Source organism: Coffea eugenioides, chromosome 8 (genome assembly GCF_003713205.1).
Source record: "Coffea eugenioides isolate CCC68of chromosome 8, Ceug_1.0, whole genome shotgun sequence".
NCBI classification, from domain to species: Eukaryota; Viridiplantae; Streptophyta; class Magnoliopsida; order Gentianales; family Rubiaceae; genus Coffea; species Coffea eugenioides.
This window is the reverse complement of record NC_040042.1, coordinates 8,243,277-8,365,172: the sequence shown is the minus strand read 5'-3', so window position 1 is coordinate 8,365,172 and position 121,896 is coordinate 8,243,277. Positions and strand designations below refer to the sequence as shown.

The window sequence follows — 121,896 nt, the reverse complement described above, 5'->3', positions numbered from 1 at the left end:
CAACAAAAATGGCTTTTAACGACATTTAAAAGTGTCAGTATAGATAATTTAACCTGACACTTTATCTATCCTCACACCTAGGGCGAGTGTTGTCCCTTCCAATATGGGGATAGACTCGTACTATTCAACATGTCAAGAAAACTATGCTGTTATAACTTTCCATCTGCCAACAAAAATCGCTTTTCTTGATAATTAAAAGTGTCAGGATAAGTATAATACAATATTAAAATATCGAATTCTATGCTGACACTTTTAATTGTCAGGAGTTTTTTTTTTTTGAGATAGAAGCAACCTGCAGGTAGTGCTCCCTGCTATACATTCCGTCAATCAGAAACCCAAAGGACTTTTAAAATTATCCCAAAGAACAGAATGCATATAAGATAATATGCTATGATGCAAAAATCTAGAAACATCAAACTTGAGTAGTACCGTGATTATGAGAACTGAAAATGCCAACTCCCATAAGCAAGAGGAGATTTGTCATCATGTTTCATACATCAAAAGCAGAATGCAAATGAGACTAAATGATATACAAGCCAACACACAGTGGAAAATCTCAGAATAAATGCAAGCGCACATTGTTTATAGCAATAACAATTCGCACTCCAGCTGCTTTGGCATGAGCAATGGCCTCTTCTGTTTGAGGTCGAATTCCATCATCAGTAGCAACTACAATAACAGCAATGTCTGTTACTCTGGCTCCACGAGCTCTCATTGCTCCAAATGCCTATCCAACCATTTTTACAGTTATGTTAGATAATTCATCTTGACAAAGGCCTTTTAAGATATGTCTGCAAAATCTCCAAGAAGAGCATTTGACATAAAAATTTTAAAAAAAGAAAAAAAACTTGCATGAATAAGCAGTTAAAAGTTAGAACCAGTGCTACATCATTAATTACCTCATGTCCAGGGGTGTCAAGGAAAACACAAGTCTGTGGCTTGCCATCAAAAGGTACTTGTACCTTGTATGCCCCCATGCCTTGAGTAATTCCACCTGCTTCAGATGCTGCCACCTACAGTAGGTTGTCTAAGATTTAGTTCCCAGCTATTCAAGTATCATAACATAAGACAGAATAAGGTACTTCTTCTAAAGTCATCAAATGATAATGGCATTACAAATAATGTACCTCAACGTGAACATCAATAAAAATAATCGATTCATACCTTGCTTTTCCTGATGTAATCCAAAAGTGTGGTCTGCCAACCCAAAAGAAAACCAGTAATATATTAGCTAAAGATTGTTATGGGACAATAAATCTAGAATGACTCTCCTAAAGATCAATTAACTGGAAGCACACAAAATGTTCATAGGCAACAATCAAATAACAAAGAAAGGTAAAATTATTTCATGCGATGAGATCATAATGACTTCAAAAAAGGTCCATTAACTGGCGATTCTAGTTGACGATTTGCAATAAATCATTATTCATGTTCTTTAAGGTACAAATATCACTTTCCGTTCCTTGAAATTAATGGCATTGTAGCTGTGGATGATAACCGTGTGGGGCCACTTTACAAGCATATTTTTCCTCCAGCTTTAGCGCCATGGCTTTCATTCGTTGGGTTGCCGTGGAAGGTCTTTTGCAAAAATTCCATGTTCTCAGTTTATGAACTGATCTGGTTGATAATGCATTTAATTGATAAAAGCGATTTTTTTTCCCTTTGACTGCTAGGTTGTACCTTTCCCCTTGTTTGAATTTCAGAGCAAGTGGATAGCTGGTACTCTGTGTGGTCGGCTTTCACTTCCTTCTCCCAAGGAGATGATGGCTGATATTCAAGCTTTCTACTCATCAATGGAAGCATCTGGCACTCCAAAGCGGTATACTCATAACATGGCTGGTTATCAGGTAGAAAATGCTCACCTCCTGCTGATTTGATTTCGCTGCAGCTCTTCATTGTCATCTTTCACCAGTGTGACCCTCTTTGCACTTGCTTTTCCATGGACCTAGGCTAGAGTTTTTAATTTCTGCCCAACTCAACTGATGTGTTGTTTTATATCGCCAGTTCGAATATGACGATTGGTTGGCTGCTCAGTGTGGTTGTCTGCCGACTGAAGAATGGAGAAAGCAGATGTATGTTGAAACTTCCATGAGAAAGAGGTCTCAGCCTGAGACATACAGAGACCAGTGGGAAGATGAACACTTGGTCAGACAGGCACAAGCTGATTTTTCACAGTACTTTTCAAAAGTTCCCAGTAGCTAGATATCAAAATCACCCTTCTAATTGGTTGATTTGTTGATGGGGTTTGTTTATTGTTTAATCCTTGATTTTCTCAAAATCATATAGACTGGTGAATAGTGGCAACGCAGTGTCACGAGTCTGTAATTCTCATGAACGTAACACTTGCAACCCAATAAGCTGAATAAGAGGACTAGATGTTACATTTTTTGTCCAGCTAATGAGAATAATACCTTGAACTTTATTTATATTTTCATCTTAAACTCATTAGCTAAATGGGATATATTGTAAAGAACAGTATCAGTTAAAAGACTACAAAAAGATTAGCATCAGTTAAAGGAAGAAAAAGCCATCTACCACAGCTTGTTCTTGCACCACAGAACAAGATATTGTCCACAGAATGCTGCTTTTGGTAGCTAGGCTTAAACCGGTAATGTACTGTACAAAAAGGTGTGCACCAGCCATAAGTAATCGTCAACTACATGATCACTGACCCATAAGTAATCTACCAAAATCACAATGCCGAACAAAATAAGAATGACTTAGCACAAAGCCCCATTATACAACTATTAGAACTCAAAGCATCATACACCATTTTTTATTTTCACCACACAACAGAAACCTCAAACTATAAAATAGGAAAAAAAATCAAATTTAATTCATAAATCAGCTCTTTAAAAAATCCAAATAGCAATTTTTAACTGACACCCAACTAGATTTTCAACAAAGATTATCGAGGCATTTCATCAAACATGTCGAAGGCTATTACTAATTCTACACAAACAACTTCATTTCCTCTTTCCCTGTCCTCTTTTAGCTTATAAACCTCTGAAGCGCTATAATTTATAACCATCACATGCCTATAATAGCACAAACTTGGTCAAAATTTTGAGCCAAAAATAACTATAAAACAACGTTCCGCGTACAATTTCAACAAATAGGGGGAAAAACACACACACACACAAAGATGCACTGCATATCTGTGCAACTACAGGAACGCAAAAACCACGAATTTGAAGTAGTAAGTGGGCTTTTGGCTTACCTGGACACCTTCGGAAGCGGTAGAGACGGGGGAAGAGGTGAAATCGGAGTCAAGGGTAAGAAAAAGGAAAATGGCGAGACCGAAAAACGAGATTGCCATTAGTAAAAGTAAGCCAATGAACCAGGAAGTTTGCCAAAAGGGCAAATTGAGATTGGACTTGGAAGACAATTCTCGATAAACTATTCGAGTCGGGGGAGAAATTTGTTGAGCCGAATTTGAAGAAGATGATGATGATGACCTGGAAGTGGGTTTCCTTCGAGAGAGATTTTGTTGCTGATGCTGCTGTTAGCTGCCTAAGGGAGCCACGGTTGAAGCTTTATGGAAACTACTGCTTGGCTGCTACCCATTTTTCCCATCAACTACATCGGAATCTGACAACAGAGAGATAGAGAGACAGAGAGAGGGGGGCTGGAAATGGTGGAGCTGGAAAATGAAAATTTTGAGCAAGTGTTTTGAGTAAGTGTTTTGGCCGGCAGAATGAAAATTTTGAGTGTTTTAGAGCGAATGAATCTTCCGCCAAAATCAAACGATGCCGTTTAGTGTCTTTCTTTTTTTTTGGTATATCTCACATTTTCTCAAGTGTCATGTTAGATAGTCTAAAGGCACATTATTATTTTTATATCTAATAAAATAAAAAAAATTAGACTATATATTATTGAATTGCTAATAAGTGTCATGATAGGAGTGCTATAATGACACAAACCAACAAGTGTCCTTACAGACATGTCAGGAAAAGCCATTTTTGTTGTAGTGATGGGTCACAAATTGGCATTTTACCATGAAATTCAGTGGGACTTTTAACCATTAATTAGTGGACACAAGTTTGTGTCCATCTTGACTTAAAGCTGTTTGGCGTTTGTGGCACTAATCTATTCTGTGTCCCCATAATTTGCAGTAGTTACACTGGTTCTTTAATTTTTGAGATCTTTCTCCTTTAAATTGTTGGGCTTGTGATTTTGAAATGAATGCCATAACAATTTCAGTAGTTTTAGAATTCATGCTATGAAGACGAATTTCTTCTTAGATCAATTCATCTAAAACTAATCGAAATGTAGACAATGATGGTGTAAAAAATTTGCTCGCATAGGTTCGTAGTCATCATGTAAAGCCATTAGAAATTGAACTAATCTCACAGTGTCTCTATATTTGATTAAAAAAAAAAAATTTGCATCTTCGAGACATCACCATTCAGGCTCACGGACAGCCAACTACTGTTCCCAAAGATTATTCATTTGAGAGTGGAAAGAGTCATTGGACCGACCTGACTCTTGACGTGCTATTGTATTTTAATGGCAAATTGATACTGATGAGCTAAATCGGTTGTTGTATACCTTTCTATCAAAAAATTCCAAACTTCTTTTGCACTGTCAAAACTATGGAAAAGGTACTAATGGAGGGAGTAGAAGTATTGATTAGCCAAGAGATCCCATTCTTCCCGTCTATCAGTATATTTATTAGAAGATTCTTCTTTTTCTGGAGTGGGCTTGACACGCTTCCCTATGTTGACTCACCGTAGTTTGCGGCCTTTAAGAAAGCTTGGCATACATAATCCATAATTAGCGCCATCTAAAACAATGGTGATAGGATGCGAGACATCGGAATCAGGATTAGATACAATTACAATAAAGTGTTGACCCAGTAATGACGTAGTGCCTGATTGAATGATGTCTTGGCGCTAACTGGCTGTAAGAGGCACCGAAATGATTGTTGTATTAGATCAAAATTTATAATGGAAAGAAAGACAAAGAAAAGTAATAAATCAGGTCCCAAGTTGGAGCTCTAATACCATGATAAAGTGGAGAGTAGAGAGAAGAGAAAATGAAGAGAATGTTATATTAGATAAAATTGTGTGTGTCTACAAATACATGAAGGCCTTATATAGATATGGTAAGATATGATAAGTATAATGGTTGTGGTAGTTAGTAAATGTTGTAAATACATGTGATTAGTGAATGGTAGAATACACTACTACTCCCCCGTCCCACTTTGATAGTTTTGTTTCTTTTTTCACACAATTTAAGAAAAAAGTAATTAATTTTGTTAGAAAAGTAAATTTAGATTGTTATTTTTCTAAAATACCTTCACATTAAATAGAGTACAATTTTATGGGAACTTGAATTGACGGTAAAAAAAGAATCAACTCTCATTAAATGAGGTAGGTTTATAGTAACAACAACTTATATTAAATAAGGGTATTTTAGAAAAATTAAAATACAACTATATTTTTCAATTGGAAAGTGGATTACAATTTGGGACAGACGAAAAAGGAAAACAGGACTATCAAAGTGGGATGGAGGGAGTATAAGATAGAAAATTCAAGACATATGAGTTAGTTAGTAGCTATATTTACATTTAACAGTATGAAACACAATTCACAGTTGAGTTGACCTGTCCTTCCCAAGAATAATATCATCTAAATTTGAATTAGCGTCCCAGCAGCTCATTTGTATCTCGATTTTAATTTTGAAATTTCATGAATAAAACTTGTCTTTCGAACCACCCTTAACATGATTCTCAGGGGATTATCTTATTCTAAAACGATCACATTCATTGGATCATCACTCCATTACTCTCTTTCATTGTATAATTTATTTGCATATCATAAACTATAGCGCAACTTGAATGTGTAGATAACATATTGGACTGTTGATCTGTCCTAACTTGGATGTCTAGATAATATATTAAAGGACAGTTGATCATCTTTATATAAACTTCAGCATTTCATTAATGGTGCAGCACATAAGTATTGGCTCAAACTTTGCTGGTATCAATCCAAAAAATAAAACACACACACACACACACACAGATTTGTACTGAAGTTGTCCAGGAAATGTCATCTTCAACTGAAGTGGAGCAAAAAGATGATCACTTTGAAGAGCTCTTCCAGAGGTTGCAACCAAAGAAGCCTGTAGCAGGGGGCCTGGTGGCTAATTACCAAGGCGTTTGGTTTTATGCAGAATTACTTCAAGCTACATTAACCTTTCAAAAGCACTTCAAAGCCATTGACTCTGACATTATGTTGGCCACCATGCCGAAATCAGGAACCACATGGCTTAAAGCCCTCACCTTCAGTATTGTTAACCGCAACAATCATTCAGTCGATAAGAGCCCTTTGCTCTTCTCCAACCCTCATTATCTCGTCCCTTTTCTCGAGCTATATCTGTACAAGGATGGTAATATTCCCGATATAGACTCTATGCCTTGCCCACGAATCCTCGCTACTCACGTCCCTTATCAATTCCTTCCTAGCAGCATCTTGGATTGTTCCAATTGTCGAATGATCTACCTGTGCCGAAACCCTTTGGATGTGTTCACTTCAGTGTTGCAATTCTTCCTGCAAAATGGTCATATTTCAAGCCCGTCGATGTCTATTGATGTACCTTTTGAAGAGTTTTGTCAGGGCATACACGCGTATGGTCCATTTTGGGACCATTGTTTGGGATATTGGGATGCAAGCTTGAAAAACCCTCAAAAAGTGTTGTTTTTGAAGTATGAGGATTTAAAAAAGGATATCAATAGCTCCGTGAAGAAGATAGCTGACTTTTTAGGATATCCGTTTTCAGCTGAGGAAGAGGAAGCCGGTTTGGTTGAAGAGATAGCAATGCTCTGCAGCTTCGAAAATCTCAAGAATTTGGACTGTAACAAGGAAGGGGAGTTACCCGCCGCTTTTAGAGCTAAGCACAGTTCCTTTTTCAGGAAGGCAGAAGTTGGCGACTGGGTAAATGTACTAACTCCTTCCATGGCGAACCGACTTGAAAAATTGTTTCAAGAAAAGCTTGGGGAATCAGGGTTGACGCTGGAAATCAACAGCAAATAGATCACTATGCGTGTTTCATGTGAGATTTCTCATTAGATTGTCAAGCATGTTTCATGTGGATATCTCTCTCCCCTCTGGACGAGTTCAGCAAATCCTGATCAACAGTTCAGCTCCAAAAACAAGAAAACAAAAGAGAAGACCTAATACGTTTATCTTCAACTATTTGTTGCTTATTGATGTGTAATGGTTGTATCAGTTACTTTTCATTCAGTTGTTGTATGACCAAGATATCATGTGTGTGTGCACATGTATGCGACTATTCTTAAGGATTAAAAAGATTACCATATCTTTATCATTTTGACTGGATCATTCCCTTCCTTGCTTTTTCAAGCCCAAATGATAAATACGCTCATAGAATCGAGCTCAAAATGTTTCTGATAATAGGACTATGCTCATTTGAAACTCCAAGAAAAACTCAAAAAAGGGCAAAAGAAAATATTTGGGACTTTAAGTCACGTATTGGATTTTAGTCGGGAGAATTTTTTGTAAATCCTGTTTTTTTTTTTTTTTGTTTTTAATCACTAACGATGAAGTATATTGTGGTTTTCCTATTTAGAGTTTTTGTCTATGTGAACTACAAGTTTTTTTGGGTTGCCTTCATAAGCTCATGAATAATCTGTTTAACTATATGTAACTGTTCTTGGGGATTAAACCGTTCACCATATGTTTCCAATTTTGACTTTGGCTCGATCTTCTCTTTTTCACGCTACTATTTTTGTCTATCGTTGTACTTGAATCAGAAACGGTTTAATATTATAGCTCCCAAAAAAAAAAAAATGCAAACAAAGAGAAAAATAATTAGAGGGGACAAGGTCAAACTTCTATTAAATTTTTTTTTTTTTTACAATTAATAATTAACGAAATAATTGCAATCGCCCTTGGGACTTGGGAGTTGGGAGACCATGTCGTTCTGACACTATACAAAAATAATCGGAATCGCCCTCAGCATAAAGCTTAGGTAAAGGGGGACCTATTCTGGACTGTAGATGAAGAGATTCCTTTTGCATAAAGCTTAGGTAAAGGGGGCCCTATTCTTGACTGTAGATGAAGAGATTCCTTTTGCATGTGCAACTTCGGTGGTTGCGGTGCTAGTTTCTCATCCATGGTGCACAAAACTACAAACGAAACGATCAGGTACTAATGATTGAAGGCTTTTCCCTTGATTTTGACTTGCATGGGAGATACATTTTCTGGACCATTGGAAAGTTTTGCATCTTAGAAGAGCAAATTGTCACAGAATAATAAATTTGTTACTGGAAAAATTCACTGCGCTACTACTTTAGTATTTTATATCTTTCGACTTTTATTTCACCCTCAGTTTACATTCCCCTTGTCTTGGCGCAATGACTGCAACCTACTATGATGGATGGTACTAGCAAATAAGCGAGGGGCCATATGATTTGGCTTCTGATTAGATATTGGGTCTGTTTCATTCGATTTCTGGACCTTTCGTTCTCCCTTTATCCCTTCCTCATCTAGCTACTTCAGTTCACCAATCAATAATTAAGTCACTACTAGTTAGAATTTTGAAATACTAGCAGAAGAAGCTAATGAATGTGGTTTAAAACTTTATAAAGTGACATTGGTCTGCCTTTCCTCCTCCTGTACAGAAATTATCTCAAGAAATTTGATGCTTTTCCGGTTCTGACTGCATACTTTTTATGGTCGGTCTGAAAAACCTTCTGTATTAGTATAAAAATACTAGTACTAGTTTCTAGGAATTAACTGACAACGTCAACGAAGAAGATGAGAAAAGAAGGGGGATAGGATTACCGACGGCATCATCCAAGGAGAAGTAAACAGGCGGAGGAGGTTTACTTTAACGTAGGGAGGAGAACTAAGGTTACTCTTTGTAGGTGGATGAGTGGTGAGGAGGTTGCGAAGGACACCATGAAAGAGCCTACATGCTCTCCTCACCTTCGTCCACCGCCACCATGTGGTGAACGGTAGCGCTTTAGTGGAAGGGTAGCGCTTTACAGTTTACATCAGTTTGCGCGTACGACACATATAAGGACAATTGCTTGTCTGGGAGACGAGTTTTTTTTTTTTTTTTGGGCCTTTTTTTAATACACAAATTTTTTTTACAAATTTGTCCACAATAACTTTCGGAAAATATTGTTTGCACTCTATATTTTGTTATTTACACTCCCACTATTTGTTATATCATACTTTGATAGTCTTGTTTTCCTTTTTCGTCTGTCCCAAATTGTAGTGCATTTTCCAATTGAAGAATGTAATTATCTTTTAATTTCTCTAAAATACCCTTACTTAATGTAAGTTGTTATTACTATAAACTACCTTATTTAATCTAGATTGTTAGTATTGAATATAACTTACCCCATTTAATGCATTTAGATTTTCCAAAATATATTGATATATGAAAAGCCAACTTTATTTAATGTGAGGATATTTTAGGAAACTAGTTACCTAAATTGATTGTTCCAATAAAGTTAACTATTTTTTCTTAAACTGTATGAAAAAAAAACAAGACTATCAAAATGGGACGGAGGGAGTATAATCTAATAAATGAAAACTATATAATAAAAATGATAGTGGGAGTGCAAATAATAAAAAAGAGTGTATATAACATTTTCATAACTTTCTAAAATACTCTACAGTTTTTAAAATATATACCCCAAAAAGTAAAAAATACACAGTTTTTCCTTTCTTTTCTTTTCTCTTCTTCCTCCTCTGACGTCTCAACCCACCACTACCAGCCGATGTTCGGCTGTCACCCTTCCCCCCTCCCTTCCCTCCTCCTCCATCACTCCTCCTCTCCTCTCCTCTCCACCCTCCTCCCTCTTCCCCCTCTCCCTTACCCCACCCCGAATTCATAGATGCTGTGATTTTTGTCACAGATAGCCTAAATGTCTAAAGTCTAAACTGTTAATAAATCAGGAGAGTGTTCACCCTTTTAGATTTTGAGGGATAATATATATATATATATCTAAAATTAGGGTTAAAGTTAGAATGAAACTGAGAGATTTATTTATATTAGAACAGTATTGATGTTTTGTAGACTTCAATGACTCTTAAAATTACAATGTATTTGGATACACAAATATGCCTTTACTCTTGATTTTTTTTTTTTTTGGGTCAAAAACCTTTACTCTTGATACCTCAGCCAAATTACACAAACAATGACGACACAGATAAGTTAAAAATAAAGATTTAATATAGAATGTTATTATATTTAAAACACTTCAACTTTTATCTCTGGTCAACTAATTCGTTTCACAATGACTTTTCTTCACGAACCAAATGCCACGAGAAATATCCATCTTTTATCACAAGGATAGTCTTTTGCATAATTAGAATCTTGAAAAATCACATAATTTTCAATCCATCCTTAGCATTATTACGGGATCATGTAATTCTAATGCTCGACTCAAACTCGATTAATAGAACTGTGAAGCTAGTACCACCCATTTGTTGGAATTTTTTTGCTTTGGCACTATTATTAGTTATCCATAAAACGCTATAATGGTGTGTTCCATAGCGAGATAGACACATCCTAGATTACAATTTTTTTAATTTTGATTATTAGATATTTTCACGAGCACTTCAGGTTTTTTGTCTCTTTTTTCTGAGTTATAGTCCGGCAAATAGCTTCCAAATTCGATTAATTTTCTTATGGACTAACCAACGTAGTTCCTTTTCATTTTTCTTATTCCTTTTTTTTTTTTTGGGAGAAAGGGGGGGGGGGGTGGTGTTCAGAAGACTGGCCCATATTTAGTTTAGACTGACATATTATTAATGGTGTCCAGATGTATAGGTAGCTCAACAATTGACAAAGCAAGTGAATGCAAGTCACTTTCTCTTGTCTGCAACAAAGTCGGCAATAAATAATCCTTAAAAAACAGTAAGGATGATTGACAAAAAAGAAACAAAAAAGTGGCTATAAATACTAAATATTGTAGCAGTAACAAGTTTAATTTGATTCAGAGTTTCAGATGATTGAGACATAGGGATGGTAATGAAGCAGGTGGCTCTGTTTTTAAACTCGGATTGGACCGGCCGATCCGACTAGTCGTATCGGGAACGTGCCAATTGCTCGGTCCAAGTTAATCCTAAAATTTGGAAAATAAAAAATTCTGTCAAATCAGATCAAAAATCGAGTTTGACGGGAAAATATGAACCCAGTCTCTTTTTTTTCTTGAAAGGTCAAAATATTTTTAATATTATGTTTTGACCCCTAAGTTATTAAAAATTATTAATATACTTCAAATATTTCATACTTTATAAATGTTGTTTTAAAGTTTGGTGTTATTTTTCAATTAAATCCATAATTTAAATTCTAAACCTGTTAATGCTCATTAAATAATATAAATTGCTCCTTGATTGTTCTAATTTATTTGTATTTTCCTGTTAAATATATTTGAGACATCAAATATATATAAATATACCTTTATTAATATTAACATGTTATTAGGTATTTTACATATAATATTTTAATTTTTAAATAATTTTTATTTATGACATCATCCGATTCAATCCCGATAGAATCTGGTTGAACCCATTAACCCCTAACCTCTAAGCTCGATCGAGTCGATACTCGGTCCAATTCTGAAAACATAGGCTACAGGCACCCATCTCACTGGGGGCTAATGAAGCAGGGGGATGGAGCGCCCCACTTAGAAATAGGGCTGGGGGCGAGGACATGCTCCCTCGCTCCGCCACCTCGCCCCGCCACCCACTAAAAAAAATAAATGTATAAATAAATATATGTGTATATAATCATATATATAATATTTAATTTAATTAGTTACAAACTTATGATGATGATATTATTAGTTATATGTATTATATAATGCATATTAGTATATATAATATAATTGATATTATTAATTATACTAATAATTATATATGTCTACTAATAGAAATTATTAATTAATTATACTAAATTTACTAATACATTTATACTAAATTCTTAATTACACTTAATACAATAACACTTCTTTCTCAAAAAAAAAAAATACACAAGTACAATAATGAATTAGTGATTGTATTTGCGCTAAAAGTGAAAACTTGACTACTTTAGTTGTATTTATTCCATTATTGTATTCAAATAACTTTTGTTTGATTGTTTTTATAAGTTTAAATTGTGAAATTATAATAAATAATAACTTGATGATGTGTTAATATTTTAATATTTATTTATTTGCTAAATTTTGACTATAATAAAATTATATAATAAATTTTTATTAGTTCCGCAAATGCCCTGCGAGAGAAGCAGGGCGGGGCGGGGAAGGGGCTTGGTGTGATTTCCGAGAACGACAAATAAATTTATTCTTATTCTAGGATTGATCCAACCATCAATGTACATAACAATTGAGTTTTGCTATAAAATCATTAATCCAGAGTTCAAAAAAGTAACCAAACATTGGATTACGCTTTGCTTGCAACCGTACACCATTTCTTCCTTTTATAAAAAGGTCCAACTTTATTTCATTTGATTGTCCGTGATCCCAAGATTTTCAAAAAGTAGGATTATATGTAGAAATTCGAAGGCGAAGCTGATATTGGTCTGTTTGGTTAGCCTGATTTGTTAAAAAAAAAAAAGTCAAATATTAGTCAACTTGTATCATAAACATAATTTTCAACTTGTGAATTATTAGAGATATTTTTATAGAGTGTTATAGAGTGTTATTCCAAATAATCTCTTATCCAAACACATTATTTGTCGTGGGATGAGGAATGGATGAGATAATTGATATTATGATTTTTTTTAAAAGTGATTTTGACTTAAATTTTGGTAACCGTAAGATTAAAGTTAAACTTACGAAACATAAAATTGAATTTTTTTTGTATGTAATTTTCAACCTCAAGCATAATACTCATTACTCAAAAGAGACTATAGCATTTTTACATGAATGATCCAATATGAGCCAAGCCTAACATAATTTTTTTATGGGTGGGGTCAAACCCGTACCTGTTCATATTAAATCCGCATCCTATACATTTCTTAGACACTCACGTCCTTTAGCTTTAATATATTAAATTAAAATTTTTATAATGTTTAAATTATCTCAAGACTAGTATCATCTTTTGTAAAAGGAAAAAATTTCATACCATAAGCTTTACTGTAGTCCTGTATAGAAATCCCTTTTGTTGTTTATTTCATTCCAAAATTTATGTTTTCGCTGAAGTTGTTTTAATTTTTTTTTCTCTTTCCTTTTATAACTTACTACATTTATTTTGTTGAATTGTCTTTAATAGTAATTTACAGATAATTAGATGCTAGATATTAGCATTAAGAAGTCAATATTATTTCATATTCTACCTTGAAAAATATTTAGAATTCAACTTTATGGAATTAAAAATATGTAGATATTGCTATTTCCATGCTTAATTCTAATTGAAAAATATGGATTGCTAAATTGAATTCTAATTAAAATGTTCGAAAATGTACTCTTTTGTTTCATTTGTTTTTTTCTCTTCTTATGATCTGTTAATATATGTTACATAATACTAGTAAATAATAAACAAAGAAAATAAAAAATAAAAATTCTTTTATTTTATTTTTTTTGTTTTGTTGGCACGGTAATTTGTTTTATTCCATACCTACGCCTACTCAACTAAGAGAGGGAAGGAATGAATTCAAATGGGTCAAGAGAGAACCTGAAGAGAACTGTGAAATTTTCAAAAAATACTAAAGGTGAATGCAAATCAAGAAATTCAATCCTAAATCTCTTGACCTGCACCAAGAAGAGCCTTAAAACTCTTTCGGCAGCCAACGACTTTAAAGCAAAGGTGGTTGGTTCTTTTACGCTGTTGTACTTGGTAAGTGCCTGATCTGTTGCACAGTGAGAAATGGACCACGTTCCCAAGTCAGCGACTGAGAACTGAAAACTGAGAAGTAGCTACGCAGGTTTGAAGTTTTAACAAATTGAGTCAACAAAGAGCAGTAATTGTTTTATTGCCCTTGCTGCTTTTATTCCTTGTCGTTGTCCCAACAAAGAGGAAAAAAAAAGAAGAAGAAGATACTGATCACTTGAATCCGAATCTGCGAATCCCAGAACGTACTTGAACACAACAATACCATCTGCATCTTCTTCTCTCCATCCTTGCATCGGTTATTAGTAAGTTAATCTATCCCTTTTTGTTTATCAACATTTGGAGGAATTATGCTTAGAATTGCTTTTGAGAAGACTTAATTCAATTGATATATAACCAAGAGATCAATAAATCGCATTGAATCCGAAATTTTTTGGGTTTTTGACATCAAACCATTTGATCATCCAACCATCAATTTACCCCAGTTGAAGTATTCAATCTGCCGTGTCTGTTTCATTGTTACATTTCTTGCATTTCAGTTTCTTGGTCGTAGGATATATGGTTGTTGGCCAAAAGAGAAAAAAGGAAGAATCTTTTTCTGCTTTTCATTTTGAATGTGATATTGGGTTTTTGATGTTAACTTTATTGTTTCTGCCTTATTATTATTATTATGAGAATGGCGACTTGCTTGCCTTATTTTCCCATTTTGGCATTTTTCTCAGCTGCCTGGAAAAAGAGTCTTGTTTATTTTCTCTACTGGTCTTGCTGTTTCTTCGATTGAAGTAAAATTATGACATTAGTGACTTCTGATTGCAGCTCTGCTTTGTTGAATATCGATAATTCCAAGATCAATCCATTGAGTATAGTAAAGAAATGGCAGTGTAAGTCTAAAGTTTCTTCAACATTTCATGTTCTTCTAATTCTCAGCTTTATGGTGAAAATTGTATCCTTTTGTATTTAATGAAATAGAATTAGCTGATTTTAACATGAATGATATTTGAGCAGGATTGCTTCTGCTCCTGGAAAGGTTTTGATGACTGGAGGTTATCTAATTTTGGAGAGGCCTAATGCAGGGATTGTCCTGAGCACAAATGCACGATTTTATGCCATAGTGAAGCCACTTTATGAGGAAATTAAACCTGAGAGTTGGGCTTGGGTGAGTCTTTTTTTTTTTTCATATTGTGAACTTTTCTTTCAGTAATAAGTATTTTCCACTTCATTCTTTATTATGCAAGTCATAAGTTTGAATACTATTTGTATGAAGTTTACTCCCTGAGAAGAATGCTTGGTTCAGTAGAGGATAAATAAACCCATATTATTTAAGAAAGTTAGAAGCCCTATGAAGTAATTAATTTGGTGCCTTTTGATAACCAAATGATAAAAGGACTATGTCTTATATTAGGATGGGCTTTAACGAGGTTACTTGAATTGATCTTTTATTTGAAGCAAGCATGTTTTACCTAAGTTTCTTCATTCTTAATCATCCTCTCTCTAGTATGTAACTGTATGAAGTGTCTTTTTTCTCTACCTATGTATCTTTAACCATGATCAATTTATTTCGCAGAATTTGAATAGAGTTTGTTCTTATTAACTTTTAGGCATGGACAGATGTGAAATTAACTTCTCCACAGATGTCGAGAGAAACTATATACAAATTGTCCCTCAAACATTTAACTCTTCAGCCTGTGTCTTCAAGGTAAGTCTATCTGTTTTCACGCCTTACGTTGGTCAAACTATATCTGCTGATGTCTTTCCATTTAACTTCAATCATTTTTGTTTGCAATTTTACAATTAGATATATGTATGCTTTTGTGGAATTCTGGATTGGATTCGTGTTTTAAAAACCACATGCAAAGGATTCATGTATTAAATGGAATTCACTGGAGTAATGCCTTATGTTGTTGGCTTAATAGCAGTGCCTCAAGAAACCCCTTTGTAGAACATGCGGTCCAATATGCAGTGGCAGCAGCTCATGCAAAATTTGGCAAAGACAAGACAGATGCATTACAAAAGATACTTTTGCAAGGTAATGTCTGACATTTCACTCTTCATATTTGTTCGTTAAACTGAATGAATATAAATGAATCCAAGTTGCTGATGGATTAGTCATGCAGGTCTTGATATTACGATTCTAGGATGCAATGAGTTTTATTCATATAGGAATCAGGTATTTCACGTTTCCTGTCATGTATCTTCAAGCCGTGACAGCTTAGTGGTGTTTAGTGATCATTTCCTTCTTGTCCCTCTTAACACAATGGCTGTCTCTAAATTAGTGGTTGACTTGAATCATATCTATGCACCAAAAAGCAATTTGCTAGTTGTTCGAGTGCCAGGTTTCATAATAATAAAAGCTTACTCAGTTTGACTCTTGCAATTGATGTTCTCATAGCATCCTTCGGCACAATCATCTATTACTTATATCATTGTGAGGTTCCTGTTCATGTTTAGCAAAGATTTGTAGTTCAATAGCTTCTTGAGGTAGTCATGCTTTCCAGTTAACTAACCAATATAAGAATGGATTTTGTTATTTGGATCTTATTGTTTCGTATATGTCACTGTATACTTTCATAATTGAATGAAACTTTTCTAAGATCAACTTATATATGTGAGATTCTGAAGTGGAACTTTCCCTTGCAGATTGAGAAACGACTACAAAAAACTAAATTAGATCAGTCTTTTATATTAGGAAAGTTTAGATATTTGAAGCTGCTGACTCTATCTAATTGAAGAAAAATGATGTACTTACTAGATTTACCAGACCCACTGATTTTAGGAACTCGTGTTAGCAAAATTTATTTTCTTTAGAACATTGATGTATACTTGTGAATTTGAATCAACCTCTGTTTCCACATAGGACTTGATAAAGTTTTTTGGATTTCTTATGCCATATGGCAATATCTAGATTGCTAGAAGCATCACTTTCTGGTAGGTCATCCAATAGGGTTTCATCCATACTGAAATCTGGAATTTGCAGAATGAAAGATTGAATTACTTTATCTTTCATCATTACGACTCAATATTTTCATGTTCCTTTTGCTAGACTATTTAGGTTAATAATATCATATTCTATGCTTACGCTTTAATAGAATATTTGTTCCATTCTTGTTTTGGGTTTCTTGTGGGAACATGTCGACAGTTAAAGTGTAAATTGGATACATTTTTGTGTAGATCGAGTTGCAAGGTTTACCTTTGACACCAGAATCCTTGGCTTTGCTTCCACCTTTTAGTTCTATCACCTTCAATGCAGAAGAATCAAGTGGACAAAAGCCCGAAGTTGCAAAAACTGGATTGGGATCATCTGCAGCTATGACAACTGCAGTTGTTGCCAGTTTGCTCCATTACCTTGGAGTTGTTGACCTTTCTTCTGGAAAGAAAGTTGATGCAGATCTTGATATTGTGCACATGATAGCTCAAACAGCTCACTGCATTGCACAGGGAAAAGTGGGTAGTGGATTTGATGTGAGTTCTGCAGTTTATGGCAGCCAACGCTATGTTCGGTTCTCACCAGAAGTGCTTTCTTCTGCTCAGGTGCCATATCACCCAACTCCTCATGATTATCTGATGGTTATGTTTGAGTGAAAGATGAAGGCAGCTTAGGTCATTTTGCATTTAACACCACTTAAGGCATATGATTAAACGTGTACATGCACTCATGTGCGTGTGTGTGTACGTGCAGCTTAGGTATTAGTTGTCCATAAATGAGTTCTTTTCATTTTATTAGTATCACTTGCTAAACTTTAATGTTCCTAGATTTGAGAGTGACAGTTTTTTATTGTCAAAAAGAACTCAAAAGGCCAAGTTACTTTATCTCTCTGTGCGATCCATGTCGTCTGAAATGCTTTTGTAAGTGTTTGGTTCATCTACTAGTTTTTTTATTTCCATTAGTGTCCACCTGGATGGAAATTGGAGAACATTTGATTAGGTAAGAAACTAGTATTTACTCAAAGGAGTCAAACAGTGCTATAGTACCTTTGAGTATGCCTCATTAAACCATTATAGGTAGATGGTACCACTGGGATGCTTCGTTAGGCAAAGAGGAAAATAAATTGTGCCATGCCTCAAGGATGGAGAGACAATGACCAATCCTAAGCCCGATGGTTGCATCTGATGTTTTCTTTCCCAGAATCATAATGTCATACTGGCTAATGATCATCCATGGCTTCTCTAGTGTAACTTTTTCTTAAAGGGTGAGGCTTACTTGGGTTAATTTGTTCTGTTTTCTGCTTAGCTTTCAACAATAGTTACTTGAGGAGTAAAGTTTGGTTCTTATAGTCTTTAATATGTGGTAAGGTGCTTTCTTAGAAAATATGTGGGGAATTCCTCTTAAAATTGTGAAGTAAAGCTTCTCTTTTATATAATTGGCATCAACCTTTGGTAAAGCGCACCCCATTTTTCATATTCAGCTTATAACATGACAGTTCATGATGGTGCAGTCATAAAGAAACTTCTTATAGTCATCAAAATGACCTGCTTCCAGTTGTCGGATCATTGAGCATTTTACTATTGCATCTATGACATATGATGGCTGTGAACTCCTGAAATCTGCTTAATGATCTGTACATCTAAAAACGGGTTCTTCTCAACTAAGCACAGAAGTTCATTATTTTCAGGGTAGATCATTTTATGTAGAGCTAGTTTGATAGCATGCTTTAAAAATTAGCTTCCTTCTAAGTTGCTGTCAGCCATCTTGTATGTTCTTCTTAACTTGAAATAATTTAAATGCTTTTTGAAACTTTGTAGTGTAGGACAGCTGGGTTTAGCAGACTAAAATAAAATAACTTCATTGATGTTATTTGAGTCATAAATCAGTGTCATTGTGGACTTGCAGGGTGCAGTTAAAGGAATACCTCTGGAAGAAGTCATATCTGATGTCCTTCAAGCCAAGTGGGACCATGAGAGGAAAAAGTTTTCTTTGCCTCCATCAATGACTCTTGTAAGTTGTACAGAAATATAGCATTTGATGGAATTTAGTGCCCCAGGTCCTTGTGTATATGATATGGCCTCCATGGATGCCGATGGCATTTGTGTCCCTTTGCTGGATTTGTTTCTCAAGCAGAAACCAGTCATTGATTTTATTATTTTTTTCAGTCCTTGATTACTTTCAATAGAATTAAAAGCTAAACGTTGATTGGAAACCTACTGATTGTAATGATATTAGCTGGTGCAATTGGATCTTTCCTGACCTTATGCCATGATCGTTGCCAAAACAACATACACCATCTTTCTTTATATAACAAATAGCTGTTTGATTGTACATTACTGCATCTTTGGGAGCTCAAGCATGTGTTCAGTATTGCATTACGTGAGCTCCAGTGTGCCTCCTCCAATTCTAGATGATGAGAATATGCTTCAAATTGAAATAAACAACACCATGTTAATTTGTATCACTTGTCAAAAACTTTATACTGGTTTTGAGGGTTCCCATCATTTCTAACTAATGGAGTATGTTCACTTAGTTTCCTAATGTTGTGATGCACTTGCAGTTGCTGGGAGAACCAGGAACTGGAGGATCATCAACACCATCAATGGTAGGTGCTGTAAAGAAGTGGCAGAAGTCTGACCCTCAAAATTCTCTAGAAACATGGAGGAAGTTGTCAGAAGCAAACTCTGCACTTGAATTGCATCTGAATGCCTTGAGTGGATTGGCTGAAAAACATAGTGATGCGTACAAAAATGTCATCAACAGGTGCAGTGTGCTTACCTCAGAAAAGGTAAATCTTCAATCAACTGCAGCAAAATTTCTTGGCAATTGGTCTCTTAACAAATGAATCCCTTCAGTCTTCCTCAATTACTATATCCTGACTTGTATGACTTGCATGCCACAGGCAGATACCTTATTCATGTGCCGCTAACATCATGGCTGAACATGCATTTTTTCCTCCAATCTTCATAAAGTGCTAGTCTCCTTGTTCAACAATGTATTAGTTAAGCAACAGAAATTTTAATGCAGATAATGAGGATCTTCGTTTATGACAGTAATCCAATATCTAAATACTAAAGAAATTTTGATACAAATCATCCCTGTAATTGTCTAGCTATGAATTGATTTTACTGGCTAGAAGAGTCCTTTTGAATTGTCTGCATCTGCAAACTGCAGATGAGGGACAACCACTTCTCTTCTTGTTGATTAATGTATTTTGTTGTGGATGTCAACTTTAACACTTGGGTGAGCATTTCTCATTTTGTTGTAACCTCTCTCTCTAAAATGAGCTTGCAAACTTCTTATCAACAGTGGGTAGGAGGAGAAGATGAATCAAGCCAAGCAGTTATAGAAGCATTATTAGGAGCTAGAAATTCCATGCTTGGTATCAGAAACCACATGCGGAAGATGGGTGAGGCAGCTGGAATCCCAGTAAGTTCTCTTCTTTCTGGTTTGAAACAGCACTTGCCTATGTTTTGTTGTCTGTTTGTCTTGCATGCATGCACGTGTTTTTATTCTTCTTTCTGGTTAGAAACATAATTCCTCTTTCCATCAATCCCAGCACTTTCTTTATTCTGGTTGGAGACTTAGAAATCCATGAATTATGAAAAGAAATATTTAAAACCTTTCTCAATAGCAGTTTAATCTACTTAAACATATTTGTCGGATATGATGGTCTCAAATGATAAGCCGATTGGAATCTCTTTTGCCTCTCTAAGAAATCTTTAATTAGAATATACGACACCGAAAACTTTACACTTGATTCAAAGTGCATCAGATCAGAAGTGATACTTCACATTAGCCACGGATGTTATTTCATGCCCACAGTTAACAACTGCATAGGAAATGCAGAAAGAATTTGCATGTTAGAAAGAAAATCTGAAATTGATTTGTCCACATACAGTTGGCTCCCTCTCTCTGTAATTGTTTTGCATTTGAGCATTTCTTGATCTGCCCGACTTCCTTTATCTCTATAGGTGCATCTGTCCAAGTGTGAGCTTTGATTTCTTTCAGTTATCATGTCCTAGGTCTAACATGGTAGCAGGTACTGTTCACACTGCATGTCTGTAGTCGATCAGACCATCACTTCTGCCATGTTCCACTTTGCAGATAGAACCTGAATCACAAAGTGAGCTTTTAGATGCCACGATGAATATGGAGGGAGTTTTGCTGGCTGGTGTCCCTGGCGCAGGCGGGTTCGATGCTGTGTTTGCTGTTACCTTAGGAGCTTCAGGTGACAATGTCATCAGAGCTTGGAGCTCTCGCAATGTTCTTGCCTTGCTAGTGAGAGAAGATCCTAATGGTGTTTCTATAGAGAACAATGATCCACGAGCAAAGGAAATCACAATTGCTGTTTCTTCAATTAGGATTGAATAAACCTAGATCACAAATTATGTGAAAGTGAACAATCACCCCCAATATTTTAGCAGCATATATAATTTGCAAGCAGGTAACTTTCTACTGAGTTCTTTTCCAAAGCTGTAATAGCTTTGAGACAATAAACAGCTAATTATATACCTGTGGGGTCTCATATGTTGTAACAAATAGGTTTAACTCTCATCGTGATTACTAATGCTCTTGTTAGGCTGATGAGTTTATCCAAATTTGGGCGTCTTTGGAGGCATAGATGCCTTCTGCCACCCATGTGAAAGAAACAGATAAAATAACATTGTCAATTGTTCTGTCATTGACGGCGCTTGCTGCTGCTAGTTACCAGATTTATAAACTCAATATTGATGACGTCTCAAGTACTATGTAGCAGGTTGCCTCTACTCCCTCCGCATGTATTTTTTTTTTTTCTCTATGTCTTGATGATTGTCACAAACTTCTTGTATAAATGGCTAATGTGTTATTGGGGTGGGAGCACCAGAAATGTGGGGAAATGTTATTTGCACTCCCATTTTTATTAATCACTTTCACTATCATTCTACTCATATAGTTTCAATTATTAGACTATTACTAAGTTTTTCTCAAGTTTTTTAACTATTTTAACTACAATAATTTTAAAAACTTTTTAAAAATTTTAAAATACACACCTCAAAATATCGAAAAACACACCAAAAAATTTCTCTTTTTTCCTTTCTTCTTCTACCTTGCTCCCCCCCCCCCTCCCCTACCACACACAAAAAAACCTCAACGCACCACCTCTGCCTCCCAACGTAGATGTTGGCAAGTCCTTTTCTTTTCTTTTTTCTTCCCTTATTATTCTCCTCCCTCCCTTCCCCAAGCCCCCTCCCCTTCCGCCAACCCCCTCTAGTTGTGCCGACCAACCATGCAACAAACCATCTCCCTTCCCCTGGCCCTGCGCCCCCATCTGGTTGCAACTAGAGGAGGGGCGAGGGAAGGGAGGGAGGAGGAGAGAGGGAAAAAAAAAAGATGGGTGAGGTAGTGGTGGCTGGCGATGGTGGTGTCCGGTGGCCGGTAGTGGGGATGGAAGGAGGAGGAAGAAGAAGAAGAAAGGGAAATGAAAAAGAAAAAGAAAGAGAAAAGAAAAAGAAGAAAAGAAATTTTTTTTCCAAATCCTCAATATTATGAAAGTTTTTCTACAACTTTAATGGTAAGTTACAGTAAATTTTATATAAGTATTTAAAAAATTCACTTGTCAAATAGGGCCTATATGATAAAACAAATAGTGAGGGTACAAATAACAACATATGGAGTGCAAATAACGTTTTCCTAAATATATTGTCACGCCTTTTTAAGTACTTATTTCCTCATGTTCCCTGAGCAGCAGTTTTGCATCTGGATGCATGCATTTTTTTTGGGGTAAGAGATGGATGCTTTCTTTAAGGTTAAAGATGGAAGAACTTAGCTAAAATTGATGTGGAAGAAAAAAAAAAATTGAACATCCTGTATTCACCAGTAATCTCCACAGGAGCAAGTTCCATTTTTGAAATGATGGAAGCGATTCCTATCTCTTACAGTAATTTCTCTTTCATAAATTGTTGAAATGAATTTAGTATATGTGTGACAGTCACTGCACATTCTGACACTTCTAACAATTCTGATGGGAGAATGCTGCGATGTATGAATCAGTGCAAAGGCAATTGCCAATTTTTGGCTGTGAGTACTCAATCTCTGTCTCTTCTCTTCTTCATCTACATCCAGCAATATTTGTGATGTATCTGGGGAATACCCTTCAAATTTCAACTGCCATTCCATCTGGTGAAGCATCTCATATACGCTCTCCCGCTGGGGATGTGACTTATCTTCAGATACAAACTTAAACACTTCCCTTTTCACCTCCACAGAGCTGGATCCAGGCTCTTGGTTCAAGCCCTCCTCTTCAGCTAATCTGGTGCGAGTAGACGCCACATCCTCCCATCTTTGAGCTTTTGCATAAAGATTTGATAAAGTCAAATAATCACTGGCATTATGAGAATTTAGTTGAAACAGGTTTTTAGCTGCTACCTCTGCCAATTCAACATTAGAATGGATCTTACAAGCAGTAAGAAGACCTCTCCACAAAACACCGTTTGGTACCATTGGCATGCCATTGATAAGCTCTAAAGCTTCATTAAGCATTCCGGCTCTGCCCATTAGATCAACCATACACCCATAGTGTTGAATTGTTGGTTTTATCCCATATTCATACTTCATCTTGTTGAAACATCTCAAACCTTCTTCGACAAGGCCAGCATGACTGCAAGCACTGAGTACACCGACATAAATAACATCATCTGGTGGTAATCCTTCTTCAAGCATTTGTGAGAAGACTCTTAGAGCTTCCTGACCACATCCATGCATTGCCAGCCCTGAAATCATTACACTGTAAGACATCTGGTTCTTGTTTGCCATTCTTTCAAACAGACACAACCCTTTCTCTAAGCAGCCACATTTCATATACATGTCCATTAAGGAAGTCTCCACTATGACATTGAGGCCACTCATATTCCTTATTAGATAACAATGTACAGACCTACCTAAATCCAGTGCACCTAAATGAGTACAAGCAGAGAGCACACTTACTAGCACACTCTCCTCAGCCCTCCAACAACCTTCAGAATTCATGTCAGCAAAAATCCCAAGGCATTCAGACCACATGCCCAAGTTTGCATGAGCTGAAACTAGAGCACTCCAAGAAGCAATTGTCTTTTGATCCATCTGCTCAAAAACCATACGTGAATTCCTTATATCTCTACATTTTCCATACAGATTTATCAAGCTATTCTGCACAAATAGATCTTCTTGAAAACCAAGCTTAAACACATGCCCATGAATCTGCATTCCTTCCTCAAGTGTTCTTAAAAGAGCACATGCTTTGAAAACAGCAGGATATGTGAAATTATCAGGTTCCACCCCACTTTCAAGCATTTCAAGATACATAAATAATGCTTCTACTAGGCTCATTTCCTTGATTAGTCCTCTAATTACAGTATTATATTCAAAAGTACCTGGGTCGTCTATTTGGCGAAAAATTGAGCAGGCATAGTCCATGCTGCCCCAGTCAGAAAGAGCACAAGTGGCAACTAGATTGCTTGCACAGAAAGAGCTCCAAATCAACCCCAATTTCACAATCTGGCAATGAACTTGTTTCATATCTCTGAGGCTCTTGCATCTCTTCATGAAAGCGATACATTCTTGTTCCTTCAATGTGAAATCAGATTCTGGGATTCTTGAATGATCCTCCTGTGGTGTCATGAAATGACTCTGATAAAGAACTGATGTCCCCACCATTCTTATAACATGTCATACTATGTGAGGTGGCTAAGTTAGCACTACATGAAGTAAGAATCAGGCCCCCGACCATGCAACTTGAAGATTTTGTATGTACACGTTTTAGCTACTTTAGCAGCTAAGTAGCTCACTCCACTTTCTAGTTTTAAGCATCAAGAACAAAGACAATCAGAGATATCCAAACCTGGACATAAAAAAGTATGTTTGCTGAATTTTAAGGGATTGATCAACCGAACAGAAAATGGGTATAGTTATTTCCATAATTTGAAGTGAAATTCTGATCACTGAAGTAACAAATGTCCCAAAGTATGATGCATTCGAGCATTGGTGTGATGATACTTGGGCAAGATTTATTAGAGGCTGGGAAATTTTTGTTTGGTATTCTGATTGAAACTTTTGGAACAGTTTTCAAAGAGTTTCACGGACAAGGAGGAAATCTCATCCATGAGATGAGAAGAGAGAATCTGAGCCTAAGGATTGTGTCCCCATGCAGCATGGAACGATGTTGGTGATAGGATAATGTTTCTGCCACTTGGCTATGAGAGATACCTTCAAAAATATCCACAGCCACTAATATATCACTGTTAAATTTCTCCTACTCTTAGTAGTATCTAAAACAGCTTTTATTGGTCCAATGGTGGCTGAAATTTAGTAAAGGTTGGATTTTTTTTTTTTTTACAGAAAAGAGTAGAGGTAGAAAGGCTAGATTGTGGAATTCATCATTTCAGAAAAATTCATGGCAACGGTCCCATTGAGCCATCTCTATTTTCATATCAAAATATAAGCAAATTTTTAATTTTCCTTGTTGCTTTGTTTAATCCTATCTAGGCAGTAAACCGTTTTCGCCTATTTATGTTTACAATGTCCTTCTAGAAAGATGATACCTAAGGTTTTTTTCTTTATAAGTAATAACAATCATAATTACAGTCACTAATCGCTCATTCATTAGCATAATCCTAGTCCAAAGGTGCATATTCTTGCTTTTAAACTTGTGTGTGTCAATGGTATACAAAAGGAGGTATTGTATCTTGATTTGTGTGTAACTTTGAAGATACTAGCTAGAGTCTTTCCCAGTTGCCTATGCACCAATGCTTCTTGAAGAACAATTAATATAACTTGTCTTCAAATATCTTTTCGAAGTTAAATTCTTCTGTAATCAGCGAATTTCAATGCATTTACAAAATAGGCTTGGATGATCAAATTGGAATAACTTTCTCAGTTTTGGGGGGACCAAATTGAGATTCTATGCTACTTTGGAGTACCAAATCGGAATTTCTTTACCCTTAAAAGATAATATCTTTAGTTTGAGGGACCAAATTGAGATGAGATTCTATGCTACTTTGGAGTACCAAATCGGAATTTCCTTACCCTTAAAAATAATATCTTTAGTTTGAGGGACCAAATTGAGATGTTTGGTTACTTTGGAGGACCAAATTAAGACCTTTTAGTTTGAGGGACCAAATTAACATATTGAACAACTTTAGAGGACCAAAATAAAATTAACCCTAAAAATATTCCAAAACATTGGGCTAGTAAATATTCAAAGGGTTAATATCGTTTTGGTCATCTAAAGCGAATCTATATCTAAATATAGTCTCTCAATCTAACATCTCAATTTTGTCTTTCAAACTATAAAAGTCCTATTTTGGTCCTCCAATGCAATACAAAAACTCAATTTGATCACTCAAATTGAAAATTCTCAATTTGTTACTCCAAACTAAAAAGTTATGCTACGTTAATCCTTCAACTATATTTCATAAAAGGCATCAACGATTAGCTGATTACAAAAAAAAATGCAGAAATAGCAAACTGTTTTGACTTTTAATTGTTCCACAAGTCCATGAAGCTTTTGTTCTTTATTTTTTTAATAATAAATGTGCGATATTTCACAAGTTAGTTGTGATTTGGATATAAAATAATTTAGAAAATTATCAATAGGAAAAAAAAGAGTAGGTTTGCACAAATTTAATTTCACGAAAGAAGGCACTTTGATTGAAATCAACAAAGTAGGAAAAACTCTTAGTAAATATATTATTAAATGTTCCTTTGTTTTCTTTTTGGCAGTTTGACTCTTCCATATTTTTTCTTTTAATTATTCTTCCATAGTTATTAAACTATTAATATAATAACTTTGCAGGACCAAATTGGAACAATTGTCTTATTTGGGAGACTAAAATTAGATTTATTTATTTTGAGGGAGGAAGTAGAGATTTTATACTACTTTAGAGGGCCATTACAAGACCTATACAGTTTGAGAGACCAAATTAAGATGTTTTGCTAATTTTTGAGGACCAAATTGAGATCCTTGCAATTTGAGGGACCAAATTGAGATATTTTGTTACTTGGAAGGCCCAAAATAAAATGAATCTGAAGTTAAAACATTTTAGAGTTGCCCCCCTAACCACAGACGTTGAAATTGTTCAAGTATAAATCAATTTGTATTTGCAATTTTTTAATAATAATTTGTATTTCCAATTTAAGAGTCATGGCAAAAGTTCATGGATAGCTGAACCTTTGTATCCGAGCCAATCCTTTTTTAACTAATAACTTATGAAACATGATCTCATAGAAAAGAAGGTAAATTATCTTTTATCCTCCTATAATTTAATGTTTTTTCATATAACTTTTTTATTATTTAAAAATCTATATATAACCTTCTCATGGTTGGAATTAAATTTTTTTTTTAAATTTTTTTCCAAGTAAAAGTTAGAAGAAGGAAAGAAAAATTGAACTCAGGGTCTTAAATTTTAGGTATCAATCTTAACCATTGGACCAAAACTTCCTCGACACTTGAGCTAAACTACCATAATTAGTTTTTCTTTTAAAACTAACAATTAATATTAAAGAGTCAAACTAATAAATTAACGGATTCATCCTTTAACTACTTTTTTTTGGCTTTCTATATTTGTATTTTCTTTCTCTTTTTCTTTTACCTTTGAAAAAAAAGAGATGATTTTAAAAAATTGTACTTTGGCCTGGCAAATCTAATAGATCTTAATTTTCCCCAATACAAAAAAAGAAAGAAAAATAAAAAAATAGATAAGTAAAGAAAATAGGAAGTACCATTAAAATTTTGGTTTTTAAACTTATAACGATATTTATATTCACTAAATATTTAGCATTTTTCATTTCTCATTAGCTATATTTTTTATTTTCCTTTCTTCTTATTATTTTGATTTTCAAATTGGGAGACAGCACTATTCCAACCAATCCAGCTTGCCAAGTGCAGTTGGCCACCACCAATGACATAAAATGGGGTAGAAATGGTGCAATCAAGATTGAAGAAGATCTATCCATAGTACCAAAAAGATCAATTTAGTTATGGACCATATCAATAATTCAACTGTACCACCATCAAGTAAATTCACTGTCTCATTGAGGAACTTGAGAAGATAGAAAGACTAGTCTTCCTTGGTCCCAGGTGACATTAATAATGTGGTCCTTTGCCTGCCTTTTTTGCCTCCCATTCATCCTTTGACATTGGATTTTGGAATATGCAGCTGGGGATGCATGGAAAAATATGCAGTAAAATTAGTGATTGCTACAACTTTTTACTCTTAAAATTATCTCCCAAAACTCCCAATTAATATTCCTTTAGATACACGAACAACAAAAAGGGCAGTTAATTTTTTCCTTTATGTGGAACACATAGTAGCTTGCTTTTTGCATCTCAAATAAAATAGGGATTAATTTTCCTATAGTATCAATATAAAATTGTTTTTACACTAACTGGTGCAGATGCATAACACATAACATTCACGTTAATATGTACAGATACCGATGCTGTGTAAGAAAGATCAATTCATAGTATAATAATTCAACTTTGAAATACCTCAACCACTTGTTAAAAGGTAGGTTTATGGTTAGTCACATACTTAAATTTTTGGAAATACTTTGGATAACATTATGGGTAGTTAACTATATATATTAGCTTGAAAAATACTTTTAATAAGTTCCTAATTTTGGAAATGTATTTTACGTAAACCACTTTATTCTAATGAAGCTTTAAATGATGTCATTTCCTTTCCCACATTTGGTCTTTTCAATTAGATACATAATAGGAATGCTACATGGTGGAAAGTTTCCTATAATTACTTTTGAAAGGTTTCTCTGTCAGGCATATTTTCATTTGGGGCAGTAACCAGAAAAGGCAAAATTAGACAAGAAGGGATGCCAACTTACTACTATTGTATTGAGAACAAAGAATTAGAACTGGATGATTTTCTAGCATTCTCAGCCCATTGCTTTCCTGGAAGGGCATTTGGAGATTTGAAACTTGAAAGCTATTGTCAAATTTAGCAAGAGGTGACAAAGGAACAAGACAAAGAAAACAAAAGCCAATAATGTCAAAGTTTTTATTGTTAATTTTTAATGTGGTTGGGGTTAATGTCAAAATAATACTCCAATATTGCAAGTTTTACCACCATTTGATTTGATTGAATCCTTTGAATGGTCAACTGAGAAGCGAGAACATTAAGCTAACGTTCACCAGGGCGCGTGGAACAACGCGTTTGTACTAATTTTATGGGAGTTGAGATTAACCATTTCGTAGGTCACATATTTGGATATGAGTAGCATGACTTGTCTGACTGTTTCCATATTAGTATTTTGACCTAGCTTTTTAACGACTTTTTCTTTTTTATTAAAGGTAATTTTTCAAATGTCTTAAGTCTTAACTCCAAGAGGATTAATGAACATACATTTTGTCAAAGTATAAAAAAGATATAAGACATAAAAATGTAAAAAATAATAATTAAATAAATATCGACCTCTGAATTTAAAATTAGGAGTAACTCATTCAAAAGACAAAATAACCTTGACTTTTACAGTTTTATTATGTTAATGAAATTAATAATTTGTCTAATAGTCTAAAAGAAAAGAAGAACCAAAAACTAAAAAAGGAAAATAAACCAAAATGATATTTTGTATAACTCATTCTCATTGTGATGTACACTTGTCCATTTTTTTTTTTCTAATGGTGAACTTGCACATTCATTAGTGATTTTGACATATTTGATGCGTGTCAAACTTTAAAAGAAGATCTAAATTTTATATTAATATTTAAATTATTTTTCTAGAGCTGATTATATAAGGACAATGAAACCATGATAAGTGACTGTTTTGCTTTCTTTTATATTCAGCCATTTTAATTGACTTTACTTTTTTTCAAAAGATTAAGTACCTTTTTGACAATCTAAATGATAAGTACTACGTGTAATTAGTACTTTAGGGCTCTTGTTATACAAATCCCAATTTTAACTAGCAAATTTTATTGGGTGAGTTTACCATGAAATTCATCATAAGATTCATAACGGATTTAACAATCATTTTCCTTTTTGAATTCAACTTTGTTAAGGTAGAAGTTTAGTCACATAAACTCATTTTTAGAATGACATGAACAAATAATTTTTTAAAGCCTAAACTAGTTTGCCTTTTGTTTTTCAAATTGCTGAACATTATGGCATATCCCATGAACCATAAAAGCTTCTAAACTCAAATTCCAAAATTTTGGACATAAAAAATCCATATTTCAAATTATTACCACCAAATGATTTTGATTATCTCATTCTGTCTCGTGCAAATAAAATTTTCAAAACTACCTGATGATATTCTTAAGTATTTTTCACAAAATGATTCGGGTATAAAATAGACTATGACAAACATATTTAGCAACATGTTATTTCCTTTCAAATTGTCAATTATTTCCCCCCCCCCTCCCATTCTACTATAGTATAACACTTGATCTCACAGATTACAAAACTACATTCTACTATTTGGAACTCGAAAATACACAGAGTAAAATTTGACTTAATAATTGCAAAACCTAATCAAATTAACTAAGTTTTCTCAAGTGATAATTTTAAAAACTAATAGAGATTAGTTTCTCGGTGTATGTGATTTTCAACCTTTAGCCAAACCATAATATTATTTGAGTTTTTTCTAGAAGTAAAATGAAATAATATAATTTGATCACTTTTGAATTTTTTTGTTAAAATGCTTTCTCCAAATGTTGCAATAGGAACAATTTTTAAGAAAAAAACTAACATTACCCTAATGCTGTAGTTGCTATAGTACAAATCATTTTAGGCTATCAAGAATTATAATTTCGGCTTCATAAAATCCCTCAATATTAATCCTACTCAAACAAAAGAATGTAAAATAAATGCAAAATAATTACGTGTTATTCAAATACAATAATGTTTGACTTAAAAGATCTTTCTATTCATTAAACTAAATCTCAGAGAAATTAATACAACTACACAGCGTCTGTGGTCCCTCATATATTACCATCATCAATCATCCTCCAAAAATTCTAGTAATTAAAATACAACCATTTGCAGGGGCAAAAGGAGTTATGAGCCTCTTTTTTTTTTCCCCCCCTCCAGCACTTACATATTCACCACCAATTCTATCTCAATCTCAGCCCACATCGCGTGATCACGCGCCTACACTTCAAAGAATCCCACCTGTCTCATCATCATCATCATCATCATCTTCTCCAGACCAGACCACCCCACTTAACTTGCAAACATAGCACACAGTGCCCGATCGTGCACTCCTGTGGACCCCACTCATCTCTTTGTATTCAGCAAAATTACCTGTCCCTCTCCTTTTTCTCTCTCTAGCTGTAATTGTATCTACACAACCCTTTGTTCGGAAAACATGCCATTCTTTTTTATTCTTTTCTGAAGATTTTTCATCTTCTTTCAAAAAGGGTATTTGTAGTAGAATCCTAAAAAGGAAGAAAATGAACTTTAACTCCCTTTTTGATTTTTCACACCTTTGAAGCTCAATAAAAAGGGGGAATCAATTTTTAACCCACTGTTGAATGTCCCTTTCTCAGGTACTTGTACCCCAAAATGCCCTTTTTTCTTCTCTCTTTACTTTTTATAATATCAGTCCATCTTTGCCTTCAAGTTTAGATTTTTCTTAACTTCTTATGCTTACATTTCAACAGTCAATTTTCCTATTTTCAGTTGTTAGTCCAATTCTGAGGTATTGCAGTTGTGTATCATTTATGGTGATGTGGGGTTGAATTTGTCTAACAGGATGCGGCTTTGTTTAGTGGAACTTTGACTCTGAAACTTTCAACAGTTTCAACTTTTGAGAATTGGATATTTATTTCTGTTCAAGATTTCAACTTTACTTCTGGATTTTAAGAAAGGTTCGATTTTGGAAGCATCTTTGTCTTTTTTGGTGGTGGTTGAATACTTATTGGAGCTGAAAATTCAGGTGGTTGGACTGTTGAATTTTCTTGGCTGTCAATCTTTGATTTTTGGCATTAATTATTTTTTGTTTTTCAATTTTGTAGGCTTTGGAGAGCTGGGTTTGGGGAAAAGGCTACGTTTTTCTTTGTTGTGGGGCAAATCAGAAGGAGTTGAATAAGTGTAGGATTGTTGATTTTTTAGCTGTGATGGTGATTAAAATCTACTAACATCTTTACTTTGGTATCTGACTTAAAGGGTGTTTGTGTTCAGAGTTGTGTAGTAGCAACCCATTGGTTGAGTTGCTCTGACTTTGCTTGCAGTTTTGGTCGTTTTCGTGAAGTGGATTGATGAAACTTTTAGGGTGTTTAAAAGTATAGATTGAAAGCTTCAGGCTGTGAGGATAGATAGCTTAGGGAAGTTGGTGGTTTTGAATCTGAACGATGGAGAATAATGATAAGGGGGATTGGAGGGAGATGGTTAGGAAGATGCTTCCTCCCGGGGCTCCTATCCCTGAAGACGAGGCTAATCTTGACTATTCTATAGCTATGGAATATGAGGGTCCTCCTGTTCCATATGAGCTTCCTAGAGTAGAACCCCTTGGTAAGAATTCAGGTGAAATTCCAACTGCATCTGTTGCAGAATCATTTTCAGAGTCTAGAAGATCAGTGAGTCGTGATGTTCCTCCAGTGATAGAACCTATCCCTTTGCCAGTATCTCTTATTGCAAGTGTCACGAGTCCCCCTGATCAGAGTCCAAGGCTATCAGGGAGTTCAGAATCAGTGGTGTCTGTATTGCATAATCCTGATTCTTCTTCTGCATCTGCTTCAGCATCGCCAGGGTCTATGCATAATCCTCCGGATAATGCTCCTAAGAATGTAGCTAATGAAGGAAGGAGAGCCCCTGTGGTTACATTTAATACCATTGATAGATCTGAAAGGAGAGTGGTAGAATCAGAAAAGCAAGTCTTCCCAGAGTATGATGGTGTCTCTACAGAAAAGAAAAAAAGGAAGAAGAGTAGAGTCTGTTATAGGTGTGGAAAAGGAAAGTGGGAAACCAAGGAATCCTGTCTTGTATGCAATGCAAAGTATTGCAGCAATTGTGTGCTCAGAGCAATGGGATCCATGCCAGAGGGGCGGAAGTGTGTTACCTGCATTGGGGAGCCAATTGATGAGTCAAAACGGAGCAAACTGGGAAAACACTCGAGGGTGTTGTCACGTTTGCTTAGTCCTTTGGAGGTCAAACATATAATGAGAGCCGAGAAAGAATGTGCTGCTAATCAACTCCGCCCAGAGCAGCTGATTGTTAATGGATTTCCTCTGAAACCAGAAGAGATGGCTGAACTGTTTGGTTGCCCTTTGCCCCCTCGAAAATTGAAACCTGGTAGGTATTGGTATGACAAGGAATCTGGTATGTGGGGAAAGGTAACTTCATTTTCCATATTAAAGTTCAGCTGATTGCTTGTGCTCTTGTTTCACTGGAAATAATAATTGCTTATGTATGCCTACTTTTTAATTTGGCAGGAGGGAGAAAAACCAGACAGAGTCATAAGCTCGAACCTCAATTTCACGGGAAAACTCAGCCCTCATGCAAGCAATGGGAACACTGAAGTTTACATCAATGGCAGAGAAATTACAAAGCGTGAACTGAAAGTGTTGAAGGTCAGTTCCCCCCCCCCCCCCCCCCTTAATTTCCTTAGTTCATTGTTTATTCTTATATATGGGCAGTCAGTTTCTAACTGATAATATTTAGCAGGTGATTAGTCTGTAATAAGTTAATCAAGTGAAGAGCCACCTTCACTCTTTCTTTCAGATTTAATACTGACTTTGTCTTGTAATGGTAAATGATACTTTTGGGGAAGCCCCTTCAGATTATGCATGATTAGATTGGAATTCTAGTGCATGGGAATGAGTCAGTGATATTCGTGATGGGTTACATATTTTAACTTGCCAATCTCATGTCTTAATTTGTCTATCAAAACCTTTTCTGGAACTGTAGTAGTTCAAGAACAAAGTAGTCATAAAGTCCAAAGCTTTTTGGCATAAAAGATGTTGAAAACTTTTCAAGATTTGATCGAGCTTTGGTTGTACGTTGTTTTCGGAAAATGAAGTACATGTCAAATGGTAGCTCATATGGGTATTTCCTTATAAAGATCGCTCAAATACTTGGTCAATAACATAAATCATAATTTCCTACTTCAAGCTTTTAGAAAGATAAACTGATAGAAAGTTAAGCAATCCTAGTGGCATGATTTTTCATCTTTCCTCAATTATATGCTAATGAATTCTCATGGATTTGGGCCACCTGTTGTCTTTCTGTCGTAAGACATAAAAGACATTTCATAACTAATTACATGTTTTAACCTCAATTACATTGACTAATTAAGTAGTAGATCTCATAAGTAGTGTTTAAGTTCTTAGTTCTCTAGGATGCAAAGTGATGTAGAACAGGTGCTTTTTTTTAAAAAAAAAATTTGAATGGGAATGTAGTATGGGTAATTGAGAAGGAAAAAGAGATAATAGAGTCTCAAAAGGGAAAGGCTTGAAGAGCCAAAAATCAGGTTTATGGTCGCTCTGTGGGCTGCTTGGTTGCATAAAGGAACTAGAGGCTGTAGGGGATATTAGTTGTGGTGTTGGTTGAGATTAGAGAATAGCGTGATCTTTCCAGTCACACTTAAAATACTATAGGCACCTGTTCAGGTCTAGAATTGCATGTTAGACTCCATTGAGAGCATAAATTGGAACTTTTGATTAATCGATTACTAAAAATTGTAGAAACAGTTGTGTTAACAATTTCTTCAAATACCTATACCTAATGACACAAATGTTCTTTGATTCCAAACATTGATTCCTTTCTTGAGTTTTCTTATTATTAAAGAGACACCCCTGGACGAAGATAAAACCGAGTAGATCAAATAAGAACTGGATTGCAGCTGTTTACAACCTGAAATGAGAACTCAGAAGCCTACTTTCTAGTTTTTACAACCTACTTTTCTCAAACATTTTTCAGACGAATCAGAAAGGCCCTTCCAATTCTTTTTGAAGATTGGAATGCTTTATTTGCTTCAAGATTAGTGTTACTGTCTTTACTTGTCTGAAAGGGAGACTGTTATATGCTGTCACTATAATGCTTACTTCTCCAGTATTAACTTGTTTCTTTATTTTTGTTTCATTTGCACCTCAAATACTTGTATAGTTTGCTTACACTCTTGTTATAGAATGCTTCCTTTCAATTCATTTTTCATGAATCCAGAACCTCAGGAGTACTCATTTTTCAGCTGCGGGATGTCAAATATGTTATACCTGTTCAATGACTGAGCATATTAGTGACAAGACTTACTTATGGCCCAACCTTTAGCGATCTTTCTGGATCCACAGGTTGTGAACTGAGTGACATTAAGCAGTCAGGTTATCAAAATTCTTTTTTCTGTTGTTCTACATGCTGGACGCTCTTGAATCTGTCAAGTATTTAGTGTGGAAATCATCCAGCAAATGGAATTGAGAAAAATGGAAATTGCTCAAAAAAAAAAAAGTCCCTATAAACACCGTAAACAAACCAGAAAACATTCCTTGACATCATTTAGTGAGATTTAAACTTAGTATGCAGAGATCTACTAAGTTTTAGGTGTAAGTTAGCATACCCTAGGTAGATGTCAATACTCAAAATCAGTTTCAGCCCGCGGTCCAATTAGCTTCTATTGGAAACAGTATCATGTCTAATCATGCTGTTTCTGGTACTTGGGAAATGGTTCTTTCTGCTCTCAATTGGACAAAAACACGAGTCTTCTTATTCGCTAGTGAATTTCCGACTTCTGTTTTGTTAGATATCACATGCAATAAATTGGATATGTTCAATGACTTTTGCCTCATGTTGGGAAAATTCATACGCTATTGGCTTGAGTTAATGTCAAGCAAAGTTGGTTGTTGTGTTCCAAGATATTCTTAAGCTGCATGGACAATCAGCTTAATTTTAAGAATGTCACTGAAGCCTCTTGGTTCAATCTGGATTGGCTAATCCATCCATCTTATGTTTCTTATGCTAGACTGCATGGATACATATACTTGCATTCTTTCGTGCACACCCAAAATGCTAGTTGTTTAAGTTTGGCTTGCAGACTTCTGGGCTGAGCATATCTCCTTGCTGACATTTAGTTTGAGTAGATAGCAAGACAAAACATGTATTCCAACATGATTTGAACTCATTTTGAGACATGTCTATTCAAATCCAAAGCAGCTGTTGGATGAGTTCTCAATGCAATCTGGAGTTGTTTAACTCTAACATCGATATATTGTGTTTCAGCTTGCAAATGTGCAATGTCCTCGTGATACCCACTTCTGGGTCTATGATGATGGTCGTTATGAGGAAGAAGGTCAAAATAATATCCGAGGCAATATCTGGGAAAAGGTAATTATCATTATATACATATTTAATGATTTCTTTTAGAGCATACTGTCTTAATAATGTTGTATGAAATATTTAAACATTATAGCTTTGGTGAACAGGCATCAACACGGTTTGTCTGCTCTTTGTTCTCCTTGCCTGTACCCCAAGGTCAGCCTTATCCACAGAGGGATGAACCTAGTAATTATACTACTGTTCCAAATTATCTGGAACAGAAAAGAACTCAGAAGCTGCTACTTATTGGACTTCAAGGCTCTGGAACTAGCACCATTTTCAAACAGGTCTTTCCATTTTGGATTACATGCTGATGTTTGTTTAGAGCATATTGTTGAAGTTGTTTGTTTAGATGGAAATTGTACGAAATTAAAATCAGTTATTCTTGTTGTGCCTAATGATACTAATTTGTAATCTTTAGACAGAATAAATGTGCTTCCATCTTTCTGTGTTTCCAAGCAAGCTAAGTTTTTGGTGCACAACTTGTTTATTTGTTAAATAATGAGTAAATTCCGTTCTTGCCTAAAGATTTTGGAGTATGATCCTTTTATAAGCCATCTGTCAGTCTGGCTTTCTGCATTTGACAAAAGAGCTGTATGATCATAAATTTCTTGTTATATTTTGACTCACTCAACCAGACATCTTAACTTCCATTCATATGATGTTCAATTTGGTATGAAATATTATCTCTCTGAAAGAGGTGGGAGATAATTTCCTCTTTAATAGTGGGAATCTCCTTGCGTATTGCGTGCCATAGTTCCACTCCCCATGATTTTTCTTTGTAATGCACACATGGAACTACACACCACATTTAATCTGCATCTTAGAAGAGTTTTGCTCTCAGCATTAGTCTTTGTGATCCCTGTGATCACCAAAATGGGAAGGAAAAAAAGGGGAAGCTCAAGATAAAGGATAGATCATGAGTGATAAAGAAAAATCCAAGATAAAGATTACACCTTGAGATGAATAGAGAAAAGTTCAAATGTATTATTTCAAATAGAATGCCTGAATCATTTTTGGTGGTTGCCATGAAACCTCAAACTGATTCTTCATAAAGTGAGATGTTTCTGATCTGCAAGACAATCTCATTTATGTAAATCAAGTAAGTGAACTGGATGTTTCCCAATTATCAAGCACTCTTTTGACATCCTCGGCAATGTTTTCACTTGCCATAATTATTTACTAAAACTTTTTGGTTGGATACATTGAGAATGCGATGTTTCTCAAAAGGTGTTAATTGGCATGATCCTTTAACTTGTGTTGACAAAGCACTGAGTAATATTTTCTCATAATTATTTCTTAACCACCTCCCATATAGAGCATATTTGTGATGTCATACACTGTACTGACTTTTTTGTGAATTCTATGTTTGGTTCAACAGGCTAAATTTATGTATGGGAACAAGTTTACTGCTGAAGAACTGCTGGATATTAAGCTCATGATCCAGAGCAACATGTACAAATATCTTAGCATTTTACTTGATGGACGAGAGCGTTTTGAGGAGGAGGCCTTGTCAAGGACAAAAGAACTAACTTTGAATGAACAGACCACTGAAACAGGTAATGATTCAAGCTATGACAATTCATGTTCCATTTTTTGAACTCCCCATCGACCAACTTTTAATCATGTGCTACAATATTTTCTTCTTCTAGATAACTGGGCTGTTGTGATTTGAGTGAAAATCATTTGTAACTACACTATCCATAAATAGATACTTAGTCTTTGTCTTGCATATTGCTATCAGTGATGAACTTCAAAACATGGGATATTCATAACACGCTCGTGATTATGGGACCTACAAATCTAAATGTAGGGTCTAAGAATTTATACAGTATACGTTTAGTCTAATCCTGGTGATACCTGAAGCTAAATGGTCATCTCAAAGCATAGATTCTCAAGAAAGAAGCTTTTCCAATAAACATAGCAAATAAAGTTTCCTTGCTCAAATCCATGTGAGAAATCTGCTGCCAGCCAAATTGCCGGTACCAAAGTTCTGTGACAAGCCTTTTATATGAGAGACTGCTTGGGGGGGGGGAAGGGACTTCTAAATTTCTTGAAAGAGAAGTTTTCATCTTCTGTAATTGCGTCTCCTCTTTTTCTTCTTGAATACAATGCCTTCTACTTTAAAATCTTAACTAGTCCTTCATCCATTTGGAAACTTTTTGATGATAAAACCCATAACTAGTCCACCTAATATATTCTCGGCTTTCCAAGTTGTCCTACCTACTGCTTCTGATGTTTGAGTTTGTACTTCACTCAGGTGATGACATTGACTCCAGTGACAGTAATCAATGTGTGTACTCCCTGAACCCAAGGCTGAAGCACTTTTCTGACTGGCTCCTAGATATAATTGCAACTGGAGATTTGGATGCATTTTTCCCTGCAGCAACACGTGAATATGCTCCATTGGTTGAGGAGGTGTGGCGAGATCCTTCCATACAGGAGTCATACAGAAGGAAAGATGAACTTCACTTCCTTCCAGATGTGGCAGAGTACTTCTTAAGCAGGGTATGGCATTTCCTAAGTTCCAGTGCTTTACTAGTTAGCCACATTTGGTAGCTAAGTGTACATGTTATCCTATATTATCTTAATTTCCTATTGTAAACTTTGCTGTTGTCCATGACTATTTATGTAGTTAGTGTACCAAAGGGTTTTGGATTTTAGGTCTTATACTGGGTTTGGATATGTTCTTATTTGCCAAAAAATTTTTTTTTGTTTGATTGCATCATAAACACGTTTTCCAACCACCTTTTTATGTCACATGCATCACATCACAAAAAGTGCTACACTTTTTTTCAAAAAATTATTTCAAATAATCTCCTATCCAAACACAGTCACAATGATTCATCTTTTTGTTGAAATTTGAAGGGTGAATCTCTATATGAATCCATCATAGCCTCAACTAGTGTGTTAGTTTACTTTGATAATTCTGATGTTATAAATCATGAACTAAGCACACTGGCCAGTTGTGTGTGTTTGTATCTGTGAGTGTTTTCCAAGTGATATCTGAGAAAGTTGCATAAAGAGAGCATACTACTGTAGCAGCTTGTCCTTTTCAAATGCCATTTTGGTGGAAGTTAGATTGCTTATACAAACATAAATACAGGCATTTCTGCTTTAAAAGAGCTAGTCTTTACTACTTAGTGAAAGGAAATTACTTATTTGGTCTTAGCGGAGGGTGAACTCTTAATCCAATAAAGATGGAGATTTGTTTTATGCAGGACTTGTGTGCCTCAGCTGCTGTATAATACATATATGTTTGTTTTCTTTCTGCATTAATTTCATTGTCTACATAGACTAGTTGTAGGTACAATGTTGCACAAGTAAAACGTTTTAGCTCCACGAGCTTGTATCTGGTTCACAATGTGGAAACTTAGTTGATCGTGATGTGTTCCTTCTCAGGCTGTTGAAGTATCTAGCAATGAATATGAACCCACAGAGCGAGACATCCTCTATGCAGAAGGTGTCACCCAAGGCAATGGCCTTGCTTTTATGGAGTTCTCCCTGGATGAGCGTAGCCCAATGTCAGAAACCTATACAGACAATCTGGATGCTCCACCCCCTCCTCTTACAAGGTGGTTATCTTTCCTGTCTCATTATATTCACATGTATTTCCTTTTATTGGGGAATAAAGCTAATAAGTTGGAGGTTTTGCTGATGAAGTTCTTCACTCTCAAAGTAATGTATTATTACAATAATTGGTCTGGTACATCTCGTAATTGAAAGTTGACTTGGGCAGAGATGCTATACAATATCATCTTTTGGGGGAAAATTCTTACTACCCTTGCATTCGAAAATTCATCCTTTTCCCAAGTTTTCATTTGTTGGGCATTTAGCATCAGAACTTGCATTAAACAATTCTTTTTAGTAAATCCAAAACTTAAGACTCGATGAAATTTCTGTGCCTAATTGTTTAGAGTCAGGCTGGAAATGTAGGTATTTTTCCTTTGACTGTGGTTAGGAATGGGAAAATGTTACTACGTCTTACCACGGGAAAATGTTATTACTTTGATCTCTTAACTGCAATCTTTCTTGTTTATGCAACGAAATGAAGACATAAGAGGCTCAGACACTCTTATCCGCAGACAATGCTATCTTTTTTCATGCATAATTTGGAAATGCTGATATCTGATAGGGGAAAGGGGCAGAATTCTTATGCATTACGGATTGGCAGAATAAAAATGGCAAAATTTTGGGGCAAATGATTTTGACCATCTGTGACACCAAATGTGGTGGAGCAATTTTCTTTTCTTTTTCTTTTTTCCTAGGACCGATAAACAGATGCAGTGTACTTAAAATACCTATTTGTGATATTTAATGTTAGCTTTCTGTTTTGCTGTTTAGATACCAGCTTATTAGAGTAAATGCCAAAGGAATGAATGAAGGATGCAAATGGGTGGAGATGTTTGAAGATGTTCGTGTAGTTGTTTTCTGTGCTGCTCTTAGTGATTACGATCAAATTTCAGTGGCTCCGGAGCAAGGTGGTAGCAGAGTTCTCCTCCAAAACAAGATGATGCAAAGCAAAGAACTCTTTGAAACAATGATCAGGCACCCTTGTTTCAAAGACACTCCTTTTGTGTTGATTTTAAACAAGTACGACCTTTTCGAGGAAAAGGTCAACAGGGCGCATCTGAGTACCTGTGAGTGGTTTACCGACTTTAGTCCGGTGCGACCCCACCACAACAACCAATCACTGGCGCATCAAGCTTACTACTATGTTGCTATGAAGTTCAAAGATCTTTATGCATCTCTTACAGCTCGAAAGCTATTTGTGTGGCAAGCCAGGGCAAGAGACCGGGTGACAATTGATGAGGCCTTCAAGTATATAAGGGAGGTTGTCAAGTGGGACGAGGAGAGGGAAGAAAATTTCTACGGCGGGGAAGGGGATTCATTTTACAGTACGACAGATGTGAGCTCCTCGCCCTTTGTCAGACAAGAATGAAATAATAAACTAATCTAGATATGATTGGGATTGTAGATAGGGAGAAGAGAGAGGAGATGATTATCGAATAAACCCTGTTTTTGGAAGTTTTTCGCCATCAAAGCTCAATGCGTTATGGTGCTGTTTGAGCATTTGAGCTGGAAGTCATCTGATTTGACCATCCCAAGTGTATATTAAGGCTGTAAGTTTTCACAGGTGGACAAGAACGATGAAATTTTTATGTTGAATTTGATCCCAACTTCATGTACTTCTGTATAACCACTTCTGCCATGTTACAAATGAGCAGGGTGTCTTCTATCTTATTGTACTTGATACTGTTGTAATACATGTAGGAGATTGCTTGTATCTTTGCTTCAGAGGCACTTTTCCAGGTCCATACAATTATTATATTTCAGTGTGTTCAACAAGTCACAAATGCCTATATCTGGTAACGGATTTGTTATCCATGATGCTTCATTACTCATGAGGTGGCTTATGTAGTTATTAAGAGCTGGTTCATTGGAAGTCTCAACATAAAACATGGTGTTTATATTTAAGGGGTGTAAAATTTTGGAGATTAGCTTGTCTATAACCTCCATTTCACCTCAAAATTTGATACAAATTGTGGTCCATGTTAATATTTGTCTGAGTTGATTTTCACTTCAGTAGAAATGAGCATTGAGGATGATGAATCTCGAATGTCTTTTCATCACCTCGCTAATCTGCATGAGGTGCCTAAAGCTCAGTTCTTGTCCGAGTTTACATGAAATGCTTATATTGTTCAAGGGAAAAAAAAACTTGATTTTACCTCTTATTGTCTAAATCATGACCACCCGAAAGGCATATCAAGAAAACTGCGCTTTATCCTTATCCTTCTTTAATCTTGAAATGCCCAACTACCAAAGTCGTGATTTTTTGCTATTTCACCGTAGAAATGGCAGCAAATCGAGCACCCTCTAAAATCTCTGTTACCAAACTCTAATCTACGTATTTATATATTTTATTCAATCCTATCGAATAATCCTACGGTTTTAATTTCCACTACCAAACCCTCTCACTTGCAGGTTCGGATTATCCATCAAGTACCTTCTATCCACTAAATTTAATAGCTAAAAAAAATTAACCCTTATCAAACAAAAATCATTACTTATATCATGTTAAATTGAGGTCTGAACTTGGGTAAAGCCATCGAAGTTGCATGAGAAAAATCCAACATTTAGTGAAAATTTTCCCATCGACTATTTGTCAAAATTAGATTAATAAAAAATTTTCTCTTTTTCTAGAAGAATGGGGATAAGACCTTTAGTTAATAGTTATTTTAATCAAAGGGTTGAATAAAAAAAAACTAATAGATTAAATCTTTGAAATCCTTTGCAATAGCTTTTGTACTTTTTATTTTATTTTATAGGAATTACTTTAACTTTAAAGATTCACCAGATATTTTCTTTTGTCAACATTTAATGAAGGGTTAAATTAACATTCTTTTTTTTTTAATCATAATTGTCTTAATTGTGTTGGATTAGAGTTGTATCTTATTGGATTATAAAATTAAGAAATGCAATATCAGACTATAAAATTGGAACATATATATATATATATGGATCCTGTTACCAAATCCTATCAAAGTACCCGATTACCCGTCGATGACCAAATTTTAAAGGATAACTAGAGGTGGCAATTTGTCTCAAGTCCCAATGGGTTACCCATGCCCATGGGGACTTTGGGCGGGATGGGTATTGGATTTTGATATTGGGTTTAAAATGGGACAAATCCCAATTGTACCCATTAATTGATGGGAATACTTGGGAAATACTTGGGTACCCATTGGGCTCAAATAACAAGGGCTCTGTTTGGTTTAGCTATTTTTGGGGGGTATTTTTGAAATATTTTATTATAGCAGTGTATATGAAAAATTTTTACTATAAATTTTTTTTGAAATATTTGATATACTAATATGGATGGGATGTTTTTTGAGTTATTGTATATTACTGTAACATTGTATTTGAAAAACTTATTTTTTGAAAAAATAGCCAATCCAAACGGAGTCTTAGATTAAAAAATTATCTTTAACAATTTTTATAGTCATACTAGAGAATATAATCTAGTAGTTTTCCTAGTCATTATCCACAAGAATTTTCAACATTTCAGTCAATTTAGACCTGTCATCTTTGGACAATGATGAGGATAAATATTCAACACCTTAAGTACCTTGGTCATCTTGATATATGTTGGAATATGACTGTATATCTATTTTTTCCTTTATTTGTTAATCCAATTTTTTATGGGAATCCTGAGTATAAAGCACTTGCATGTTTATTTAATAAAACTAAAAAAAATTTAATAAATCAAAAATATTAAAATTATATAAAAAATAAAAATGAATTAAAGGAAAAAAAATATGTAGAAAATAGATTTGGGTATTGGGCGGGATCAATCTAAACCCATCCCAAAGTGATCCCGCCCAAGTTAGTCCCAAAACACATATGGGTAAGGTTGGGCCCAAACCCATATGACTCGGTTCCATCACAAACCCAAGCAAATCTCGCCCATCCCGCCCATTTTGCCACCTCTAAGGATAACCCATTGATTGAATAATCGGATTAACCATCGGGTTGGACACTCACGGCTGGTTGGGATTTCCCTAGCAGTTGTCATCCTTATTTCAACATATTTAATCCTGAATCGCCCTTACTACCGAAGCTATGAGTTTTAGCTTGCCGAATCAGGACACGCCTTCTTTCTCGATTCTCCAAATCGTTATTTTACCAGTAAAACTACTACCTGGAAGGCGTGATTATTAAGTGGACAAACTGACACTTCCGTGGAAAAAGCGTGGTTTATGTACTGTCTCGCAGTTGTGCCTTCTTTTCGCCCCCTTACCCTTGCACTTCAAGGCGTGATAGCGCCTTCTAACTCTAATTTCCCTCCACTTTCTACAAAAGCTCCAATAGGCCCCCCACCCATATTACAAAATCACCATAAAAATGGATCAAGCCGACCCGAAATCCAGCGACCTCCTCCGCCTTCCACCGCCAGCCGCCGCCTCCAAAGCCCGCCCCAAACGCTTTGTAAAAAACCAAATTCCGGACTCAATCCTGAACGACGCCGCTCTGAACTCTGCCATCTCCGTCTTACCATCCAATTACAATTTCGAAATCCACAAGTGCGTGTGGCGCGTTCGCTCCTCAGCCGCAAAGCGCGTTGCCCTCCAGTTCCCGGAAGGCCTTCTCATGTACTCTCTCATCATCTCCGATATCCTCCAGACCTTTACTTCCGTCACCCACTGCTTCGTCCTTGGTGACGTCACATACGGCGCGTGCTGCGTCGACGACCTCTCAGCCGCCGCTCTCTCCGCCGACCTGTTAATCCACTTCGGTCATAGTTGCCTTGTTCCCATTGATTTTACTGCTATTCCTTGCTTATATATATTCGTTGAGATATTTATTGATAGTAATAAATTGTTTAATCAAATAAAGCTGAAATTTTCGAGTTCTGAAAATTTCAGCTTTATTTTAGCTGGGACCATACAATTTTCCCATGCTATTAGGGCTGTAAAGCCCGAGTTGGAGAAATTAGGGTTTAGGGTTTTAGTTCCCCAGGCAAAACCCCTGTCCGCTGGGGAAGTACTGGGGTGCACTGCCCCTAGTGTGAGTATCAATAAAGAATTCACCCGTGTTGAGAGGGAGGGAAAGGAGGAAAATGAGGAGGTTATAATATTTGTGGCGGATGGGAGGTTTCATTTGGAGGCGTTTATGATAGCAAATCCTGGGGTTAAAACATTTAGGTATGATCCGTTTTTGGGGAAGTTGTTTTTGGAGGAGTATGATTATGATGGAATGAAGGAGGAGAGAAGGAGGGCGATTGAGAGGGCAAGAGGGGCTAAGAATTGGGGGCTTGTGTTGGGGACGTTGGGGAGGCAAGGGAATCCGAGGATTTTGGAGAGGCTGGAAGGGAAGATGACGGAGAAAGGTTTGGATTGGATGGTGGTTTTGATGTCTGAGTTATCTCCTCAAAGGATTGCATTGTTTGAGGACTCAGTGGATGCTTGGGTTCAAATTGCTTGTCCAAGGTTGTCAATTGATTGGGGGGATGCATTTGGGAAGCCGCTTTTGACTACTTTTGAAGCAGAGATTGCTCTTGGTGATTTACCAGGGTGGTGGGAGAGGAAATCAAAGGCTGGTGTGGAGTTGAGTTGCAGCAGTGGATCAGAGCGTTCTGAGAATAAATCATGTTGTGCGAGTAATAGTGGAGATAGGAAGGAGAAGGATGAGGTTGTTGTGGATTATCCCATGGATTACTATGCTCAGGATGGTGGAGAATGGAATTCTTGTTACACTAAGAAGCCAACTCGCAATCTGCGTAAAAATTTACAGGCTGCTACTTACACTGCCAGTACCTGAATATCCAATAAATTGACAGTACATTCCACATATTGCCTTGAAGGTGACTTGACATCCCATGAAGCCATGAAATGCATAAAATCGTTGAAAGCTATTCTATGTGAGTATCATAAGCATGCTATTGCCTTAAGACATTGTTTTATGTTTCTGTTGGTTGCATCTCTATGGCTTCAATATAAGCTTGTCGGTTTTACTATTGTAGTTACCATAGGCACAGAAATGTCAACCTTATTTTTTCCCCCCTTCTTTTTTTTTTTTGTTTTTTGGTTTCCTTGTGTCTATAAATTGGAAAAGGTTGGGATGATGCTGCGTTCCAAAGTCTTTCACTTGCTTTTCTGAATACCATTATTTTATGTTGTAAATGTTCCTTGAACACTTGATACTCTTGTTTGGTTTCATGTTTAAAGTTAAATTACGAATTGCATTTGATTGATGGGATCTCTTTTGAACTTCTTGACAGCTATATTGTGTTTAACTGTGTATATAAGCATTTTGGCTGTCATGGAGTAATATGTGTGTGTGATGCAAAATATGCAGGCTTTTTGGAGTGCTTCCTGGCATTTGCAGGCATGACGGCTGGCCACTCTAGTTCTTCATTTTTGAACTTTGTGAGCGAGTGGGGCAATGTTTCCTCTTTCTTGCTGTTGCTTGTGGATCTCTTGCTAAATGGGTTTGGAATGGTCTTACTGTTTTCTGGCCGTCATGGTTCCTGCAACTTGCTGGAGGTAATGTGACACCAGGCAGTCTGGTTGATGTGTATCATCTGGCTCGCAATGTACTTCAAGCATATAGGGAAGGGATGGGACAGGATGCTGGTGTTATGGTTTCGATGCAAAAGTTAAGAGTTCTTCAGACACGCAATAGTTTTGATGCAAAAGTTAAAGAGTTCTTCAGACACGCAAAAGTTTTTTCTCTGGAAGGTCTGTTGTTTTTGTGGAATGTTAGGAGTGACATGATTGAATTCTCCATCGTTAATGGGGCCTATGCTTTGAGCCTAGTTTTCTTTTGGCTGGCTTTTGTGTTCTTCAGTCTTCACTTTTCTGTCTTGCTTTTGGGCTTTGGCTGCTGGTCGTGTGTCTTTGGTGACTATATAAAAAATAAATTCTTGCCACTTCCCAAATTTCTCGTCAGTTTCCTGATAGCCTGGATCTATTTTTATTGAGTGGCTGTTAGTATTTTGTTCTTTGATTTTGTTTTTAAATAACCTGAAAATATAGAACAAAATGTCAAAAGCAGTATGTTTTCTTTGGTCTAATTTCCGGGACTTGCAGCTACAAAAATTAGTTATGCCCAAACAAGAAAGGGTAGATATGTTTTCTACTTTCTGATTTTCAACGTTCTTGTTTTGCTCTAAAAGTTGAAAGTAGTAAATAATTAATAGGACAGTAAATCAAAGTAATGAACTCGTTTGCAACCACACGAAAGAAAGATCTGGTTTGGTAAACATAAACTCGATTTAGCACTCATTTTAATTCTGCTATCATGCAAGTAGTTAACTCTCTCTATTGTTCAGACGATCTGAAACAAAAAATTGTTTTTCTTGGTAGGTATTTGTCTTTCAATAAGCATTTCTTTAATCAATTTTCAATGTTCCGTGACAATATCAAATAGGACGAAAGGGAAGCTGGGAGCTAATGGGGCCGGGGATGCATCCCACGGGGGGAGAGGGAGGGGGAATGATTTCTGCCCCCTTTTAGAAACGAGGCAGGGGGGCGGGGGAGTGTACGCTTGCTCACCCCCTGCCCCGCCACCCACTTAAATAAATAAATAAATATATTTATATATAATATTTAATTTAATTAATTACAAATTTATTTATGTCAAAAGTGAAAACGTAACTTCTTTAATTGTATTTATTTCATTATATTAAATTGTATTCAAATAACTTTTGTTTGATTATTTTTATAAGTTTTAATTGTAAAATTATAATGAATAATAATTTAATGTTGTGTTGATATTTTATTACTTAATTATTTGCTAAAATATAATTACAATAAAATTGTGTAACAAATTTTATCAGCCTTGTGAGGGCATCCACGAGAGAAGTGGGATGGGGGGCGAGAAGAATTTGTAGGCAACGGAACGGGGGACGGGGACCCCATCCCATTGCCATGCTTAATTATTATCAGCATCTTGCCATTTTTAATCAATTGTCCACTCAATTATTCACACCAAAAAAAAAGAAAAGAGAAATCTCTTCGAAGGCTGCTTCTTTCTTTTATTTCATAGGATCCGCCCTCAATTCCTGCCACCTCCATTGCCATCAAACCTTCCTCTCTTTCTTGGCCATCAGCAGCCACAAAACGACCAACCACACTGGTTTTGTGTTGCTGCCGCCACCACCATCTTAGCATCAACCAAACCACTTGGTTGATTTGATTTGTACCACAACGTTTAGCCACCAGCACACGCTAAGAATAGAAAATGCATTTTGTCCAGTCAAAGCCAAATATACGTGACTGAAATTGTGAAAAAAAAATGTTTGGAAAAGTACTTTTGGATAAAAGAACAGGTCTTAAGATTATCCATCAATGTATCTTGCCCCCGTCATGTCATTAGAATGATATGAAATCCACGGTACAGAAATACAGAGGGAAAAACAATACATTGCCAACAAAATGTGATAAACTGAACATGTAAAGCGGGGTAACAGGCCCAGACAACTAAAAAAATCCATCTTCTTTCATTTCCCAGCTGGAACATTAGCTTGTTTAGGGCACTATGTTACAGAAAATTGAGGTCAGGACCTAAACTTAAGCAGCAACTAAATCAGGTGTTTCTGCCTCAACAGATACCAAAGCAGTATGTACTTTTCCCACCCAATTATCCAGCCGGTCCCGCAAAGATTTGATCTGAGGGATCCCTAGAACTCTTGGTTGCACCCAGGTAACATGGACTAGTCCATCAACTTGATCAATGACTCCCTCAATTAAATGAACCTACAAATCATATTGAAAACATTTCAAAACTCTTTTGAAAAACTTCAGAAAAACAAATAACATATAACAAGAGGCAGAAGCGATTCAAATACATGGAAAAGTTGAATGACCATTTTAAACCAAAACTACACCATATGCCCACACCCCCTAGAAAATATGAAAAAAACCCTCTTCGTCCAGGAGACGAGGACCGGGGTGGAGGGATTTTACTGGAAATTCATTGAATTTAAATTTCCAAAGAGTCATCAAGACAAATACATGTGAGATATGTAGCGTAAGAAAGATGCGAGAGGGGAGGACAAAAAGAACTCAACAACATGAAAGAAACTAGCTACAATATTAACATATCTGAAATGCACATGCAAGTGAAATATTCCTGCAGATACAACTCCTACCATATGGAGATCATCTGTATTCCCAACTTATGCATCCAATAAATGGGACATGGAATAGAATACCATACAACCAATCAATCACTAATTCCATATCAATAAAAATTGGTATCAGCCCGTGGCGAAACCAAAAGTGTAATTCAGACAACCTTAGTCGACAGTTTCATCTCCAACAGATGTTTACATTTAAAAGAAATCTGAAAATTGAATGGAGGAAAGATATGATATCAACTTATGCGATCAAGTAACCCAAATTCAGTCCTTCATATGGCAAGCATATAAACAATTTAGCCTCATAACTGAAACAATTATGATAAAACCAATACTTAAACTGGAAGAGGACGATGTAACTAAAAAGCAAAATCAATTACTGCTATCCATGCTTTGTCCAACAAACTTAAAAGGGAAGGGCAGGGAAGGGAGAATACATGCAGCAGATAAAATGAATTTTCAATATTCAATGAACATCTGTGCTACTGACGGAAGAAAAGCAAGACTCCAGGTCTACTAAGTTTAGCAAGAAGGATAAGCTTACAGAGAGGCTCTTCATCAGGAGAAACTCCACATCTTCTACAGAAAGTTTTGTGCGCTCAGCAATCAGACTTAAGGGGATCGTTCTGTCTTCAGATGGTCGACTGCAGGCAAAGACAAATGTTTAGTTGATCTGTGAACTCAATTCCAGAATTTTTGCTAGATATATAGCAAACAGTTATACCTGAAGATTATTTCCATCAAGCAGAGAATGTTAATCTTCTCCATGAGTTTTTTCTCATTCTGCACCAGTGCTGGTTGAGAACTAAGAGCAGCTCTATGAACGTTGCATAATTCTTGATAACGAACCAAATCACCAGTGTTGAATGCTTCAAGGATATAATACAGCCACTCAACCTTAGTACCCAAAAGACTTTTGATCTGTAGAAGGGAAATGATGAATTAGCCCGGTAAGGGCATAAGTGCTCTTAAATTTACAAGAGCAAAGAATAAGCAGCATTCACTTGCCCATCTTGTGTTGGGTTGCTTAACTTTAAACAACTATAACATTTAAAAAAAGACAACAAAACTGTGAAAGCATGGATCATGATCATAAGCACTTTTAGCAGATTTAGATACGGAACAACAAAAGAATTCCAACAGAAACCCCCAAAAAATAATTGAGATCTAACTATACATAATGCTGTAAAAATAACAAACACAAATAATTAGCGCATCCAAACTTTAGCAAATTTCAATATCAAATCACCACTTCCCTCATTGTGTTGAAACATTAAAGTATCTATAGCAGAGTAAAATTTGAACTATTTCCACTGTCATTAATTGACCAATAAAGATAAGAGGAAAATTCTCTGACTCCCTTTCTAAATGGACACCTAAAGTATTGACAAAAAACAGACAGAAAGCTCCGTTACTCATTTTATGCCAAGACCACGAGTACATCCGTTACTCATTTTATGCCAAGACCACGAGTACATCTATATAGTGTAGACATAGAAAAGAATCAGAAACTGACTTATCAATCACAAACAAAAGAACTACAATCACATGACTATCAACACTGGGTAGCTAAAACATAAAACGTAAGGGTGCTGTATAACCAACAACTCGTTTCACAAGAAACTCACATAAACTTATTCCTCTGCATTTTCAAAAAGCAAACACATAATAGGAATTACGAGTGATTTCGGAGTCCAACATGAGAAATATAAAAATGTACAAAAAATGAAGAAAATAAGTTCCATCCATCAAATATAAGATGCTAGAAATATATTCATCCAGGAAAAACAAAGTCACTTGTACAAAATCCAACAAATCAGTAGTTACTTACAATTGGATGCGCAAGCAGCTCCCCAAAATTGTAAATGTTTTCTCCCAGCAATGCTGATAGGGATAGATCAAAAGCCAAATCCTAGTAGAAAATAAGCACCCATCAAAAGGATAACAGCAACTTATTTGTTTAAAGTACTGAAATAAGGAAAGTTTAAAACATGAAGATTTTTATCAGTTATTCTCTTGGCTAGATAGAAACATTGCCTCAACTGGAGCAACAGTTTACAAATTAAAATAAACAACAGTAAATATCTTTAAAAGAATAAATGCTTCACAACTTCCCTCAGTCAGCCCACAAAGTAAAAGCACTTTGCTACATCAGATTTATATCCCTAACCAGTATGAAACCAACACCTGTAACAGGCCTAAAAAGTAATCATACTATCCTTCTCCCATCAGATGGAATAGTCCATAGACAAAGCAGCTGTGGCAGTAGGATTATGTAAACATTCATGTATTCTCTTCTAAACATCTTGTTACTAATCATCACAAACAACAGCTATAAGATTAGTTTGACCTTTTTGTCTACTAATTAATAAAAAAAATCTACTTTATATCTCCTAGCTTTAAAGGAAATTATGAACCATCAGAATCAACAGCTTAAGAACCGATTATTTGCAAAATTTAAAGTTTCCTTTAGAGTATGCATTTTCCCTTGTGGTATTTTTCCGAATTTGACAAAAAATGATCATTGACTTCTGATAATAGCCATTTTCTGAGAGATCCTGAAAATGAATTTATGGACAACAAAAATGAAACGGGGAGCATATCATAAATTATTCACATAGAAAAGTGAAAGTGAGAATTCTCTAAAAGACCAAGAGCATATTTAATTAAATAAAAACCAAGAGCATATTTAATTAGGGAATCAAAGAGAGCATTCTCTAAAAACTTAGAGAAATTAGGTTGACAACTTACAAGCTTAAACGAATCAGATAAAGTTTCCACTGACGTATAAGCCAGAAAAAGGAGGGCACTCTTGTAAAACTCGGCAAACTCTTGGCGAGCTTTGTAATATTGAGATGAAACCCAATAATAGCTCGCATACACAGATGGATCGATGTCAGTCATGCTATCAAGCGTACTCTTTCCTTCATCCAAAAGTTTTTTACACTCTTTTTGATCCCCTTGCTGAAGCTTTAATAAAGCCTTCTGCATCTTAATATAGAGGATGGGTTCCTCTATACGCAACTCTCTGGTGTTACGAAGCTTTTCAATCACCCCTTCAAGATAGCTAATAGCTGCTTCTCTCTCTGAGTACTGCCTAGAAACTATAACGGCAAAATGTGCAAGCTTGAGAAGATTAATTTTCGTCTCAAAATCGGCAATGAAATTATGATACAACTGTATCAAAGTATCCCCAGCCTGAAATAGGAAATAAGAGAATCAGGACAAAAAAGTATTAGATGTCAATAACGAGCAATAAGTTGCAAAGCATATCTCTATCAAATACTCTCCAAACACACAGTTGGACATATGAGGCAATAAGCATAGACCAAATCTAAAAGTTTTTTAACGTGGTGGGATAGGGTCTATATTTTCTCTAACAAACTTTAGAAGCACGACAAAAGAGAGAAGTAAAAAACAAAAAAAGATTCCAATATGTGATTTTTGTTGAGGTGGGCTAGTGTAAATGTTAGCCCACCACAAAAAACAAGAAATATGAGATGACACGCATTTGCTAATCCTGAAAATTTTTTATTGTGGTGGGGTGGCATCGTTATTTTCTCTAACAAACATTAGAAGCACAGTATTTGAGAAAAAGATGACTGACAACCAAGAAAAGATTCCAATATGTGATTGTGTAAATGCTAGCCCACCGCAAATTAATCTCTATGAAATACTTTCCAAACACAGTCAACAAAATGAGCTGATAAACATTTAGCCATTCTGAAAGGTCTTTTTTTGTCGTGGGGAAGGATATTATTTTCTCTAACGAAATTTAGAAGCACACTGTTTCAGAAAAGAGATAAGTAACAATTAAAGGAGGAAAAAACAAATTCCATCATGTGGTTTTTGTTGAGGTGGGCTATTGTAAATGCCAGCCCACCACAAATTAGATCTATATGAAGTACATTCCATTCACACAGACAGAAAAATCAGATAGTAAGGATTTACAAATCCTCAAAGGTCTTTATTGTGGTGGATTAAGATATCTATTTTCTCTAATGAACTTTATAAGCACGCTTCCACTAATTTTTTCTGGGGTGGGCTACTATCGAATACTACCTGGTGTGCCAAATATTTTATTTATTTTCAAGATAGGAAAGATAATAATGACATAATTGTTCCAGGCTGAAACTCGGTGACAGAGGGACATTCAAGAACCCCCTGCCCCCGGCCCCCAAAAAAAAGCCAAAAAACTGGAAGAACGTTGGATTTTTACACGTCAGGAATTCAATGAACGGTCAAAATATGTTCCTTCCAAAAATTAAGAAAGTCTTTAAAAGCCGCTTTGGAATTTGAACGTTTTTGTTGCTTTTTGGGTTCAAAACGCGTCACGAGAATTCCACTATGTTGATGACAAATCATAAAATCATGGTTATTGTTCATCAATAATCCCACGTCATCCATCTCACAAGTTAACACTAGAACTGAAATACCTCAAAATTTCCAGATAAGAAATGCCTAATTCCCATCTGAAGTTTTTCCAACCTATAATCAATCAACACACAATACACCAACCCATTTTATACACTCTATGGACAGAGAAAAGGGCCATTTAGATGAAATTGGCCAACTCCAAATCCCAGCCAAATAAGCTAATACCTTGCTCCGAAACCTGCACTTTCTTCTCTCTACTAGCGCCCAAATCTTTTCCAATTGTTTGTACACAAAGCAATTGTACTCCATCTTCATTCTACCAAAAATTTTCCATTTTGTACATACCCAAATCAAAATTAATGCTAAAACTCCCCATCTACTGAATCACAGCGCATACGCATGGCACAAAGGATAACGACTTCCCTTAAAAATCCCATAAACCCAATTTCTTCTTAAACCCTACCATTCAACCCTCCCCGAGAAAACCATTTTCTTAAATCCCCAACCCTAACTAACGAAACCCACCAAGTCAAACACCCAAAACCCCCAAATTCCCCAAATCCCACCCCATTCGAATGCATCAAACCAACATTCAATCAGAAAAAAATTCCAATCAAATCAAACAAAGCCAAAACAAATGTCAATCAGTATGCCTGTCCACAATTCAACAAAATTAAGGCGGAACCCACCTGAAACACGGAAAGAGCCACGAATTGCTCGAGCTTCTGAGTGAGCTGATGCCAGAGCTTGCGCTGGTACAGATCTGCGAGGGAGTCGTACCACTCGGAGAGCTCGGGATGGACATTCCTGAGGGTCTCCAGATACTGGAGTGCCGCCATAGCTGAATGTTGCGGACAAAAAACGATGCCGAATACAGAAGAGAGCTGGAGTTGCTTCTTGTTTTGGGGAAAACTACTATGCAAAACCCTCTCTCCGCGCCTAACTTATATATGTCTTTTCTTCCGTAAAAAGAAAGGAATAAAATTAAAAGAAAAAATAATTCTGGGGGAAGGAAATAGAAAAAGGAGTTTATCTGGGGTTTCTTGAGCCAATTGTTAGGGATTTTTTATTGTATTTTCTTTTTTTTTTCCTTAATCTTTTTTCTGTGCCTTTGGGAAGGGTCCTTCATGTTTCTTGGAATAAAAGTATAAAACCTCCCTCTTAGTTCAATATTATACCTTAAACAACTTAGCGAAAACTCGAGTAAAGTTGTGCAAAGTTAATTCAAATTAAACATGATACTTGACTTCACACAAACCCTAATCCTCACCAAGTTTTGTGTTAAATTTGATTTTCTCACCAAGTGATCACAGTTTTTATCCAAGTTTAATTTATCGAAAACTCTAAAATATGGTAAATGTGAATAAAACTCTTGATTTAAATTATTCTAAATGAATAACAAGTAATATGTAAAATGATCATGTAATATACCTCGGGTAAAATATACGAAACCCCCTTTTGACTTCATCAAAAGATATATCACTCCCTATAGTTTAGAAACACCCATAGAACCACCTTATACTTCCAACTAAAGTGGAGTTGACTGTAAAACCAACAAGTTATCGGCAGTCGGTGAAATACCCAAAATATCCTCTTTGATAATGTCAACCAGGAGAGAGATTGAACAATTGACTTCCTTTCTTTCTCGTCTATAGAATTAGAAGAGCAAAAACCCTACGAAATCGAGGATCTAATCAATTGGTGCATTGTTGGCAAAATCTCATGAATGTCATTGAGAAGTAGACTAGGTTTGCATCTAATTGTGAAGAATAGTTTAGAGGTAAGGACATAGAGCTGTTCTTGTATTTGTAGAATATTAAGCAACTTATTATTTTATTTTTATATTTGTGGGTATTTGTGTGGATTTAACATTTTCGGGTATAGATGCTCACATGGGTTAACTTTAGTACATATTTAGATGGTTTAACAGTCAAATTAAGGTTTAAAAAAAGTTTGTGGCTTTTTGTAGTATGTGGTCAATTTTAGTGGAAGTAGTATACAATGAATGTGTTGGCCTGATTAATATATTGGATTTGACCATGTAATTTGACTAGCTTTTGTTTACTCAGTGAATTAGTGGTCTGATTTATGTGTTTTTCTTGCTTAATTTAGTTATTATATATGAATTTTGAAATCTACTTTTTCATAAATTAATTAGGTTGGGACCAAGTCATTAGCCTTTAGAACAATCAATATCCATATGCACTATGGTAGGCGGTTTATATACAAGGCCAAGATAAGGTATACAAGTGACATAGTGAAGGTATCTCCTAGATGTGGCCCAAATGAATTATTAACATATTCGCTATTAAATTGGTACTCCAATATTGAAAAACATGTGCCCTATGCAAAGTTTTGGTATTCCCTTCCAAACCATGACCTAGATGTGGGTGTGATCAGTATAAATGATGATGTAGATATAGAGTTGCAGACTAGTTGCTATGAAGTGTTGCCCTATATGCATATTTATGTTGAGGTAGATGAAGCACCTCTGAGAATTCTTTCACCAGATGGCAAGGTCTTATTCATGAGGGTCCAACATGACGGCCCACTTGCCTTACATTACCATGAGAGTTCTTCACAAATGAACAAAGATTTGATTGTAAATGACAATAAAGCTTCACAAATTTGCATAGATTTGGGTATTGATGAATTAGATGGTGATGAAACTAGAGGACTAAAAGTTCCACTTGAAGCAATTAAGAAGCATAGGAAAAAATCTGGTAAAACTCCAGTTAAAAGGGCATAGATAGTTGTGAAATTGGTGAAGATAACATCAAATAAATTTGTCCAAAAGTTGTTCCAGAAGAGTATACCAATAGAATCTATCGACCAAGAGGCATCATCAGTCAACAATAGCACAATAGTAGAACCTGTTGAAAGAGAGGAGCAACATGTTGACTTGGAGGCACAAATTAGAGGTGATGAAGAACAACCATGCACAGATGATGGAGAGTTCAAATTTGAATCATCACAAGGTTCATAATAGTTTAGAAAAGGTCTAGAATTTCCAGAAGATGAGGGCATGTTTGCAACTAGAGGTTTCATCTATACCCCAATCAAATTAAGGATCTTGTGCCTTTTCAAAATAGCAACAGACAAATCAGGAATCTAGTCACTTTGTAGTTAGTGGTTCATCTATACCTAAATCAAATCAAGAATCTGGTAGCTTTTCAGAACAGCAGCAGACAAATCAGGAATTTGGTTAATTTTAAGAGCAACAACAGACAAATCAACAACCTGAGAGTAATCATTGGAGAGATTCCTTAGCACAGTAACAACATGGAGATGAACATATTTAGTATAACAGTGACGATTGGAATGAGCCAATGATTACAAATGAAGTATTTCTATATTCTAATGATGATGAGAATGGTCTTGATTACTCATACTTCACGCTGAAGTGGAGTTTTAGAAGCCGAAGTTTGAGTTAAAAATTGGGAAAAAGTTCACAAGCTTTAAAAAGTTTAGGGAGATTAGGGGAGTGGAACATTAGAGAAAGCTATGAGTTTCTCTATGCTAACAATGATAGTTAGAGGATAAATGTCAAGTGCAAGAAAGGATGCTCATATGGGATCCACGCAAGAAAGGTTAATGGGGCTAGTACTTGTCAGATAAAGACTTTAAATGGAGAGCACCACTATGCAAATAGGCATACAACCTCAACATATTTGAGCAATAAGTTCTAAGAGAAGGCTAGAAATGACTCTAGTTGCAGCCTAAATGGAAAAATGAATGATGTCAGGAGGATTTATATGGTTAACGTTAGTGAAAAAAAACATATAGGACTAAGAGAAAGCCAAGGAGGCAATCAAAGGGTGCCATATGGAGCAATATAAAAGGTTGTAGGATTATGCAGCTACTATTAGACAATCAAATCCATACACACACATAGCTATACAAATAGATAGGAGGACTATTGATCAAAGGGCAACCTTTGAAAGACTTTCTATGGGTTGGGAGTCCTAAAACATGGCTTTCTAGTAGGCTATAAACCAATCATGGTTAGTTGTTAGCAACAATCGGAAGAGATGGAAATGATAATATGTTTCCTATAGCCATAGCTATTGTAGAGAGTGAATGTTATGATAGTTGGACCTAGTTTTTGAGAAAGTTGATTACTCATGTTGGGAGGTGAAATGGAGTGCCTTATAAATTCATTTCAGATAGATAGAAAGGGCAGGTAAATGCAATAAAGAAGCTATTTCCAGATATAGAACATAGGTTTTACCTTAAGCATTTGTTCAAGAACTTCAAGCTAAGGTTCAAAGACAATGATCTTAAAGAATTGTTATGGAGTATAGCATTAGCTACCAATATTGACGACTTCAAAAGGGCTATGGCTGATTTAGAGAGAGCTGACCCACAACATAGAGATAATTTGATTGCTGCATCTTGGTTAAAGAGGTTGCCTTTACACTTTTGGTCTAGGGCACACTATGGTACCAGTGCAAAAATTGACATACTAGTCAATAACTTGAATGAAAGCTTCAACAACCACGTTTTCAAAGCAAGAAGCGAGCCAATTGTGACTCTTCTTGAATTTTAAGAAGAAAGATGATGTAGCGGCTGATTGTGAAGAGACAAGGCATAGAGAAATATGGAGGCAAATTCTGTCCAAACATTATTGAGAAACCGCACAGGGGTATTGAGAAAAGCAGGCAGCTGTTTTTTGATGGAATTGATTCGTTAAAAGTTGATGGCTTCAACAAGACTTCAGCTGCTAATTTGACAACCAAGACATATACATGGGGTTCATTCCAGCTAATTTGAATCCATGAGTGCTTGCTATTTTTACCATTCAAAGTATGCAACTTAAAGTTGAGGACTATGTTGATAAGTGCTACAGTAAGTAGGCATACTTGAGGGCATATATGCTTATAGTATTGGCACTGTGCCTTCTAAAGAACATTGGGTTGATAATCAAATACAGCTGTTCAATCTACCACTTATGAAGAAACAACTTGTCAGACCAAAAAAACTAAGGAAAAGAGTCCTAATGAGCCTAGAGATCCCCAAAAGCATTCATAAAGGGATTGATAGTTATTGCAGAAGATATTAAAGGGCTAGATACAATTAGAGAACTTGTAAGTGGCCCCCTCATCCCAAGTGTAAATTGTACAGGATAAATTCAATTACATGAATATTGATTATGTGACATCTTTTTTTCTACCTAATTTCTGATAACTTTGTATTTTCTTTTTCATTATAGACCCAAGCAAGCAACAACCAAACTACTTTATTTGGTGGATTGACTTCACGTGGCCCCCAAACTGTGCCGACTTCTACTTCAACCCTAGCTACACAAGCCACAAGCCCTCCATTTTCTCAACAAAATAGCAGTATTAAAGCTAGTTCCAGTAGTGCTTGTTCTCACGCCAAATGATCAAGAAGAATTAAAGGGTTAGAAGCCCCCCAACAGTGACCAATTGTCATGAATTCAACACTTAGGGAATGATAACATTTCAGGAACTCTTTTTTGCTATTTATTTGATGCTGTCACATCTGCACCTTGTTATTTAGTTGGTGTTGCTAGATCTTTTTGTTTTAGTGATAGTAGTGGCATTATTGCCAGGTTTTTGTAATGCCTTATTTCTGGAATTGCCATCTTTTGTAATTGAATTGAAGTGGTTATAAATACAAAGTGCATTACTGCTAGGTTCTCATCAATACAAACAGACACTATTGCCAGGTTTTTATCAATACAAACTGGCATTATTGCCAGGTTCTTATCATTGTAAACTATGGAATATAGTCATGTTTAGCTGGTTTAAACTCTATTATACTTCATATTACACTTAACAATCCAGTAAGCAACCTACCAATCATACAGGCTACAATTACCAAATTAGCAAATTGAACTTTTTTCCATTAAGAAAAATCATTCATACATCTATCGCTTAATTTGCACATCACATTCTTCTAAAAACCAAAATGGTATCATTGTCTAATACAAGCAATAACTAGTAAGAAACAACAAATTGATAAGGACACAATCATTATCAATTTCAACATTCCTATTGTGCCTTCAATCAAGTTCATTGTCGCATATAGCTGCAAGAGGACCTCACTATTGTTCTCTTCCAAACTTCCCTCACTATTGTTCATTCTTAGAGGAAACCCACTACTTGAGTCCACTCTTGCTTCTAGGCTTTGATAGGTAGATTCATTGCCAATTAGATTGTTTCTTATCAGATTACACCATAACGAAAAGAAGCGGGAATTACTTTCACAATCATAATACAACATTTCTTTCATGGGTTTATCTAACTCGATAGTCTTGGTTTTTGTTCTATTTTTGCACAAGCACTATCACTACTGGTACCTCAAATCCCTTGATCCTCCTCTAGAATTTGCATAAGTAGACATGTTGTATTTCAGATCTCCTTCTTCCTTATACCTCTGAATTCTTCATCTCTTTTCATTTCATGCATTGATTTTTCTTTCTTTCTATCTCCAACGGCTGCAATGGAGGCTAAAAAGCTCTTTTGCCCTAATATCTTTCTTCTATTTGGCCACTTAAGGGTAATTTGGGAATGAAATTGTCATGTCGTCAAGGTCTGCTCAAAAGGATGTCGTGTAGACCTCACTAGTAGGTCACCTAGCCAATTAAGGGTCAAATTCCACATTAGTTAGAAGCATAAGATGGTTAGGTAAAGGTTTCTAAACTATCGAGGTGTGATATGTCTTTCGACGAAAGCACGGGGGGTTTTGTGTATTTTACCCAATATATCTATGATATTTAGGATTTTAAGAAATTGTTAGAATAATTATATTATTAGTTGATAAGATAATAAGTGCATATTACCTATAAGAGAAAATTGTAGTTTTGTCTCTAATGTTTGAACAGTGTGTTAAATTATTCCCTAATGTTTCGCCTAAAGCAAATTTTATCTCTAAAGTTTCTAGTTTTAGGCACATTTGAAACAATAAATTCAAGAATCACTAACGGTCAATATCAAATTGCCGTTAATCAACAACTTTAAATTTGTACTTTTAATCCCCAATATATTGATTTTGAATCATTATATTTTCTTGAATTTTAAATAATGATATTAAGGGTTTTAGAATGAAATGAGATGCAAATTAGAATGAAATTATATTAAATGGATAATAAGAATTCTAATTAAATATATTCATGCCATTAATATCTCACATACTTGTCATTTATTATTCGTATTATCCTCAGGGGAGAAAGAGGGAAAAAGAAAAAAAAAGAGGGGAATGGAGGAGAAAAGGGGGAAAGAAGAAGAGAGGAAGGGAGAAATAAGTGCAAAAAGGTGGCGAATGGGGGTAGCGGGGGTGGAAGTGATGGCAACAATGGTGGGATGAGGTTAGGGCGACAATGGCGGAAGTGGAAATAATTAGGAAGGGTTGTGGTAGAAGAGACAATTGGGAATATATTTTTGGGAATTTTGGAGTGTATTTTTTAAAATAAAAATTAGGGTGTTTTAACAAGTTCCTATAGCTAAAGTTTAAAAAAAAAACTTTGTCCATTAAAAACATGCAAAATATAGGGGTGCCAAAATGGACCCTTGTTTTCGAGCTATAACTCAAGAATTTAATAGTTTGATCTCGAATTTTGACATCTCCAAATTTTGACTCGAGGATTTAGCAGCATATTTAAAGCTTGGGCCATTGTTATGCTTGATACACATGAAACAATATGGAGAAAATTTGAAAGTTTTAAACTAATATAAGAGATTATGTATGTATGTATGTCTACATGTGCCCTTACTTGTGGGATGGGAAAGTTGGAATGGCTTGGTATTTTGTTTGCTGATTATAGAAATATGTGAAATATAAAAGAATTATAACTCCATCTCATGATTTGTTACCAAATGACCTTAATAGTCCCTCAACTAATTTAACATAGCCAGAATAGATTTAACCTTCATTTTTCCAATTTAATCCTTTTACTATTTTGTTATAGTCAATCCAATCTTTGTTGGCTAAACCATCCAAAATAGTAAGATTTTTCCACTAATGACTAGTCAAAACAGTACAAAATATGAAAGCCACCTAAAATCCTTCTTAAGAAAATTGGATTTAGGATGCGTTTGATAAAATTGAAATCTAAAAATTGAAATTTGAAATCTGAAGTCTGAATCCATTAAATTACTAAATTGTTAAGTATTGAACCTGATATATTTGAGTGTATATCACATTAATTGATGAATAAATAGTTTATCACTTATTTTTTAGAACAAGTTTTATTTAGAAAATTTAATTCACTTAATTAATTCAGATATTCAATGTTTGGCTATCAAATGCATCTAAACATGTTAAGATTTGAACCCATTAAATTTTAAGTATTGAATTGAGTTATTAAATAGGGTCATAGTTTAGTAAATTGCAAAGAAATTGGATGAAATCAAGAGAAAAATATTAGGGCTTTGACAATAACTTTTTACTTAAAAAACTTTAATTGTTAACTATCAATCCGGTCCAATTTCTTTATAATTTTTCCAACTTAATTTGGTTTTTTTAGTTATAAGAAGGGTTCTAAGTGGATTTCCTTACTCCCACTTTGACTATTCATTATTAGAGAAATCTTAGTAATTGAATGGTTCAGTCAAATAAGGTTCTGATTGGATACAAGAAAGTAGTTTAAGAATTACATTGGCTACAATAAAGTTGATAGACTAATTTGACTTAGTAAAATAGTTGAGGGATTGTTGAGATCATTTGCTCAATGATCTCTTCATCCCTACCTACGCACTATTTGGATTGAAGGAAAGGTAAGAAAAGAAAAGAAGAGGACTTTAGTGGAAAAGAAAAGAAAGGAGAGTAGAAAAAATCAAATTCCATCCATCTTGACTGGATTAAATATGAAAGAAAACAATAAAAATATTATTTGGACTATGGAAGGAAAGAAAGTAAAAGAAATTATCACGTCTTAGTTAATTTTTTTTTATCTATAATTTAAAAGTCTAATTTGTAAATACATAAGATTTTTTAGAAAATTAAAAATTTTTTGTCAATCTTAGTTTACTTTCCTTCCATTTTCACCCACTTCTAGACTCAAAATAGGCATATAGAAAATAACTAGATTTTATCTCTCCTTTTCCCACCTCAAAAACCAATCCAAACATCAAAAACCTTATTCCTCCACTTCCTTCTCTTTCATTTTTTCCCATTCCTTAAAACAAATAGTGATTTTGTATATAAGAAATATCTTTTTTTTTTTCAATAGGGAAAAGGAGATTTAAGAAGTAGGGGGATTTGAATCCATGATTTTTAATTTTTGGGGTCTCAACCTTAACTACTTTGTTGCTAGAAACAAAATTGTGCAAGGATAAAATTGCACATTATATTGTCTATCAAGGATGGAATTAGGTAACTTGTATCCTTTTTTTTTTTATAAATATCATAAGTTTAGATAAATATCAGATAAATATCTCTGATGAGATGAATATTAAGATATATTTTTATAAAAGGTTCTAAAAACCAAACCATTCATTGACCTAGAAAAATAAATGGGTCAAGAGTCACTGGTTCAACCGTTGGACTAACCATTATTAAATCGTGACATCATAAATATTATTAATAAATATTAAACATCTAAAAAACAAATATTTGTAAGAACTTAAGCCATATTGTTAAAGATAATCACTTCAATTCTCATTATATTCTTCTATGTAGTATTATTTGTCTGAGACTCAAAAATAGTCTTTATAAGTTAAAGGTTTAAATAGTATTATTTAATATATTTTTGATTTTCTTAAATTATATGAGTGCTAGTTGATGTGATAAAAATAAAAAGCTTAAAAGACATTAACAAATAAATTAAATGCATTCAAGATTTGAAACAAATAATATAGTTGTATATGTTATAAACGTTAGAAAGAGTTAGTATATAATTATAGAGTAGAGAGAGAGAGAAAGACAGAGAGAAACAAGTAAAATACGTCAATAATTGTTATTTTCTAATTAATTGGAGATAATAATGCATGGGCAATTGGTAAGATATTAAATTAAGAATGCCATTAATGGGATTTGTTGACAAATTAAAAATTGTTGGCTTAATTAAGGTTGGATTGATGCTCACAAAACCGTTCCCAGTTCAACGGTTTAGTGGTTGAATCGGATGATTCAATTGGTTTAATATAAAATTGATACTAACTAGTTTTTAAAACTAACCTAGATTGGAAAGCACGCTGGTCAACGGTTCAATCGGTTCGATCAGTTAGTCCAGACTGAGTTTTAAAACATTATTTTTGTACCAGATCGTGTAATTTTAATTAGCTAAATCACACTAAAATATGAATACAGGAACTTCAATTGGGTGAAACTTCCGGATCATCAATATAATGTGACATAAGAGTTACCACAGAACACATGAAAAGGAAAAAAAATGAAAGAAAAAGATCTAAATCAAGATACTAAAACATAGCCAGCCAGCAGTAGTTTTTGTTGATGGTTGGAGGACTATGAGGATTGTGAAGTCCGTTTGTCCTCAACCGTTATTATACTAATGATTATTATTGTTTAGTGTTTACACGCTACAAAAGCATTATCTTATTTATAATGAGGATATAATTAAGTTTTCAAGGAAAGAAACAAAAAAGAAAAACTAGAGTCGGTGAAATCCCAGTCATCTAGATTAATCATTCAGTGTCTAGCCATCTTAATTCAGTGTATTGATTGTTGATTTTCCTGAATTAGTTTACAGACCGGACAGAATAATGACAGCAACATCACTAGACTTACCCCACCAATGAAACCAAACCAAGCAATCATACTAATCAATATATCAAATGACTGCCTAGGAGCTGGAATCATTTCCAGCTGACTTCAAAGCAAAGCAAAGGTAAAGGCTACTCTCTATTTATCCTGACTTCCCAAAAAAGGCCGCACAGAAACACAAGCACTCTAGCAGAATGGTGCAACTGAGAGCCTTGCTGACTCTACTAGCTCTTTTTCTCCTTTTCTGCTCCTCCTCTGCCCATTCTGCTGCAGCAGGAGTCCATAGGAGAGCACAAGGGAAGCATGGAAGGCAGCAGAAGAGGCCACGGTTTAACCATGGAAGCTTTCGGGGGCCTCAGAAACACCTTCTTGATCCCACAGCTGAGAGCCCATTTCAGTTCAGCAAATTAGCTGTTTAGCTCCTTAGAGGAGAGAAGAAGGAAGTTGTTCTGTGTTATATCATATTGATGCTATCACCTGGATGTGTTATAATTAGTCTAGTGTCTGTCAACTTCATGTATCTATTCCTATGCATGGTCTCGCAATCTCTTGTATATGCACCTGTGTTCAAAATCTAAAATTTTCGGTACCAACCTGTGCCACAGCTGGAATCTTCAACTTCAAATCCATTCGAATTCGACGTAGCATTTCGATTTTCCTTGAAAGGAAAGATGCACCCTCGTATCTTTAAGATGGTAAAGCAAGTTGGCCACAAATATCCTTGGTCATTCTTTTCAATAGGTTAGTCTGAACAAACCTATTAATACAAACTCAGGAAACTTTTTCTGGCATCCAGACGTATTCAGTTATGCCATCAAAGTAGTTTGGACACCTGATAGATGATAAAAAGTATCACAAAGTATACAGGCAACTCCTCTACGCGCCATCACCCTAAATCGTTACTTCATTTTCTGCAAAGTCCATTAACTTGTATCCATGTTGAATCAAGTATAATATATATTCTAGCTGCTCTGCAGCAGAAATCTAACATGCTGCAATACCTCATCTGGACTAATCTGCACGCATATCTTACAATTCCGGAGTAAATATTGATGTAACATTGACCGTCTGATGCAGTTATAAGCAGTCATTATACTTGCACTTCGGATAATCAGCACAAAAGCAAAGAGAATGGTAGGAACCTCAATTAAAATGGATGAAAGAAACAATTGGCCCAACTATCAGAGTAACAGAAGTTACAAGAAAAATATTACAGGTAAATGGGAATAACTGTATTTTCTGAATGATAAACATGAATGATTTGAAATCGGTGTATGTACATGCATATGGTGAAAATTTTGTTTCCTTGTACATCATTTCAGACAAAGCTGGAACTGGAGGAGGAGAGAGGAAAATTTTATAGAAGACAATTAAATAAAACAGAAAAGAGTGAGGTTTCTGTGCAGGTTGCAGCAACAGATATTGACCATGTAATTCTATATTACAGATTCTTCAAGCAACTTAAGGATGTTCTGCTCAGGGGCACTGATGGATGTTATGCTCAGATATTGACCATGTAATTCTATATTCCAGATTCTTCAAGCAACTTAAGGATGTTATGCTCAGGGGCACTGATGGATGGCAAAATCACACGGTGGGGAGGGGGCCGAGGCTTAGGTCCAGTGGTCTCTGGTTCTATGGCAGTCCCTTCTTGCATAACTGGCAGGTCAGACCTCCGTGCTCCAGCAGACACTCGCTCCTTCCATATTCTCCCATCCTAATGACCAAAGAGATATACGGTCAGAAGACAAACATACACTACAAGACAAAACAGAAGTCATAGGATATCCAGCAAAATGATTAAATGCAATCCTCAGTCCCTCCCCTTGTTTCCTTCTTAGGGTTCTAAAAACATACTCTTCTAGTCCGGTTGGCACTAGGGACAACACAGAACAACTAATGCTGTACTAAAAATTCAAACTGAATTATTGGGTAAATATATATCATTCTTCTTTCTAGAGATCAGAACCAAATCAGAAGCCGAGAACACATTCCACTAAACTGTGTCAGTTGATCCTGTGTTTGAGAGCATAACACTTCACTAGATCATCAGTTTCTTGTGATCATATTCGACCTCATGCCAGCTTCAAAATGAACTTGATGCTGGCAGTATGTTACTGTTCGGGGTAATCTTTCTTCTACGGTGTCCAAAATCAAGGTATGCAATTCTGTAATGGCTTTTGCATTTCATTCACTTGCTTTAACTAGTTATGGGTTTCCTTAGCAAAAATTCCCTTAAGCATAACCTCTCCCAGTCACCCTCTCACCCCTCCGCACCGGTGCACCACCTTCCAGAAAAAGAACCAAGAATAAAAGCAAAGGAAAAAGGAAGGTGGCAAGATAGCCTGCTACATGGCTGTTTGTAACAAACAGGTGAAGAAATATTCATATGAATCTCTTTTTAGTCTTGCTTCATCCAAATAATTACCAAGTTCAATCTAGCGAAGGAAAATGCCTCGACAGTTTATTTAATGCCTAGAAGCATTACAAGTTCCTTAGCATGATTGGAACTTTCCATCTAATGCATATGGACAGATAAAAGATTAAGTATTTTAAACAAGAGAAAGAACAAAGTCCAAGATTATAGGAAGTTATTACGAAAGTAACACAGAAACTCAAAGGGTGCACCACATTTTCTAACATGTCTAAAATATGAGGAATCAACTATATAAAAACATGAATATGTTCATTGTGGTGCCTATCCTCTTATCATAATTAAATTTCTTTGGATACTTATTTGACTCCACATGGAAATATAATTGGTTGTAGATCACGCTTGACATTCTGGCATTACCACGTACACCACTTCATAGCTCCTGACTGCAAGAGGAATCAAATATCTAATACTCTGATATCCGACCACCTTATAAGATCCTACTACATCAGGTTTAAACAGCCAATCACATATTTAACACTGATGGAAAATCAATGTTTGACTTCATGAATAAAGTCTTAACAAAACAATGAAGTGAGCCTAAGCAAAGTTCCCGAAACTTATATACAGTATTTAAATCCTTTAAAAGCTTAAAAAATGTCAAAATCCCTAGTTTTATGCTCTGTAAGTCACAGGACTTAAAAGCTCGAAGAGCCACCATGAAGTTCACGCCATCATATGGTACTCCAAGCTATTATTGCCTACCTTCTAATGGAAGACCACTACTGCCAAATTGATTGCCAGCTGACAAGATTAGACCTTTTCATTTTCTGCTTCTCCAGTAGGAGAAAAATTTTACCTATCAAATGCGGTGATTTAAGGCAAACAAACAAAAAGCATTTAAAAATATATCCGAGACCATCAAGATTAGGCAATCAATAAAACAGAACTCTTGTACTCTTTTAGCACTGAAACTGCCAAACAATTCAAAAGTTTTTCCATAATGCCTAATCATAAACCTTTGACAACACTCGGCAAAATCTTTGCTGTTAGTCTATGAACACTGTTAAAGGCTCCTAACACCATAAAAAGCTTTTCCTTTTCTTGTAATCACCATTTAACAACATACAAAGCTTTGCTGTTAGTCTATGAACTCTGTTAAAGGCTCCTAACACCATACAAAGCTTTTCCTTTTCTTGTAATCACCATTTAACAACATACAGATGTGAAGGCCATTGTCATTACATGGTATGAAGACAGTTGGAAAACAATTAGTTTATGTACAAAAGTGAAACTGTGACAGATAATGAAAAACCTCAGGCAAGTAACTTTTATCCTTACCGATTTAAACTTATAGATCTCCAGGAGATTAAATTACAAAGGGTAAAAGTTGGCCTTTCTTGAGGTTTTCATATCTGTCACAGTGAAACTTTTGTTTGTCATCATGAATTAATTGGTTTCTGATGATCACCCTCAAACAATATAGAGATTCAAAGGTGGTAGTGATTAAAGGGTACAAAGACAGTTAGAGAAGAATTAATTTGTGTTAAGAAACAAACCTGACACTGTGACAGATACTACAAAACCTCAACAAATTAACATGCTAGATGTTCCATTGCAAAATGAACATGAGATCAGTATGGCCCAATTTTAGTTTTCAAGGTATGAATGGTGAAGATCGACTCTTAGGGTACAACCAAGATGTAACTTTGAAGAAATTAAACATAACATGTCGTCAAGCTGTAAAACCACACGAGGTGAAGCTGGAAATATCACTTGCCAGTCAAAATCTGAATGCCATAAGCTCCACAAGATATGAAAAAGTCAATTCACACAGAGTTTACTTATAACCAGAGGTAGTGATCCAAGTTGGCACCATACCTAATCTGTACATACCAAAAAAGAGGATCCATGACATGTATAGTGATGAAACAGACTGTTAAAAAGTGTATTTGACTGTGGTTCATCTGCACTGAAGGGCAGGCCTCTTTTATTTGACCAGGACTCAAAAGTGATTATGCTCGTTAGGCATGCAACTAACTCCTCCTAGGAAAATAAAAAATCTTAAGCACAAGCGCAAGAAACATAAAACTATCATACTTACATTAAGAATTGAAGGCTCTGGCAATGGACATTGAATTGGTCGATCATTGTCATGAGGTTCAATTGGATGTTCTACTGGCTTAAATTCAACGGCAATTTCAATCCCATGGGTGGTAGCAGAGGTTGCCCCTGCAAGGGTAACTGCCCCTGTTGCCTCTAAGTTAGGGGGCAATACTTCCCTCTCGTCCTGCAGAAACCAAGAGATCTTAGCACATGCTAGACAACAAAACGCTAGTCAAAACAAAGACATAAATAAATCGAAATGCTAGAGGCAGGTTTTCCAAATCTCTTATTTAATGTATATCATCTATTAATTATACGATAAACAGTAAAACCGAAAGGGAGACATGAAACGTGCAGCTGTAGCATAGACTTCATGGTGGATGGATACTCCACTATCGGAGCAATTTCAGACAATCAACTTCAAATTGCGCAACAAATTCTTCAAACTAAGCTAAACGCATGCATCACATGGTTACAAAACTCCAAGCATTCCTTTCCCCACTCTGGCTGGACCAAAACATTACAATTTACCAACAATGTCGACTACTATAGGAAAGTTAGCTTACAAGTTACTTAACAGGGCATCTAAGCCTCAGGTTGATTATTCCCCTTTTTGCATCATGCAAATTCAAAATAAATGCTCGTCCTTTTCAGGTATAAAACCATTCAGCTCAGCCATGACTCTACAACTAGACCAGCAAATTTCTCTCTAGTGTAAGATGTGCGACAACATATGCAATTAATTGATCAATTTCTCCACAAAAAGCTATCAAATTCTAATTGCACAAAGAGAAGGGTAAAAAACTGTGTAGCCCAATTTTAAGTCAAACTAATCCTAGAAAGCACCCCCCCCCCCCCCCAAAAAAAAACACAAAAAAGAGAGTAGTACCCAAGAATCAAAATTCAACAAATAAAAATAAAATAAAACAGACACAATCGAGTTTTTTCATTTCACATCCACTTAACCACAGGAGATACAGAAACAACTCTTTTAAGCCTAGATCACTGGAAAAAGAACAAAACACAGAAGAAAGAAATCATCAAATAATTGAACTCCTACAGAAGGTTGATTATATACATGCCTAGACAAAATGAGTAACTGAAATTAGGAAAAAAGAAATAAAGAAAGAAAATGCTTACAAGGGCACTTTGAGACCGACGATGGCCAACTTTACTGACAGAAAATCTTGAGAAAATTCCCACCATTTTGCTCGGGCCTTTTTGACTTTGCTTCCTGAACTGCAGCTCAACTGAAGCCTAGAGAAAGTTATATTCTTTGATGTTGGATGTGTCTTGTCCCAATTAAGAATCTGATGCTACTCCAATCTACCTCTCTCTAAAATATACACCTAGAGAGATAGAAAAAGAGTGGATATGATGTGAAATGTTGAGCTGAGGTAACTTGATTGGTGGGTTTTGGTTGGATTCTGGTTGTCCCCATATAATAATAACAGTAGTGTGAAAAAGAGGTAAATTAGGCAAATGTGTTTGGAGTTCTTGAGATACATTATTCAGAAGTCAAACAGCTGAAGAAAAAGCTGCGATTAATAAGAAAAGGGCGGTTGAGAGATATCATTAAAGAATAGATGCAATAAAAATGGAGTCACTTGGTTAAGGTAGCAACTGCAGACGACACCATGTGATAGGTGTCGTTCGTCTGTTTGGTTGCTGGTTAGGTTAAAATTGTCTGTAAAGACAGGGAGCCTTTGGCAAACTGTAGAGCCCAATATGGGGAAGTGCTTCCACTTTGGTCGAAGTTGATGTGCTTGTTCTGAGTTTGGTTGTATAGATTTCCATTTTAGAAAAGAGGTTTTAAACTTGGGAGTTTTCTAATTGAGTACCCATTCTAATACGTCTAAATTTCATCTAATTTATTATATATATATATATACATACATTAACAATTACTTTAGATTTCACCTTTTTAGTTGGCAAAATAGATATAGATTGAGTTAGATTTCATTTTTTATGAGAAAAAATGATTATAACTTAGGTCAAATTTTACTTTTTTTTGAGATAAAAATGAATATAGATTGGGTCATTTATTTAACTGCAACTAGTATCTAACATTTTTTATCCTAAAAAAATGACCATGTATCGGTCACCTGATGGATTCATCACATAAAATTGGTCAAAAATTTAGGTTGGAATCAAATTTTACCGATTATATTTGATAAAAAACATAAAGTTATCATTTTAAAAGTTAAGGACAAAAAATTCATTTGATGAAATGTAAAGGACGTTATGAACTATTTTTCCGGTATAAAATAAGGTAATATAAGTATATACCAAAACAGAAGAAATTCAACGAGTGCTCTATTCCTCAAGCAGTAACAACTTTCCAAAAGAAGTATTTAAGAGTCGATAGAAAAACTCTAGTGCCAAGGGTTATAATATTTTTTGCCTTTTTTCCTAGCCAAGAACAGAAAATGGAAAAAAAAAAGAAAAGAAAGAAAGAAAAAATCCAATAATGATGAAGATATGCCGATTTGCAATAATACAATAACCACCAAGAGTTATTGCTGCCCACAAAACAGTTTGCACAGGCGGCCACCTTTCCCCACAAGATCCTCAACCCACGAACCAAGCCCACTTGCTAGTGTTTTTCAAGGGTCTTCATTGACTGCTTTTCTGATGTATAAGTGTTGTCTTGAACCGTACTAATAATGTTGGTTCTAGGCATTTGTTTGGCCAATTTCCCTTGTCAATTTGAGCTGTTGCCCTATACTTTTCATGAAGCTTTAGCTGAAAAAAAAAATCAGCACTTAATGGGACCTTCTGTCTCCTTGATATCTTAATTCACAATAAACTTCAAGCAGAATCACTCGTTTAGTATATGCATCACCTGACACTTCCAAATCTAAAAGGTGGTGGAAGATTTAAACCATTGCCATTTGCTTTGTGTAGCGACTCTGATTGGATGGTTTCTAAAGTCTCATGTTAATAGACCTTAACTGAGTTTGGTTAAAGTTTTGAAGAGGTTTAATCCACTCAATCAATTCATTTAGACGTAAGCTGCAAAATGCAAAAGCTATCTGAATAATTTACATTCATGATCGGTAACATTTGATGAATTTTTAGCCATGTCATCAGACGACGTAATGTAAATGTCATACTATTTTCTGACATGTAATGCCAAGTCATCACCATTTGCTGACAAGGATAACATATACATTCCATGTTAGCCGATTGAGATGATGTGGATGCTACGTCGATAGTGCTATCTAGGTGGCTTTCATACGTTTCGCCACATAGGGATTGTGAGAGTACATATACAACACCGCATCAGAGATTATCACATAAGATGGCACATAAGCTGGGCCATCTTATGTGTTGAACACGTCAATGATGACATCATGCAAACGTCATTCATGGAAGATGTAGCAGCTGATCATCATGTCTTAATTGATACGACGACCACGTTTTAGCACTCTCAATTCATTGTAGCAACGTGTTAGCCATGTTAGAAGTGTCATTTACGTGGTTGTCCTCTGCGGCAGCAACTCGGCCATTATATCTTGGACGAGGGGCCTGGACGGTTGTTAGAGACAACCGTCCCAGGTAGTTCACGGCCTGGATGAGGCCTCAAAAATTTGTGCGGCTCAGATCACGTCTTGTAACTCGATTTTCACGTCGTGTGGGATCCACAAAAATGTTGTTCTAGTGTTACTCGCTGTTGTTCTATTGTTACACCTTGTACAGATGATGTTACACCATGTACAAATGGTGTTACACCTTTCGGAGCGGTTGTTCTAACAACCGCTCCAACCCCACATCCTTATATCTTAGAGCATTCACGGCACTGTGTAATGGGGGTATAATGCAACACCAACGGATTCTCAATTTCCGCCATATTCAACACAACGTGAGGTAGAAAATACAAATCTCACAAATGAGGTAGTGGAAGAACCTGACGGTAAACGCGTTCCATGGAGTGTGGATGATGACAAGATGCTTGCAAGTGCTTGGCTCACAATTTCAAATTGCAACATTGTGGGTAACTCTCAAAATGAAGAGAGTTTTTGGAAACGAGTCGTCGACTACTTCAATGAGAATCGAAAATTTGGACCACAACGAAAACATAAAGTAGTGAAATCACATTAGCATTGGTTGAGTCGGATGGTTAATGAGTTCAACCAATATTACAACAGATTGGTCGACGAACATCATAGCGGGTGGAATGATGACCAAATCAAGCAACACGCATGTGAGCTATTTCATCAGAATAATAACAAGCATTTTTTACATGAACATGTGTAGGTGTTGTTGAAAAATGATCCGAAGTGGAAGGTAAATACTCCTATGCAGCGTTCTTCAAAAAAGATAAGGGCTGATGAAAGCGGGGCATACACTTCTTCATCCAATACGGATTCAAAATTTGACATCGATGATAATGAAGCACATGAAGTTCGTCCACCTGGTCAAAAAGCATCAAAAAAGGGAAATAGAAAGGCAAAATCAAAGGTGAACGAGGAAAATGTGAGTGGGGAATTTGATCAAACCTGAAAAATGTTGATGCAGCAAAAAAAGAAAATTTGCAGGCTATGGAAAACTTGGCAAATAAGTTAGAAAGTTATAATTTTCGAAGTGATTACGAAATCTTACTCAAGGATACCATGGGCATGACCGATCAACAGCTTCGAATTCATGAGCAAATGTGCTCCATCCTAAAAGCCAAATATAATATTTCTTAATCTATTTTTAATTTTATTTTACTATATGGTGCAATAAGATGCAGATAAAACCATGTTGTATCATATTAATCACTTGTGTGGTACATTTATGGAGTAACTAGACACAAGCTATGAAATCCGACCATGGATTCGAAACCAAGCTATAAAATCCACCATGGATTTGAAACTAGGTTATGAAATCCGGCCATGGATTTGAAACCAAACCATGAATTTCGGCCATGGATTCGAAACCAAGCTAACGAAATTAGTATTCGGAGTTTTAAATTAATATAATATTCATAAATTTATAATTTATATCATATGAATATAATTATACTTAATTAAATAATTGTAATATATATTTATATAATATATTATGTAAATGTATATAATAATTATAATTATACTAATATTATAATAAAATATATTATATAAATATATATTATATATATTCATTATACTAATATATTCATTATAATATTTTTAAAAATTTCACGTTTGAGGTGCCATGTCAATAATTTATTTTTAAAAATTGAAGTTTTTAAAATAATAATTTTTTTATTTATGGGTTATGAGTTGTACATTATTAAAATAAAAAAGGGGAGAGAGTATAATAAAAAAGATAGTGAAATGCTGATGTGCCATGTGGACCCATGCTATTATACTCTACTGATGTGGGATAGTGAAATGTTGATGTGGTATGTGGGTTACACCCCAAAGGGTGTAAACTATTGTGAATGCTCTTATATCATCATCCACATCATCTATCTTGATGACATGTACAACATGTCACTGGACGTGTCTGACATGTAGTCCACGCCATCTTACTTCCAACGCTACAGTCCTGCAAGGGAAGCATTCAAATATGACGTTTCTGCTAGCTAAAATCCTCATTAATCCAATGTGGTTCCACGTGTGGGTGGTGACGTGATTTGGCTGACATGTCAGAAGGTCCGTCTGACTTGTCAGCTTGACCAGCTTGCCATGTCATCCGAAGAAGCTGAATTTCTGCCAATCGCGTGTACGTCACATCCTTGTGGCAGATTAGACGATGATAGATTAGACGATGGAAACGGAGTTCTAACTTATGGCAACTTTCATTCCATTAAGTATTTGTATGTATGCAATTTACACAAAAGCATTCACTTTACCAAAAGTATTATACTCACTAAAACAGATACTTTTTATGTGTACTAGTTTCTTTAGCCTCGCGCTAAGCGCGAGGTTGCCCCAACTTTGTGTTACTCTAATGTAATTGATAGTAGGTAGTTTGGTGTTAACGATTTGCGTTGTCAAAATGTGATGGACTGTGTTAGGTTTGCGTGTGCGGTGGCAGGATTGTGGTTGTTTGTGTTGCATGGGTGCCATATATTTGCATTGAAGTTGACACTTGGCAGTTTGGGCTGTAGTTGTGTGGCAACTATTTGTCTTTTTATGTGTATGAGAGTGGAGGTTCTGTTCTATAAAAATGCGGAATGTTTTGTCAAATGGTGTGTGGTGCGTAGTTGTTCATCTTCCTCTAGAGCATTTTCGATGATAAATTTTTCTAGCAATTAGTAGGAGTTTATCAGTGGTGTAGTAATATATTTTTCTAAGGATTGTTTTGATATAGGAGTTTTGGAGCAGCGGTTTGTAAGCTTGTATTTTTTTTTTTTTGGTATTATTATGGAGATGAATCGTGTGTCTATTAGTCAATTAAATGATAATATCCATGCATGGGTTATTCGGGTTGTGGTGGTAGAAAAAAGTTTGATTCGACATGCTCATTATATGGGACGTAGGTATCAGCGTTACGTTTTTGCTGATGATTTGGTAAGTAGGAATTGTCTTTTTTTTTTAAAATTTATTTGATTTGTTTTCATATTTATGACTTATGGAATTTTCATTTGTAGGGTGATCGGATTCAAGGGATTGTCTATTTAAATGATGTTCAGGTGTTGGATGAGTTGTTACAATTATATTCCACGTATTATATAGGAAGTGCGACAGTTCGTAGATTAACAAATAATCGAGTAGTTCTTGGAACAGTTGCTTTTGAGTTAATGATTACACAATATAGTTTTATTCAGTTGGTCGATTTGGTTGATCCATCGCTGAGATTGCCAATTGATAATATATACATTTTTACGTCGTTTGCAAATATGGGTTCTCTGAGATATTTCGGAGATTCGAGCCTAGGTATTTATGTATTTATTTCAGTTTGATTGAGTATATGTATATATATATGTTTCATTCAACACTTATGGCTTTGTAACTATTTATGTTTTTGTTGTAGCAATTCTTGCTATTGTCATTGAAGTCTTACCCCTGCAAATATTTCTTATCGGAGGAAGATACATACGGGTTCAAGAGTTTATTATACTGAATGAGGAGTATGTTTTATTTATCAGACATTTTTTAGTAAGTTTTGTTTTTGTATTAGGAAATTTTTGTATGTTCATGTAATTATTTTTTTATTGTTTTTAGAATGAGACCAATGATATTCGCCATGTGGGAAGATTTTCTTGAGTCAGAAGGGACGTATCTTGTTCAGATTGCGAATGAACATCCAGTTGTTTTGATTTGCAGGCCTAAAATTAGTCGTTTTCATGGTGAGATGTTTATTTTATTTTTTTTTTATGCTTTGATCAACGGTAAATAATTTTTTTTAAAATTGTTTGTTTGTTTTTAGGGGTGTCACTTGCTACACAGGAAGAGACCATTGTTATGTATAATGTCGATATTCCACGAGCTCGTGAATTACACGAGTGGTATGAAACCATGCCAGGAGACGGGGGTAGCTAAATTGCACGAAATGTTTTGCTGGTTCAACGCTGTTGTTGGAATTATAGCTATGTAATTATCGGTATAAATACTGTGAGTTGTTGTGGGTTGGTTGCCTGAAGGAGTTAGGCGTAGTTTAATGGAATGAGTTGTAAAATAATTGTAAGTTTAGTCATGGCTGTTTTGTCGTATTTATTTCGTTAGTATTCATAGCTTTTTTGGTTTAGCTTGTTAGGAGCACCATGTGTGTGTAAAAATTAGATCATACTGGCTTGTATTTTATTTATCGCTAGCATTACTATGCACTTCGTATTTACTGGTAAATGTTTGTTACATTGATCAGGTACGAAAGCTCTACTCTTTAAGCAAAAGTCTTAATTTATGTACATAAGGTAGTTTACTTAGACAAAAACCACTACGTTGGAATTGGTATTTTTTGGCGGTAGCAGACATTTTTCCTGCTTTGTGACGTTTTGTGGTAACTTCGGATCTTGGATCAAGGAGGCGCTTTGACTGGAGCCAGACATTTTCTTCTTTAGCGGCAGTCCGAGTTGCAGGATCTGCACAAAAGCCTTGATGTTTGTACATTATGTGGTCCACCTAAACAAAAGGTATTACGTTAGTATTTATTTTTTTAATAGCAAAACAGTTCATTCATGGTTTATGACGCTTTGGTGTAATCTCCGAGCCTGGATCAAGGAGGTGTTTTGACTGAAGTCGACCTTTTTCTTCTTCACTGGTACTTTCACTTGTAGATGTGATAGTGAATCGTGAAGTTGAAGTGTCGTTATCAGCAGCTGAAGCTGGGATAGCTATAGATCCTGATGCCTCGGATTCAGTATTAGAAAGATGAGTCGGATTAGTAGTAGGTTGTTGTGGTAATATCGGGAGGTATGCTACGATAATGTAGCGAGGGTTGTGTATGAACTGGGCTGATCTTGTTGTATTTCTAACTTGGATATAGTAGTGAGTGTTCTGTAGCCTGCTATTGATGGCGGTTACATCTAGCTGTTCTTTTGCTTCTTCCATGCGTATGACTTCATGTACTGATCTCTGAAGAATTGATTCGGCATAGTCATCTTCGATATTGGCTGTTAGCAGACCGGTATTATCGCATAGCTGGGTTTCAAAGCGCAATCTAAAAGTTGCAAAGTAGATATAGGTGAAATTGTTAGTAATAAACATGTGATTAGTTCAAAGATCCGAAGTTTATATACAAAGAGAATTTATTACTGTTTGCTAAGAATATAGGCGTAAGTTTTGTAGCTGATACCTTGCGAGAGGTTTCGGATACGTCATTCGGCAATAGAAACATGTGAAATCTGTGTCTATATCTGCACCGGTCGGCTTCATACAGGTGGGATTGGGACAACTGAGGAAATAGTAACGTGAATTGGTGTTTCGAATACGAATTTCTGCTTTGATCCAAAAAGGCTTCGTCTGCATATTTTTGTAATGAAAGTCAGAAAAAGTAAATTTTAAATTTCGTTTAGATATGAAGGTTAAGAAATTGACCTGTTGAGCAGTAGGGTCAATAGTATATATTTCTCGTATCTGCGATGCAATTGGCGGACGGACTTGTTGATGAGCTTTGTCGTAGAGCTTTTCCTGAACTACCCTTCGTGTATAAGTAGCGTTTTCTGCAATCCTGTTAGTAAGAGAGTGCATATTAGAATAGTACTAATAACAGGTTAAAGGTAGAGAATATTTATCTTACCATTGTCTTAATAGTGCAGCCTGGGGGATTTCTGGATTGAATATTATGATAGAAGTTGCCTGAGTCCCAATAGATACAGCTGAGAAATTGTATAATTATTAGCAACACGGAGATTTCTACAGAATGTTTTCTTGTAATGATATCTGAAAGTAGCTAGGTCTTACTGTGATGAGTGTTGACTTTGAGTCTTGCTATGATAATGATTGGCTGGTGAGGTATCAAGCTCTTTAATTGGGAACCTTCCGAAGGGAGGAATTCTTCCCACATGGTGAATAGTAGAGGTTTTTCCCTGTTGCATGAAGAAGTTATAGAAAGTTTGAAGTTTTTGTATCTGTTAAAAATCATTCCACGACAGTCATCATCTTACTCTTCGTTAAGAACAACAAATTCTTGAATTGGAACATAACGGTTGCCTCTGGGAACAGTGCGAGGAGGTAAGGCATGGATGACGGCACATAAGATACCTAAAAAAATTATATATAGTGCATTAGTTTAATAAAGTTTAATAGATAAAAACTGGAAAGTAAGGTGAAGGGAGCTGTGTTGGCATGCTTATTCTTGTATTGTCATCTCCAATGAAGCCGTGCAGCTCGTGAAAAGGTGTAAATTGGTAGCAATGTTGACAAGAGAGTGCATTATCAGGTGTAACAGCATGAATGAAGGTTCTCTTTGATATTGCCAGTTGATAGGCTGATGAAGCCATGAAGAATGGACTGGCAATTTTTGTTATCCAAGCATTTCCGATGTAATAGGTGGAATGCAGTTGCAGAATTGGATCAAGATCTTCAATATCGCGATCATAAACAGAAGCTTGAATTGTGTTATTCTGTTTTTTTTGAAGTACGAGGAAAAATAATTAGATTTACTAAAATATAATTTCGCATGTTCAGGAAAAAAGCTTGCTGGAAATCGTGTGTAGTAGCAAGAACTTGAGATGGTGCACTTACTGCTGCATCTGCGAAGATATATTTCTGATATGGAGTGCCAGTGTCTTTGCCATAACGGATAGGGCTCTTTTCTATAATAACAAGCTTTGCAAACCAGTTTCTGTTCGTATCTGTCAGCTCGGGAATGAGAATGCATTTGGTTTCTATGCTTGATCTGAAATTTTTATGGTTCATAAAAAGCAAAACTGATAAAATATCGCATACTCTAATTTGTAGATTTCTAGATAGGTCAAGTAAATAACTGACTTACATATTATAAAATCATGAGATACCTGGCAGTAGTCATTGCAAGTGTTTTCGCAATGCTTATCAATAACAAATCGTAGTAAGCTGCTTATTTTGAAATCTGGAAGATAGTAAGCAGAACTTGATATAAATGGCAGTGAGATGAAGAATATGACGAGAAATCAAATGTTCATGATAGATGTTTTTATATTTTCTATATAAGCATTAGCTTGAAATATACTTCTGATGCAAGATAGATTGATGGAAAGTGAAATCAGATAAGAGTTGGCACAATGAAAGTCGGAGATGGAGAAGTATAAGGGAATAAGAATAAAAAACTTACCTTGCGGGTAAAAAAGAAGATCGACGTGAAGTGAAGGATATGAGGGAGGCTTCGCATGGGATAGTGGCTCTCTAATATGCTGCTAAGCATACCTATATATATATATCGATATATCTATAGAGATAATAGCAAGGTTATTTCATGGATAAGTGCACTGCGTAGAAAGAAGAAATGCCATAACGCTAAAATTATAGAGACGTGTGCTTTGAGAAGAGGCGATTACATGTAGCTTATCAATTACGTGTGTCATGCAAGCAGTAGCACAGGTGTTAGTAATACGAGCAATTGAAATGTGTGTTGTATTATGAGTATGAGTAAATCAGAGTCTTGTAGTGTTTCTAACAATTATTTGTCTATATTATATACTTGTTTTGTTTGATGGAGTTGAATTGTGTATTGAGTGCGCTGAAGAGAAGCTTCCAAAAGCAACGAGGGTGATTGATAGTAGAGTTTGGTATTCTTTTTGTTGAAGTTAGTACTGGTTTTTGCTTGTTTCTCAGAGGGTGTATAAATTTCTGATAAGCGTGAGACTGGTTGGAAAATGGATGTCAGGTCAACAGGCATATTGGTGCTTTGGTGTCCGAATTGTGCAAAGTTTTTCATGGATATCTTTCAATACTTTGTTCCAAAGACGTATAAAGAAGTTACTTTGTACTTGATTGTTTGAATTATATTTAGCCGCATTAGTCTGTTTTGTACGTAAGCCAGGAGACAGTTTTGATTGATTAAAAGTAAAATTCAATGCAGTGCAGGAAGATATTAGGAATTTAATATGCCACCAGATAGGCCTGGGAATTCGAGGAAAGAGCGAATATTTAACCTCATGAATCGTAAAACTGTTTGTCTGTTGCTTGATTAAAAGAAAGGTTATAGATAACATCCCGGAAATTGCTGTATTAAACTAATTGGAATCGTTAGATCAGATGGAGCTGTTGGATGATATAAAGAAAAAAGAAAACGTGGGTTGGGGAAAGAATCTAGAGGTCTCTCGCATTCTCAGGTGGTTATCAATAAGTTTAATTTAGGGATTGATCGTATTGGAAATTCTTTTTTAACTATTTTAGAACAATGGGTTGTTGATTAAAACAAAAGAATCGTGTTCATCCTCCAAGATGGTGCTGCGAAGGATTAGCAGTAGGTCTGATCTATGACGACATACAAAGTAGTAGTTTGGATGAAGTGTTTCACAAGAATACAAGTTCTGCAATTATCCTGTTTTGAAAGCAAAGGTTCAATATAGTCATCAGAGCTGCGTTTTCGTACTTGGATAACATAGAAGAGCTACCTATTGTCTTGTGGCTGGGAGATGTCAACTGGAAGTTCGAGCTTGCCTGTACGGAAGTGAGCCCGAGCCTGACCACGCTATCAGTGAATGAAGGCTAAGATGAATGAAGATTCCTATTTAATAACTTTTGAGCGAGTGTACCTTTGAGCCAGCAACCTGGCTTTGTGTCTATCAATTGACTCATCTGCTTTGGTTTTGACTTTGAAAAACTCATTGACATCCTTTGCATTCTTTTCGGAAGAGGAACGAAGGTACTCGCTCTATAGAACGCATAAGGACAGGAAGCTATGGTTGTCTATAGAAAGTACCGTGTCGGCTAACACTTCGGTGAAGGAATGGTGGTTAGCTCCATTTCCAGGTATTGGGACAATATGTGCAAAACGTTAGGAACGTACCTGGCCCTATAGCTTCGGGTGGGTACCTCCATATGCATACTCTGAGCATTTTACCAATCTATAATTTCTCATTACAACTTTTTCTAGCGAAAGTTTTTCGTTCCAACCTTTAAATATCTTCATTAGGTTATCTAATATTTGTAATTTAGCATGGATCAGTAAGTCATGATAACAATTAAGCAGAATTATGAGGCATGGTTATCTAACTTTTTCAATGTAGTCTTAATTATTAAATAATGCTTAAAATTATAAAACGGTTTTATTATTTTCCATTGTTTGCTACATTAGATGAGCTTTCAAACATATTTAAAAACTATTTTGAGAACAATGCAATAATCAATTAATTTTTTTTGTATATTTAATAGCTTTTTTTTCATTAATAGGTCTGGATGTGTGACATATAATTTTTATTCAACTTTATTCTACTATGAGTTTGGTTCATACATAAGAATGAAGAAAGCAAAAATGGTTTATTCGGACAAGATATCATTAATTGAAAATAAATCTTGGACTTTCAATATCGAATGGTTCCAACTTGTAAGGGTAAATATACATATTTTATTATTTTTTCTTTCTTTCTCTTTTTTGGTTTCTTTGTTTATTTTTGGAGATTTTCGTGATTTTAGTTTTGCTAATTTGTGTCGAAGGGAGCACTGTATACATTTATATATTTTTATATGAATATATAAATATATTTATTTATAAATATCTATAAATGTATTATAAATGCATAAATGTATAGTTATATAAGAATTATAATTTAGAATTTATATATTTATATAATATTCATTTATAAGTTATACATTTATCATAATATACATTTATACATTTGTAAATATAAATGTATTATAAATGTGTAAATATATATTTATATAAAAATATAAAACATTATAATATTCTAAAAATACTCAAAATATGTTTCGAAAATATCTCTAAAAATAATCTTAAAAAATCTACAGTAAAATTTTTTCATATAGTTTTTTGAAAAACAACTCCAAAAACAACTAATCCGAACGGACTTGTTTTTCAGATTCGAAATGCTATAGTGATGTTTTTGAAAAATAACCTAAAAAACAGCTAATCCAACTGGAGCCTGGGGCTATTGCAAAAATTCAGAAACTATTCGTGTTGTCTAGAGAAGAGAACGACAAGTCAACAAAAATTAGAGTTACAAAATAATATAATTACAAAACAATCAAGCAAATATAACATACATGTTGAACGAAAAGAAAAATAAATAGCATGATTGAAAGATATGGCAAATACTTAAGGCTAAATTTATATATGTACATAGATAAGGTGGCCTATCTCTCTAGATCATAAGAGGCAATAACGATTCAAACAAAAGAGGTACAAAGAACAAATAAATTATGTAAAGTTTGCGCAATAGCTATTGTTGAGTGGAAAATATTTGCTCATATGTAGAATGGCACTACGAACTTTATACTCTGAATGAAGATCTCGTAAGAAGGATAGCAAATAACATACTGGTCAGGATAAGTTTTTTTTAAGAGCAAAAAATGAATGATATAGGCTAATACATAACTTTTCGAGTATTAAGATATATATTTAACTCTAATGGTTATCATATGCTTAAACTGGATAACTGGTAAGAGAATAGTTACGTTGTCTCAGGATAGACAAATCATAGATATGACTTAATACGGGGATGCAAACATTATTATAGTCTAACATTCTTGTTTGTTTAGGAATCATTTATCCTGTTCAAAGTTTTCTCTCTTTTTTTGCATAGTTAATAGTTAATGCAATGTCATGATGGTCAACGCGTAGGGAATGAGATGCCAGTCTTCCATGATAAGACGTGTAGTCATAAAACGACTTTAGTATTGAACATGTATTCAGTGTTTAGCAAACAGATTTTAAAAGTCAATTTTAATGAGAAATGAATTTCAATCAAGAAAAAACTACTTTCTATACAATTTGGAAACTTTCTGTTCTCAAAGCAACGAGCAACGTGTAACACTTAATGCAGATCAATCATAGACAAGATTTCTTTGTATACTACATTTTTTGTGTAGTCCGTGGGTGCAGAGAAAGATGTTAATGGTCTAATAAGTACTTTCACATTATTTTCTGTTTTTCCTCGCGATAATGCAACATATAATTGACCGTGTGAAAATACAGGTTCTTTTAGATATAAGCCAATATAATCTAACGTTTGCCCTTGTGCTTTATTAATTGTCATTGCAAAACATAATCTTAAAGGGAACTGGATTCTTTTAAAGGGGACGGAGCAAAGTTCATCATCTGAACATTGTAAAGGAATTCGAGGTATGAAAACTGACTTACCTGTATATGCACCAAAAGAAATATCTGCTTGAATGACATTATTTCCGAACTCCTTACATATAAGTCGTGTGCCATTTGAAAGTCCTTCAGTCGGATTTATATTTCGGATCAACATAACAGGACAGTTTTTCTTCAATTTTAATTCATGTGAAGGCAATCCTTTTGGTGTAAGTGTATTGAAAAAATCTTGGTTCTCCAGTTGGTGCGACGTATCAAGAGCTTCATCAAAACTTATATATGTTTTTTGTGGACCTGGAAATTTTTTGATTAGCATATCATTGATTTCATGCACAAAATCATTACGTGTCATCAAGATAGCTCTATTAACAATTGACGATGGATCATTGCTGAATGTCTCCATATCTGGGAATACCATATTCACTAAAGTTTCAACCGATGAAGTGTCGTGTACAAAAGGTAGATTAATCGGTGTTGGAATTCTAATTTCATTCATATAATTTGATATTTCTGTACCATCACCAATTCGAAGTAGAAAATTACTGAAGTTCTGATCCGAACGAGCTCGCATATTTTCCTTTAGCCGTAGCTTTGTCAGCTGTTGCCATATGGGTGACATAACCAAGCTCGCACTAATAATATCTTCTTTATAGCCTTTCGTCACAACTGGCAATGTTTGGCGGAAATCTCCTCCGAAAACCACAGTTTTACCACCAAATAACAGGTCGCGACCAGTGACATCTCTCATCATCTCATCAAATCGTTCGATTGATTTTCGCTTCGCCATACTTGCCTCATCCCAGATAATAAGTTTTGCATCTCTAATTAACTGTGCAATTGCAGTTTGTTTTCCAACACGGCAGCTCTTGGAATCATCGTCATGGAGGGGTATTTTAAATCGCGAATGTGCAGTACGTCCTCCAGGCAAGATCGAAGCTGCAACACCTGAAGTTGCAGTTGCAAGTGCAATGCCACCAGTCGATCTTATTTTTGCAAGAAGAGCTCGATATAGAAATGTTTTTCCGGTACCTCCTGGTCCATCCACGAAAAATGATGCTGAGTTATTACATGTAACATCATTTAAAATCTGTTCGTAGGCATTTCTTTGATCATTGTTCAGCTGATCAATTGCTCGAAGGTCACTTTCATTTACAGTTATACTCCTTTCAGTTTCTATATCTCTTGCTACCATTTGCTGTTGAGATTGGTGCATCAGCGGTGTGTCTAACTGATAATCAGCTAAACTCTTTCCCATTGATCGTAAGTAGTTATCAATGCATTGTAGTACTTTCACTTCTACAAGATGAATTGGAATGGAAGGATCTCGTTTTATATCTTCAGATAGGAAGTCTTGAAACTGTAGCCACAGTTGAGCAGGGTTTTTTGGGCTGCAATAAACCAAGATAGTAGCAAATAATTGACGCAATGAATTAGGCATTTGGTAGGCAACTGCTTCGGATAAACATAGCTCGGCTGCATTATCTGTTTGCAATAGTCCCATTACATCCGCAGCTTCATGGAATGAAGCACAAACACGTCCATTTACAGTTCTCAAATCTGTAAACGAAGTTGGCTTTCTCACATGCATCAACAACATTCGTAAATAATATCTTTCTCCTTCTGATGGATGTGCACCTAAAATACGGCCAATGACTTCTCTCTGCTTACGTTGTTCCCAAATTTTTGATTGTTGATTCCATCTGAAGTATTCAGGAAATTGCGCATACATACAATTCAAATTCTTTGCATAGTTATCATATTTGTTCATGGAAAAGAATTCTGTTAGCATGGTTTTCTGCAAAGCTTGATTTTTCATAACACTATGAAGCGAGCTTTTTTCTGGAAATGTTACTGGTTGTTTGTTTTCTAAATGTACTTGTAAGGTCATGACAGATGGATGTATCTGATTCAAATCGAAACCAAAAATTCGCCACATTGCTTCAGGAGGGGATACCCATCTCGCTGCAACATAATTTTTTATCTCATCTACATTGTTATTTGTCTCAATGTCACTCAATTGATACAAAACTCTATCATGTCCTTTGTATATGTACTTATATATATATATGACAGCTTGAATCGTGGAGCATATTTCAACATTCATATGACAATTAAATTTTGCTAAGAGGTAAGGACAATAAGGCACCACCCAGCGATTATCTAGATAATGGCCGCGTATCTTAACTTTTTTCTTGTCATTTCGACGACGATATAGTGGATATGAGCTGGTTGTATGTATTGTTGACTCACAGAATTGCTTGGGATATCTGTCTTTACAACCAATATGTGCACGCATACATGCACACGCGGGATTCATAGTGCCACAAGGACCATGCATCATGTGTTTAACAACAAGATTATGTAAATATTCGTGCCCATCGATATCAGGTAACTCGGCACAAACAATCCGGTCATAAGCTTCAGGAGAATACATCTTACTTCCCTGCTTTAGAATAATTAAGAAATGGGCATGAGGAAGACCCCGCTTTTGAAATTCAATAACATACGTATATGCTGCTACTTTCCCAAAAATATTTTTCTTGAAAAGTTCATTTTTTAATTGCTCTAATTTTGCTCTGAATACACGGGAAACTAAATCTGGGCGATTCTCAATCTTATCAGTTTTAAAAAGCAAATTTTTAATTTCAGGCCAATTTCGATTACAAGTCATTGTTAAAAAGATGTCCGGTTTTCCATATCGTTGGACCAATGACATTGCATCCATGTAGCGACGCCTCATATCGCGAGGGCCTCCAATGAATGATCCTGGAAGAATTATCCGTGTTCCAATATTGGAAGACGAAGATTCTCCTTGTGAAAGACTATCGATAAGGCTCTGATATAACTCTGTTCGAAGCCGCGTCTGATTGTCATTCAGCCTATAGAAATCTAACCTGGTTGATTCAATTTTCACGTACATATCTACAACGTACTGTTGTAACAATCTCCCGATATGCAATAGCATGAATCGGTCGTCTTCCTTAATCTGTAGTTTGTAGCAGTAGTACTCCCTACAGGAGACCATATTGCGTTTTCGCTTGTTACGACGAATTACTGGTCAATTATAGTCAGGATGAGTAAGGTGCAGTATTATGATATAGTATCATTTAAAACTAATAGAGAAATTAGAGCAAGGCGTAAAGAAACCAAATAATTTGCATAATTAGTATAAAAAAAGTCACATAAAGATATACGAAAATATATAAACACCATATAAGATTATAGGAAAATATAAAACATAGCATGCAGCTAATTACCTGAATTCTCAACATTTATTAATTGTTCCGGCGTAGTTTCAGCACCTGGAGCTAGCGCAACCTCTTGCTCGCAAGAAGCTGCCTCACGAGCATTTGGAGTACGAGCAATGCGTTTTATACCTTGATGCCAACCTGGTTCAGCACTGGCAAAAATTAGTGGGTATTGCAAGGGATCATAACAGCTAAAGTAATGCTTCATAATCTGGGTTTTTCCATTTTTTCCATAAACCTGAATATGCTTTGACGTCACATGCTCGTTATCACAATTATCTGCCCAAACAGCACCAACTTGAGATACAGTTGGTTTATTGAATACTTTTTGATCAACGGCAGGGCTAGATTGCAGTACTATTTTATAATTATCTATGTTTGGCAAATTTTGTAAGCTTCGAAAAAATGCAGAATAAGGATTAATCTGCAAGATCTCTTCTAGTTTAGTAATTAGGCTTTGATGAAATCTATTAGAGATGGATAACCGATTTACCGTTTCATGATCAGTATCAAAAAAATATAATTGCACATTCCTTGCTTTTTCACCATCATTAGGGATTAACTGATTTATAAAGTGGTACATTTGACCTTGGATTCTAAAGGTGTATATTCCATTATAAGACTCATTCAATGACTTGTCACAGTTCATTCCAATAGACGTAAATGCAAACATGTTATTATAACTTCTAACACATTTGCGAAATTCAATAGCTTTTTCAGAATCCTCAAGATACAACATCATCAGTTCTCTCGGCATTTCAGTAGGAAGTAATTGGATTTCACCAGAGGAACAGCAAAACCCAGGTGGTTCAAACTGAAATTTCTTTGCTCTGCAATACCGGCAATCCGAAATATTTGGCAATATATCAGGCTCAGTGGCGATGACGCTCAATGGATCTGTTGCTAACATCTTACGCCGTTTCTGTCCTGCATCACTCTGGCGAACTGATCTACACTTTTTGCTTGCTGGCATAGACAAAGCACCACCGTCAGAAATGATAGGCCTTGAGCATCCATCCCTTGAATAACCAGCAATATTACTGGCAGAAGTCGACGGCAAAGCTGTTGATTCTGCGTGCGATTCTTCCACATATTCATGCATTCGTCTAACTGATGTTTCTGCACAATCTTGTCCCGTTCTTTTGTTACCCACATGACTGATACAACCACCATTTGAATGCAAACAGGCCGATCCAACGCAACGTCCATCTCGATTGTTTATTCCTTCAGTATTGATACCAACCATCCCGTCATAGCTCAATTTCACAGATGAAGGGCCGCTAGAAGGTTGCTCGATAGGTACAGAAAGTCTTGTCCTCGCAGCAGTATCTGTTCAAAGGAATAAATATTTCATATATGCTAAATACTCCAAGATAACTAATATACGAATAATCATAGTACACACACCTCGGCATTCTCTAGAATTGTCATTAGCACTTGCACTGCCACGCTGCCGTCGTCTCCTCGCATTCCTCTCTCTACGCGCTTCTTCCAAGCTTGCATATTTCCGTGGACGACCCATGAAAGAAACTCAGCTATATACAAGCAAGAAGGTTTCAATAAGAGTAGTACGATAACTTTTGATTCACCTAACCATAAACAAAGCTTACTCCCATGCGCAGGCTCCATCAGAATTGAAAGGAAATAGGCCGAAGTACAGCATATAAAATATCAGTCACGTTCTAATTTATATAAACCTCTATATAAACCTCAATGATTGGAGAACAGACATGCACGACAATCAACAAAAGCAGAATAATACCAGACCAATTATACCTTATATCTAACACTTGGGCATTAAGTCTCATAAGATCCCGAAAAAGGATTGAATTAACAAAATCAAATTGCGCTCGATGGAGAGAATTAAATATAAGATAGGTATATATTTTTACCACAAAATTAGATTTTCAAACTCTGCCGATCACAGGAAAATGGCAGAGTGGAAGAGTAAAGATAGTAAAAGGCTGACTTTACATAAGCATTGCCCACTAATATCGACTCATAAGAGAAAGAAAGCTGCTGAGCTCGGTTGTTCTAGTTAGGAAGAGGGGCGATTGCAGAACAAGAAGAGCGATGAAATGAAGGCTAGAGCTCGTTGGTAGGATGCTTTCCTTTGCCTTACCCTATATCTATCTCTTCAGGTAGAGGTCTTGGAAGCAAGCTCGGGGCGCACACGGAGCAGCCTTTTTCAGTCATCAAAAAGCGGTCTCGACACCACGACGCAAAAGCTCGGCTCTGCTCTACCGCCCGGGGGATTGTTAAGGGGGGCAGCTCTCACTATAGCTGTCCCAAACTCACCGGCCACAAGAAAGCCACGCGGACAGCATCGAAGTTCCAAAGCCATGCAGACAGCAGCAAAGCCACGCGGACAGCATCGAAGTTTCAAAGCCATGCAGACAGCTAGGCGCATGGCGGTCCTTTCTCTTGTCGAAGAAAAGAAGCAATTCTTTCTCTTGTCACCCACAACAAAGCCACGCGGATAGCAGGAAATTTTCAGCAAAGCCAAAGCCATGCAGACAGCAGCAAAGCCACGCGGACAGACAGCATCGAAGTTCCAAAGCCATGCCACGCGGACAGCACCGAAGTTCCAAAGCCATGCAGACAGCTAGGCGCATGGCGGTCCTTTCTTTTGTCGAAGAAAAGAAGCAATTCTTTCTCTTGTCGCCCACAACAAAGCCACGCGGATAGCAGGAAATTTTCAGCAAAGCCAAAGCCATGCAGACAGCAGCAAAGCCACGCGGACAGACAGCATCGAAGTTATTTCTATCGTCGCCCACACCACTGAATGACAAAAGCCACCACCACTGCATGATAACAGACCAAACTGCCCCTCAAGCTCACACAAATCACGCTATAACCTGCCCATTTTCACTGTAGCAAAGCCAACTGACGCTTTTAGTATAGTAAAGATTATGAATGCTGAAAACATACACTTTACCGAGTTGTTCCACAATTTTAAATTAAAAACAAGATTTACAAATATCTATTGATATAATACTTTATCCTCCATTAATCAAAGGTTAATTTTTAAGGCACAATTTTTTAAAATATGTTATACTTTAATAACTAATAACTAAAATTACATATTACATTTAAGTATAGCACAAATTTTTTTCCTTTTGTAACATAATAAAATACTAAATTATGAACATAACTTGAATATATTACACATGTATATTGGGTAGATTATAATAGTATATTTAATGCAAAATTACATTCAATTAGCATATTTGTGTACTTTTTTTTTTGTCAATGTCTTTCCCTAAATAGCATGTATTAGTGTGGGATAGCTAGATTTATATGTCATGTTATAGTGACACAATATTTTATTATGTAATATTAGAAATCATTAATAATCATACATACAATTTTTTTGTTATGTTAAAAAATAAAATTAGACACGACGCGGACATAACTGTAGTTGTCTCATTATTAGATATTTTGAAAAGTATCACTTAAATAAAAGTTATAAAACATGGATGAATAAAAAATTGCATCCACCTAATGTACTGTTTCTTTTATGCTGAATCATTTTAGAGAGAGAGAGAGAGAGAGAGAGAGAGAGAGAGAGAGAGAGAGAGAGAAATTACAATAATTTGAGCCTTTATGCTTGATACTCATGAAGTAGAGGGGCGATGATTGCCCACTTAATGTTAAAGACAGTTTTTTATTTTTTCGCATTAGACCTTAATTTCCATATTCCAACCTGAAATGCAAAATCTATCCAACCAAATAGTCCGAATTGATAACTTCAAACCCAAAAAAAAAAAGAGAAAGAAAGAATAAAAAAGGACGACATCTAGTAATTATCATAAGATTAGGATCAAACTTCAGCTTATATATGAGTGGGTCAATTCATAGTGCAGTACATGTTTTCACTCTAACAAAATTTCTTGAATAAGAGTCACAATTTTTTTTAACATGGAGATTACTATTCCAATGGAATTGAAATTCTGCTGCAGACTTCTTTCCTTAATATTATATTCAACATTAATTACATTATTGTATTTCCCATTAATTAGCTTCTAGGCTATTAGTAACCGGACACCAAATAGGGTCATCATGTCTTTTACACTTTGGCTCTCAAATGTATGATGAACTTGTCAATGCTTGGAGTACACAGCAGCCTATTAGTTGCTCATAACCTTAAAAACAAATGAAAAGATACAGAGAATTATTGAAACCTCTGGTTTATTTATCATACATGGTATCATAAGAGTTTATACTGATCTGAATATGCTTGTGTTGTATCCGATTCTTTGTGTCTAGTTTGAGGCATAAATGAACTTTCATACTACAAACTTTTCTAATGTTTGAGGAGATAATATAAAAACCAAATAAGAGTAAGTGAGGTCTAGCATGAACAAGGCCAGAGGGTAGTAAGAAAAAAATTCTAGAATTTATGGGGTGAGAGAGGAAGATAAGATATTACCCTCATATTTTTGTTAACAAGGGAATCCGCAGCCGCTACTTGAGAGTGCGCATTGGGTAAATTCTATCCCGTGTAATAGTCCGCTAACCACAGAAAGAGATAAGATGCACTAGACAAGTCCTGTGAGATGAGCAGATATTTTAAGAGAAATTCAAACCTGAGTTGATAGAAAGGAATGACATCAATTCTATCATCTCAGCCAACTTAAGGGACATATTACCCTCATATTTACATAACTCTAATCTCACAATCCACCTAAATTTCACTACTTATACCCCTCTATGAAACTCGACAATCCAAATAATAATAGTCAAATCAATTGACTTTTCTAACCCAAACTCCTAGGTTCTTCTAAAATAGGTTTTAAAGAATTATTATTGCATATTATGATGGGTCTACCACGATTTAGTTTGCATTTACAGGCACTAGATATAGAGAATCAGTACTCATAATTTTTAGCTGGTATTTCTATGTGACCAGTTACTCTACAACTAATGAGAATGGAAAAATTAGTTTAGGTAAATGTACTACTCACTGAAAATGGTTCAAGCAATGCACTAGCTCATAACATATAAAATGAGCTTCAAATGTGAATACAATTAATAGCATCTATAAATGTGAAGGAAGATACTTAGCCCAAAACAGGAAAAAAAAAAGTCAGAAAGAAGCTATTAGACAAGAGACAGATGACAAATTTATGCTAATATGTAAAGTTCTTTATTAAGATTGTAAAGACTTTTTCAATTGCTAATCAAAATTTACATCAATCAAAATTAAATTAAATTTAAAAATCTTAAATGATCAACTGCAGCCATAACGGCATTTCACCAGCATTCATAAGCAAATGTGTGATCTGCATGGGAGGAGCAAACATAAGTCACTAAGATTATTTTACCTGCAAATGAAAATTACCTCGAAGTTGTAAAAAAAAAAAATGAATGTCAAAGAAAAATTAGAACTTCTTGGCAATCAAAAAAATCAAGCATTCCTGGCAGCTGTATTTTAGGGAATGTATCCTGCACATAGCGTGGAGCTTTGAGGTATACCATAGATACTGATGTATACCAGAATCTCTATGATATATAGCTTACTTAAACTCCCATCTTTGGAGACTGCATTCCATGAAATTATAGATTCTATTAGCACTGAGCCTTCATTTTCATCTTTTCACATTCTTCTTCTGTGCACTTTGGACTATATTGCCTGAAAAGTGTCATGCATGCTACCTTGAAATTACTTTTATTCTGTCCTAATGATCGTCCAGAATTGGTTCTGTTATCTTCTTCTTTGGATGGGGAAGTCTCTCAACTAGGAATTCCAGTACCTTTGGTTAGAATTTACTCCCTTTTCCCTCTTCACATAAAATGAAACAAAAAAGTAATATAATCAATATGCAAGGTCTTTACATTCAGTTACAAACAAAGATGTATGCATTAAAAAAAAAAAAACATTGAGTCAGAGAAACTTGTATGATTGCAGGCTTAAAAGCAATCTTAAGTCAACAAGAAACTCTCCACAAAGTGATCTCTTCCTCTTTTTATAGGAAACGCTTCCATAATTTGCCATCTGTCCAGTTTGCAATAACAACTTCGGAGACGAGAGCAATTTTTTGATATTCTTCACTTCCTTTATCCTGCAGCTTCACTATCAACTCATTGCTCATACCAGCAAGCCCAAGAGATTTGAGCTCGTTTAAGTTTTGGATGCCCCATGGTAGTTTTTCCACTAATTTACACTTTGCCATGATTAGTTTATGGAGGCAAGGCATTGCGCGATCGACCACTCTCACGCACTTCAGTTTCTGCAATCTTGTGAGCTCTAATCTCTTGAGTTTCTGAAATCCTCCAGCCATGAAATAGAGTTCCTCTCCTTCATATGCGTTATTGAGTGACACATCTACCAGATTTGGCAAACTCTGAAGAGACTCTAGAAGATCATGCCTCAACCTACTGCCAAACAGTTGAATTGTGGTCAGGTTTTGAAGAGAAGCCACCCATGGTGGAATCATCTCTAACCGGCCGCCCAGTTCCAACACTTGAAGAGCTCGAGGGGTTGGAGAGATGGGATGCAGCAAATCAAGAGTATCATCTTCTTTAATTGAATTAACGCACAATTGTCTGAGATTAGTCAGCTTCCCCAGAGAGGAACAAAGTATCGCCCCATCAATTTTTCTCAGCTTCGAAATGCCTAACTTCCTCAATTGAGTGAGCTTTCCTATTTCCATTACTAGTGTTTTGTCATGGTCTGCATCTACTGAATGTAAAATCTCCAAGAAGAGTAAATTTCCAATTTGGGAAGGAGGTTTAACGCCGCATAAAGCAAAATTTTTGCCTATGTGATATACTAAAAGAATGCGAAGTTTTCTGAGCTGTAGAATGCCAACGGGCAGCTCCCTCACTTTGGTGCCAATCAAATTCAAGTATTCCAGGCTATGAAGCTTACCAATGCATGGTGGAATGATTTGAACTCCTGTGTCCCTTAGATTTAGAAATTTGAGACGAAATAGTTGGAAAACTTCCTTTGGGATGTTCGTCAATTTTGCTCCTTCTAAATGCAGAACCTTCAGCATCTTTGGACCACCACTTAAGATCTTAGACAATGAGGAGTTGAACAGGGGATCTGTGTATCCAAAGATCACCAAAGACCGAAGATGCCGAAAGTGTTTGCATTCTTGGTGGTTCTCATTGTATCCATGAATTGCTAAGCGTCTGGGTTTATCTGGCAATCTTGCACAATCTCTTGAGCATGAGGAAGCTACATTCACAAAGTTTTCTTCTCTTGATTTTGTCAGAATGATTTCGCGCAGAATGTCATGGACACGGCAATATCTAATACTTCCATCACGGTAGAACTCTGCCACTTGGATTAAGCTTCTGTTAACAAGTTCATTCAGATACCCCAGGGCTACTTCAGTAGTTGTCATTCCTTTCTTTTCATGTATGAATCCTTCTGCGATCCATCTGGGAATTAATAACTCGGGATCTATTTTCTGGTCTTCAGGGTAAATGCTTATATACAGCAAACAACTTTTAAGGAAGAAAGGCAAATCATTGTAGCTGAGAAGTAGCATATTTTTTACCTTTTCCAATTTGCCGATTCCTTCTAGCTCTCCACCAAGGCTCCGATGAGTCATCTCCCACTCATCCAGTTTGCTCTTGTTCTTCAAAGCCAAAAGACCACCAATTGCTACAATCGCTAGTGGCAAGCCCTTGCATTTACTAAGAATGCGTCGTGAAACATCCTCGAGATTTTGAGGACAGCAATTATCCCCAAATGTTTTACTGCAGAAAAGATTCCAGGACTCTTCAACAGGCAAAGGCTTCATCTCGTGTATGTAATCACGGGATTCTATGCATGAGCCGATGGCTATGTCAGCAATTCTTGTTGTCAGCATTATGCGACTACTGTAGCTGCCATTAGGTAAAGCATATTTGATTGCTTCCCATGAATTCATGCTCCAAATATCATCAAGAACAATGATATACCTTCTCTCTTGCAGAAAATCCTTGACAAATGCCCTCAATTGATTGCCCTCCATGCACTCCACTTGTTGAGGGACTGGTTCACGGATTTCATTGTGCAACTGCTGAATCAAGTCCTTGAGGATGACCTTCATGTGAAATGTTTGAGAGATAGTTAACCAAGCATGGCAGTGGAACTTTCTCTTCACAGTAGGATCTTCATAGACTCTTTTTACCAAGGTGGTTTTACCTAGTCCCCCCATACCAACCACTGAAATTACCTTCAGGTAGGAATCATCAGCAAGGACTCGTGAAATGAGTTCCCTTTTGGGCTCATTGATTCCAACGAGCTTGGCTTCTTCAACTAAAAGTGCGTTCCCCCTCACGTACTCGTTCCATCTTCCGTAGCATCGGAAGAGCTGGATCCCCTTCTGAAAGTACTATACGTGGACTGGTATCTCTGATGCCTTGCAGATATATCTTCTACTCGAGACCTGATATTCTTTAGCCTAGAAGAAATCTCATAGCGGGCTTTTACATTCTTGACTGAGCATAATATCTTTTTAATGCGCCAGAGTAGCCCATCAGCATGATGACAACCAAACTTCATTTCAAATTCATCAAGAACATCTTCTGTATCAGAAGCAACCTCTCGCACTTGCCTAAGCCATTCTTGAAGCTCATAGACATCATCTTCTTTAGCCTCAGCATCTCTGAGGAAAGCCCTCATGCTTCCCAGCTCATCTTTGATGAACTGCACGTCTTTTTCAAGTCCACTACCCAGATTAGTATTCTGCTGAAGGAGGAAGGTTGACAGTTCTTTAAGCAGAAAAGCTACAGAATTCTCTGCCATTACTTCTCGCACTCAAGTTTCAGGAATTTTTTTTTTTGTGAGTTAGAAATTTCAGGAGGTTTGGTGAAAATTGAGAAACTAATTGTCAGTGGTTTCTGGAGTGATGAAAGATGTTTGAAAGAGTTGATCTGGGTTCAACCTGAACAACAAACTTTCCAGCCCCTTTCCTAATTGTTAATCTTCTTCAAGATGATTTTTGATGGCATAAGAAAGAACAAACTAATCAAAGGCAGATGGGCAGAAGAAATGGAAAATGATAATATCGTGATGTTTATAACACAAATAATCTCACCAAATGTGAAAACAAAGACAAGAAGTGAAGAACAGAAAGAAAACCGATGACAAGTGGAAATGTTTATGCAATTGCATTGAAGCAGGACGATTGACTTCAGAGAGGAAAAGACGTAAAAAGTTTGCCCTTCTCCAATAATTAGATGCCGATTACATGGAAAGAGAAGACTTGACTTTGGAGAGAAAAAGCAATTTGTATACACAGGTGGTTAATCTAATGGGGAAATTTTTTCAGAATTTATTTATCTTTCATCTTGTTTCCTCGAAAGAAAAAAAAAACTTTCATCCTATTTATTGAGTCAGAAATATGTCATTTATTTTCTGTTAATATTATTGGTTCGAGACTTAATTTGTAAATCTTGCAGCGACATTACTAGTAATCTGATTTTTCAATTTGTATTTTGCAGTACATCCCTCTATTTTCTTTGGGGCAAATTACACTTTACCCCCTATGATTTAGTATTTTTTTACATAACTCCCATATGATTTCAAAAACTATACATAACCCTCTCATAGTTTGAATTAAAGTATCAAAGTGACGAAAATGATCATTCGTAACGGAGTCATCTAAAATATCAAAAATACCCTTATGTAAAATTAAAAATTATTTATTAACCAAGGGGATTATATATATTTTGAAAATTATAAGGGGGTTGTTTAGTAAAGTATTAAAGTATAAGAGGGTTATATGGTAAAACATAAAACCATATGGGATTAATGTGTTATGTATTTATAAGAATAATTTTGACATTTTAAAAAGTTCCATTTTCCGTCACTTTGATACTATAATTCAAACTATGAGGTGGTTATGTATAGTTTTTGAAACAATATGGGATTATGTAGAAAAATACTAAATCATAGGGGATAACGTGTAATTTGCCCTTTTCTTTGACATCTTTATGTGCAACTAATGAAGCTTATCAATCACCCAAAAATTAAAAAATGAAATGACTAAAAGTCAAATTAAAAATTTGAAAGTGTTAATATCTCATTTAGTGACAGATGATACAACTTACACATTTAGTGATAGATGATACAACTGAGAAAAGAAAAAGAGAAACAAAGCAAAATAAAGGTATATAAGACTAATACAAAGGTATTCTTTCTTCTCTCTACAGGAGATGTGTCTTCCATGTACCATTTACCCAGTTTCCCAGGTCGGTAGTCACAGGAATTTGAACAATTTTTCGATATTCCTCACTTCCTTTATCCTGTAGCTTCATGATCAACTGATCACCTGGAATATACAAGTGAAGAGATTGGAGCTTGTTTAAATATTGGATGCCCCAAGGCAATTCATCCACTTGTTTGCATTCCACAATCATCAGTTCTTGGAGACAAGGCATTGCATTCTTTTCCACTCTCACCCTTTTCAGTTTTTGAAGCCTTGCGAGCTCTAGTTTCTTGAACTTTCCAAATCCTCCAGCCTTGAAGAACAATTCTTCTCCTTCATAAGCCTCAAGAAGTATCATTTTCTCAAGATTGAGTAGATCTTGAAAGTGTTCCAGTGGATCTTTCCTCAAACCACTGCCAAACAGGCAAATGGTGGTTAAACGTTGAAGAGAGGGAAGCCACTGTGGTACCTTTTCTAAACGCCCTCTCAATTGTAGCTCCTGAAGAACTAGAGTGCTGCGAGAAATGGGATGTTGCAGATCAAGAATCTCATCATCGTTAATTGCATTAAGATATAATGAGCGGAGATTGGCAATGGAACAAATACTGTTTCCATTTTCTCTGCTTAGCTTGGAAATGCCTAACATCCTCAATTGAGTGAGCCTTCCAAATTCCAATCTCTCTTACTACTTCATCATTTTCTGCGACTATGGAATCTAAATTTTCTAACAAAGAGAGCCTTCCAATCTCTGTTGGAGATCTTAGGCCACTAAATCTATAATTTTCTGAGTAGTTACCTTGATGATATACTGAGAGCTCGCGAAGTTTTCTGAGCTTGAGGATGCTAACAGGCAGCTCCATTACATCCTCAATTGAGTGAGCCTTCCAATCTCTCTTACTACTTCATCATTTTCTGCGACTATGGAATTAATCTAAATTTTCTATCGACGATGGGCTTCCAATCTCTCTTGGAGCTCTAAAGCTGCTAAATCTATAATTTTCTGAGCAGTTACCATTATGATATACTAAGAGCTCGGGAAATCTTCTGAGCTTGAGGATTCTAATTGGCAGCTCCATCACACTAGTGTTCTCCAAATTCAAATATTCAAGGTTCTGAAGCTTACCAATAGTTTCTGGGATGATTTCGATACCTGTATTCCTTCGATTTAGATATTTGAGACGAAATAATTTGAAAACAGCTTCAGGGATACTCTTGAAGTCTGCTCCCTCTAAATTCAGAACCTTCAGCAGATTTGGACCATCACTTAAAAGCTGAGACAATGAGGAATCATTTAGGGGATTTATGTATCCATAGATTCCCAAAGACCGAAGATGCTTAAAGTTGTTGCATTCTTTGATATGATCATTAGTGAAACCATGACCAACCGTCTGATGTTATTTGGAAAATTTATATAATCATTCATGGTAGCTACAGCAGTGAAGTTCTGTTCTCTTGATTTGCTGCAGAGAGACCTGCTGCAGAGAGATTGGATACTAACTTCAACCATTGCCATTCCCTTATCTTCTTCAATGAATCCTTCTACAATCCACCGCTGTATTAATATATGCACATTTATTTTTGAATCTTCAGGATAAATGCTCGTGTACAATGGACAATTTTTAAGAAAGAAAGCTGAATCATTGAAACTCAAGAGGTGTATCTTCTTAAGTCTTTCAAGTTTGTCATTTCCTAACTCACCACCAAGGCTGGGAAGAATTATTTCCCACTCATCAAGATTGGACTTGTCTTTTGAAGCCAAAACTCCACCAATGGAAACAATTGCGAGTGGTAGGCCATCACATTTACCAAGAATACGTCTTGAAATGTTCTCTAGATGTGAAGGGCAGCAATTACCCCCAAACGTTTTACTGCAAAACAGAGTCCAAAGGCATCATCTTGTGGACATGGTCATGTGACTGTGTGCAAGATCTGAAGGCTGTATCAGCTATTCGTGTCGTGAGCATTATACGACTACGACAACTGGCATCGGGAAATGCATATTTGATTGCCTCCCATGAATCCAACCTCCATATGTCATCAAGAACAATGATATAAGTTCGTTTTTGCAAATGATCTTTGACAAATGCTCTTAACTGGTCACCATCCATGGCCTCCACGTAACGAGGGACTTGTTCCTGGTATTCATTGTACAATTGACGAATCAAGTTCTTGAGGATCAGGTCCATATGAAATGTCTGGGAAACAGTTAACCAAGCATGGCTTTGGAGCCGTCTCTTCACACTCGGATCTTCATACACCCTTTAAACCAATGTTGTTTTCCCCAAGCCTCCCATGCCAAGCACTGACACTACTATCAGGTTGGAATTCTCATCTAGAATCTGGGAAATAAGCTCTCTTTTTGGCTTTGCAATCCCAACAAGCTTAGTTTCTTCGAGTAGGAGTGCATTTCCTCGAATATGTGATTCAACATTTCTACCAACAGTAGAGCAAGAGCCTCTTTCTGAAATGCCATGAATGGGCTGGTGCCTCTGATGCCTTGCAGAAATATCTTCTATCCGTGACTTGATGTCTTTTATCTAAGACGAAATCTGATTGCGAGTTTTTATATCATTGATGGAGCAATATATCTTCCCAAAGCGGCCAGATTACCCACGAGCATGATGACGAGCAAGCTTCATTAAGAATTCATGAAGAATATCTTCTGTATCATACTTCATAAGCAACTTCTCGAACTTGCCTGATCCATTCTTGAAGCTCAGAAAATTCATCTTCTTTAGCTTCAGCATCTCTGAGGAAAGCCCTCATGCTTCCCAGTCCATCTCTGGTGAATCGGACATCCCTTTGAACTGAAGCCCTTCACCCAGATCACTACTCTGACTCAGGAGAAAGGTCGAGAGCTCTTTGAGTAGAAAAGCCACTGCACTCTCTGTTAGTGTGGCTATCCCACATCGAAAAATCAAGAAAGAAGCCTCCCCTTATTCAACTATAAATAAAGGGCTCCTATGATGGAGTTAAGTGTACCACTCAAGAGAGCATTATATGAGCTATTAGTTTCTTAGGTCATCTAACGCATTTATAGTCAAATATTTTAGACTCTCTTATTTTGAGTTTAGAAATATTTCCTAAACCCTTTTGTAAGTGCCATTTTGGCCTAGGAACCACTTTCCTACGGCTTTTGTATTTCCTTCTTTATAATAGAAATTTTGCTCTTCCCTCGCTCATGGATGTAGGTCAAATTGACTAAACCACGTAAATTTTGTGTCTTTTTATTTTCCTTTGTTATTTGTCTTTATTGGGTTGTTACAACCCTTTTATATGGTCGGTTTTACTGCTTAAGTATTATATGGCTGGTATTTACTGCCTAAACATTATATGGTCGGTTATATCGCCTATTTTGTTCTAATTTTAGTTTGTTCTTGATCAGTCCTAACAAACTAGTATCAGAGTTGGTTGATATATTTTGTAAGACAGGTTCATCTTGTGGAGCCCGTTCACCTTGTGGGGGCCTGCTCATCTCATGGGATCCGCTCATCCTGTGGAGCCGTTTATCAGTGGGGCCTGCTCATCTAGTGGGGTCCGCTTACCCTGTGGGACCCGCTCACGAGACTTGCATATTTGTTTGACCAGTTTTTGAGACAAGTTTCAGGTTACAGATTTTGTGACAACAATGATGATAACAAAGACGGTTGTCGAAAAAATTTGACAGGAATATCAACATCGGGATGTGGCAGCTCAAGATAGAGGCCATTCTTATTCAAGACGGAGTTGATTTGGCAATATAGGGAGTAGAGAAAAAGTCAGAAGTTGTGAAGGATGCGGAATTTGTCGATATGGATAAGAAGGCTAGATCTAACATAATTTTGAATCTCTCGGATGAAGTTTTACGGGATGTAGTAGCGGAAACTTCGGCCAAGGCTATGTGAGATAAATTGAAAGTCTTGTATATGAAAAAGACAGTTGAGAATCAGCTATATCTGAAGCAGGGTTTGTATATGCTTTGAATGTTTGAAGGTACATCTATACTCTCCCATCTTGATAAATTTGATTCTATTATTATGGATTTGGAAAATATAGATTCAAAAATTGATGATGAAGATCAAACCCTATTACTTTTGTGTTCCCTTCTCCGGTCCTAAGGGTGTGCAAAATCGAAAAATTTCGATTTACCAACCGAATTCGAATTGAATTCGGAATTTCGAATTCGGTAATTCGGAATGAAAATCGGAATATCCGATTTCGAATTGGTCGAATTCGGTAATGAGATTTTTCAAATTGAAATCGAAATTGAATTCGAAATTTTTATTTCGATTTCAAATCTGTTTTTCATATATATACGCTTTGTTTGGATCTCCTGTTTTTGGAGTGTTTTTCAAAAACTAGTTTTTCAAATACAATAAAAGTTACAACAAAGTACTCTAAAAGATAATCTAAAAATTAGTTTAAATTTTTTTAAAATTTTACCAAATATCTCATAATAAAGTGCCAATAAAAACTATTTCAAAATATTTTCTAAAAATATTTCAAAATATACTCTAAAAACTCTGCTACAGCAAAGTTTTTCAAAAACACCCTCAAAAACAGCTAATCCAGACGGAGCCTATATATACATATATATATAATATAATATAACATTTATATTATAATAATAATTTTTATATTCATAAATTCGGTGAAATCGAAATTCCTATTTTGATTTCAATTTCGTTTTCACACATATATATAATTTTTTTTTATATATATGTAATATAATATTTATATAATAATAATAATTTTTATATTCATGAATTTGGTGAAATCGAAATTTACTGAATTCCAAATTGAATTCGGAATGAATTCGAATTCGAAATTGGTGAATTCGAAATCGAAATCGGTCGAAAATTCTGATACTAAAATTTTAAAAAATTTTGATTTCAAAGTTCCGAATTATCGATTTCGATTTCGATTCATACCCCTACCCAGTCCTTTAAATATTTCCGTGATACTATGTTTTATGGAAATAAAATACAAAAGTCACAGGAAAGTGGTTCCTAAACCAAAATGGCACATACAAAAGGGTTTAGGAAATATTCCTAAGCTCAAAATAAGAGAATCTAAAATATTTGACTACAAATGGGATAGATGACCCAAGAAACTAATAACCCATATAATACTCTCTTGAGTGGTGCACTGAATTCCATCATGGGAGCCCTTTATTTATAATTGAATAAGGAGAGACTTCTTTCTTGATTTTTCGATGTGGGATAGCCACACTAACAAATCTCCACCTTGGCATATCCCCAACATCGACAATAGCAAAACTGCTCCACCTTCTCCACATAAGCTCCAATGGGTCTAAATCACCAACAATGAATACCAATCAAATCCAAGCATTGCTTGAACTTGTAACCTGAAAGAGGCTTCGTGAACATGTCAGTATGATTCTCCTTGGTACTGATTTTTTGAATAAGGATTTTTCCTTCAGCAATGATATCTCGAATGAAGTGATATTTCACATCAATGTGTTTCGTCCTCTCATGATACATCTGATCTTTAGTCCAGTGTATGACACTTTGATTATCACAGTGAATAACAGTAATATCTTGATGCAGACTAAACTCGCTAAAGATCATATGTATCATACACTTGACTAAAGATCAGATGTATCACAGTAAATAACAGTAACACCTTGATGCAGACTAAACTCACTAAAGATCAGATGTATCATACACTTGACTAAAGATCAGATGTATCATGAGAGGACGAAGCACATTGATGTGAAGTATCACTTCATTCGAGATATTATTGCTGAAGGAAAAATCCTTATTTAGAAAATCAGTACCAAGGAGAATCATGATGACATGTTCACGAAACCTCTTCTAATTTACAAATTCAAGCAATGCTTGGATTTGATTGGTATTCGTTGTTGGCGATTTAGACTCATTGGGGCTTATGTGGAGAAGATGGAGCAGTTTTGCTATTTTCGATGTTAGGAATACGCCAAGGTGGAGATTTGTTAGTGTGGCAATCCCACATCGAAAAATCAATAAAGAAGCCTTCCCTTATTCAACTATAAATAAAGGGCTCCCATGATAGAGTTAAATGCACCACTCAAGAGAGTATTATATGGGTTATTAGTTTCTTGGGTCATCTATCCCATTCTTAATCAAATATTTTAGGCTCTCTTATTTTGAGTTTAGGAATATTTCCTAAACCCTTTTGTATGTGCCATTTTGGCCAAAGAACCACCTTCCTACGGCTTTTGTATTTACTTTCCATAAATCATAGTATCACGGAAATGTTTAAAGGACTGGAGAAGGGAACACAAAAGTAATAGGGCCTGATCTTCATCATCAATTTTCGAATTTATATTCTCCAAATCCATAATAATGGAATCAAATTTATCAAGATGGGAGAGTATAGATGTACCTTCAGACATCCGAAGCATATACAAATTCTACTTCAGATATAGTCGATTCTCGACTGTCTTTTTCATATACAAGACTTTCAATTTATCCCACATAGCCTTGGTTGTAGTTTCTGATGCTACCTCCCATAAAACTTCATCCGAGAGATTCAAAATTATGGTGGATCTAGTCTTTTTATCCATATCGGCAAATTCTGTATCCTTCACAGTTTCTGGCTTTTTCTCTACTCCCTGTATTGCCAAATCAATTCCGTATTCTCGCCCGTGGACGTAGGTCAAATTGACCAAACCATGTAAATTTCTGTATCTTTTATGTTGTTTTGTTATTTGTTTTTATTGGGTTGCCATAACCCTTTTATATGGTCGGTTTTACCGCCTAAATATTATATGACTGGTATCTACCGCCTAAGCATTATATGATCGGTTATACCGTCTATTTTGTTCTAATTTTAATTTGTTTATTCTTGGGATAGTCCTAACACTCTCGGCCATTCTCAGTCTCTCAAATTCTGGGATGGTGGAAATTGAGGGAGATACTGGCTGCGGCAGCTTAGTTTATTGAAGGATGTTTGAAGACTTGATCTGGGCTCTATGTGAAAAATGCTTAGTTCTAACTTATGCCAGCATAAAAAATGAAGAATTGTTTTATCATCTGCGACAAGAAACAAACAAATGATAGAGGTGGTTAGTACAATTTGCGATGCTTTATCATTCAACTTCCTTTACCTTGTTTAGAACTATCAAAACATTGGCTCACTCTTTACAGGATTAAGTGTTGAAAATTATTGTTGCAACCTCTAATTTTTTCAGTTCTATCTGGTAACTTGTCATAAATTCGTTACAAAATGATGGTCCTTCCTCATTTTTGCAGCAAGGGAAACAAAACTTACCAAGGACAAGAAGGGAAATGTAAAGGTTATCAGAAGATGGGCATTTTGTCTAACTTCATTGGAGGAGGAAAATTGAATTTTAAGAGAAATAACAATTGACATTTGCGTATTTCTTGGGTGGATATTAACGCGGGGAGGCTGGGACTAGAGGCAGCGGAGCAGTTGACAAACTGTGGGAAATTTCTAAGCAATTGGGCATCAACCACAATAATGGAGTTGCATAATATTTAACTACCTATTGCATTGTATTGCATTGGCTAACAAAACAATAAAATTACCTATTCAGTCCACGGAAGGGGAAGACTATGACTTTGGTAAGAAATATCAATTAAAATGTTATAATTAGTATAAAACGACATGGTCATTTTTAATTTTTAACTACCTGTCTACTCATGGGACATTTTTCCTTTGAACATGTCTTTTGAGAAGTTATCCAAGTACCTCTTCACACCCTTAATTCAGTCTTTCTAGGTTAGAGATCCAATTAGGCCAGATAGAATGCAAGCTTGTTATTTTAATACACATTGGAATGAGGCAAGGCTTTACTTTGCCTTTTCTCTTGTTAGAAAAATTAATAGAAGGAATGGTTTTTCCTCAACTATTTATCACTATTTTTAGGGATAATTTTAGAAACCTCCCCTCAAGTTTCTGACACTTTCACTGACCTCCCTTAAGGTTTCAAAAATTACACTAATGTCCCTTGAACTTAAAGTTTTGATAACAAATCAGTCCAATTCAGAAAAAAGTACTATTAAAAAAGTATTTTGAGGAGTGAGATGATAATTTTCTTCCACATATGCCATTTTCAAATTGTCCTCAAGTTGTATTAGTAAAGAATAAAATAATTAATAAAAGTCAAGGTATATATGTAAAATTTTAAAAGATGTAGCAACTAAATCCTGAAGCAAAATGGTCTCTGCACATAGCCAGAGCAAATTGTAATGGCCATAATTTTTTGTCATTTGCAACTACATATAAAAACACAACTAATTCTATAATGCTAGAAAATTATTAGTATAAGCATCTAAATTTGGGAAAAAAAATTAATCCTTTTATTTTAGTTTGACAAGGTGAAAGTAAAAGTATTGGTGCAGAAAACATATAAGTCTTAGTCAACAAATCAACAACAAAAGGCATGAATAGTTTTGTCTGAATACAAGATTCAATAAAATAAATCAATTAGAAAATTCTTCTATTTGTCTCACTCATAAGATCTATCCGTGCAAATTATATAAAGTTGTCTGTTCTGATCATTGTCAAGTGATATCAATCACAAAAATAGCACAATCTTAGGATAGCAATTGATTCCATTTTTTTTATTGTAATTATGGTTGCTAATTTGAGATGAAATAATCATTTTTTGGTTTAATTATTTAATCTTATTTATTTAGTGCCCTAACCTTTTTTTGTCAAATATTTATTTGTAATAATGCATAATGTCTTAGGGCAAAGTAGTACTTTCACTTTATCTTATGTAAGTAATGGGTCCAAATTTTTGACAAGGGAGGTTAGTGTAATTTTTAAAACCTTAGGGGAGGTCAGTGAAAGTTTCAGAAACCTCAGGGGAGGTTTTTGAAATTATCCCCTATTTTTATTGCTGCTTACTAATTCTAGGCCTATATATTTGCCATATAACCCATGAAGGTCATTTTAAGAACTCTAGCAACAGAAAATGCTAGCGTCAAACTGACTCAAAAAAGAGATGTTAGGTTATGATTCCTAAATTCTATCCCGTTGAGCTGCTTGGTCTGTCTCTCAAGTGTTACTTATTTAGTGGTTTGATTCCTCGTAGACACAATACCGTTAAACCTAATTATTAACATGTCCACCACTAAGTAACTCTTTTTTTTTTTTTTTTTAAACATGTCCACCGTTGATAAGCTATTTGTTCCTTGGTAATTTTTACCGATTGCCATGTGCTGTTCGCGCGGTCATTTTCCTGACAATTGAGAGTTTCTTGTTTAAAGCTATGTTTTCAGACTTAAACCGGATATCGACTCGGTCGAGCTCAAGGGTCAACGGATTTGATCGGATTCGATCGGCATTGAACCGGATGACATCATAAATAAAAATTATTTAAAAATTAAAATATTGTATGTAAAATACTTAAGAGCATGTTAATATTAATAAATATATATTCATATATATATATATTTGATGTTTCAAATATATTTAATAAGAAAATACAAAGAAATTAGAATGATCAAGTGCCAATTTATATTATTAGATGAACATTAACAAGTTTAGAATTAAAATTATGGATTTGATTGAAAAATAACACCAAACTTTAGGACAATATTTATAAAGTATGAAATATTTGAGATATATTAATAATTTTTAATAACCTAGGAGCCAAAACATAATATTGAAAATGCTTTGACCTTTTCACAAAAAAAAAGCTTGACATCAAACGGTTCATCCGGTTTTGCTGGTCAAACCCGATTTTGACCGAATTTTTATACACTCGATTTTTTAGAGCAACTCGAACTGGATACTTGGCCGGTCCGAGTTTAAAAACATAGGTTTAAAGTTCTTAATTGTTTGAAATTTGGAAACATAAGGGGCTGAATGTGTTTTTGTTGAGACATTAAGAATTAAATCCGTCCACACCCTAAACGTTGAGAATACAAAGTGCATTTTTTCAGTAAGACTTAAAGAAAGAAAAAAAAAGGGAATCTAACCTCCTATCTTCATTCTCCCACTCTTAATAGGAATTGCTTAATATCTTACGGAGACAACGCCTTCATCTGCCTCACAATAGAAGGCGTCACTTACTCAAGAAAATGCGCCTTCAGAATCCACGACAACAACAATAAACGGGTTCTAATTTAATCACTCGTGATGTTGTTCTCTGGTTCTGTCTGTTACACAACAGGGGCATCAATATTCCTTAATTATTCGCCTAATTATATTGCGCATCTTTAATCTGACAAGATTAATCAACCTCCAAGCGAAACTTAGTTGACTTTCACTATAATAACGTTTCAAGAGCTATAAATAGATAGTTGGTTTGGCTAATAAAAAATTTTCATGAACAAATAAATAAATGAGTAAATCTTATATATACTGACCGCCACTAGATCTATGATATATGTGCAAAAGTTGAATTGTAAATTCAAATTGTATATATTTGTCATTCATCCAACACTGATAGTGTAAGTGTTGGAAAGATTAATCATAAATATATAGGAACACTAGGGGGGAATGCCTGCGCATCGCAAGTGTTTAGCATGTGTGGTTAAAGAGGATTCTTTAGTGTCTGTGGTGAGCAAATAAATGAAAATAAAAATAAGATAACAACGCATATTAAGTAATAGTAAGGAAATATAGCTTCTGCTGAAAGCCATTATGAAATGTTGAATGTAAAGGTTGAAAAAATAACGCAGTCCTAGAAGCCAAAAGGGGGAAAATTGAAGAATGTGAAGGAGGAAAAATTGAAAGAGCCATAACTGAGACAATAACTTAACAGCATGCCCACATTATTGGCCGTCTAATTAGGATATAAATAATATTTTATTGCAAGTGTTCATATAATTATGAGTGTTTCAGACAATTGAAATGGAGTTATACTGTAATTACTAACAGCAACGTGGCTCTATTTTAATTACATAATAACTCGATTTTAGTAATTGCACAAAAGCACATGCTTATATGAATTGGACCAAATGCACAAATGATCACCAAATAAACCCACATTCGACAAATTCCCAAATGTGTGTATAAATACAAGCTTTAAATGTACAAATATGGGGTTTTAATGTAAAAACACCCAATCACATGTTGCAAATCAGTTGTATCAAAGTTTGAAAAAACAACACATTTTTCAAATTTCCAAAATACCCCTCCTCATGCGGTTGAAATTCAACTCATGCGGTTGAAATTCAACTCACCCCTACTCATGCGGTTGAAATTCAACTCGCTCTTTGACCAAAACTCAATCTTATATAGTATACGGATATTCTTAATTGTGACTTGTGTGAGATCTTCTTTTTTTTTTTTTTTCTTTGTAAAAGTTTGGTGCTAGAAACTGATGTCTATGATACTGTCACTGTCTGTAACAGTTCAACTTCTTAATTAGTTTTATAGTATCTAAGAATTAATTTAAGTTGTATCACAAAATCACTCGTGGGTGGTATAAGTTTCATTTTCTTCTCATTAATAAGACTTATAAGTGAGTATGTCTACCTTACAAGAAGTTGAATCTTTCCAACTAGTTTTTTTTTAGCTTTTTGGGTAAGAAAAAAGGTTCATAAGGAGAGGCGGCTCACCCAATTCCAAAATCCGGACTTGGTTCTTCAAAGTGGAGGACTTGGTTCTCCAAAACCTTTCTTCTCCTTGTCCTTCCTCCTTCCTTCTTCACGATTTGAACTAAAGTACCAAACCGATACAACTTGCCCTTTGTAATAGAGCTGGGTACAATCTCCAAAGTACCGAAATATCAAGAAGGAATATATTTATTAACCATAGGGAGGTTATATATAGATTTTGAAAATCATAAAGGGTTGTGTGAAAAAGCACTAAATTACAGTAGGTAAAAGAGTGATGTATACTACATTTATATATCGGTTATAAGAGACAACTTCGACAATTTTGAAACTTTAGTTCAAAATACGAGAGAGTTATATATAGTTGTTAAAATCTTAAGATGATAATATGGAAAAACGCTAAATCAAAAGAAGGTGAAGTGTAATTTATCCTTTTCTTAATGGTGTATGAGCGTGATGCCAGAATTTTTTTACTGGTTGAGCATGGGGGTAGAACGTGTGTAACATAAAGTTACACACCTTTTTTTTTTAAACAAAAAACCCCCCGCTTTATATGTAGATATGGCTACTAAATGAATCAAACTATTCACAAGGTTGAGTTTGACTAGTTTAAACTTGAGTTCAGCTTGTTCATTTAATTAAATGACTCGAGTTCAAATTCAAAATCAATCTCATTTATTAAACGAGTCGAACCAAGCTCGGGTGACGAACAATTCATTTAGACTCGTTCATGCATTTGTTAGAGCAAGTATGTATAATTTTCCATTTATTTCATATCAAGATTCTTCCACAATTCTTATAATGAGGTACAACAATGAAAATATAGATCAAATCAATTGCATCTACGAGAATATCGATGATATTAGTGATCTTTTTTCTTATGATGAGTGCGAAGTCTTATTTGTATTTCCTCTATGATTATGTGCAACTGGGTTGTCTTGATTGTTTAGAATTTATTTTGTAAGGAACTTTTGGCACATTCTTATATTTGGTGAAAATTTTCTTATATAATTGGTTAAATTTGTTGTTGCAATTTATATAGGATTTTCAAGTTAATTCGAGCTTTTATAAGTTTGGGCCATTTGTGCTATAATAGTCTAGCCAGAATTTGAGATTTTCTTTAACGAGTCCAGCGCAAGCCCAATGTTGAGCTTGCCAAATGAATGAGCCGAGCTTAAGCGGGGCTTGTTAAATAAACGAGATGAGCTCAAAAGCCACTTCTTAGCTCAACCTAGTTCGTTAACAGCCATGTAGATAGATACCTTTTTGAATGTCTTTAGAATTTAGAGAATGAGGCTAGGCTTTATGTTGCATCTTCTCGTGTGAGAACGCAGGGGAGGAGTCTCTTATTTCAAATTTCATAGAAGCTCATTTTAAATAGAGGTATAAATGATATCGTCTTGTGTCTTCTGGGGGTGGGGCATAAGCGGAGTGGGAATAGTCGGGTCCGAAAATATAATTCGTCGAATCCCGAATACCCACTATGTCAGTAAAAAAAAAAAAATAGAGGTATAAATGAATCTAATCAAATCGAATATCTTAATGTTTAAGTTTAGCCTAATTAAACTGACATATTGAGTTGAACTCAAACGAGCCTTTATCGAATTGAACTCAAGCAGACTAAATCTTTTACCTATACATTACAATTTTATGCTAATTGAGCCAAGCTCTATCCGAACTTGAAAAGTTACTGAATACAAAATATTATTCAAGTTTGGTTTGATTAGTTGGCGAGTCAAACTTGAAAAAAATTCTTATCAAACTGAATTCCATTTGAATACCAAATAAATTGATTCATCTTTTAGTCCTAATTAATCAGAATCGCAAGAGTCAAACTGACTCAAACAAGAAATGTTAGGTTTCAGTTCCACAACTCTTCCGCATTAAGCTGCTCGGTTGGATCCTAAGTCAATGACTTATTGGGTTCTATTAATTTTAACCAAATATTTCATTTATAAATATGTTTTGTACAAGTCATTTATTTACTTGTCCAGCATTAAGTAATTTGTGTGGCTTAGTTAATTAGTAAGATACTTTATCTGTAATCAAGGGTTCGCAAGCTGAGTCATCTAGTGGATAAGTGAAAAATCACTATTGATCCTTTGAGTAAAAAATAAGGAAAAGTAAAGTAATTTGTGTAACATAAATTTCTTTTTTCTGTAAGATTGATTTTATTTTGGTCATCAATGTATATCCATTATATCATGTTTGGATTGTTATTTTTTGTAGAAAAATTTTTACGTTTTTCATGAACACATTTTTAATCACATTTTTATCTAATATACATCTAATAGCTACATTACATTTTTCTACAAAAACTCCTAAAATAGCAATTATAAGGAGAGTAGCCATGTTGTCTACTATACCCTAATGGTTTCTTCTTAGTCGTTAAAAATGCTGAAGAGTGAAGTGATCAGGTAAGAGGTCATTGCATGATTTGAATTTCTTCCTTTTTTCTTTCTTGTTTGGCTGAGAATCGAGGTTTAGATCCTTGTTCAGTAAGGTTATAGGTTGATTACATGGTTGGTCAGAAGCTGTGAGCATACATAGACAATCTGGTAAGTCATCAACAAGACACGGTGATAAGCACAGGCAATTGTTGTTAAGGAGGTTCCCACTAATTAATATGTTTACGAAAGTATTACCAATAATTTTATTGTGTTTGGATAGCGATTATATGGCCAAAAATTATTTGCTTGCATTACAAACACAATTTCCAACACACCATTTTATTTTCTCAATCATTTATTTATCTCATATATATCACATTATAAAAAGTGCTGTGATAATTATTTCAAATAATCTCCTATCCAGACACATAGCTAAAATGCCAAATTTATCTATCTCATAAATCTGAAAGTCTTTTGAAAAACTTGAATATTATTTTCCACTTTCTCGACAAAAATGCACGTCGGATAGAAAGGTGATAGAAGAATATCTTTGACAATTTTTTTAAAAAACTAAATACCTTCAATATAAATTAGAGTATGGTGAGTAAATTTGCTTCATTCATATCCTTTTCTTAATTCATTTTCCGTAAAGGTTTCTTGAAATATGTAACGTAACACTTAGTTAGAAGAAGTATACATACATATGACAAAAAAAAAAATGATTTCTATACATGTCAAAATAGTCTATCAATTTCAATTTTTCAAATAGAGCAAACCAAATAGATTATCCCAATTGCGCTTAGCTTCTGCTGTACTGCTTAATAGAGGAAAAGAAAATTCAGTCTCAGGCTCTCAGCCTTCCTTGATCGCGAGACGAAAGTCGTCCTTTCGTTTTCACAGGTCGATTGTTGACTTCCAAGTCCTATCGGTCGTTTCCAAACGAAATACCCGAGCAATTACTCTGCCCGTGGCTTACAAAGGAAGCAAAAAGAAGAGAAAAGACACAAAAAAATAAACCAATATTTGATAATTTAACCATGGAAAGCTTTGCTGGCTATAACCTACAACTTCTATTTTTATTTTCACAAATTTTTTGCAACTAAAATAAGAAGAAAATATTAAAAATAAGCCTTTTTTTAAGTTTTTCACAATTATTGAAATATTTTTTGTGAAAATATTAAAAAAGCTTTTTGTTCAATAAGTCTTTTTTATTCAAAAAAAAGTTTAAAACAAGACTCTTTTTCACAAAAGTTTGTCACAATATTAGACAAAAGTTTTTTATTCAACAAGTCTTTTTTTAATATTTTCACCGATTATATTCACAGACAAACAAGACTCTTTTTTGTTAAAAAGAAAATAAAATTTTTTTTTGAGTTATCTATTTTAATTGATTTTGAGTAAACTTGTAAACGAATTATTATCGATTTATTTAAGTTTGGATTAACAAAAGGCTAGAGACAAGTGACAGCTGTACAAATAAGGGACAGAGGAGACAAAAACTACTTTGGGGACAGAGAATTCGAAGCCATCCAAAATATATATTTTTTAAATAATAAGTTAGATGAAATAAAAAAAATGCCAATATCGAAACTCAAATACACCTCAAGTCCCTTTTGGGTTCTACACTTCTACCATTCACGCTTAAAAAGGACTAGAAGACTAGTCTGTAATGTTAAACGTATATCTCTTATCATAGTGGGAAAAGACTGCAGAACTGGTTGACTTAGTACTTAGGGAGTTGAAGAAATATTTGAAAAACTGCTATTAGGTTAGTCATCCAAAGTTTAAAACCTCACACCCTGAAATCCACTTTTTGAGATTAGTTGATGTTTGGATTGTAATTTTCTATCAAACAATACTTACATTTTTCGTAACACATTTTCAACCATATTTTTACATAATATATATCAAATTACTATAATATATATTTTTTTTACAAAAATTGTAAAAGATAGCAATCCAAACGGAATATTCAAGCCATCCCCACATACAGCTAATATTCACTCCTTCCATGCCATTTCCAAACCCCACAATTATTGGACTTCGTCTTTCAAACACGTATAATTGAAATGGTTCAAGTCCTTCCAGGATTTTGACGGTTTATTAGAGTACAAAAATTTTTGGACTTAGTCACAAACATTAATGAAAGTTAGCTAGTACTAGATGACACCACAAAATGTTCTAAAGAAATACTTTTCCTACATTACCTTTTCTTTTGCCCCACTTTTGGTTTTTGAAAAAGGTCCACCACACACTTTTTTTTTAGGAGGTAAAAGGACTAAAAAGTCCCATCATATTTCTGTATATATACAGGGAGGCACTTGCATAAGAATCTAAACAAACAAATTCACCAAGTTTTGAGAAAATCTAAAAATGTCTCAAGTGCGATATGATGGATACTCTGAGCCTCGTTCTTCAAAGGTGCCAATATTCAGTCTGGCGGCTAGAGTGGCAACCTTTGCTTCTCTCGTAGTAACGGTTGTGATTCTTCAAACTAACAAAGTTACCCTCAATACTGGATTCAGACTCACTTACTCCAGCCTCTTCCACTCTTACAGGCAAGTAGTTAGTACAAATTACCTAGGAGGCTCAACAATTGTCCAAAAGGAAATTGTTCGAGACAATTTATGGTTCAGATCAGGCCGCAACACAGCTCCCAATCTGGGACTTACTTTCAAAATCTATTTATTTTCAGCTAAAATTTTTTAATGTCATTCAACACAGTTCATCAGTACTGCAAAAACTAATTGGCTTTTACCTATCAAGTTTTAACTGATAAACGCATTTCTTTTTGTTGGCAGGTACATGTTTTACGTTTCGATATTGGGATTGGTGTACACTGTGATGCAAATTCCTCTTGCTGTTTACTACTTAAGGGCCAGAAAGCGTCTTATAGAGCGCTACAGCTTGCTGTATATAGATTTTTATGGTGACAAGGTAAACTAGCTAGTAATCCACTCCTGTAACATTAATCTTGGAAATAACATATATGGATGCCTGATAGTTAAGATACTGGCATAATTTGGTGAGATAACTAAAACTTGTATTGCAATTTAGTTCTAACCAAAGGCTTTTTACTTCTTGTGTTATGCCTAATGGTGAATTAGTAACTATTCTGAGCACACTTTTGCAAGTAATGTAGAAAGCAACTTGAAGAGTACGGATGGTTAATTATTCACTCTAAAGTATGAAAAAATAACCAAGTCTACCGAAAAGATAGGTGCAAATATATAATGGAAATCTGTACAAATAAGTATTTGGACCCACTTTTGTGATTGATTTTATATTTTGAAATGGACAAAATCTTAAATTGTAAAGGGCAATGTGCTGTGGGTGAAGGTGTTATATGTCTGAATGATTCAATGGTCAAAAGACACAAAACACAAAAAACCAGCAATTCAAGTACCTATTGTAACCTTGCAAATGTGTGCCTGAGTGTGTTTTTCATATTACTGCTGTACAATACTAGTACCTAAAGGACAAATCAGACAAGGCCGTTTTTTGCTTCGAAATTACAAGACGTTTTGGCTCACTAATATCAGCATGTAGATATATATATATATCTTTTGTTAGATATTTCTTAATTCATGCACTAATTTTTAGTGTTGGAAATTGTGCATTTAGATCATGTCGCTGCTGCTAGGAGCAGGAGTTGGTGCAGCATTTGGGGCAACCAGAGACCTAAACAAGGCATACGAGGAAAGCAACGTGCCTAAGATCCATGACTTCTTTGATCTAAGTTATGTCGCAGCAGTATTCATCCTCATTGGATGTTTAGGTTCTGCAATTTCTTCAATCTTTTCATCTTTAGCCCTGTCTAAGGGTGAATAGTCACGAAGAAGAAGCAATAGCAATACGACAAGTACTTTTTGTGGTTCTCTTTCAATTTGCCATCTCTTATTTGTTTGGTAGAACGTTCAACACAAAATAAAGGGTCATTTTTACTCGCCTTCTGGGACTGTTTCAATTTTATTTGATTGTGTTTCCCGCAGCTTATTGCCATGACAAGCATCTTAATGCGCAAAACACATAGCAAAGTTTTTTCAAGAAGTATTTTGGGGAATGCCAAAAACCGTTCCCCTTCACATAATGTCCTTCCCTGAAAAACCAAAATTTTGGATTACTTGCGGTGGACCCTCTGCTGCATGAATACTTCAATCCAGTGAAATAATACCCAAACGAACAGTGACGAAAAAGTAATCTGAAAGAACTAATTTAATAATCACGCAATAACTATGTAATTAATAAGGATTACCTCTAGACTTATCATCGAGCAATTGGTGATTTGCGTATACTGACGTAGCCACGACCCAGAGTTTTGGGTGGAGGGGCAATCTGTTACAGGGTCCATGTCATTAAACGATGCCAACAGGATAAGTTTTAGTTGCCGTTGATATTAAGTCTTTTTTTTTTAAAAAATTCTCCATTCACATGGTGAATTTGTAAACTCTCAATCGGATAAAAGTAAAAGTTCCATTCCTGTAGGGGTTAATGTAAATAATAATAGAATTTGAAAAAATTTAGGGAGGGTGGGGGAATATAAAAAGTAAATGCAGTTTTAGAAAAGGGTAATACACACTTTACCTCTCTGTGGTTTAGCGACATTTCATGTAACCCTCGTAGTTTCAAAAACTATACATAATCCTTTCACAATTTGGATCAAAGTGTCAAAGTGACTAAAATGATATTCTGTAATGAAACCCAAGAAAATGTCGAGAATATCCTTGTTTAAAAACTAAAATGGCGTAGTGATCAAAATATATAAACGTAATATGCTTGACACTTTAACCCCTTATGATTTATGTTCTTCTATATAACCCCCCTATAATTTAGTACTTTACTACATAACCTCCTTATGGTTTTTAAAATATATACATAACTCTCTTATGATTAATTAATAATATTCAATGTCACAAAGAGTTATTTTTGATATTTTAGTTGACTCTGTTATGGAATGCAAATTCCATGACTTTGATACTTTAATCCAAATTATGGGGAGATTGTATATAGTTTTTCAAATCACAAGGGAGTTGTGTAAAAAAGCGTTAAATCATAGGAGGATAAATTGTATTTTACCCTTAAGAAAATTGAGGGGCGCAAATATGAATTATGTGACCAATCAATAAAACTAAGAAACTTACTAGTCATATTCAGAATTCTTAAAAGAATTGCCCACCTCACCATCACCATAGCTCTGCCCTGATCACGTATGCTTTCTCTTCCCACTCCAATAGTGTTAGAACTAATAGATGTAATTTTGTGTAACGACAGTTCTAACTTATGCCTCATCAGGAACAGACCGTAGAATATATGGAATACTACAAGCTATTTATTGACTAGATTAGGAATTCTTACTTTCAAATAATAAATTCCTAGAGTTTTCTTCCAAAATCTTACCATAATTTATAATTGGGAATAATATCAGATCATATATTCTGATTTAATTGATTGATTAAAAATATTAACCAATTATTGACCAAAAGTGAGTTAGTTAATTAAGATACCAATCAATACCAGGAATTAATCTTGTGGATCACATATGCCTTTAAGGAGGCAAGTTTTACATTCTCCTATTTGGCCCAAATATAATGGTCAAATAACTCAATAAGTGATAAGAAATTTAATGGAATAGCTGATAGGTCATAATTTATGGCTAAATTTATAATTATTTTTTCCTTGATTTTAGCCAAATATTATTTTAATTGATAGATTCTACTTGTGCCAATTGTAGGAAAATGAGCAAAATGTGATAAAAGGGGTAATTTTCCAAGAATTATTGGCACGTCTAGAGAAGACGGGATTCACGCATGGCAGTTTTTCCTAATTCAACCCGAAGACTTACGAAGCATGTTTCCAAATACAGTTGAGAAACATCTTAGATTATTAGGAAATATCTTCTTTTTAGGAAAATGTGGAAGTTCAATGTATTTTCGAAATTAGAAAATAGGAAAAGAAAAGGCCGGCTCCCGTTTGATTACTACTTCTTAGGGAAGAAAAGAGGAGGCCGGCAGACTAGTAGTCGTATTCTTTTCCTTCTTTTCGGCCGTAGGAGACAATGCGAAACATTCTCTTCTTCTCCATGATGGGGAGCTAAATTCCCTTTTTCTAGTTGAAGGTCAATTTGAGAATTCGCTTCCAAATATCTGTGAGATTGAATTATTTTATTTATTTCTTTTATTCATTGGTATTTGTACGTTTTCTAATTTAACTTCTTATGATTGTTATGTTATTTGAATGTCGAGGGCCCGATATTCGAATTAACCTAATAATCTACTGCCAGATTAATTGATTGAATCTGTAATTGTTCAATTGATTAATACTAGTGGCGACTAGCTTGATTGGTTTCATGTTAGGGAAACGTATGATCTAAGTTAAGCGAACCCTCGTAGCGTGTTTGTTGGTTAGGATTGGGCTTTTCTAATTCTTATTGCATCAAGAAATTAAATTCTATGATCATATCTAAGGTTATTTCTTGGTTAGGGAAATAGTTAATGGTTGTACCTTGGCTATCGAAAAAGTAAGGAAAGACTGGTCGTTTATCGTGTGTATGACAACTGTAACCAATCTATTAATGAGTAATTGAATTATTTTTGTATTGATGATCAGTTGAATGGACCGTGTCTGAAAAGTTGCACCTTTGGCTAGAGTCGTACTTATTATTGATTAATTCCTGTTATTTTCGTTAGTTGTTTCATTAGTTGGTTAATTAATTATTTTATATTTTCTAAAACTCCCCATACTCTGAATTCTAGAAGAAACGAATTATCCCTAATCCCTGTGGATTCGACCCTACTCATCGCTCAATACAAAATTTATATTTTTCTCAAATAGGTATTTATTATTGTACAGGCTCGACACCTATCAATAGCCATAAGTCTTTAATATCACCCAGAAAATTCAAGAGTTATGTAATAGTTATTTAGTCAAAAATGGTGGCATAAGAATATAATAACTAGATCAGCCTTTGTGGTGCGTTAAATTATAACATAGATCATGTTAGGTTGGATTGTAAGTAGGAGGTCTTTGATTCAAAACCTCAGACTTAAAAAAATAGAAAAAATTTAAATTTTCATTATGAAAGATTTTTTATCTCTCACTATTTTAAGGATAACTTAATCTAAAAAAATTGGATAACTTAATCTGTAATTCCAGGTGGGTTTAACTTTATGTGTTTATTTAACAAGGAATTATTCAAGTGATTGAATTAAGGAGGAGGGATGGGTTGAGTTGTTCCGAGAAGGGGGTGTAAATAAGAGAATTCGAGTTTGAACTCTCCCATTTACACTAAATTAAAAAAAAAGTGATTGAATTAAGGACTTTTAGTCAACATATAGTTGACTTCTTTACAACTTTGTATACTTAGGAGGCAAGTCTTTGTAGTCCTTAGTTTGAGAAACAACCTAAACTACAAAAAAAAAAAACAACTATACTTCTTGGGACGTCAAGTTTTCTAGAAGTCTCACAGCGACGAAACATTTACCCTTGAATTGATTTTTCACTTTTTGTTTTGTTATGGTTTTAGCTTACCCTTAACTAAATATACGTTCCTTTGCCATCCAAAAACGAAATTAACTAAATAATCTCTCAGCATTAATTTTTCAAACAGAACAACCCAAATAGATTATCCCAATTTCGCTTAGCTTCTGCAGGACGGCTTACTTGACGAAAAGAAAATTCAATCTCAGCCTTCCTTGATCGCGAGACGAAAGCCGTCCTTTCGTTTTCACAGGTCGATTGTTGACTTCCAGGTCCTATCGGTCTTTTTCCAAACGAAATATCCGAGCAATTACTCTACCCGTGGCTTACAAAAGAAGCAGCAAGAAGAGAAAAGACGACAAAAAGTAAACCAAGATTTTATAATTTAACCGTGTAAAGCTTTGCTAGCTACAATCTACAACTTCTATTTTTGATTGCCAATTTTTTGCATCTAAAATAAGAAGAAAATATTAAAACTCAAAAAAATTTTGAGTGCAAAATTTTTTTTTGCTTTTTCCGTGAATATATTTTTCAATTACTTTTCTACCTCACACGCATTAAATCATTATAGTATATTTTTTTATAAGAACTCTAGAAAATAGCAATTCAAACGAGTTTTTTTATTAGAAGCCAACTAACCATGTGATCCAAAACGCGTACGGTCGTAATTACAAGTATAAATACTATGGACAGAAAAAGGCTAGGATAGGGAGCCATCTTTGCATATTTTTATTTTCTCCTTCAAGCTTATTTTCAATAATTTCCCCTTCAAGCTATGCTATCATGTCAAATTGCTAATTTCTTGAATAAATGATTTAATCAATTTGTCCTTCTAACTATAAAATTGGTTGATATAACTCTAGGTTACTAAGACATGAATTTTTCATTCGCTTCTTGATACACATTAATTCCATTAGAGAAACAGATAGGAGTTTACTTGAGATATTATTTAGAATAATTACTATAGCATTTTTTATGATGTGATGTATATGAGATAAAAAGGTGTGTTGTAAAATATGTTTGTGATGTAAACAAATTATTTTCATACAAATAAAGGCTATCCAAAATATATTTTTTAAATAATAAGTTAGTTCAAATTAAAAAATGCCAATATCAAAACTCAAATACACCTTAAGACCCTTTTGGGGTTCTACCATCTACGCTTAAAAAGGACTAGAAGACTAGTCTGTAATGTTAAATGTATATCTCTTATCATAGTTGAAAAGACTGCAGAACTAGTTGGATTTAGTAGCCAGGGAGTTGAAAAAATATTTGAAAAATTGCCATTAGATTAGTCATCCAAAGTTTACAGCCTCAAACCCTAAAATCCACTTTTTGAGAATCGTTGATGTCTGTATTACAATTTTCTATCAAATTTTTTTTTACATTTTTTGTAAACATATTTTTTAATTATTTTTTTACATCATATATATCAAGTCGCTATGATACATCTTTCTACAAAAACTCCAAAAAATATCAATCAAAACTGGATGTTAAAGCCATCCCCACATATAGCTAATATTATTCACTCCGTCCATGCCATTTCCAATCCTGATTATTGGACTTCGTCTTTCAAACACGTTCAATTAAAATAGTTCAAGTCTTTCCAGAAATTTGACGGTTTATTAGCGTACAAAATTTTTTGGACTTAGTCACAAACATTAATGGAAGTTAGCGAGTACTAGATGACACCACAAATATTCTAAAAAAAAAAAATACTTTTCCTAAGTTACTTTTTCTTTTGCCCCACTTTTTGTTTTTGAAAAAAGTCCACCACACACCTGTTTTTTATCTTTCTTTTGAGGAGGAAAAAGTCGCATCATATTTCTGTATATATAGGAAGGCACTTGCACGAGAATCTACACAGACAGATTCACCAAGCTTTGAGAAAATCTAAAAATGTCTCGACTGCAATATGATGGTGCGCATTGTATCAGTTTCTGTTATATAAATGAGGTACGTATTGCCTCAGTTTCTCCTATACGAACGGGCAGATCTTTATTGCTCATACTTGACACCTTGCATCATGATCGACATTACTTTGGTTATCATACTTGACACCTTGTATCCTCTGTTGTGCATTAGTTTGGATTGTTTTGGTTCAGTTCAGTTTAGTTTATTTGAATGTTTAGCTAAGCAAGTGAATCGAAGTTGCTTTTCCTTTAGTGTGTAATTTGAATGGACTAAAGTATCAAATCGACGGAACTTGTCCTTTGTAATAGAGCTGACTAAAATCTCAAAAGTACCCAGATATCAAGAAGGAACATATTTATTAATCATAGGGAAGTTATGTGTAGATTTTGAAAATCATAAAAGGGTTGCGTGAAAAAGCACTAAATTAGAGTAGGTTAAAAAGTTATGCATACTACATTTCTATATCTTGACCATTTCAACCATTTTAGTTTCTGAATAAGAGCAATCTAAACATTTCAACTAGTTCTGTTACAATAGACAACTTCGACAATTTTGAAACTTTAGTCCAAAACATGAGAGAGGGTTATGTATAGTTGTTATAATCTTAAGATGATAATGTTGAAAAAACACTAAATCAAAGGAAGGTGAAGTGTAATTTATCCTTTTCTTAATGGTCTATGAGTGTGATGTCATAATTTTTTATTGGCTAAGCATGGGGTTAGAACGTGTATAAAATAAACAAGTTACAAACTTTTTTTCAAAAAACAAAAAGCCCATGCTTTATACGTAGATATAGCTATTAAATGAATCAAACTATTCACAAGGTCTAGTTTGGCAAGTTTGGCTAGTATAAGCTTGATTTTAGCTTGTTCATTTAATTAAATAACTCGAGTTCAAATTCAAAACCAATCTCGTTTATTAAACGAGTCAAAGCAAGCTCGGGTCACTAACAATTTGTTTAGACTCTGTTCATGCATTTGTCAGAGCAAGTATGTCTAATTTTCCATTTAATTCATATCAAGATTCTTCCACAAGTTTTATTACGAGGTGCAACAATGAAAATATAGATCAAATCAATTGCAACAACGAGAATATGGATGATATTAGTGATCTTTGTTCTCATGATGAATGCGAAGTCTTATCTGTATTTCCTCTATGATTATGTACAATTGGTCTGTCTTGATTGTTTAGAATTTATTATGTAAGGAACTTTGGCACATTCTTATATTTGGTGAAAATTTTCTTATTTAATTGGTTGAATAAAATTGGTTAAATTTGTTGAGTTGCAATTTATATGAGATTTTCAAGTTGATTCGAGGTTTTTTGGGCTTGGGTCATTTGTGCTATAATAGTCAAGCCCGAATTTGCGATTTTCTTTAACCAGTCCAGCGCGAGCCCAATGTTAAGCTTGCCAAATAAATGAGCCGAGCTTAAGCGTGGCTAGTGAAATAAACGAGATGAGCTCAAAAGCCAATTCTTAGCTCAACCTGGTTCGTTAACAGCCATGTGGACAGATTCTTTTTTGAATGTCTTTAGAATTCGCAGAATGAGGCTAGGCTTTCTGTTGCATTTTCTCGTGTGAGAATGCAGAGGAGGATTCTCTCATTTCAAAATTCATAGAATAACTAGCTTTGGTGCAGCAATTCATTATAGGCCTTGCCGCTAACTTATTGGAGCTACTTCTAAATGGGGGTATGAATGAATCTAATCAAATCGATCGAACAACATCCTGGTATTCAAGTTTAACCTAATCAAACCGATATATTGAGCTGAAGTCAAACAAGTTTTTATTGAATCGAGCTCGAGTAATCTGAATTTTTACCTATAAATTGCAATTTTATACTAACAGTTGAGCCTTCGTTTGGATTGTTATTTTTAAGAGTTTTTGTAGAAGAACGTATTGTAGCGATTTGATGTATGTGAGGTAAAAAGATGATTGGGAAATATACTCACGGAAAACGTAGAAATTTTCAGCGGAAAGTCACAATCCAAACCTAAATACAAAATATTGTTGAAATTTGGCTTGATTAGTAGGCAAACCAAACTTGGAAAAAACTCTTATCAAATTGAATTCAATTTGAATATCAAATAAATTGATTCATCTTTTAGTCCTAATTCTAAGAACTAAACTGATTCAAACAAGACATGTAGGTTATAGTCCGGAACTCTTCCGCATTAAGACGCTTGGTTGGATCCTAAGTCAATGACTTATTTGGTTAAGTATAATGACTCATTTGGTTCTATTAATTGTAACCAAATATTTCATTTGTAAATATGTTTTGTATATACCTGGCAATTGGGCGGGTTGGATGGGTTTTGGGCGGGTTGATATTGGGTTTTTACTTAAATGGGTTATACCCAACTCGCCCAACTTTAAATTGG

The 121,896-nt window shown here is 35.2% G+C and overlaps 10 protein-coding genes, 1 long non-coding RNA gene and 1 pseudogene across 19 annotated transcripts; 6 read left to right on the top strand and 6 right to left on the bottom strand.

Moving 5' to 3' along the window:
- Positions 1-593: 593 nt before the first annotated feature.
- Positions 594-1,278, bottom strand: LOC113779039. Of its 2 annotated transcripts, none has more exons than XR_003469426.1 (3): positions 1,165-1,278; positions 900-1,013; positions 594-727 (listed from the first exon to the last, which is right to left on the bottom strand). It is a non-coding gene; the product is annotated as an uncharacterized LOC113779039 (long non-coding RNA). The 2 variants fall into 2 exon arrangements; XR_003469427.1 differs by having other exon boundaries at positions 900-1,006; positions 1,165-1,276.
- Positions 1,279-1,301: 23 nt separating this feature from the next.
- On the top strand, positions 1,302-2,347 carry LOC113780126 (flavin-containing monooxygenase FMO GS-OX-like 5). The gene is made up of 4 exons (XM_027325942.1): positions 1,302-1,335; positions 1,485-1,576; positions 1,704-1,847; positions 2,005-2,347. Exons 1-4 carry the CDS (start codon positions 1,302-1,304, stop codon positions 2,200-2,202), a joined length of 468 nt encoding a protein of 155 aa, XP_027181743.1. The 3' UTR covers positions 2,203-2,347.
- A 3,703-nt stretch (positions 2,348-6,050) lies between these two features.
- Positions 6,051-7,288, top strand: LOC113780125 (cytosolic sulfotransferase 15-like). The gene has a single exon (XM_027325941.1). It carries the CDS (start codon positions 6,051-6,053, stop codon positions 7,035-7,037), a length of 987 nt encoding a protein of 328 aa, XP_027181742.1. The 3' UTR covers positions 7,038-7,288.
- Positions 7,289-13,784: 6,496 nt separating this feature from the next.
- LOC113781186 (phosphomevalonate kinase, peroxisomal) lies at positions 13,785-21,488 on the top strand. Of its 4 annotated transcripts, none has more exons than XM_027327059.1 (11): positions 13,785-14,119; positions 14,631-14,695; positions 14,820-14,970; positions 15,413-15,510; positions 15,728-15,840; positions 15,929-15,981; positions 16,983-17,342; positions 18,643-18,747; positions 19,298-19,525; positions 20,047-20,166; positions 20,845-21,488. In XM_027327059.1, the coding sequence occupies exons 2-11, from the start codon at positions 14,688-14,690 to the stop codon at positions 21,109-21,111; spliced, it is 1,503 nt and encodes a 500-aa protein (XP_027182860.1). In that variant the 5' UTR covers positions 13,785-14,119; positions 14,631-14,687; the 3' UTR covers positions 21,112-21,488. The 4 variants fall into 4 exon arrangements, with proteins under 4 accessions (XP_027182860.1, XP_027182862.1, XP_027182861.1 ...); XM_027327060.1 differs by having other exon boundaries at positions 13,787-14,119; positions 15,731-15,840; XM_027327062.1 differs by having other exon boundaries at positions 13,788-14,119; positions 14,888-14,970.
- A 1,001-nt stretch (positions 21,489-22,489) lies between these two features.
- On the bottom strand, positions 22,490-24,848 carry LOC113779785 (pentatricopeptide repeat-containing protein At1g31920). The gene has a single exon (XM_027325504.1). It carries the CDS (start codon positions 24,409-24,411, stop codon positions 22,591-22,593), a length of 1,821 nt encoding a protein of 606 aa, XP_027181305.1. The 5' UTR covers positions 24,412-24,848; the 3' UTR covers positions 22,490-22,590.
- A 6,197-nt stretch (positions 24,849-31,045) lies between these two features.
- LOC113779569 (extra-large guanine nucleotide-binding protein 3) lies at positions 31,046-41,457 on the top strand. Of its 4 annotated transcripts, XM_027325182.1 has the most exons (10): positions 31,046-31,255; positions 31,461-31,644; positions 31,724-33,040; positions 33,140-33,277; positions 35,916-36,020; positions 36,119-36,298; positions 37,393-37,570; positions 38,272-38,519; positions 39,414-39,586; positions 40,356-41,457. In XM_027325182.1, exons 3-10 carry the CDS (start codon positions 32,060-32,062, stop codon positions 40,951-40,953), a joined length of 2,601 nt encoding a protein of 866 aa, XP_027180983.1. In that variant the 5' UTR covers positions 31,046-31,255; positions 31,461-31,644; positions 31,724-32,059; the 3' UTR covers positions 40,954-41,457. The 4 variants fall into 4 exon arrangements, with proteins under 4 accessions (XP_027180983.1, XP_027180984.1, XP_027180981.1 ...); XM_027325183.1 differs by lacking the exon at positions 31,461-31,644; XM_027325180.1 differs by lacking the exon at positions 31,046-31,255 and having other exon boundaries at positions 31,348-31,576.
- A 2,363-nt stretch (positions 41,458-43,820) lies between these two features.
- Positions 43,821-46,443, top strand: LOC113779161 (2-(3-amino-3-carboxypropyl)histidine synthase subunit 1). 2 transcript variants are annotated; one of them, XR_003469442.1, is made up of 2 exons: positions 43,821-45,432; positions 45,870-46,443. XR_003469442.1 is itself a non-coding variant. In XM_027324651.1 (2 exons), the coding sequence occupies exon 1, from the start codon at positions 43,917-43,919 to the stop codon at positions 45,330-45,332; it is 1,416 nt and encodes a 471-aa protein (XP_027180452.1). In that variant the 5' UTR covers positions 43,821-43,916; the 3' UTR covers positions 45,333-45,375; positions 45,870-46,443. The 2 variants fall into 2 exon arrangements, 1 of the variants encoding a protein (XP_027180452.1); XM_027324651.1 differs by having other exon boundaries at positions 43,821-45,375.
- Positions 46,444-47,853: 1,410 nt separating this feature from the next.
- LOC113779268 (26S proteasome non-ATPase regulatory subunit 13 homolog A) lies at positions 47,854-53,958 on the bottom strand. The gene is made up of 6 exons (XM_027324811.1): positions 53,721-53,958; positions 51,406-51,852; positions 50,486-50,566; positions 49,379-49,575; positions 49,199-49,298; positions 47,854-48,271 (listed from the first exon to the last, which is right to left on the bottom strand). Exons 1-6 carry the CDS (start codon positions 53,868-53,870, stop codon positions 48,086-48,088), a joined length of 1,161 nt encoding a protein of 386 aa, XP_027180612.1. The 5' UTR covers positions 53,871-53,958; the 3' UTR covers positions 47,854-48,085.
- Positions 53,959-64,904: 10,946 nt separating this feature from the next.
- LOC113779120 lies at positions 64,905-69,870 on the bottom strand. The gene is made up of 3 exons (XM_027324572.1): positions 69,341-69,870; positions 68,199-68,384; positions 64,905-65,437 (listed from the first exon to the last, which is right to left on the bottom strand). The coding sequence occupies exons 1-3, from the start codon at positions 69,404-69,406 to the stop codon at positions 65,243-65,245; spliced, it is 447 nt and encodes a 148-aa protein (XP_027180373.1). The 5' UTR covers positions 69,407-69,870; the 3' UTR covers positions 64,905-65,242.
- A 22,059-nt stretch (positions 69,871-91,929) lies between these two features.
- LOC113781330 (disease resistance protein RPM1-like) lies at positions 91,930-94,455 on the bottom strand. Its single transcript, XM_027327247.1, has one exon. The coding sequence runs from the start codon at positions 94,218-94,220 to the stop codon at positions 92,034-92,036; it is 2,187 nt and encodes a 728-aa protein (XP_027183048.1). The 5' UTR covers positions 94,221-94,455; the 3' UTR covers positions 91,930-92,033.
- A 2,686-nt stretch (positions 94,456-97,141) lies between these two features.
- Positions 97,142-98,981, bottom strand: LOC113780124 (annotated as a pseudogene).
- A 13,500-nt stretch (positions 98,982-112,481) lies between these two features.
- LOC113781441 (CASP-like protein 4D1) lies at positions 112,482-114,074 on the top strand. The gene is made up of 3 exons (XM_027327379.1): positions 112,482-112,682; positions 112,926-113,061; positions 113,749-114,074. Exons 1-3 carry the CDS (start codon positions 112,498-112,500, stop codon positions 113,953-113,955), a joined length of 528 nt encoding a protein of 175 aa, XP_027183180.1. The 5' UTR covers positions 112,482-112,497; the 3' UTR covers positions 113,956-114,074.
- The last annotated feature ends 7,822 nt before the right edge of the window (positions 114,075-121,896 follow it).

Excerpts from the sequence above, each read along its gene's own strand:
- LOC113779268 (XM_027324811.1), bottom strand. The coding sequence starts at position 53,870 with ATGGCGGCACTCCAGTATCTGGAGACCCTCAGGAATGTCCATCCCGAG. Across the intron at positions 51,853-53,720 it reads TGGCTCTTTCCGTGTTTCAG|GCTGGGGATACTTTGATACA; the intron begins GTGGGTTCCGCC and ends TTCCTATTTCAG. Across the intron at positions 49,299-49,378 it reads TTGATGGAAATAATCTTCAG|TCGACCATCTGAAGACAGAA; the intron begins GTATAACTGTTT and ends CTTTGCCTGCAG.
- LOC113779161 (XM_027324651.1), top strand. The coding sequence starts at position 43,917 with ATGGATCAAGCCGACCCGAAATCCAGCGACCTCCTCCGCCTTCCACCG.
- LOC113781186 (XM_027327059.1), top strand. Across the intron at positions 15,982-16,982 it reads TTTATTCATATAGGAATCAG|ATCGAGTTGCAAGGTTTACC; the intron begins GTATTTCACGTT and ends ATTTTTGTGTAG. Across the intron at positions 20,167-20,844 it reads GTGAGGCAGCTGGAATCCCA|ATAGAACCTGAATCACAAAG; the intron begins GTAAGTTCTCTT and ends TCCACTTTGCAG.
- LOC113780126 (XM_027325942.1), top strand. The coding sequence starts at position 1,302 with ATGTTCATAGGCAACAATCAAATAACAAAGAAAG. Across the intron at positions 1,336-1,484 it reads CAATCAAATAACAAAGAAAG|CTGTGGATGATAACCGTGTG; the intron begins GTAAAATTATTT and ends ATGGCATTGTAG. Across the intron at positions 1,848-2,004 it reads ATAACATGGCTGGTTATCAG|TTCGAATATGACGATTGGTT; the intron begins GTAGAAAATGCT and ends TTATATCGCCAG.
- LOC113781441 (XM_027327379.1), top strand. The coding sequence starts at position 112,498 with ATGTCTCAAGTGCGATATGATGGATACTCTGAGCCTCGTTCTTCAAAG. Across the intron at positions 112,683-112,925 it reads AGCCTCTTCCACTCTTACAG|GTACATGTTTTACGTTTCGA; the intron begins GCAAGTAGTTAG and ends TTTTGTTGGCAG. Across the intron at positions 113,062-113,748 it reads TAGATTTTTATGGTGACAAG|ATCATGTCGCTGCTGCTAGG; the intron begins GTAAACTAGCTA and ends TTGTGCATTTAG.
- LOC113779785 (XM_027325504.1), bottom strand. The coding sequence starts at position 24,411 with ATGGTGGGGACATCAGTTCTTTATCAGAGTCATTTCATGACACCACAG.
- LOC113780125 (XM_027325941.1), top strand. The coding sequence starts at position 6,051 with ATGTCATCTTCAACTGAAGTGGAGCAAAAAGATGATCACTTTGAAGAG.
- LOC113779120 (XM_027324572.1), bottom strand. The coding sequence starts at position 69,406 with ATGGTGGGAATTTTCTCAAGATTTTCTGTCAGTAAAGTTGGCCATCGT. Across the intron at positions 68,385-69,340 it reads GTCGGTCTCAAAGTGCCCTT|GACGAGAGGGAAGTATTGCC; the intron begins GTAAGCATTTTC and ends TGGTTTCTGCAG. Across the intron at positions 65,438-68,198 it reads CAGAGCCTTCAATTCTTAAT|GATGGGAGAATATGGAAGGA; the intron begins GTAAGTATGATA and ends TTTGGTCATTAG.
- LOC113781330 (XM_027327247.1), bottom strand. The coding sequence starts at position 94,220 with ATGGGGGGACTAGGTAAAACCACCTTGGTAAAAAGAGTCTATGAAGAT.
- LOC113779569 (XM_027325183.1), top strand. The coding sequence starts at position 32,060 with ATGGAGAATAATGATAAGGGGGATTGGAGGGAGATGGTTAGGAAGATG. Across the intron at positions 36,021-36,118 it reads GAGGCAATATCTGGGAAAAG|GCATCAACACGGTTTGTCTG; the intron begins GTAATTATCATT and ends TTTGGTGAACAG. Across the intron at positions 38,520-39,413 it reads CAGAGTACTTCTTAAGCAGG|GCTGTTGAAGTATCTAGCAA; the intron begins GTATGGCATTTC and ends GTTCCTTCTCAG.